The 144179-nt window shown below is 40.4% G+C and overlaps 3 protein-coding genes, 2 long non-coding RNA genes and 1 pseudogene across 6 annotated transcripts in view; 4 read left to right on the top strand and 2 right to left on the bottom strand.

Annotated features, from left to right (window-relative positions):
* The window catches only part of tmem81 (transmembrane protein 81), a 10176-nt gene extending 9986 nt beyond the window's left edge, over positions 1 to 190 (bottom strand). The window contains exon 1 of one of the 2 annotated variants that reach the window (XM_031323824.2): positions 1 to 190. This exon is cut by the window's left edge and continues 26 nt beyond it. The gene's annotated coding sequence lies outside the window, so the exon portion shown is untranslated. The other variant, XM_031323825.2, reaches the window with a different exon arrangement.
* Positions 191 to 70304: 70114 nt separating this feature from the next.
* On the top strand, positions 70305 to 95049 carry si:ch211-218o21.4 (protein FAM107B). Its single transcript, XM_036008048.1, has 4 exons — positions 70305 to 70586; positions 71367 to 71469; positions 90586 to 90727; positions 94307 to 95049. Exons 1-4 carry the CDS (start codon positions 70472 to 70474, stop codon positions 94424 to 94426), a joined length of 480 nt encoding a protein of 159 aa, XP_035863941.1. The 5' UTR covers positions 70305 to 70471; the 3' UTR covers positions 94427 to 95049.
* LOC118496427 lies at positions 73442 to 92874 on the bottom strand. Its single transcript, XR_004898990.1, has 3 exons — positions 92709 to 92874; positions 85666 to 85668; positions 73442 to 73501 (listed from the first exon to the last, which is right to left on the bottom strand). It is a non-coding gene; the product is annotated as an uncharacterized LOC118496427 (long non-coding RNA).
* Positions 95050 to 112911: 17862 nt separating the features above from the next.
* Positions 112912 to 114235, top strand: LOC116067649. Its single transcript, XR_004109280.2, has 2 exons — positions 112912 to 113098; positions 114170 to 114235. It is a non-coding gene; the product is annotated as an uncharacterized LOC116067649 (long non-coding RNA).
* Positions 114236 to 114274: 39 nt separating this feature from the next.
* On the top strand, positions 114275 to 115955 carry LOC116067648 (annotated as a pseudogene).
* Positions 115956 to 133690: 17735 nt separating this feature from the next.
* The window catches only part of efhd2 (EF-hand domain family, member D2), a 39021-nt gene continuing 28532 nt past the window's right edge, over positions 133691 to 144179 (top strand). Inside the window, exon 1 of the mRNA XM_036008047.1 lies at positions 133691 to 134305. Coding sequence (XP_035863940.1) covers positions 134019 to 134305 — 287 coding nt within the window. The 5' untranslated portion in view covers positions 133691 to 134018. The remainder of the gene's footprint in view (positions 134306 to 144179) is intronic.

The following is a 144179-nucleotide window of genomic DNA, read 5'->3' on the forward strand; positions in this document are numbered from 1 at the left end:
TTAAATGTCCCATTGGAGCTGCTGGGGAAGTCAAAGTGGGCTCACCCTCTGTGTGAAGCTGAAGTCAAACACAAACCAAAGACGTAAAACATGAGTCCAATCTGCTGGATCTCATTATCAAATGTACTGTATTTTGAATTGAATGTTGTGTCGTGACAACCAGAGTTCCAGGCTGCAGGTTTCCTCCTTCTGAGGGCCAAACATTTTGAAATATAAGAAAACCTTTGAGTTTAGTTTCACTGTGACCTGATTGGGACAGATTTATAGTTTTTCTCCATTGACTTGGCAAATTTACTGAAATCAACTCACAACTGTCAAAACTCTAAGTAAAATTTTCACACCACGTGATACATTCAGCACACCACTCTACGGTTGCGTCCGAAATCTCATACTCTGCACTACATACTCAACATGTATACTATCGTTCAACATACTTTTTTTTTTTTTTTACGATTATTTTTTGGGCATTTTAGGCATTTATTTATATAGGACAGCTAAAGACATGAAAGGGGAGAGAGAGGGGGAATGACATTCAGCAAAGGGTCGCAGGGCGGAGTCGAACCACAGCCGCTGCGTCGAGGAGTAAACCCCTATACATGGGCACCTGCTCTACCAGGTAAGCTACCCAGGTGCACTATGCAACATACTTTTGTGTAAATAAACAGTAGTGTGTATCTTTTTGGACGCACAAAGATGTCACTTCCTGAGAGCCTCCTTGCCGTTGGAGACGCGTAACCATAGTAACCCCTGCCGACCTCAGCTTTAGCAGCATCGCCAGATAACGCTTACATAACTGAAAGAGGTGAAGAACTAGACCAATAGTCATTAAATATGTAGAAATGTAAATCAAAGCGTTGCTGACATTACAGAGCCCCTTGGTTTCTGTCCGTTTGTTATGAACGTTGTTGTTACTACCGCATTGCATTATGGGATATTTATGCCGGCGTAGTGTCCAGTATTGCATACTGTAATATTTTACTGGAAATAGTATGCAATTCACCAGTAATATACTGGCAGCAGCTTCGCCAGTAAACTACTGTTTATTTACAGTACGCATATTGTTTATATTTGAAGGTATTTTAATTTCAATTCAATTTTATTCAAATCATAACAAGAGTTATCTCAAGACACTTTACAGATAGAATTGGTCTAGACCAGACTCTATAATTTACAGAGACCCAACAATTCCAGCAATTCCCCCAAGAGCAAGCATTTAGTGCGACAGTGGCGAGGCCCTTTTAGGCAGAAACCTCGTGTGGTGAAGAAAACATCCTTTTAGGGAGAAACCTCGAACAGATCCAGGCTCTTGGTAGGCAGTGTCTGACGGTGCCAGTTGGGGGTGTGATGAACAGTGGCAATTATAGTCACAATAAAGATATGGAAATAGTTCCACTAGAAATAGTAGTTGTAGTAGTTCATGGCGTAGTAGGGAACTGCAGGGTGTAGCAGGATGTAGAAGGGCACTGCAGGGCATACCAGGACATAGCAGGGCGTAGCAGGGCATAGCAGAACTTAGCAGGGCATAGCAGGACGTAGCAGGGCACTGCCGGGTGTAGCAGGGCATAGCAGGGCGTGGAGCAGGACCACGGCGACAACTGATGCCATGATTTAGGTGCCATCCTAATCCAAGGAAAACTGTGGGGCGAAAAAACATAAGCACTCAGGGGAATAAGCTTCCCAGAGATAAGTTAGAAACAAGCATTTCTGGGACATGGATGCACACAGATGGAAAGAGAGGGAAGAGAGGAGCTCATGTGTCAAAGGAAGTCCTCCCACAGTCTAAAACTATAACAGCATAATTAAGAGCTGGTCCAAGGCAAACCTGAGCCAGCTCTATAAGGGTTGGTAGATGAATCTGACGACTATGAAGAGAAGCAGAGTAGAAGGTGTGCCGTGTCTGCAGCTATACACCCCTTTTACTGTAAATAGATTTACAGTTTCTTACTGGATTATTTGGATTTACAGTAATATACTGGCTGCAGTGTATTTCCCGCATTTTCCTTTATTTTCCCAAGATGCATTGGTATTAACAGTAAATACCTGTAATCTGTAACATTCACAGATAGTGCTGTAATATTATTATTTTCTCCCAGAATGCATTTACAGTATGATCCTGTATAACATTAAAACAGTATTATACTGTGAGAATTTAGCTGTACATTTACATCAAAGGTTTACAGTGTAGCTGTGTATATACTGTATGTTTCAGTTGTTTGGTCTTGGTCTTGGTCTTGTCTGTCTCAACCCCTCAAAGTCTTGAGCCCTCTCCCAATTCCCAGTTTGTGCATCCCAGATTCCTCTCTTCGATTCCTCTCCTGGCGTCTTAGTCCCGCCCCCAGGAGATTTGAGCTGAGGAGTCGAGGCAACAGGCATTTAACAAATACAAGACATCTCTGCCTCGAAGCCGTCATTAAAAGCCACGACAATTAAATATGAAGTGCAGCACAACTGCATCAGCTGTTGTTTTGTGATATGCTGCAGTTTATGATCTCTGTCAGAGGAGCAGAAGTGTTCATGACAACTTCTATATTTACTTTAAATTCAATTCAAAACGTTGTGAATGTGATTAGAATGTACGGGGGTCGTACATTTTTATTTGTTGTATTTAACACACACACACACACACTAGGCCTATATACATATTTATAATAACCTATAGCCTACATACACAGTATATGGCTATAGCCTTTATTGGCTATTTTTGTGTAAAACACTACAAAGGTTTGTATGAAAAAAACTATACAAATATAAAGGCTACAGTAGGCCTATATATATATATATATATATATATATATATATATACACTCACACAAATGCACTCTATTATTAATGCGTGGATCGGCCTGTAAGTTTAACATCTTCTACCTTCTAACAAAATGGACGGTTAGCATCCGAGCTAGCGGTTATCGGCGGCGAGAAACGGCTGAAAATTCATAAATTATGGACATAAAGTGTATCAATCTTGGATGTAACAGTTTGGATTTACAGTATTGCACAAAGACCCCGAAAAACTCTGTATTTCCAGGCTGGATACAAAACCTTCTGTAAGGGCTACGAAGACAACAAAGACATCAGCAGTTGTTAGCTTTTAGCTGTAGAAGACGGTGTAGGGACCCTTGCTACTCGAAAACGTCCACTACGATTGCTGGGTGGATAATTTAACTATTTAAGACGCGTGCACTATGTGAGCCAATTTAGCATTTATTTTAAAACTTAGGCCATTTCCCATACATAGAGTCCATTCATATGTGTAAACATCAAACAAAAACACATTAATTCCACTTTCCTTCTCGTAACATACTGCACGGTCAAAAAACTGTTTGCTCCCTTCTCTTCCCAACACCTGTGCCCAACTGGACATTGATTAAATCACCTCTGTCCCAGCCAAATGGACAGCGCCCTGGCTACCCCCGGTGGCGGGAGGATTAACAGCAACAAATAATAAACAAACCCAAATGGCTCTCACAGACGGTATGTTTCTTCTCATTATGGTTATAAAGTTATTAAGTTATGAAAAATGCCGTTTTTTATCATGTATGACAAGCTCGGGCTCAGAGGGTTAATCAGAATGTTAATTTGTATGATCTGATCGGCCCAATCTGAAACGTTAGATTAACCACGGAGCCGCTGATATCACTCTTTCTCTCCCCCCTTTACTTTATCTCTCTCTTCCCTTCTCTCTCTTTCTCCCTCCCCTTCTCTCTCTCTCTCTCTCTCCTCCGTTCGCATGCCTCTTTGTTTACATGCTACGGGTGAAAAGTCTTCCGCGAGGATACATTGGTGTATCCTCGATTATAACTCCTCCGAGGAGCCTCCTCGATGCTCAATCCTCACTCCTCGGTGTACATTTTAGATATTGGGACGTCCTTCAACATGGCGCACTGGAACGATTTCCAGGTCACAAACCGAAGGATCAAGGATCGAGGAGTCGAGGAGGTACAAATTTGGGAATTGGGAAAAGCTCTTGGTCTTGGGCTTGTCTCGGTCTCAACCCCTCAAAGTCCTGGGCTTGTCTGGGTCTCGATACACTCTGGTCTTGGTGATGACTTTATTTCACCCAGGGAGAGCATTCCAGCCACCTATTATTTTCCGCAAAAAATACATTCCTGCTTCAGTTTTCATATTTTAATAAAAATAAATGTGATTTTATTGATTGTTGCTTGCATTTGCTCCGTGTCACGCAAGGATAAGATGATTGCAACGACGCCATCGTGTCATCCACTTCCTATTAGCTGAAAACAGAACAGTATCTTAATATTCTTTTTTTGTTACTGCTCTCTATTCAATGTTTTCAGTTCATTAATTATATTTATTCTTTGCTGACAACTCTTTTATGTATATTTTTCTGCTTTAAAAATGAGTAACGGAGATCACGTGACCGACGAATCGCATGGCTGCTCAAGGCTAAAGCTCCTCGCCCCATCTCCGCATTTTCATTGAAAACCAGGTCTATTCTTTTTTATTTGACGTCAATCGTTTCATTTAGTGGAATGGCTGCAGGAGTGAAAAAGCAGGCCTCGCTGCCGTTTAACCGAGCACAGAACTCTGCCAACTCTGCTAACATGGCGACAGCTAGCGGGGATTCTGATGCTAACGCGGACCTATGCTAGGGTGACCAGACGTCCCCGGTTTCCGGGGACAGGTCTCCGAACTGGAGCTGTCCCTGGAAATGTCCCCGGTTTTCACTGTGACTAATTGTGACTGACTGAAAGAAAACATTGACCAAAAGTATAGTCGTGCACCCTACACACGCAGGCTCAGAGATGTTCTAGAATGCCCATATGTTACGATGCTAATATTACTGTTTATTTACATGGAGTCTGGTGGGTTTAGCAAACGCAATTTTGTGGACTTTTTTATGATCAAAAAAAGGATCTTACTCTTTAACGAAAGGTTGACCTCCTTAGAAATCCTTTCCATAATGTTGTCAGACACTTAGAATATTAATCTGAGCCTGTCAGTGGCAAAATTAGCACTTTTATGAATGTAAATACAAGCTGGACAATTTATGTCCTATTAACTTACATTGTAGCTTGTTTCGGCGTCGCCGCCTGCAGCGATCTCGTTTAATACTGGACCAGTGTCAAAGGAAATATTTCCTCAATAGTTTTAATTGATCCTCAATGAGCGGTTGCAGAAACAAGCCCAGCCTGAAGCAATCAAGCAAAAGTTGTCTAGTGCAGTAAACATTATAACATTTCCCTCTGAGGTGTAGTGGAGTACAAGTATGAAGTAGCAGCAGGGGCGATTCTAGGATCAGACCTTTAGGGGGGCTCAGCACCTAATAAGAAAGTGACACGGATATAGCACATACTTAAGTGTTAACCCCCTTGCTGTGAAAAATGGTTTGCGAGAAAATAACACTGAACTTACATGAAATGTTATATTTGCATTCTGCATAAATCTCTGCACACCCATTACTCTGTGAAATATCTCACAAACTCTTCACTCAACACATGCATCACAGTACAACAAGCGGTTCCCGGGTAATCCGGTTTTGAAATTGCAACAAAATTTCGACAAGGTCTCCAACTTTGGGCACAAATTATAATGTATTCTCATGTAAACTATGTCAGCACAGACATGTTTGTAAATTGATTAGCCAATGTATCCCACCATAATATTATTATGTTATATTATATTGCCAGATTCCAGACAATCCCACTTATATATATCCCACTTACAAATATGAATATATATTTCTACTGGTATGCTTCCTAGTGACAGCAAAAATACTATATAAATAATATAACTATTCCACCTGTGTGTGCATGTTTGCAAAATAGTTCAGGCTACAGCACAAATATTTCCATCCATAGATGAGAATAATCAAGTCTAACCTCTGAATGTCTTTTCAAAGTGCACCAGATTGATGCATTTAAACGTTAAAATAGACAAGCCTGTTGTTGTTGCTGTTGGGTGGTATGAAAAATGAATGGCTAATAAAACGTTCAGGATAGGTCTCTTCACTATTCAATATGCCCTTGGTTATCTCTGGAGCCTGGCAGATGTAGAATTACAGAAGTAAAAATAATGGGTTGATTATAAAGCATTGTACCTTACACGGAGATAAGACTGGACATGTTTTACCAGTCTGAGCTCATGTTTAGGACCATGCGAACATTTCAGTTATAACAAACACATGATTTTAATCCAAGGCAAAAGCTTTAAACAAAAACCTGTTCATTTTGTAACCCCACCCACGATCTTTTCCTAAACCCAACTGCGTCAAAAGTTACAATAGTCCTGACCCAGCGCGTTTAGCTAAAGCGTGTTTAGATGTTGTACTACGCATAAACCCTAGTTCAAAGTCTAATCTCAATCGCTTCACAAGAAGGATGTGGGAAGTGACAACACATTCTCACTCCCATCCCGTAAAATATGGACACTTGGTCAGGTGCCTTTGGCGTTGTAATTGACACTAAAAGCGTTTTTGCGTTGTATAACATTTTACTACAGGGTTGTTTTGTTGTAACGTGATGGAGTTCTGGAAATGGCTGCTGAGAATTATTTTTAAGAAACTAAAAATAGATGTCTGTGAAGGTCATCTCAGTCATCCAGGTCATAGTATAGTAAGGAATGTTAAAGTCAAGGGAAACTGGACTTGGTTATGGTTCTTGAAAACATTTTGGAAGACGGATGAGGGACGAAACATCTTCAAAAACCTTACCTTAAGTCCAGTTTCCTTTGACCTTCCTTAGATACAAAGAAAGATGTTAAAACAATTTAAAGTGTCCCACTATCCACTAAATCACAATATCTGTATGAAGGTAATGTAACATCAATATTATTTTATCCAATTAAATAACATTAATTGCAAGATAATAAAGTACCAATCATACAAATAGTTAAACAGGAGTTTAATAGCAGCATGTCATTGAGCTGGCATCAATGGATGATTAGTAGTATTAGGTGGCCAAACATATATAGATAGATTTTTGAAATTAAATTTGTTTTCACATGTTTCACATGTTGTCTGTTTCACATGGCAATATACACAGACAAATACATCAACAGATAACATAAAGACAGGTATATAGACATTTAGAAACAACAAAATTTACAGCGACACCGGATCTATACAATGTCAGCGAGATAGTTTGTTCAGCAGTTCAGCAGTTCAGCAGCCATAGGGCTGAAGCGACAAAACTTCTGCCAAAGCAAGTCCTTCCACACCTCAGAGTCCTGTATCTGCGGCCTGATGGCAGCAGTGTGGATATAGAGGGTGATTGGTGTCATTGACAATGGTGAGGGCAAGGCGTATATTGGCTCTATCGTTCAGGTCTGAGATGTTGGGTGTAGGGGAGCTGATCATTTTGGAGGTGACATGTGTGATCTTGGTCTGTTTGTAACAGTACAGCAGGATGTTGGATTCAAGATTCAAGATTCAAAATGCTTTATTAATCCTACAATGGGGAAATTCATACTGTTGCAGCAGCAAGGGATAAGAGGAAAAGTAAAAGACACACGTTAACACACAATAATAAATATAATTAGAGTAAATATTAAATAGTCAAATGTATTTACAGTAATAGCACAGTCACATGTTTTATTGCACATTTTATCAGCCCTGGTGTGTGTGTTTTGTCCATGTGGTCTACTGGGAGCAGTGCTGATTGTAGAGTCTGACAGCAGCAGGCAGGAAAGACCTGCGGTATCTCTCCGTGATGCGGGTGCAGCAGCCTGTCACTGAAGGAGCTGTTCAGTGCTGTCAGAGTGTCCTCCATGGGGTGGGAAGAGTCATCCATCATGTAGGATAATTTGGTCACTATGCTCCTGTATCCCACCACCTCCACGGCGTCAAGGAGGCAACCAAGAACAGAGCTGGCCTTCTTAATCAGCCTGTCCAGTCTTTTCCTGTCTGCCATTGCAATGCCACTGCCCCAGCAGACCACGCCATAGAAAATGGCTGATGCCACCACAGAGTCAGAATGTGCTCAGGAGTGCCCCCTGCAGCCGAAAAGACCTGAGTCTCTTCAGCAGATACAGTCTGCGCTGGCCTTTTTTGCTGTGGTGTTGTCAGTCCAGTCCAATTTATTGTTCAGGTGAACACCCAGGTACTTATATGATTTAACCATATCGATGTCCGTACCCAGGATGTTCAGAGGGGGAGAGTGTTTGCTCCTGTGGAAATCCACCACCAGCTCCTTGGTTTTCCCAGCATTGATCTGGAGGTGGTTCCGCTGGCACCAGTCCACAAAGTCTTTGTTAAGTTCTCTGTACTCCCTGTCGTACCCATCTGCGATGAGGCTAACAACTGCGGAGTCATCAGAGAACTTTTATAGGTGGCAGTTTCCTGAATGATAGGGGAAGTCTGCAGTGTAGAGGGTGAACAGGATCGGGGCCAGGACTGTTCCTTGTGGGGCCCCTGTGCGGCAGACAACTTTGTCAGACACACAGCCCTGTGTCCTTACAAACTGAGGTCGGTTGGTCCAGTATCCATCCAGTGAGGTGGAGGTCCACCCTCGTCCGCTCTAACTTTTCCCTCAGAAGCATTGGCTGGATGGTGTTGAAAGCACTGGAGTGCTCACAGTGCTTCTAGCCTTTTCCAGGTGGGAGAGAGATTTGTGGAGAAGGTATATGACAGCATCATCCACCCCAGTGCCAGGCTCTTTTATTTATTTTTATTTAACCTTTATTTAACCAGGTAGGCCGTTGAGAACAGGGTCTCATTTGCAACGGCGACCTGGCCAAGGAAAGCGTAGGCGTGCAAGACAACAAATAGTTTCACATTCAATACAGTACAAGAATACAGAATACAATATGCTACATATAGTGCAGAATAAGTGGGCATTACAAATGCCGGCACGTAGTGAGGTGTAAGTAAGTCGATGGATGTGCAATATATGTATATTGCACATACCAGTCTATATCACTGCTGAGATGGTGTAAAGAGTCGATGGTGTAGAGTCAATAAACAGTTAGTCTAGTGGTCTAGTTAGTGAAGTAGATCAGTTGTAACACAATGTATATGAATAGACTAGTCTAGATAAATGCTGAAGTGTAGTGAAGAGTCAAAATACAGTTAGTGACCAAGGAGATATAACTGCTTGAGCGAAGTAAAACAGTGGGTTAGGCGTTGAGTGTGTAACGAGGGCCAGCCAATTAAAGCATAAAGAAAACTAGTTTACCTACGGGTACCAATAAAGTAACCTAACCCTAACCTAACCTAACAGTCTGAGGTTTTGGTTCTTTGTAGCCTGAGATGGTTTTCAGGCTTTCCCAGACCTCCCTGGTGTTCTTACGCTGCAGCTGATCCTCCATCTTCCTCCTTTTTTCGCTCTCTGATCTTCCCTTTCAGTTCCTTCTGTATCATCTTGAGTTCCTCTTTATTTCCTGACCCCAAAACCCTTAAGAAGAGTCTGTCTATGTAATCCATAATCCAGGGTTTATTGTTGGGAAAACACCGTACAGTCCTGGTCGGTACGACATTTTCCATACAGAAATTGATGTAGTTCCGTTATACAATGTCTCACGACTGTCAATGTCCTCATCATGAGCGTCACAGAGTATATCCCACATAGTTGTGTTGAAACAGTCTTTTAAGGCTTCACAAGCCTCGTCGGACCATCTCTTCACAGTGCGTTTGACAGCTGGCTGCCTGCAGACCAGAGGTTTGTACACAGGCAGGAGGTGGATCAGGTTGTGGTCTGATCTTCCCAGGGGAGGAAGAGGAGATGGGTTATATGCCTTCCTGGTGTTGGCAAAGAATGAATCTAGTGTTTTATTGTCTCTGGTGGGACATGTCACATACTGGGTGAATGTAGGGAGAGTGGAGGATGGAGAGGCAAGGTTGAAGTCACCAGAGATGAGAAAGAGGGCCTGGGGGTGTTGTGTTTGTAGCCTGTTTGTAGTACAGTGCAGGACATCACAAGCTGAGTCAGCATTAGCAGAGGGGGAGATATACACCGCTATCACAATAACGTGTGAGAATTCCCTTGTGATGTAGAATGGCCTCATGCTAACAGTTAACAGCTCAATGTCCCTGCTACAGCGTTGTTCTTTCATAGAGATGTGACCAGGATTACGCCATCTATCATTAACAAACATGGCCAGCCCTCCTCCTTTCCTCTTACCACTGTGTGTTGTGTCTGCTCGTACCGTCTGGAAACCGGCCACTGTAATGTTCGTGTCTGACGTGAGCTCCGTCAGCCATGTCTCCATAAACAGCATGACGCTACACTCCCGATATTCCCTCTGGTGCCAAGTCAGCGCCGCCAGCTCGTCCATCTTATTGGGGAGAGCTCTTACATTCCCCTTGATGACCGAGGGAAGGACTGGTTTGTAGCGCTGTTTGTATCGATGTTTCTTAGCTCGAAACTCAGCCCCGGCTCGGTTCGCCTCCTCCTCAGTTCACAGGGGACATTGGGTCTCTCCTGCATGACCGCAGTGTTTCGGAGGGCTAACTGCTGATCCCTGGTGTAAATAATGGGACCGCTGCGCGCAGGCTCTGCAGGTACGGTTGCCATGGCATGCATATACATACATTCATTATACAATGAATAAACTTACGCAAAGTTGAACCGGTGTTTTTAGTGTCCATGTTTAGCAGATATGTACATAGTAAAAGTACACTTACAAAGAGTTGAAAAAGTTAAAGAAAAGGTCTTTGCAGGTCCTGGAAGGCCTTCTTTGCCTTTCTACCCCGCAGGCTATACGGTTTTAGAACGTCATTGGTTGCCACTTGCATAGCATGCCACGGATGGCAGTACCTCCGGTCGAACCTCCAAGGGTTGTCAGGAAAAGTTGCTGTAAAACATATAGAAATACAAATTATACATGTAGAACAAAGTGGAGAGCTTGTACAGTCTCATTTTGTAAGAGAAGTCAGTTCAGTTATAATGATGAATTTATGCAGTTATTTAGTGTTAATCTTAGGGCAGGGTAGGGCAGGACTATGGCCACTTAATTACCATTTTGTTGACCGAGACTCATGTTGAACTCATGCAGCTCGGTGACTGTCGAGCAGGGCGACAGCAACATGTCATCAACTGGAGCAGAGGGAGGTGACTGGGAGCTCCTTAAGATGCATTTAAGGAGAAGATGGATCCATCTTCTCCTTAAATGCATCCATCCACTGTGCCATTTGGGTAATGGTTGTCCTCACCAAATTAATGGTGTTAGTTTTAGTTATAATACATTATATACTTGCATATGTGAACATCTTAAGTTCTTACCTCTCATTTCCGTCTCCTGCTGTTTACAACAACAAAAAAGTTAAGTTACTCTTAAGTTCCTTGTCATGAAATTGTATTGAATTGGAAATGGAAAAATCAAAGCTTCAACCGGGTCCCAAGATGAAGTGGCAGGCCGAGCTTGCGTTACAATAGACCCATCCAGCTCTGGGCGACCGGCTGGTTTCCTGTATGGTGTTGACTCATCTAAAAAGAAAGTAAATATGAATATTGGTCAGTTCATTTATGGTAGGTTTCTTGCACATGCCATTGCAAAAGATGAACCTCACAGTGATGTCTGCTGACCTGAAAAAAAGTTAAAGGCCAGATTTTGTCATTTTTGGTATTAGCGTTTTTTTGGGGTTTTTTTACGCAATTCAGTTGGGGAGACTAGCCTCAGCCTAGTACTAGAACTATGGCGACTGACTGGGGATGAGGAAGAGGTGGAAACAACCACTAATAACGTGTTTTTACTGTCAGTGAATAGCACCGAGTGAAAGTCAATGTTTTCTTTGTCTGTGAGGTTGAACCTTCCACACAAGTCCAGGCTTCGATGTGCGGCATCCCTTGACTCATGTAGCTCAGACTTCGTCTTAAATTGAGAATCTGAACTTTTTTTATTCCCCTGGTCTGCAGACTGGGGAACAGAGATGGGTTTGCTCGCCGCAGATGTAGCTTGGCTTCCACCCCCCTCCACACCGATGTGGTAGGACACGTCTCTCCAGGCCTCGCACACTTGGGCTACTCTTCCTTTGTCTTTAACGTCCAGATAACTGAAAATAATGGCCAGGATCTCCGGGAAAAGGTAAAATACAAACATTTCAAACATAACTGCAGGTTGACTGTTTTTAGATACTGAATTAAGGCCTATATAAAAGCATCCAAAAAGCAGCATGTCATAGGACCTTTAAATAAATCTTTAACTGCTTCCTTATCTTTTCACTCATCTTCCTAGTGTTTCTCTATAATGCAACTTTATTCAATTGATACTGTCCTTTACTCCATTCCCTTTTATTTTGTGGCTCAGGAGGTGGAGCGGTCGTCCACCAATCGGAAGATTGACGTTTCGATCCCTGGCCCCTGCAGTCTACTTGTTGAAGTGTCCTTGGGCAAGATACTGATACTGATAGTGAACCTCAAATGTGCGTGAATGTTTGTCTTATGAGCAGGTGCAATCTTGAATGGTAGCCTCGGCTAATACTGTATGAATGTGTGTGTAAATGGGGTGAATCCTGGAAATCCAGAGTTCTCGCGAGAGCACAATTTGAATTTGCTCAGCCAGTCACTCTGGCATTGAGTAATGATGCTCATTAACAATGCCCTTGTCAAATGCTAGACGCTTCTTCACATCTTCACATCTTTATAAGAGCTTCTGGTGAGAATTGACAGCAAAAGTGTTTTGGTGATGGAAAGAAGGTTTTCACATCACAGGGCGCTCTCTGGAGCTCAAAACACATAATTCTTACATAGAATCTATATAAGAGTTAATAAGAAGCATCTTTAAAGATCTTCTGGTAAAAAAAAAGAAAGACAGCGAAGACAGAGAGTCATATTATTCTATGTAAAAAATTATGTGTTTTGCGCTTCAGAGCGCCCTGTGATGTGAAAACCTGCATTTAGTCGATTTGTGTTGTATTAGTCACACTAGGTTCAGGGGTGCTGTGAGTACTGTGTTTTGTGTTTAACCAAGTACTTAAGTTAGAGAGATGTTTTGTTTCCATTTAGATTTAGAAATAGTCTTCCTTTTGAAGATCTCCTTTTGTTGTATTCTGTTTTTGTTTTCCGCAGCACCCATTGGCCACTTATCCTTTTTTTGAGCAATGTTTGTCGTCATTTGCCCTATTCAAAATAAATTTCCTTTCAAATACCAATTACACCTGGTTTTATGTTTATGTCCTGATACCCCTAGCGTAAGGACGTAACAACATGTTTAAAAGAGCTTCTGGTGAGAATTGACAGCAAAGGTATTTTGGTGATGGAAACAAGGTTTTCACATTATAGGGCGCTCTGGAGCTCAAAACACGATTCTTACATAGAATCATCTTTACAAGAGCTTTGGGTAAAAAAAAACACAGCAAAGCTGTTTTGGTGATGGAAACAAGGTTTTTATGATGTAATAAGCTGTTTTAGCTCAGAACGTGATTTTGACACAGAGTTACTTACTTACAAGAGTTCCTGGTAAGAAATAACTGCAAAGCTGTTTTGTGATACAAATAAAGTTTTCACAACACAGGGCGCTCTCTGGAAGCCAACATGCATTTGTCCTGCATATGTAAATATCATGTGTTTTGAGTTCAGAGAGCGCCCTGTGATGTGAAAACCTTATTTGTATCACTAAAACAGCTTTGCAGTTATTTCTTACCAGAAACTCTTTAAAGGTGCTTCTGTGTCAAAATCACGTTCATTGACCTAAAACAGCTTATTACAACATGAAAAAGCTTGTTTCCATCACTAAAACAGCTTTGCTGTCAATTCTCACCAGAAGCTCTTTTAAACATGTTTTATGTGAGAATCATGTATATTGAGCTGAAACAGCTTCCGCAGCGTGAATAGGTTGTTTCTATAATATTAACTTTGGCATTTTCTTAAAAAAAAAGTCTGATTAACATGTTTCTATGCAGAACAAATTCATGTTGGCCTCCAGAGAGCGCCCTGTGTTGTGAAAACTTTGTATCACTAAACAGCTTTGCAGTTATTTCTTACAAGAAACTCTTAAAAAGATGTTTCTGTGTCAAAATCACGTTCATTGACCTAAAACAGCTTATTACATTATGAAAAATCTTGTTTCCATCACTAAAACAGCTTTGCTGTCTTTTTTTTTAACCTTTACCTCTTGTAAAGATTATTCTATGTAAAAATGATGTTTTGAGCTCCAGAGAGCGCCCTGTGATGTGAAAATCTTGTTTCCATCACCAAAATACCTTTGCTGTCAATTCTCAACAGAAGCTCTTTTAAACATGTTTTATGTGAGAATCATGTATATTGAGCTGAAACAGCTTCCGCAGCGTGAATAGGTTGTTTCTATAATAATAATTTTGGCATTTTCTTAAAAAAAAGTCTGATAAACATGTTTCTATGCCTGCATAGAAACATGTTTAACAGACATGTTGGCCTCCAGAAAGCGCTCTGTGATGTGAAAACCTTGTTTGTATCACTAAACAGCTTTGCAGTTATTTCTTACAAGAAACTCTTATAAAGATGCTTCTGTGTCAAAATCACGTTCATTGACCTAAAACAGATTATTACATTATGAAAAACCTTATTTCCATCACTAAAACAGCTTTGCTGTCTTTTTTTTTACCCAAAGCTCTTGTAAAGATTATTCTATGTAAAACTTATGTGTTTTGAGCTTCAGAGCGCCCTGTGATGTGAAAACCTGCATTTAGTCGATTTGTGTTGTATTAGTCACACTAGGTTCAGGGGTGCTGTGAGTACTGTGTTTTGTGTTTAACCAAGTACTTAAGTTAGAGAGATGTTTTGTTTCCATTTAGATTTAGAAATAGTCTTCCTTTTGAAGATCTCCTTTTGTTGTATTCTGTTTTTGTTTTCCGCAGCACCCATTGGCCACTTATCCTTTTTTTGAGCAATGTTTGTCGTCATTTGCCCTATTCAAAATAAATTTCCTTTCAAATACCAATTACACCTGGTTTCATGTTTATGTCCTGATACCCCTAGCTTAAGGACGTAACAACATGTTTAAAAGAGCTTCTGGTGAGAATTGACAGCAAAGGTATTTTGGTGATGGAAACAAGGTTTTCACATTATAGGGCGCTCTGGAGCTCAAAACACGATTCTTACATAGAATCATCTTTACAAGAGCTTTGGGTAAAAAAAAACACAGCAAAGCTGTTTTGGTGATGGAAACAAGGTTTTTATGATGTAATAAGCTGTTTTAGCTCAGAACGTGATTTTGACACAGAGTTACTTACTTACAAGAGTTCCTGGTAAGAAATAACTGCAAAGCTGTTTTGTGATACAAATAAAGTTTTCACAACACAGGGCGCTCTCTGGAAGCCAACATGCATTTGTCCTGCATATGTAAATATCATGTGTTTTGAGTTCAGAGAGCGCCCTGTGATGTGAAAACCTTATTTGTATCACTAAAACAGCTTTGCAGTTATTTCTTACCAGAAACTCTTTAAAGGTGCTTCTGTGTCAAAATCACGTTCATTGACCTAAAACAGCTTATTACAACATGAAAAAGCTTGTTTCCATCACTAAAACAGCTTTGCTGTCAATTCTCACCAGAAGCTCTTTTAAACATGTTTTATGTGAGAATCATGTATATTGAGCTGAAACAGCTTCCGCAGCGTGAATAGGTTGTTTCTATAATATTAACTTTGGCATTTTCTTAAAAAAAAAGTCTGATTAACATGTTTCTATGCAGAACAAATTCATGTTGGCCTCCAGAGAGCGCCCTGTGTTGTGAAAACTTTGTATCACTAAACAGCTTTGCAGTTATTTCTTACAAGAAACTCTTAAAAAGATGTTTCTGTGTCAAAATCACGTTCATTGACCTAAAACAGCTTATTACATTATGAAAAATCTTGTTTCCATCACTAAAACAGCTTTGCTGTCTTTTTTTTTAACCTTTACCTCTTGTAAAGATTATTCTATGTAAAAATGATGTTTTGAGCTCCAGAGAGCGCCCTGTGATGTGAAAATCTTGTTTCCATCACCAAAATACCTTTGCTGTCAATTCTCAACAGAAGCTCTTTTAAACATGTTTTATGTGAGAATCATGTATATTGAGCTGAAACAGCTTCCGCAGCGTGAATAGGTTGTTTCTATAATAATAATTTTGGCATTTTCTTAAAAAAAAGTCTGATAAACATGTTTCTATGCCTGCATAGAAACATGTTTAACAGACATGTTGGCCTCCAGAAAGCGCTCTGTGATGTGAAAACCTTGTTTGTATCACTAAACAGCTTTGCAGTTATTTCTTACAAGAAACTCTTATAAAGATGCTTCTGTGTCAAAATCACGTTCATTGACCTAAAACAGATTATTACATTATGAAAAACCTTATTTCCATCACTAAAACAGCTTTGCTGTCTTTTTTTTTACCCAAAGCTCTTGTAAAGATTATTCTATGTAAAACTTATGTGTTTTGAGCTTCAGAGCGCCCTGTGATGTGAAAACCTGCATTTAGTCGATTTGTGTTGTATTAGTCACACTAGGTTCAGGGGTGCTGTGAGTACTGTGTTTTGTGTTTAACCAAGTACTTAAGTTAGAGAGATGTTTTGTTTCCATTTAGATTTAGAAATAGTCTTCCTTTTGAAGATCTCCTTTTGTTGTATTCTGTTTTTGTTTTCCGCAGCACCCATTGGCCACTTATCCTTTTTTTGAGCAATGTTTGTCGTCATTTGCCCTATTCAAAATAAATTTCCTTTCAAATACCAATTACACCTGGTTTCATGTTTATGTCCTGATACCCCTAGCTTAAGGACGTAACAACATGTTTAAAAGAGCTTCTGGTGAGAATTGACAGCAAAGGTATTTTGGTGATGGAAACAAGGTTTTCACATTATAGGGCGCTCTGGAGCTCAAAACACGATTCTTACATAGAATCATCTTTACAAGAGCTTTGGGTAAAAAAAAACACAGCAAAGCTGTTTTGGTGATGGAAACAAGGTTTTTATGATGTAATAAGCTGTTTTAGCTCAGAACGTGATTTTGACACAGAGTTACTTACTTACAAGAGTTCCTGGTAAGAAATAACTGCAAAGCTGTTTTGTGATACAAATAAAGTTTTCACAACACAGGGCGCTCTCTGGAAGCCAACATGCATTTGTCCTGCATATGTAAATATCATGTGTTTTGAGTTCAGAGAGCGCCCTGTGATGTGAAAACCTTATTTGTATCACTAAAACAGCTTTGCAGTTATTTCTTACCAGAAACTCTTTAAAGGTGCTTCTGTGTCAAAATCACGTTCATTGACCTAAAACAGCTTATTACAACATGAAAAAGCTTGTTTCCATCACTAAAACAGCTTTGCTGTCAATTCTCACCAGAAGCTCTTTTAAACATGTTTTATGTGAGAATCATGTATATTGAGCTGAAACAGCTTCCGCAGCGTGAATAGGTTGTTTCTATAATATTAACTTTGGCATTTTCTTAAAAAAAAAGTCTGATTAACATGTTTCTATGCAGAACAAATTCATGTTGGCCTCCAGAGAGCGCCCTGTGTTGTGAAAACTTTGTATCACTAAACAGCTTTGCAGTTATTTCTTACAAGAAACTCTTAAAAAGATGTTTCTGTGTCAAAATCACGTTCATTGACCTAAAACAGCTTATTACATTATGAAAAATCTTGTTTCCATCACTAAAACAGCTTTGCTGTCTTTTTTTTTAACCTTTACCTCTTGTAAAGATTATTCTATGTAAAAATGATGTTTTGAGCTCCAGAGAGCGCCCTGTGATGTGAAAATCTTGTTTCCATCACCAAAATACCTTTGCTGTCAATTCTCAACAGAAGCTCTTTTAAACATGTTTTATGTGAGAATCATGTATATTGAGCTGAAACAGCTTCCGCAGCGTGAATAGGTTGTTTCTATAATATTAATTTTGGCATTTTCTTAAAAAAAAGTCTGATAAACATGTTTCTATGCCTGCATAGAAACATGTTTAACAGACATGTTGGCCTCCAGAAAGCGCTCTGTGATGTGAAAACCTTGTTTGTATCACTAAACAGCTTTGCAGTTATTTCTTACAAGAAACTCTTAAAAAGATGTTTCTGTGTCAAAATCACGTTCATTGACCTAAAACAGCTTATTACATTATGAAAAATCTTGTTTCCATCACTAAAACAGCTTTGCTGTCTTTTTTTTTTACCCAAAGCTGCTCTTGTAAAGATTATTCTATGTAAAAAATTATGTGTTTTGCGCTTCAGAGCGCCCTGTGATGTGAAAACCTGCATTTAGTCGATTTGTGTTGTATTAGTCACACTAGGTTCAGGGGTGCTGTGAGTACTGTGTTTTGTGTTTAACCAAGTACTTAAGTTAGAGAGATGTTTTGTTTCCATTTAGATTTAGAAATAGTCTTCCTTTTGAAGATCTCCTTTTGTTGTATTCTGTTTTTGTTTTCCGCAGCACCCATTGGCCACTTATCCTTTTTTGAGCAGTGTTTGTCGTCATTTGCCCTATTCAAAATAAATTTCCTTTCAAATACCAATTACACCTGGTTTTATGTTTATGTCCTGATACCCCTAGCTTAAGGACGTAACAACATGTTTAAAAGAGCTTCTGGTGAGAATTGACAGCAAAGGTATTTTGGTGATGGAAACAAGGTTTTCACATTATAGGGCGCTCTGGAGCTCAAAACACGATTCTTACATAGAATCATCTTTACAAGAGCTTTGGGTAAAAAAAAAACACAGCAAAGCTGTTTTGGTGATGGAAACAAGGTTTTTATGATGTAATAAGCTGTTTTAGCTCAGAACGTGATTTTGACACAGAGTTACTTACTTACAAGAGTTCCTGGTAAGAAATAACTGCAAAGCTGTTTTGTGATACAAATAAAGTTTTCACAACACAGGGCGCTCTCTGGAAGCCAACATGCATTTGTCCTGCATATGTAAATATCATGTGTTTTGAGTTCAGAGAGCGCCCTGTGATGTGAAAACCTTATTTGTATCACTAAAACAGCTTTGCAGTTATTTCTTACCAGAAACTCTTTAAAGGTGCTTCTGTGTCAAAATCACGTTCATTAACCTAAAACAGCTTATTACAACATGAAAAAGCTTGTTTCCATCACTAAACAGCTTTGCTGTCAATTCTCACCAGAAGCTCTTTTAAACATGTTTTATGTGAGAATCATTGTATATTGATCTGAAACAGCTTCCGCAGCGTGAATAGGTTGTTTCTATAATATTAACTTTGGCATTTTCTTAAAAAAAAAGTCTGATTAACATGTTTCTATGCAGAACAAATTCATGTTGGCCTCCAGAGAGCGCCCTGTGTTGTGAAAACTTTGTATCACTAAACAGCTTTGCAGTTATTTCTTACAAGAAACTCTTAAAAAGATGTTTCTGTGTCAAAATCACGTTCATTGACCTAAAACAGCTTATTACATTATGAAAAATCTTGTTTCCATCACTAAAACAGCTTTGCTGTCTTTTTTTTTTTAACCTTTACCTCTTGTAAAGATTATTCTATGTAAAAATGATGTTTTGAGCTCCAGAGAGCGCCCTGTGATGTGAAAATCTTGTTTCCATCACCAAAATACCTTTGCTGTCAATTCTCAACAGAAGCTCTTTTAAACATGTTTTATGTGAGAATCATGTATATTGATCTGAAACAGCTTCCGCAGCGTGAATAGGTTGTTTCTATAATATTAACTTTGGCATTTTCTTAAAAAAAAAAGTCTGATTAACATGTTTCTATGCAGAACAAATTCATGTTGGCCTCCAGAGAGCGCCCTGTGTTGTGAAAACTTTGTATCACTAAACAGCTTTGCAGTTATTTCTTACCAGAAACTCTTTAAAGGTGCTTCTGTGTCAAAATCACGTTCATTGACCTAAAACAGCTTATTACAACATGAAAAAGCTTGTTTCCATCACTAAAACAGCTTTGCTGTCAATTCTCACCAGAAGCTCTTTTAAACATGTTTTATGTGAGAATCATGTATATTGAGCTGAAACAGCTTCCGCAGCGTGAATAGGTTGTTTCTATAATATTAACTTTGGCATTTTCTTAAAAAAAAAGTCTGATTAACATGTTTCTATGCAGAACAAATTCATGTTGGCCTCCAGAGAGCGCCCTGTGTTGTGAAAACTTTGTATCACTAAACAGCTTTGCAGTTATTTCTTACAAGAAACTCTTAAAAAGATGCTTCTGTGTCAAAATCACGTTCATTGACCTAAAACAGCTTATTACATTATGAAAAACCTTGTTTCCATCACTAAAACAGCTTTGCTGTCTTTTTTTTTTACCCAAAGCTGCTCTTGTAAAGATTATTCTATGTAAAAATTATGTGTTTTGAGCTTCAGAGCGCCCTGTGATGTGAAAACCTGCATTTAGTCGATTTGTGTTGTATTAGTCACACTAGGTTCAGGGGTGCTGTGAGTACTGTGTTTTGTGTTTAACCAAGTACTTAAGTTAGAGAGATGTTTTGTTTCCATTTAGATTTAGAAATAGTCTTCCTTTTGAAGATCTCCTTTTGTTGTATTCTGTTTTTGTTTTCCGCAGCACCCATTGGCCACTTATCCTTTTTTGAGCAGTGTTTGTCGTCATTTGCCCTATTCAAAATAAATTTCCTTTCAAATACCAATTACACCTGGTTTTATGTTTATGTCCTGATACCCCTAGCGTAAGGACGTAACAACATGTTTAAAAGAGCTTCTGGTGAGAATTGACAGCAAAGGTATTTTGGTGATGGAAACAAGGTTTTCACATTATAGGGCGCTCTGGAGCTCAAAACACGATTCTTACATAGAATCATCTTTACAAGAGCTTTGGGTAAAAAAAAAACACAGCAAAGCTGTTTTGGTGATGGAAACAAGGTTTTTATGATGTAATAAGCTGTTTTAGCTCAGAACGTGATTTTGACACAGAGTTACTTACTTACAAGAGTTTCCTGGTAAGAAATAACTGCAAAGCTGTTTTGTGATACAAATAAAGTTTTCACAACACAGGGCGCTCTCTGGAAGCCAACATGCATTTGTCCTGCATATGTAAATATCATGTGTTTTGAGTTCAGAGAGCGCCCTGTGATGTGAAAACCTTATTTGTATCACTAAAACAGCTTTGCAGTTATTTCTTACCAGAAACTCTTTAAAGGTGCTTCTGTGTCAAAATCACGTTCATTGACCTAAAACAGCTTATTACAACATGAAAAAGCTTGTTTCCATCACTAAAACAGCTTTGCTGTCAATTCTCACCAGAAGCTCTTTTAAACATGTTTTATGTGAGAATCATGTATATTGAGCTGAAACAGCTTCCGCAGCGTGAATAGGTTGTTTCTATAATATTAACTTTGGCATTTTCTTAAAAAAAAAGTCTGATTAACATGTTTCTATGCAGAACAAATTCATGTTGGCCTCCAGAGAGCGCCCTGTGTTGTGAAAACTTTGTATCACTAAACAGCTTTGCAGTTATTTCTTACAAGAAACTCTTAAAAAGATGTTTCTGTGTCAAAATCACGTTCATTGACCTAAAACAGCTTATTACATTATGAAAAATCTTGTTTCCATCACTAAAACAGCTTTGCTGTCTTTTTTTTTTTAACCTTTACCTCTTGTAAAGATTATTCTATGTAAAAATGATGTTTTGAGCTCCAGAGAGCGCCCTGTGATGTGAAAATCTTGTTTCCATCACCAAAATACCTTTGCTGTCAATTCTCAACAGAAGCTCTTTTAAACATGTTTTATGTGAGAATCATGTATATTGAGCTGAAACAGCTTCCGCAGCGTGAATAGGTTGTTTCTATAATATTAATTTTGGCATTTTCTTAAAAAAAAGTCTGATAAACATGTTTCTATGCCTGCATAGAAACATGTTTAACAGACATGTTGGCCTCCAGAAAGCGCTCTGTGATGTGAAAACCTTGTTTGTATCACTAAACAGCTTTGCAGTTATTTCTTACAAGAAACTCTTAAAAAGATGTTTCTGTGTCAAAATCACGTTCATTGACCTAAAACAGCTTATTACATTATGAAAAACCTTATTTCCATCACTAAAACAGCTTTGCTGTCTTTTTTTTTTACCCAAAGCTCTTGTAAAGATTATTCTATGTAAAACTTATGTGTTTTGAGCTTCAGAGCGCCCTGTGATGTGAAAACCTGCATTTAGTCGATTTGTGTTGTATTAGTCACACTAGGTTCAGGGGTGCTGTGAGTACTGTGTTTTGTGTTTAACCAAGTACTTAAGTTAGAGAGATGTTTTGTTTCCATTTAGATTTAGAAATAGTCTTCCTTTTGAAGATCTCCTTTTGTTGTATTCTGTTTTTGTTTTCCGCAGCACCCATTGGCCACTTATCCTTTTTTTGAGCAATGTTTGTCGTCATTTGCCCTATTCAAAATAAATTTCCTTTCAAATACCAATTACACCTGGTTTTATGTTTATGTCCTGATACCCCTAGCTTAAGGACGTAACAACATGTTTAAAAGAGCTTCTGGTGAGAATTGACAGCAAAGGTATTTTGGTGATGGAAACAAGGTTTTCACATTATAGGGCGCCCTGGAGCTCAAAACACGATTCTTACATAGAATCATCTTTACAAGAGCTTTGGGTAAAAAAAAACACAGCAAAGCTGTTTTGGTGATGGAAACAAGGTTTTTATGATGTAATAAGCTGTTTTAGCTCAGAACGTGATTTTGACACAGAGTTACTTACTTACAAGAGTTTCTGGTAAGAAATAACTGCAAAGCTGTTTTGTGATACAAATAAAGTTTTCACAACACAGGGCGCTCTCTGGAAGCCAACATGCATTTGTCCTGCATATGTAAATATCATGTGTTTTGAGTTCAGAGAGCGCCCTGTGATGTGAAAACCTTATTTGTATCACTAAAACAGCTTTGCAGTTATTTCTTACCAGAAACTCTTTAAAGGTGCTTCTGTGTCAAAATCACGTTCATTGACCTAAAACAGCTTATTACAACATGAAAAAGCTTGTTTCCATCACTAAAACAGCTTTGCTGTCAATTCTCACCAGAAGCTCTTTTAAACATGTTTTATGTGAGAATCATGTATATTGAGCTGAAACAGCTTCCGCAGCGTGAATAGGTTGTTTCTATAATATTAACTTTGGCATTTTCTTAAAAAAAAAGTCTGATTAACATGTTTCTATGCAGAACAAATTCATGTTGGCCTCCAGAGAGCGCCCTGTGTTGTGAAAACTTTGTATCACTAAACAGCTTTGCAGTTATTTCTTACAAGAAACTCTTAAAAAGATGTTTCTGTGTCAAAATCACGTTCATTGACCTAAAACAGCTTATTACATTATGAAAAATCTTGTTTCCATCACTAAAACAGCTTTGCTGTCTTTTTTTTTAACCTTTACCTCTTGTAAAGATTATTCTATGTAAAAATGATGTTTTGAGCTCCAGAGAGCGCCCTGTGATGTGAAAATCTTGTTTCCATCACCAAAATACCTTTGCTGTCAATTCTCAACAGAAGCTCTTTTAAACATGTTTTATGTGAGAATCATGTATATTGAGCTGAAACAGCTTCCGCAGCGTGAATAGGTTGTTTCTATAATATTAATTTTGGCATTTTCTTAAAAAAAAGTCTGATAAACATGTTTCTATGCCTGCATAGAAACATGTTTAACAGACATGTTGGCCTCCAGAAAGCGCTCTGTGATGTGAAAACCTTGTTTGTATCACTAAACAGCTTTGCAGTTATTTCTTACAAGAAACTCTTATAAAGATGCTTCTGTGTCAAAATCACGTTCATTGACCTAAAACAGCTTATTACATTATGAAAAACCTTATTTCCATCACTAAAACAGCTTTGCTGTCTTTTTTTTTACCCAAAGCTCTTGTAAAGATTATTCTATGTAAAACTTATGTGTTTTGAGCTTCAGAGCGCCCTGTGATGTGAAAACCTGCATTTAGTCGATTTGTGTTGTATTAGTCACACTAGGTTCAGGGGTGCTGTGAGTACTGTGTTTTGTGTTTAACCAAGTACTTAAGTTAGAGAGATGTTTTGTTTCCATTTAGATTTAGAAATAGTCTTCCTTTTGAAGATCTCCTTTTGTTGTATTCTGTTTTTGTTTTCCGCAGCACCCATTGGCCACTTATCCTTTTTTTGAGCAATGTTTGTCGTCATTTGCCCTATTCAAAATAAATTTCCTTTCAAATACCAATTACACCTGGTTTTATGTTTATGTCCTGATACCCCTAGCGTAAGGACGTAACAACATGTTTAAAAGAGCTTCTGGTGAGAATTGACAGCAAAGGTATTTTGGTGATGGAAACAAGGTTTTCACATTATAGGGCGCTCTGGAGCTCAAAACACGATTCTTACATAGAATCATCTTTACAAGAGCTTTGGGTAAAAAAAAACACAGCAAAGCTGTTTTGGTGATGGAAACAAGGTTTTTATGATGTAATAAGCTGTTTTAGCTCAGAACGTGATTTTGACACAGAGTTACTTACTTACAAGAGTTCCTGGTAAGAAATAACTGCAAAGCTGTTTTGTGATACAAATAAAGTTTTCACAACACAGGGCGCTCTCTGGAAGCCAACATGCATTTGTCCTGCATATGTAAATATCATGTGTTTTGAGTTCAGAGAGCGCCCTGTGATGTGAAAACCTTATTTGTATCACTAAAACAGCTTTGCAGTTATTTCTTACCAGAAACTCTTTAAAGGTGCTTCTGTGTCAAAATCACGTTCATTGACCTAAAACAGCTTATTACAACATGAAAAAGCTTGTTTCCATCACTAAAACAGCTTTGCTGTCAATTCTCACCAGAAGCTCTTTTAAACATGTTTTATGTGAGAATCATGTATATTGAGCTGAAACAGCTTCCGCAGCGTGAATAGGTTGTTTCTATAATATTAACTTTGGCATTTTCTTAAAAAAAAAGTCTGATTAACATGTTTCTATGCAGAACAAATTCATGTTGGCCTCCAGAGAGCGCCCTGTGTTGTGAAAACTTTGTATCACTAAACAGCTTTGCAGTTATTTCTTACAAGAAACTCTTAAAAAGATGTTTCTGTGTCAAAATCACGTTCATTGACCTAAAACAGCTTATTACATTATGAAAAATCTTGTTTCCATCACTAAAACAGCTTTGCTGTCTTTTTTTTTAACCTTTACCTCTTGTAAAGATTATTCTATGTAAAAATGATGTTTTGAGCTCCAGAGAGCGCCCTGTGATGTGAAAATCTTGTTTCCATCACCAAAATACCTTTGCTGTCAATTCTCAACAGAAGCTCTTTTAAACATGTTTTATGTGAGAATCATGTATATTGAGCTGAAACAGCTTCCGCAGCGTGAATAGGTTGTTTCTATAATAATAATTTTGGCATTTTCTTAAAAAAAAGTCTGATAAACATGTTTCTATGCCTGCATAGAAACATGTTTAACAGACATGTTGGCCTCCAGAAAGCGCTCTGTGATGTGAAAACCTTGTTTGTATCACTAAACAGCTTTGCAGTTATTTCTTACAAGAAACTCTTATAAAGATGCTTCTGTGTCAAAATCACGTTCATTGACCTAAAACAGATTATTACATTATGAAAAACCTTATTTCCATCACTAAAACAGCTTTGCTGTCTTTTTTTTTTTACCCAAAGCTCTTGTAAAGATTATTCTATGTAAAACTTATGTGTTTTGAGCTTCAGAGCGCCCTGTGATGTGAAAACCTGCATTTAGTCGATTTGTGTTGTATTAGTCACACTAGGTTCAGGGGTGCTGTGAGTACTGTGTTTTGTGTTTAACCAAGTACTTAAGTTAGAGAGATGTTTTGTTTCCATTTAGATTTAGAAATAGTCTTCCTTTTGAAGATCTCCTTTTGTTGTATTCTGTTTTTGTTTTCCGCAGCACCCATTGGCCACTTATAATTTTTTTGAGCAGTGTTTGTCGTCATTTGCCCTATTCAAAATAAATTTCCTTTCAAATACCAATTACACCTGGTTTTATGTTTATGTCCTGATACCCCTAGCGTAAGGACGTAACAACATGTTTAAAAGAGCTTCTGGTGAGAATTGACAGCAAAGGTATTTTGGTGATGGAAACAAGGTTTTCACATTATAGGGCGCTCTGGAGCTCAAAACACGATTCTTACATAGAATCATCTTTACAAGAGCTTTGGGTAAAAAAAAACACAGCAAAGCTGTTTTGGTGATGGAAACAAGGTTTTTATGATGTAATAAGCTGTTTTAGCTCAGAACGTGATTTTGACACAGAGTTACTTACTTACAAGAGTTTCTGGTAAGAAATAACTGCAAAGCTGTTTTGTGATACAAATAAAGTTTTCACAACACAGGGCGCTCTCTGGAAGCCAACATGCATTTGTCCTGCATATGTAAATATCATGTGTTTTGAGTTCAGAGAGCGCCCTGTGATGTGAAAACCTTATTTGTATCACTAAAACAGCTTTGCAGTTATTTCTTACCAGAAACTCTTTAAAGGTGCTTCTGTGTCAAAATCACGTTCATTGACCTAAAACAGCTTATTACAACATGAAAAAGCTTGTTTCCATCACTAAAACAGCTTTGCTGTCAATTCTCACCAGAAGCTCTTTTAAACATGTTTTATGTGAGAATCATGTATATTGAGCTGAAACAGCTTCCGCAGCGTGAATAGGTTGTTTCTATAATATTAACTTTGGCATTTTCTTAAAAAAAAAGTCTGATTAACATGTTTCTATGCAGAACAAATTCATGTTGGCCTCCAGAGAGCGCCCTGTGTTGTGAAAACTTTGTATCACTAAACAGCTTTGCAGTTATTTCTTACAAGAAACTCTTAAAAAGATGTTTCTGTGTCAAAATCACGTTCATTGACCTAAAACAGCTTATTACATTATGAAAAATCTTGTTTCCATCACTAAAACAGCTTTGCTGTCTTTTTTTTTAACCTTTACCTCTTGTAAAGATTATTCTATGTAAAAATGATGTTTTGAGCTCCAGAGAGCGCCCTGTGATGTGAAAATCTTGTTTCCATCACCAAAATACCTTTGCTGTCAATTCTCAACAGAAGCTCTTTTAAACATGTTTTATGTGAGAATCATGTATATTGAGCTGAAACAGCTTCCGCAGCGTGAATAGGTTGTTTCTATAATATTAATTTTGGCATTTTCTTAAAAAAAAGTCTGATAAACATGTTTCTATGCCTGCATAGAAACATGTTTAACAGACATGTTGGCCTCCAGAAAGCGCTCTGTGATGTGAAAACCTTGTTTGTATCACTAAACAGCTTTGCAGTTATTTCTTACAAGAAACTCTTATAAAGATGCTTCTGTGTCAAAATCACGTTCATTGACCTAAAACAGCTTATTACATTATGAAAAACCTTATTTCCATCACTAAAACAGCTTTGCTGTCTTTTTTTTTACCCAAAGCTCTTGTAAAGATTATTCTATGTAAAACTTATGTGTTTTGAGCTTCAGAGCGCCCTGTGATGTGAAAACCTGCATTTAGTCGATTTGTGTTGTATTAGTCACACTAGGTTCAGGGGTGCTGTGAGTACTGTGTTTTGTGTTTAACCAAGTACTTAAGTTAGAGAGATGTTTTGTTTCCATTTAGATTTAGAAATAGTCTTCCTTTTGAAGATCTCCTTTTGTTGTATTCTGTTTTTGTTTTCCGCAGCACCCATTGGCCACTTATCCTTTTTTTGAGCAATGTTTGTCGTCATTTGCCCTATTCAAAATAAATTTCCTTTCAAATACCAATTACACCTGGTTTTATGTTTATGTCCTGATACCCCTAGCGTAAGGACGTAACAACATGTTTAAAAGAGCTTCTGGTGAGAATTGACAGCAAAGGTATTTTGGTGATGGAAACAAGGTTTTCACATTATAGGGCGCTCTGGAGCTCAAAACACGATTCTTACATAGAATCATCTTTACAAGAGCTTTGGGTAAAAAAAAACACAGCAAAGCTGTTTTGGTGATGGAAACAAGGTTTTTATGATGTAATAAGCTGTTTTAGCTCAGAACGTGATTTTGACACAGAGTTACTTACTTACAAGAGTTTTCTGGTAAGAAATAACTGCAAAGCTGTTTTGTGATACAAATAAAGTTTTCACAACACAGGGCGCTCTCTGGAAGCCAACATGCATTTGTCCTGCATATGTAAATATCATGTGTTTTGAGTTCAGAGAGCGCCCTGTGATGTGAAAACCTTATTTGTATCACTAAAACAGCTTTGCAGTTATTTCTTACCAGAAACTCTTTAAAGGTGCTTCTGTGTCAAAATCACGTTCATTGACCTAAAACAGCTTATTACAACATGAAAAAGCTTGTTTCCATCACTAAAACAGCTTTGCTGTCAATTCTCACCAGAAGCTCTTTTAAACATGTTTTATGTGAGAATCATGTATATTGAGCTGAAACAGCTTCCGCAGCGTGAATAGGTTGTTTCTATAATATTAACTTTGGCATTTTCTTAAAAAAAAAGTCTGATTAACATGTTTCTATGCAGAACAAATTCATGTTGGCCTCCAGAGAGCGCCCTGTGTTGTGAAAACTTTGTATCACTAAACAGCTTTGCAGTTATTTCTTACAAGAAACTCTTAAAAAGATGTTTCTGTGTCAAAATCACGTTCATTGACCTAAAACAGCTTATTACATTATGAAAAAGCTTGTTTCCATCACTAAAACAGCTTTGCTGTCAATTCTCACCAGAAGCTCTTTTAAACATGTTTTATGTGAGAATCATGTATATTGAGCTGAAACAGCTTCCGCAGCGTGAATAGGTGTTTCTATAATATTAACTTTGGCATTTTCTTAAAAAAAAGTCTGATTAACATGTTTCTATGCAGAACAAATTCATGTTGGCCTCCAGAGAGCGCCCTGTGTTGTGAAAACTTTGTATCACTAAACGCTTTGCAGTTATTTCTTACAAGAAACTCTTAAAGAGCTTCTGTGTCAAAATCACGTTCATTGACCTAAAACAGCTTATTACAACATGAAAAAGCTTGTTTCCATCACTAAAACAGCTTTGCTGTCAATTCTCACCAGAAGCTCTTTTAAACATGTTTTATGTGAGAATCATGTATATTGAGCTGAAACAGCTTCCGCAGCGTGAATAGGTTGTTTCTATAATATTAACTTTGGCATTTTCTAAAAAAAAAGTCTGATTAACATGTTTCTATGCAGAACAAATTCATGTTGGCCTCCAGAGAGCGCCCTGTGTTGTGAAAACTTTGTATCACTAAACAGCTTTGCAGTTATTTCTTACAAGAAACTCTTAAAAGATGTTTCTGTGTCAAAATCACGTTCATTGACCTAAAACAGCTTATTACAACATGAAAAAGCTTGTTTCCATCACTAAAACAGCTTTGCTGTCAATTCTCACCAGAAGCTCTTTTAAACATGTTTTATGTGAGAATCATGTATATTGAGCTGAAACAGCTTCCGCAGCGTGAATAGGTTGTTTCTATAATATTAACTTTGGCATTTTCTTAAAAAAAAGTCTGATTAACATGTTTCTATGCAGAACAAATTCATGTTGGCCTCCAGAGAGCGCCCTGTGTTGTGAAAACTTTGTATCACTAAACAGCTTTGCAGTTATTTCTTACAAGAAACTCTTATAAAGATGCTTCTGTGTCAAAATCACGTTCATTGACCTAAACAGCTTATTACATTATGAAAAACCTTATTTCCATCACTAAAACAGCTTTGCTGTCTTTTTTTTTTTACCCAAAGCTCTTGTAAAGATTATTCTATGTAAAACTTATGTGTTTTGAGCTTCAGAGCGCCCTGTGATGTGAAAACCTGCATTTAGTCGATTTGTGTTGTATTAGTCACACTAGGTTCAGGGGTGCTGTGAGTACTGTGTTTTGTGTTTAACCAAGTACTTAAGTTAGAGAGATGTTTTGTTTCCATTTAGATTTAGAAATAGTCTTCCTTTTGAAGATCTCCTTTTGTTGTATTCTGTTTTTGTTTTCCGCAGCACCCATTGGCCACTTATCCTTTTTTTGAGCAATGTTTGTCGTCATTTGCCCTATTCAAAATAAATTTCCTTTCAAATACCAATTACACCTGGTTTTATGTTTATGTCCTGATACCCCTAGCGTAAGGACGTAACAACATGTTTAAAAGAGCTTCTGGTGAGAATTGACAGCAAAGGTATTTTGGTGATGGAAACAAGGTTTTCACATTATAGGGCGCCCTGGAGCTCAAAACACGATTCTTACATAGAATCATCTTTACAAGAGCTTTGGGTAAAAAAAAAAACACAGCAAAGCTGTTTTGGTGATGGAAACAAGGTTTTTATGATGTAAAGCTGTTTTAGCTCAGAACGTGATTTTGACACAGAGTTACTTACTTACAAGATTTTCTGGTAAGAAATAACTGCAAAGCTGTTTTGTGATACAAATAAAGTTTTCACAACACAGGGCGCTCTCTGGAAGCCAACATGCATTTGTCCTGCATATGTAAATATCATGTGTTTTGAGTTCAGAGAGCGCCCTGTGATGTGAAAACCTTATTTGTATCACTAAAACAGCTTTGCAGTTATTTCTTACCAGAAACTCTTTAAAGGTGCTTCTGTGTCAAAATCACGTTCATTGACCTAAAACAGCTTATTACAACATGAAAAAGCTTGTTTCCATCACTAAAACAGCTTTGCTGTCAATTCTCACCAGAAGCTCTTTTAAACATGTTTTATGTGAGAATCATGTATATTGAGCTGAAACAGCTTCCGCAGCGTGAATAGGTTGTTTCTATAATATTAACTTTGGCATTTTCTAAAAAAAAAAGTCTGATTAACATGTTTCTATGCAGAACAAATTCATGTTGGCCTCCAGAGAGCGCCCTGTGTTGTGAAAACTTTGTATCACTAAACAGCTTTGCAGTTATTTCTTACAAGAAACTCTTAAAAAGATGTTTCTGTGTCAAAATCACGTTCATTGACCTAAAACAGCTTATTACATTATGAAAAATCTTGTTTCCATCACTAAAACAGCTTTGCTGTCTTTTTTTTTAACCTTTACCTCTTGTAAAGATTATTCTATGTAAAAATGATGTTTTGAGCTCCAGAGAGCGCCCTGTGATGTGAAAATCTTGTTTCCATCACCAAAATACCTTTGCTGTCAATTCTCAATAGAAGCTCTTTTAAACATGTTTTATGTGAGAATCATGTATATTGAGCTGAAACAGCTTCCGCAGCGTGAATAGGTTGTTTCTATAATATTAACTTTGGCATTTTCTTAAAAAAAAAGTCTGATTAACATGTTTCTATGCCTGCATAGAAACATGTTTAACAGACATGTTGGCCTCCAAAAAGCGCTCTGTGATGTGAAAACCTTGTTTGTATCACTAAACAGCTTTGCAGTTATTTCTTACAAGAAACTCTTATAAAGATGCTTCTGTGTCAAAATCACGTTCATTGACCTAAACAGCTTATTACATTATGAAAAACCTTATTTCCATCACTAAAACAGCTTTGCTGTCTTTTTTTTTTACCCAAAGCTCTTGTAAAGATTATTCTATGTAAAACTTATGTGTTTTGAGCTTCAGAGCGCCCTGTGATGTGAAAACCTGCATTTAGTCGATTTGTGTTGTATTAGTCACACTAGGTTCAGGGGTGCTGTGAGTACTGTGTTTTGTGTTTAACCAAGTACTTAAGTTAGAGAGATGTTTTGTTTCCATTTAGATTTAGAAATAGTCTTCCTTTTGAAGATCTCCTTTTGTTGTATTCTGTTTTTGTTTTCCGCAGCACCCATTGGCCACTTATCCTTTTTTTGAGCAATGTTTGTCGTCATTTGCCCTATTCAAAATAAATTTCCTTTCAAATACCAATTACACCTGGTTTTATGTTTATGTCCTGATACCCCTAGCGTAAGGACGTAACATGTTTAAAAGAGCTTCTGGTGAGAATTGACAGCAAAGGTATTTTGGTGATGGAAACAAGGTTTTCACATTATAGGGCGCTCTGGAGCTCAAAACACGATTCTTACATAGAATCATCTTTACAAGAGCTTTGGGTAAAAACAAAACACAGCAAAGCTGTTTTGGTGATGGAAACAAGGTTTTTATGATGTAATAAGCTGTTTTAGCTCAGAACGTGATTTTGACACAGAGTTACTTACTTAAAGATTTTCTGGTAAGAAATAACTGCAAAGCTGTTTTGTGATACAAATAAAGTTTTCACAACACAGGGCGCTCTCTGGAAGCCAACATGCATTTGTCCTGCATATGTAAATATCATGTTTTGAGTTCAGAGAGCGCCCTGTGATGTGAAAACCTTATTTGTATCACTAAAACAGCTTTGCAGTTATTTCTTACCAGAAACTCTTTAAAGGTGCTTCTGTGTCAAAATCACGTTCATTGACCTAAAACAGCTTATTACAACATGAAAAAGCTTGTTTCCATCACTAAAACAGCTTTGCTGTCAATTCTCACCAGAAGCTCTTTTAAACATGTTTTATGTGAGAATCATGTATATTGAGCTGAAACAGCTTCCGCAGCGTGAATAGGTTGTTTCTATAATATTAACTTTGGCATTTTCTTAAAAAAAAAGTCTGATTAACATGTTTCTATGCAGAACAAATTCATGTTGGCCTCCAGAGAGCGCCCTGTGTTGTGAAAACTTTGTATCACTAAACAGCTTTGCAGTTATTTCTTACAAGAAACTCTTAAAAAGATGTTTCTGTGTCAAAATCACGTTCATTGACCTAAAACAGCTTATTACAACATGAAAAAGCTTGTTTCCATCACTAAAACAGCTTTGCTGTCAATTCTCACCAGAAGCTCTTTTAAACATGTTTTATGTGAGAATCATGTATATTGAGCTGAAACAGCTTCCGCAGCGTGAATAGGTTGTTTCTATAATATTAACTTTGGCATTTTCTTAAAAAAAAGTCTGATTAACATGTTTCTATGCAGAACAAATTCATGTTGGCCTCCAGAGAGCGCCCTGTGTTGTGAAAACTTTGTATCACTAAACAGCTTTGCAGTTATTTCTTACAAGAAACTCTTATAAAGATGCTTCTGTGTCAAAATCACGTTCATTGACCTAAAACAGCTTATTACATTATGAAAAACCTTGTTTCCATCACTAAAACAGCTTTGCTGTCTTTTTTTTTTTACCCAAAGCTGCTCTTGTAAAGATTATTCTATGTAAAACTTATGTGTTTTGAGCTTCAGAGCGCCCTGTGATGTGAAAACCTGCATTTAGTCGATTTGTGTTGTATTAGTCACACTAGGTTCAGGGGTGCTGTGAGTACTGTGTTTTGTGTTTAACCAAGTACTTAAGTTAGAGAGATGTTTTGTTTCCATTTAGATTTAGAAATAGTCTTCCTTTTGAAGATCTCCTTTTGTTGTATTCTGTTTTTGTTTTCCGCAGCACCCATTGGCCACTTATCCTTTTTTTGAGCAATGTTTGTCGTCATTTGCCCTATTCAAAATAAATTTCCTTTCAAATACCAATTACACCTGGTTTTATGTTTATGTCCTGATACCCCTAGCGTAAGGACGTAACAACATGTTTAAAAGAGCTTCTGGTGAGAATTGACAGCAAAGGTATTTTGGTGATGGAAACAAGGTTTTCACATTATAGGGCGCTCTGGAGCTCAAAACACGATTCTTACATAGAATCATCTTTACAAGAGCTTTGGGTAAAAAAAAAACACAGCAAAGCTGTTTTGGTGATGGAAACAAGGTTTTTATGATGTAAAGCTGTTTTAGCTCAGAACGTGATTTTGACACAGAGTTACTTACTTACAAGATTTTCTGGTAAGAAATAACTGCAAAGCTGTTTTGTGATACAAATAAAGTTTTCACAACACAGGGCGCTCTCTGGAAGCCAACATGCATTTGTCCTGCATATGTAAATATCATGTTTTGAGTTCAGAGAGCGCCCTGTGATGTGAAAACCTTATTTGTATCACTAAAACAGCTTTGCAGTTATTTCTTACCAGAAACTCTTTAAAGGTGCTTCTGTGTCAAAATCACGTTCATTGACCTAAAACAGCTTATTACAACATGAAAAAGCTTGTTTCCATCACTAAAACAGCTTTGCTGTCAATTCTCACCAGAAGCTCTTTTAAACATGTTTTATGTGAGAATCATGTATATTGAGCTGAAACAGCTTCCGCAGCGTGAATAGGTTGTTTCTATAATATTAACTTTGGCATTTTCTTAAAAAAAAAGTCTGATTAACATGTTTCTATGCAGAACAAATTCATGTTGGCCTCCAGAGAGCGCCCTGTGTTGTGAAAACTTTGTATCACTAAACAGCTTTGCAGTTATTTCTTACAAGAAACTCTTAAAAAGATGTTTCTGTGTCAAAATCACGTTCATTGACCTAAAACAGCTTATTACATTATGAAAAATCTTGTTTCCATCACTAAAACAGCTTTGCTGTCTTTTTTTTTAACCTTTACCTCTTGTAAAGATTATTCTATGTAAAAATGATGTTTTGAGCTCCAGAGAGCGCCCTGTGATGTGAAAATCTTGTTTCCATCACCAAAATACCTTTGCTGTCAATTCTCAACAGAAGCTCTTTTAAACATGTTTTATGTGAGAATCATGTATATTGAGCTGAAACAGCTTCCGCAGCGTGAATAGGTTGTTTCTATAATATTAACTTTGGCATTTTCTTAAAAAAAAGTCTGATAAACATGTTTCTATGCCTGCATAGAAACATGTTTAACAGACATGTTGGCCTCCAGAAAGCGCTCTGTGATGTGAAAACCTTGTTTGTATCACTAAACAGCTTTGCAGTTATTTCTTACAAGAAACTCTTATAAAGATGCTTCTGTGTCAAAATCACGTTCATTGACCTAAAACAGCTTATTACATTATGAAAAACCTTATTTCCATCACTAAAACAGCTTTGCTGTCTTTTTTTTTACCCAAAGCTCTTGTAAAGATTATTCTATGTAAAACTTATGTGTTTTGAGCTTCAGAGCGCCCTGTGATGTGAAAACCTGCATTTAGTCGATTTGTGTTGTATTAGTCACACTAGGTTCAGGGGTGCTGTGAGTACTGTGTTTTGTGTTTAACCAAGTACTTAAGTTAGAGAGATGTTTTGTTTCCATTTAGATTTAGAAATAGTCTTCCTTTTGAAGATCTCCTTTTGTTGTATTCTGTTTTTGTTTTCCGCAGCACCCATTGGCCACTTATCCTTTTTTTGAGCAATGTTTGTCGTCATTTGCCCTATTCAAAATAAATTTCCTTTCAAATACCAATTACACCTGGTTTATGTTTATGTCCTGATACCCCTAGCGTAAGGACGTAACAACATGTTTAAAAGAGCTTCTGGTGAGAATTGACAGCAAAGGTATTTTGGTGATGGAAACAAGGTTTTCACATTATAGGGCGCTCTGGAGCTCAAAACACGATTCTTACATAGAATCATCTTTACAAGAGCTTTGGGTAAAAAAAAACACAGCAAAGCTGTTTTGGTGATGGAAACAAGGTTTTTATGATGTAATAAGCTGTTTTAGCTCAGAACGTGATTTTGACACAGAGTTACTTACTTACAAGATTTTCTGGTAAGAAATAACTGCAAAGCTGTTTTGTGATACAAATAAAGTTTTCACAACACAGGGCGCTCTCTGGAAGCCAACATGCATTTGTCCTGCATATGTAAATATCATGTTTTGAGTTCAGAGAGCGCCCTGTGATGTGAAAACCTTATTTGTATCACTAAAACAGCTTTGCAGTTATTTCTTACCAGAAACTCTTTAAAGGTGCTTCTGTGTCAAAATCACGTTCATTGACCTAAAACAGCTTATTACAACATGAAAAAGCTTGTTTCCATCACTAAAACAGCTTTGCTGTCAATTCTCACCAGAAGCTCTTTTAAACATGTTTTATGTAAGAATCATGTATATTGAGCTGAAACAGCTTCCGCAGCGTGAATAGGTTGTTTCTATAATATTAACTTTGGCATTTTCTAAAAAAAAAAGTCTGATTAACATGTTTCTATGCAGAACAAATTCATGTTGGCCTCCAGAGAGCGCCCTGTGTTGTGAAAACTTTGTATCACTAAACAGCTTTGCAGTTATTTCTTACAAGAAACTCTTAAAAAGATGTTTCTGTGTCAAAATCACGTTCATTGACCTAAAACAGCTTATTACAACATGAAAAAGCTTGTTTCCATCACTAAAACAGCTTTGCTGTCAATTCTCACCAGAAGCTCTTTTAAACATGTTTTATGTGAGAATCATGTATATTGAGCTGAAACAGCTTCCGCAGCGTGAATAGGTTGTTTCTATAATATTAACTTTGGCATTTTCTTAAAAAAAAAGTCTGATTAACATGTTTCTATGCAGAACAAATTCATGTTGGCCTCCAGAGAGCGCCCTGTGTTGTGAAAACTTTGTATCACTAAACAGCTTTGCAGTTATTTCTTACAAGAAACTCTTAAAAAGATGTTTCTGTGTCAAAATCACGTTCATTGACCTAAAACAGCTTATTACATTATGAAAAATCTTGTTTCCATCACTAAAACAGCTTTGCTGTCTTTTTTTTTAACCTTTACCTCTTGTAAATTAATCTATGTAAAAATGATGTTTTGAGCTCCAGAGAGCGCCCTGTGATGTGAAAATCTTGTTTCCATCACCAAAATACCTTTGCTGTCAATTCTCAACAGAAGCTCTTTTAAACATGTTTTATGTGAGAATCATGTATATTGAGCTGAAACAGCTTCCGCAGCGTGAATAGGTTGTTTCTATAATATTAATTTTGGCATTTTCTTAAAAAAAAGTCTGATAAACATGTTTCTATGCCTGCATAGAAACATGTTTAACAGACATGTTGGCCTCCAAAAAGCGCTCTGTGATGTGAAAACCTTGTTTGTATCACTAAACAGCTTTGCAGTTATTTCTTACAAGAAACTCTTATAAAGATGCTTCTGTGTCAAAATCACGTTCATTGACCTAAACAGCTTATTACATTATGAAAAACCTTATTTCCATCACTAAAACAGCTTTGCTGTCTTTTTTTTTTACCCAAAGCTCTTGTAAAGATTATTCTATGTAAAACATGTGTTTTGAGCTTCAGAGCGCCCTGTGATGTGAAAACCTGCATTTAGTCGATTTGTGTTGTATTAGTCACACTAGGTTCAGGGGTGCTGTGAGTACTGTGTTTTGTGTTTAACCAAGTACTTAAGTTAGAGAGATGTTTTGTTTCCATTTAGATTTAGAAATAGTCTTCCTTTTGAAGATCTCCTTTTGTTGTATTCTGTTTTTGTTTTCCGCAGCACCCATTGGCCACTTATCCTTTTTTTGAGCAATGTTTGTCGTCATTTGCCCTATTCAAAATAAATTTCCTTTCAAATACCAATTACACCTGGTTTTATGTTTATGTCCTGATACCCCTAGCGTAAGGACGTAACAACATGTTTAAAAGAGCTTCTGGTGAGAATTGACAGCAAAGGTATTTTGGTGATGGAAACAAGGTTTTCACATTATAGGGCGCTCTGGAGCTCAAAACACGATTCTTACATAGAATCATCTTTACAAGAGCTTTGGGTAAAAAAAAAACACAGCAAAGCTGTTTTGGTGATGGAAACAAGGTTTTTATGATGTAATAAGCTGTTTTAGCTCAGAACGTGATTTTGACGCAGAGTTACTTACTTACAAGATTTTCTGGTAAGAAATAACTGCAAAGCTGTTTTGTGATACAAATAAAGTTTTCACAACACAGGGCGCTCTCTGGAAGCCAACATGCATTTGTCCTGCATATGTAAATATCATGTTTTGAGTTCAGAGAGCGCCCTGTGATGTGAAAACCTTATTTGTATCACTAAAACAGCTTTGCAGTTATTTCTTACCAGAAACTCTTTAAAGGTGCTTCTGTGTCAAAATCACGTTCATTGACCTAAAACAGCTTATTACAACATGAAAAAGCTTGTTTCCATCACTAAAACAGCTTTGCTGTCAATTCTCACCAGAAGCTCTTTTAAACATGTTTTATGTGAGAATCATGTATATTGAGCTGAAACAGCTTCCGCAGCGTGAATAGGTTGTTTCTATAATATTAATTTTGGCATTTTCTTAAAAAAAAGTCTGATAAACATGTTTCTATGCCTGCATAGAAACATGTTTAACAGACATGTTGGCCTCCAGAAAGCGTTCTGTGATGTGAAAACCTTGTTTGTATCACTAAACAGCTTTGCAGTTATTTCTTACAAGAAACTCTTATAAAAATGCTTCTGTGTCAAAATCACGTTCATTGACCTAAAACAGCTTATTACATTATGAAAAACCTTGTTTCCATCACTAAAACAGCTTTGCTGTCTTTTTTTTCCGGATGGATAGATGGATAGAAGGATGGATAGATGGATGGATGGATGAATCGATGGAAGACAGATTGATTGATTGATGGATGTATGGATGGATGGAAGATACATGGATGGATGGATGGATGGATGGATGATGGAAGATAGGTAGATGGATGGATGGAAGATAGATAGATTGATGGATGTATGGATGGATGGAAGATACATGGATGGATGGATGGATGGATGGATGGATGGATGATGGAAGATAGGTAGATGGATGGATGGAAGATAGATAGATTGATGGATGGATGTATGGATGGATGGAAGATACATAGATGGATGGATGGATGTATGGATGGATGGAAGATACATAGATGGATGGATGGATGGATGGATAGATGGATAGAAGGCTGAATCGATGGATGGAAGATAGATATGGATAGATGGATAGATGGATTAAAAAAAGCATTTTTAGGAACGTATGTTGATGGATAATCAGAGATTTCAAAGAGTCACATTCAGAACATTCAATTTAAGATAAACCCACTCTGAAAAACAGTACACTACAGTAATGACACCTGTTATGCCTATACATAAATTTATAGTCATCTAAACTTTAAACAGCAAAATGGATTTACTTACCAAGCCAGAAAGTAACTTATATTTTCTTGCAATGCTCCTGCTCCCTCCACATGCAGAGAGATAATTATACTGAGCATGAGCATAGCAGGTGTCATTACTGTAATGTCTTGTAAAAAAGCTTTTCAGAGTGGGTTTATCTCAAATTGAATGTTTAGAATCCATTCTTCACCCAAAATCCATAGTTTAAATAAATCCATAGTTTAAATATGACCTGTCATATTTTTGGGTGAAGAATGGATTAATGAGTCATTTTTATTCAAAACTAATGGCTTGAATGAATTCAGCACCTCTAAACACCCCTAGTTAGACATCTCAAAAGCTAATATTGGTAAAAAGAAATATTTTCACTATTTTTACCCAGGCCCTCTGGGCACCCCAACTTTGATTGGCTCTCCAGGTGTTGCCCCGAGGATTTGGCCGTGGATAAATTGGGACACCTATAGGAACACATGGTAAAAAAGCTATTGGTAAGAATTTATTTTAGCAGATTGGCAAATAAAATGCCTAACTTTCCCTAACTATATAGAAAAAAATCAATCAATATATTTATTGATTTTTTTATATAAACCTGGACCGAAAGAAATATGTTAACAGGAGTTTATTACAGTGATTTAATATCGTGCCTATCCACGTACACATCACCAGTCACGTATAATGAGCGCATTGTTTGGTTCAATACAGTTGGTAATAGTTAACCTAAGAACTTATTGTGTGTGCAGAGTTGTTACTGTTAGCACTATATTATATAATTAAATTAATATTTAATGTATAGTCTAATAATAATCTAGAATATTTAAACTGTATTGTGTTTTTGGTAACTGTTTTAAATCAAGATTACTGATAAAGATGTATTTATTGTTGTTCATTTCATTTGGTTTTTGATTTGGATTTTATTTGCAACCTAGTTATCATCATCATCATTTACCCTCAGCCCAGAGTTAAACCTGCATGCCCTTCTGTTTTAACCTGATTCACTGCTATCAGCTTCTTAGCAGCTCAGACAACAAAGACATCAGAAATGTCCTAATGTAGGCCATCTGGCCAAAAGAATGATTTATCAGTGTGCTATATACTGTGTGAATCTTTCTTCTCTATACACATTCCAGTGTGTATAACATACAACACTCCCATTGTGTCATTCAAGTGAAGAGAATCCATACAAGTCTTAAACATTTATTCAACATATATAGCACATACATGCTTTCAAAGGCATTGCATGTACAATCTATGGCTGCAGAACATTTACTGTGAAGCCCTAAGATAAGAACATTTTACAAGTCCTCTAAAGAAAAAACATAATTACATTACTAAAAACAGGCTGTCAACGCTGAGTACATCAGCAATAACTGCAACAAAACGTTTCCAGTAACTTTTGAACAGTCCTGCTTATTGACTTAGACGAATCTTTGCCCATTCCTCTGTACAGAACAGCTTCAACTCTTGGATGTTGGTGGGTTTCCTCACATGAGCTGCTTGCTTCCTCATCCTTCCACAAAATTTCAGTCATTTTAAGGTCAGAACTTTTGACTTGGCCTTTCCAAAACATTCACTTTATTTTTCTTTAAGGTAGGTGGGTAGATTTATTTTGTCACAATATAACAGGTTATATAGTATAAAGTATAAATTGAGTTTGTACCTCCCTATGTAGCAACATAGCAGACAATATTGTCTAATAATATAATATAATAATGTAATATAGAAGCAATTATAAAAATGGTAAACAGAAATAAACTGTAATCAGTGCAACAGTGCTGAGGATGAACCAGAGGTAAAGAGTCTGATAGCTTGGGGAAAAAAGCTGCTCTGCAGTCTGGTGGTGCGGCAGCAGAAACTTGTATAGCGCTTCCCAGAAGGCAGCAGGGTGAACAGGCTGAGGCTGGGTGGGTACTGTCCTTTAGTATCCTTTGGGCTCTGCGTAGGCACCTCACCTCACCGACATCACTGATGCTCGGGAGATGGGTACCAATGATCTTCTGAGCAGTTTTAATCTCCCTGGGCCGTGCACATCCCATGCCAGTTTTGTGTGTGTAGACCTACTACAACAGCTAAATCCTGACTGGGTTTCCCCAGTGAATGCGGAATGTTGTTAAAACCCAACAAGAGAAAAACCCTAAAATGTAAGTGGCTTGGGTCTCTAAGGGAGAGTCTTGTCCTGTGGTGCAACCATCAGATATTTTGTCATGGTCTCCATTACTCTCGGGACCACCTCAGTTGTGAGAAGTCTCTCGCATCAGATATGGTGCTCCGTGTATGACGATAGTACCTGCAGAGCAGGAGTGAGAATATGGGGGGAAAACAGATAATGATGTGGAATTGAAAACAGGGGGAAAAATGTTGTCATATTTCAGACCTGTGAATGAAATGTATGAGTGCATTTTATCATCACCTACCTCTTCTGCATGGTTGGCTGTCTTCTCTGGTCAAGTAGACTTTCCTCCTTCACATCTGCATACATACATCGCCCAAACATTAATTAAAATTGTATAATGTAAATACCAAAGGGTGTTTTTGCTTGCACTAACTGCTCTCACAAATAACACACGTTGTACCTTAATAGCCAAGTCTGAGAGTCCTGGGGCCTGTTTCACAAAAGCAGAATATCCAGGATAACTGATAAAGTGAGGCTTGACCTAGTCTAATCTGTGCATGAAACGCTTGGTGCGTTTCACGAAGGCCAAGCCAGGCTGAGGAGGAGCGACTAGGTTGAGCCAGGCTGAAGTAATTCAGATAGATGCGCGTCCACGGCTTTCCTCAAAAGACCGCGAGGTCGATCACAGATTTACTGATGCCAAAATGGAGAATACGCATTGTACATACATACTTTATACAGAGTGAGCAGCAGCTTCTTGTGGAAGTATGATGACGTGAAAAACATTATTTGTATAAAAAGAAAAGAAACACAGCCGCTGTAATGAAACAGCGAGAGAAAGCGTAGCAGACGATCGCGGACCGACTGAATGCGTAAGCAGCCTAAATATATACTAATGTATATATTTATGTATATATTTAGGCTGACCACTGCTCTGAATTGAAACCGTCATAATCATACCATTCAAGGATTAGGCTACTAATCATTTGCACAAATTAACAGTTGTAGGCTTCTCTTTGCCTTAAAAGTAAGCAGAAGATAATTTTACTCAGGAAATTTACCATGAAGATCAATTTTCTACAACACTAGAATATGATGCATAAATATCTTTCGCTCTGTTTCTCCCTCTCTCTCATGGGCTAAAATATAAATTTCCTAAGTCATATTAACTTCCACTGCTCGCTTTTAATGCAAGTATACAACTGTTCGTTTTTGCAGATGACAGTGACTCAGTGAATGGTTTCAGTTAAGAGCAGTAGTTCATAAATGTATATTTTTAGACTATCATTCAGTCGGTCCGCTATTATCTGCCACGCTTTTTCTCGTGTTTTTTATTTTTTATTTTTTATAGAGGACGTTTCCTTCTCTACATATTGTATGCCTTGCTCCCTTGTATACATGAACATAGAAAATAAAGACATTGAAGAAATGTGACACAAAAATCTAGAAACTATAAAGATAATTAAGTGATAAATTCCATGCACACTGTAAACATGAATGTAACAGAGTATATTCATCAGTTATTTCCCCCCAGCTAAATATAAGGTCAAAAACCATTGAGGTGTCCTCTCCCTGTTGTAATATGAATGAATGTACAGTAGCCTACACACTATATAGTTACTGGTCCAGTGAGCTAAGACTATAATTTGGGAGGATTGTACAATTAGGATATGTTCTTTAAATTGTACAATCCTCCAAAATTATGGTCCCAGTTTACTGGACTACACAATTTGTGTGCTAAGAATGCCAAATACAATGCACATGGAAGCGGAACAAACATGATCCTTATTGTTAAAGAATAAATAATAAATAAACTCCTAATTTTTAGGAGTCACTACCTGTACTTCAGTGGTTGTCTTTTGATTGTCCCATGTCATGGCTGTTGACTTCTTGTTGTCTGCACCTACATGACTCAAGCAGTCAGTGTCAGTGATTGATGTCCCATGTATTGATGCAGAGAAAGACTGAAAGAAAAAAAATACAATGAATTAAAAACAACATTAGTATAGAAAAACTAAAACAGTAGTACCATTTCTGGTGTAAAAATGTCCCTGGTTATGCAAACCCTTTTCTGTACTCAATTCTCTGCGATCATCCTCAGCTGTGGCAGAAATTGCTGGTTCCTTCTTGGAACAGCATGCAGCACATTACGAAGCTTGGTCCACATAAAGAGGCTGCTGGGGGTTCGACTCCGCCACAGGCTCTTGAAGTTTCCAGTGTTGTTGTTATGACGTAAATTGTACTGTATACTTACAGTGAAATATTTAGTATTCAGTAATAATATTTAGTGAACTTTTGGGCTTTCGCTAACTCTTTACAAGCTAGAGATATTTAAAAATCTACAGATTCTTCATCTCAACCAGAACTCGCACAGCCATAACAGGAAGACGGTACCTCATCCAGCACCTCCACCTCAGGGGTTCTTATCTTTAGGGGACGTTGTACGCCTGTTGTTGCATGGCTCGGCTTTTAGACTTGGACATTCGTACAGCTGCTGGTAGGCTTAACTTGATTACCTGTAAGATAATGCAGACATGTTTACAGAGGATCAAGAACGAGAAAATAATTTCTGCTTTCACATACATTTGGGTTACAGCAACATCCAGTGTTAACAGGCCAGTAACGGGGTATCACTGCTTCTTGAATGGGACAGTGTATGTACATACCTGCTTTTTCCTTTTAGCCAGTATGTCAGAATTGCTGGACAGAATGGCCCCTGCTGCTCTGCTGCAAATTGCTGGCCCTTAACTTCCTGGGATGGTCAAGGAGCTCCATCTGAAGTCACAGGAAACCTTGTAGGATGTGACATGTGAGGGGACAGACGAATGGAAACGCGCGCAATTTTGCTCCTGCAATTACACTCAATTTGGCGCTAACAAGGCTCAGAAAACACTAAAACTAAAACTGACTGATTTTGCTGCTGGGCCTACTTGGAAAGCTAAGAGCTCACAGTTAAGGTGTGCTCAAAATATCAGTGTCACTAAAATTACATCATCATAAGGCACTTGAGGTGGATCATATAAACATAATTTAGCCTTCATATCATGCACTTTTACCTATAAAAACTATTTTAAAAGGAGCTTATTGTAAACATAACCTTAATTTGTTGCCGAGTTCCAGCCTCCTTAACATAACGTTACACTATTTCTTTCAAGACTAAATTTAGGCTAAACCAATATTATGCCTAACCTATGTTGTATACCGCTTCTCGGTTAGGCCTACACTTTGAATTTGATATTTTTTTCTAACCTTAAATATTCTCGAAATATTTTCCAGGGTGATGTCCACTTCCCGGATTTGTATGGTTCTGGGTCCACGCCAGAGGGTGGCTTTTCCTGCTGGTAATTCATCTTACATTCACGGAGATGCTGCAGGTGTCATATCGGCGGTGGGCTCCTAGGCGCAAATGAGCAGTAATCTGAATTCTTTCCGCAGTTTTTTGAGCGCCAGGAAATGACCTTTCAAAACAAAGCGTTGACTTTTCTTAATGCTTACTGATGATTTTCATTTTACTAAACATCACAAACCTTCCAAACACGTAAAGTGCATGGTAGCGGAGAGGTACAGAATTCCTGTTGTTTTAATAAGCTGCACCAATCTTTATATGTAGCCTATACGTTAATACAACTTTATACATTATCATGAATGGGAATATACACATACACTGTAATTTTTTTTCCATTATTTTTTTTTTTTGAACAATGTGTTTATTGTTTTGATTATATAAGACAGGTAACAGAAAAACACTTTTCCATTTCGTCAGTTATTTCCCACCCCAACAAGAGAACACAACCATATTTCTTCATATACATCCAATTTGTTTTTAATAAAATATGTTATTTTTTCCAGGGCCATCCACTGTGCCATGGCCTTAATCCAAGCTCCAATAACTGGTGGATCAGCCCTTTTCCAACTAAGAGCTATCATTCTTTTAGCTTGTAATATATAGCAAAATCTATAAACTTACGTTGCTGAGAATTTAGTTTAAGATTCTTTGGAGCCTCTCTGCATTTAAAGCATGTATCAGGGATATTATTATTAAACCTATTTAGTTTGACAGGAGTTATGTAAGTCTGCATCAACCAGTTATATTGAAGTAGTTTTAAGCTAACGTTACTTGTTTCTGAGAGTTTTTACAGACTTGTCTCCATTCATCCTCAGATATATCCTCACTCAATCCCACCTTCCATAATTCAAGTTTCGAGGTTGTTGATTCAGTAGACCCTGATGCAAGCCAGTTGTAAAAAACTGATATTAATCCTTTATTATTGCAGTTCTTGGTAATTAATTCCTCCAAAGAAGAAAGTTCTGGCAAGTTTAATGATTGGTTCTGCATAGAAAGAACAAAGCTCCTTATCTGTAAATATTTAAAGAAATGTTTTCTTGGAATATTATACTTAATAGATAACTGCTCAAACGATATCAACGTTCCCTCCTCAAAAAGATCACTAATTTTGCTTAAACCTTTTTCAACCCACAGCCGGAATCCTGAGTCCTTCGTGCTGGGTTCGATAGCCAAAATTAATAAAAGTGGGGACAATGGTGAGCCTTGAGGGCAACCTCTTGTAATATTAAATGGCTCAGAAATCACCTCATTGGTTAAAACTTCAGCCATTGGATTGGAATGTAATAATTTGATCCAATGTAGAAAGGAGCTTCCAAATCCGAATTTTACGATAACGTCAAAGAGATAAGTCCATTCGATTCTATCGAAAGCCTTCTCCGCGTCGAGCGACAGAAGAGCAGTATCCTTTTCCTCTTTTTGGCTATGCAAAATATTTAAAACACGTCTTACGTTATGAAGTCCCTGTCTGTTCTTAATGAACCCACTTTGATCATCAACCACAATGCCTGGAAGCACAGTCTCTAACCTTTTTGCCAAGATTTTACATATTATTTTGGTATCGGTGTTTATTAGGCTTATAGGTCTCATATTACCACACTTTGTGTTCGGTTTTCCTGGTTTTGGTAAAAGAATGATCAAAGCCTCTCTCATTGAAGTAGGAAGACATCCACTATTATAACATTCTATATACATATCATGGAGTGGCCTAACCATTTTATCCCTGAAATATTTATATAGGTCAATGGGCAGGCCATCAGGTCCTGCTGTTTTACCACCTTTTAATGTATTTATAGCCTCCAGAAATCATGGACTATCTATTCTAACTATCTAATTTAGTTTTTAGTTCCTCAGATATTCTAGGAATGTTGAGATTATCAAAAAACGCGAAGTGGGTATCAGTCGTGGCCTTATATTCAGAACAATATAACTTTTCGTAGAAATTTCTAAACACTTTATTAATTTCCATCGGATCTACAATCATATTTCCATTTTCATCCTCAATATTAGTAATTGCTCTTTACGCCAAGCAAGAAGTCTGCTTGGTTTTTCTCCCTGATCGTAAAATTGCTGCTTTAATCTTAATAAATTGGCCACTGCTTTTTCATGTGATATTTCATTATATTGGGTTCTTAACAAAAGTAATTCTTTAAAACATTATCAGTATTTTGGCCTGCTTGTAAACTTTTTTCCTCAAGTAAGCAAATTTTTGTTTCAAGTGTTTTAATTTTCTCCTTTTTCTCTTTTGTCTTCCTACTCGTATAGCTTATAATTTGTCCTCGTATTAAGGCCTTAGGCTTCCCATCTGAACTCAAGAAATGTTTTGTCTTGCATCCATTGCATTTGAAATCTCCATTTAGTACGATTATGAATAAAGTTTGGTTCAACATATGTCAAAGATACAAGAGCATGATCTGATATAAGAATACTACTGTATTGACAATTTCTGATACATGAAATTAGTTCAGTTGATATCAGAAAATAATCTATTCTTGAGTATCCTTTAGAAGTACTCGACCAGCATGAATATTCCCTTTTTATTGGGTTTTGAGCCCTCCATATATCCACCAGGTTGAGTTCTTTCATAAAATGTTGTAAAACCTTCCTAGACATTACATCATGATACCAGATGACTGGTCCTTACTGGGCTGCAAAACACAATTGAAATCACCTGCCAAAATGTGTTTTCCGGGCATTGTGGAGATTCTCAAAAATAAATCATTATAAAAATCTGCATTATCATCGTTAGGTCCATATACATTAACCAGATTAATCCGGGTTGATAGGATATTTCCCTGTACAATTAAAAAATCTACCTTTGGGGTCTTTAGTTATTTTATCAATGCGCAAAGGAATAGACTTATGTATCATAGTTATAACTCCTCTGGAATTAGAATAGTAAGCTGCCGACAGTACCTGACCTGGCCATCTACGCTTAATTTTGATTATCTCCTGATCTAGCATGTGTGTTTCCTGTAGGAACACAATTTTGGCTCTTAGCTACCTATTACTTGTTTTATTTTAGTAAGTTTATGTAGGCCTCTACAATTCCAAGATACACATTCAATCAAAACGTCTGTCATTTGTGTCATGGTTCACAAAAAGAGAGGTAAATTCCCTTAGTGCAAGAATAGCAATAAAAACCTATAAAGGGTACCATTTGGAATAAAACCCAAAAAGAAAAGGAAGACAGCGACCCACCCAAAAACCAGGCCTGACTCACTAGAACATACAGGCTCCCCCAAACCCCTAAATAACTTCCCTCGATTATCGGGAATAGGTCCACGCTATACTGAGGAACTATTCTCATGTAAACCAAAACTCAGCTCAATTGCATGTCTATGTACAAAAACTAATCCAGATACTCAAGATTATCTATCAACTGAAACCAAAATGTGCGCCCTGCTACATGCACGTATTTTTCAGCTCTCACTTAAGAAGCACCTAATTGCATTTTAAAAAGAAACCAGAAGAAAAAAACAGAAAATATATCTTTAAACAGGGCTTATTAATACTTTATACTAGTATTTTAAGAGAACCAAGTCTGTAAGTAGTGCGATGTCAAGTTTCCGGCAGAATTAGACCCTACATACCTCTTAGTTACCAGCAGCCACATCAAAAAAGTTATAAGTTCAATAAGAGTCCTCATCAAGATGCACTTAATTTAGTCATCCTCAGTCACTGGTTCCAGTTTCTTGATATACTTGTTCAGGTCCGCTGGTGTATTGAAGATGACAGTGCGTTCATCGTTGGTCAACAGGAGCCGTGCGGGGTATATTACCCGGTGTTTGTCCAGACTGAGTTCCCGCAGCCGCTTCCTCACGCCGTCGTAACTAGTGATGGGACGTTTGACACCGAGGCACCGAAGCTTGTATCACTCCCGCAAAGCACACTGGTTCGAAGTAGTGTTGGAGCTTGTATCGAATTGAAATAACCACGTGACTGATGACGTCCGAAGCTTCGAACGTCACTGAAACTCCGGAAGGGTTGGCTGGATTCATGTCGCTGCGTGCTTACCAATGGCCCGTTACAATTCACTGGAACATCGCGGGGTTTATGAGTGTGGCTTGCAATGTATTTGATTAGCCTTTTAATGGAAATTAGCCTACTTACATACACCTGTACGTAATTCTACGTAGCGGTAGAAGATGGAATTGTTGCTGCAGTTTATTGAATCCATATTTAGCCTAATTAAACATACTTACATTCAAATCCTGATCACAGTAATTTATATTATTATATTATGTTATATTCAAACATAGGCTTTATATTTTAATTCAGTCATGTCCTGTTCATGTCATTTAATTCAAGTTCAGTCATGTCATGCCATATGCATGTGTCCATTCTGTCTCTCCTATGTTCATGTTGTAGCTTCGTTCGAATGTGTCGAGGTCATAGCCGCTGTCATTTCTGCTGACTGACCACCAGTAGTCACTGTGTTGTTTTTGATGCTTTGATGCTTCGGATCATTTTGCGATACGATACGTCGAGGATAAAATACACAAAAAAGCCGTGGGCTTATTTCCATTGTGGTCCTCTGAGGGGGAACAATCTGCGATAGCTTAAGGATGACTATGTTATTATTAGGCAAATTATTCTGTTATTTACTACAACATAACATTTAGGATTTGCATAGTAAAATGTGAATTTGCTTTATCAAAAATCACTATGAAAATGTTTTTTAATAAATAAATGTTGCATAAAATTACCTAGGACTTAATGTTACAGTACACAGCTCAATGATGCTTGATGGTCTCAGAACTCACTTATCATGCTTCCCCTAGTGTTTTATTAAACAAGTTTAAAAATATGTTCATCAGAAAACCACTTAAAATAGTATACAAAACGCGTGACATTGTCATTAATAAAAAAGGCTTGACCAGGCATCACACATTTTATAACGCATTTTCAAAATTTGAGATGACATGCAATCAGACTCAAATTTGATTGAGACAAACCCCAACACAAACCTGGAATCCTGTGGGCATTCCACGCTTGCACAACACGGTCAATTCCAAGCCGAGCCAACTGGCATGTCAAGGATGACACACAGAATTTGGACATGCTGTCCTCCCTATCCAACGCCTCCTGATCCACCAGTTGGACCAATGCCACTTTCAAAGGGTAGTTCACCCTATTGTTGATTTCAGGCCAAATTCTTTCAATAGTGTGATTCTGTCAAAGCAAAATATTAAATACTTATTTAGATTCTTTACACAGAGAATACTGTCCAACAATAGCTGATTTCAACACTACACAATTATCACCAACCTTTAGCTTTCCATTACGAATAAATACAAGCATAAGAAATTAATTAAAAGGGAGACTGACATTAAAATCATTGAAACTTACAAATTACAATCAGGGTGTGTGCATATTTTGCTCAACTGTATTCATTGCAATTCAGTTTTCCAAATGAGTCACCTTTGTTGATGGTGTTTGCATATACATGTATATAGCCTCTCTGTGTTGTGGCGGTGGCTGGCCAATTTCTCCTGCATGTAAAGAGTAAGGTAGAACTCCTTCCCATGGTATCCTGGGTAAACCCTGACGAACTTCCGGCAAATTTGAGATTTGCTTTGCAAGTCAGTCTGGCGAAGAGCCCATTCAAACCCATTTCCAATGTCCCCAAAATTAAGGCACCAATCACAACCGCTGAGGCGGGCTTTACACCAATCACAACCATTGAGGCGGGCTTTACGCGACGACAATAGCACAGCGACGGCGAGCAGCTTTTTGTTTACATTCAACATGACGGCTACCAAAGCGCAGCGTCACCCGGATCGTTGGTCTTGTACTAAAGATTCCTATTTTTATCTTATTTTGACACTTGCTTTCTACACTTACCTCACTTCCTGTACCTCACTTCCTTTCCTCACCTTTTTTCACAACTGGTTGGCTTTTGTTTCCACCCTAATTACCTGATTGAGTTCACCTGGTCACTCCTTATTTAAAGACTGCACTCCCTCTCAGTCACTCTTTTCTACACCTTCACATGGGGCGGCAACTGGTAAGATGAGTTTTACTTTGCACCTTTTATTTCTTGATAATGTGTCTATTTGAATGACAGCTTTAATTTATCTAATTACTTTATGATGACGTCAGAATATTGACTTTGTTAAGTTCTAATTTCTAGTGATGGCGAACTGAAGCTTTCTGAACCAGTGAAGCTTTCAATCCAATTGTATCGAAAAAAGGTTCAATACTCGAAGCTTCAGAACTCTATGAGGACATCTAGTGGTGTGTCACAAACTGTTTCACAGATATTATCCACGAATGTCTTTGAGTTGAAGATGAATACATTTTTAGTATGAATTCATGGATAAATAAATGACATAAATAACTAAGCCTATTTGGGACTTTGCATAAGTAAAAATGTAATTGCCTTCTCCACAAAAAAAAACCCCCCATAAAGTTAGGATTTTGGTTGTGTTTGTAAACAAATATCAATTTTGGAGGGAAATGAATGAAGAACACATTGCACACACATTTCTGTGATTATATTGAGTACGTAGCCTAGACTAGAGCAACTTTCTACTCGCTATAAACTCTTTTATAAACCTACTCGCTATAAACTGTTTTATAAACTTTCTACTCGCTATAAACTTACTTGCAATAAACTCTACTATAAACTCTCTACTGGCTATAATAATCGCTATAATAATCTCCCTATTAACTAACTTTCCTGACTGTTGACTCTTCTACTGCAACAATCCACAAAGACGCACCCAGTGAACCGCTTTGAATTCAACTTCGAAGCAGTCACGTGGGGGGGGTGTGAAACGAAGCTTCGGACGTCACTGGTCACGTGATTATCACAAAACGAGTCAAGCTCCGATACAAAGCTTCATTCCAAATTGGTTCATTTCTTCGATACATGCCTCGAAGCAGGAGGTTCACGGGTAACATCACTACTAATTTCTATTTTGTTTCTTCCCAGATCCTCCAACCCATGTGTGTGTCTGTGTCATTTGCCTCACCACCTTTTATTGAATAAATCTTCATTGAATGGACTGAACTTCTCTGTGGCTTAATCATGCATTCTGACCGATGCCCCATGACGATGGCAATCAACCTCTAAAACTGAACCCTCCGTAACAGGTCTGATTGGTTGAACTATCACTATCCAATGCGCCCTTGAGGCATTTGAGCAGCGTCCGTTGGTGACGCCCCTTTGGAAATGAACTGTCAATGAACCTTTCCCAGACCCACTCTCAGTTACAACTGAGAAGGGTCTGGTGTCAACCAGGCTATTCCCATGGTCCACTCTACCTGGTCCCACATCCCATACTCCATCACTGCACTTCTGCAAGAAAAAAACAATATTGTCAATTCTTTGACAGCAGTATGGAGTCTGTTAGTGTCATCTTTAGCTGAAAAATATATAGTACGTCTTATGTTGTCAGGTAGTGGGGAGGTAATCTGAGTGTTGACTGGCTGCTTAAAAGGCGGTATAGCTGCAACAATTATTTGATTAGATGAACCACAAACTACTTTGATAATCGATTAAACATTTCAGTTCTTCACTAATTCCTGCGTCTTAGTTGTAATTGTTTGCTGTTTTTATTATAAATTAGTTGTAGTAAACTTTTAAAACTACTTTTTAAAAATAATGCTAACCTCATAATCCAATTAATTATTCATATAGATAAAAATTGCATTCCTGACATTCAGATATTTTAAGGCCTGAAAATTGGACAATTTGATTTTAAGGTTTTAAAGGATCTGCATAAACAGTGTTTAAGCAAATCATGAATTGGAATGATTTTCAGAAGCTGGTTCTTATTTTGACAAAGTTCTTTTGGTGTTTTGGGTACATTGAAAAGATGGTTTAAATTACCTGTAAATGTCACTGTATATGGTGAGGTTGTTCTTCACAGGCATTGTTGATTTTCCAACAATTTAGCTGGAGAAGCCATCACATAACCATTTTTTCATTCTGGTCTATATGTACTTTGTGACCCACATAGTAGGGCTGTAGCGATACACTAATCTCACGATACAATACACGATATTCAGCTCACAATACAATATATATCACGATATTCAGCCAACGATACGATTCTATAATTCGATACACATCATTTTCTGAAAGATTTAAAGGGGACAGTCATTTTGGTGACATCTTGTGAGTGTTCCATTTACTTGGACTTAATTGAACTGAAAACTAAAAACAATTACACAATATGTCTCTGACTGGACAGAGTATACAGCTTGCAAATGCTGGACAAAATGAATCAAAGATGTGTTGAGAAAATTAGTTCCATTTATTGAAGCTTACAAGCCTTTGAAAAGTATATAAAGTGCAGTATTGCAATTAACAATAGAGTTAAAAGGTGCAGCAAGTGGCCTGTTCTGAACAGTTTCTTTGACAGCTTTTTTAGCTTGACACGGAACATATGAGGTAGCCAGTCTAGCCACCAGGTAAGTAAACATAGTACCAAAGAATTTCTAATATGGGAAGAAGTTCCACTCTGTCGTTACTTCCGGCTTCTGAACTGGTTGCAGTTCCAGAGTTCCATATAGGGGGCGCTCACAGGCCAGTGCAGAATGAATGGGACTCTATGGAGCTATACCCCTCAAAATCCACTTTTCTCAGGATATAATTTTTTGTCTAGTAATTTGAATGTTGCATTTGAAAGGGGAGGCTAAGAAAATACACACTGCTGGGAGTTAGATTTTTTTTTAAAGTGGCTTTTTTGTTCTAAAAAGCATTTTAAAATGTCAATGACGTCATACACATATACAGCCAGAGATTCTGCTTTACGGCAATCTGAGTCGCTTCCTTTTTTTCTCTCGAGGCAGCGATAACACAGCTGACAGATTAGACTCTCCCTGTCAATACACGTGCTGGAAAGAGGTTTGCTAATATTTTAAAGACCACGCCGAAATATTCACTCTGCCATTCTGGTTCTGCTTCGGATGCCGTCAAGCGGGATCTCCGATCGTAATCAGTCCTTCACTGACCAATCAGCATTCATTAGCAGAATGTTAGCGTGTTATGGGCAACAACGACTCAACCTGTAACAAATCGAAAGGGCATAAGTACTCGTTCATTCAAAAACTACAATCAAATCTGAGATTTCTCAACGACAATCAGGCGAAAGAGACAAATTTAGCCGTCTAGCTCCATAGGGTCCCATTCATTTTGCACTGGACCGTGATCACCCCCAGTGGAACTGCAACCAAAGTAGGTACAATGGGGCTAAATCGGGAGTGGAACGGCTTTCCGTAGACGGGCTTTGATAGTACCATGGCTTCTCTTCAGAACACACCGAAGAAATGCCGGCTCTGCGCGTGCGCGAAACGTAATACGTCTCATAGCAGCAGGCGGCGCTGCTCTGTATTGTTTCCATTAACAGTCCGATTGTTTCCCTGAAAATGAAAACCGGCAGCTGATTGGACGAACGCGTCACATGGTTCTTTTTTCTCCGGAAATTCACAGCCAGACTGTCATGGTGGCTAGTTCAGAATACAATCTCATATTGTACTAAAATAGTTCACTGAAACATGTTTCTGAAAACATTTTAAGCGAGAAATAGGCCATGCAGTTGCTGAATCTGTCTTCATTTCAGATCCACAAAGGTTAGTTTAAAAGATTTTCGTCAGATTTTGAGAGGCTCATCCGCTCGCCATTTCCGGGTGAGTCCTGACTGCCCTGTCTCCCGAGCATGTCGGGTCTGCCCAAATGAAGGCCGACGGCTCCTCGGACGGACGACGGCACGGAACAGACTCGAGTCACCGACCTCGCCAGACGGTCCGACGGCTGATAATCATCTCTGTGTGTCAGCGCCCGTAGACGTCGGCATCTGTGTAAAGTAAGTATGGGTAAAGCCTGGTTCACACGGGACGATTTTAAAATTATCGGCCGATTTTCCAATCCTGAGAGACCCCACACACGGCGATAAAAAATCACGGGTCTAACAGTTTTGGTTGTACAGTGTGTGGTGCGCAGCACACGGCAAAATCAACACCTCACACACAAACCGATTTGACTCCCGAGCATTCCCAGGTCAGACGGGAAATCTCGCAAAATCCCTCGAGATCAAACGTGACTTCAGAGTAAACAATCATGGCGGACGAAGAGGATGCAGTGGCGATAGTTTCTAGTTTGTTTTTAACCGAAAGAACACGTTATAAGAAAATGCGATGGTCAAAGAAGTGGGACCAACGCGAGCATGGACTATACTTGCTATACTTATCTCCGACGTCCACCGGACATGCCGCCGGCTGTTTTGATTTTGTTTCCCGGTGCTTTCCTCGCCGCCTCGTCACCTCGCTTTCTGATTGGCTACACGCCACAGTCCACAGGCTGTGTGCTCGTTTGTCCCCGGGGGACACCACACACGAGGAGAAATCGGGCCAAATAAATCCAACATGTTGGATATCCCCGATTTGAGATCGGAGCGGTCCCAACGTCCTTCCGAGCAGACGAGAGCAGTCTTAACACACCACACACGGCAGGAATATCTGATCAGATTATTTTACGATAATCGGAGCATCCTTAACATTGTCGGAAGGGGTGAATCGGGGCTAAAATCGGCCTAATTATCCTGCCGTGTGAACCAGGCTTAACTTGCTCTACAGCGACACTAGCGGCTGGCTCACCAAATCGCTCTTCCTGCAATGCGAACGGGGTAAACACGGGGATTTGAATGGGACTTATGTATCGATACTCGCGGCTTAAAAATCAATACTTTCTTGGGGAAAAAAAAATAGATTTATATCGCAGAATCGATAAAATTGCTCAGCCCTACCACATAGCCTGCATTATATGGAACAGGATTAAGGTTCCTGGCTCCCTTAAAAACAGACAAAAAAGAACATCAGTACATCATTAAACCATACTGAAATCAAAGAAAAAAGCACATTGATGTAAAGCTTTAGACATAACCGCCTAGTATACTGTAGCAAATACATTTAAACCCTCCTGCAACCTACTCTTACAGCCACAACCACTGTCACTTGATTATCGTACTGACTGAAAACAATACTGCAAGACATTCTACTATTACAATACACTACACTTACTGCTACTATTCATAATACTAAGCACTGCTACAGCTGAAGTGTGTACTTGTAATGTTAGTACAATTATCATTACTGATAGAACTATTCAAATACGCTAAACAATTAAACTGTCACATTTACCTCAATGCCAAGAAATCCCAACCTTAAAAATCCAAATAATCAATACATTTAATAAGCCTTTAGTAAATCTGGCCTTTGACATTAGATCAAACCTACCTGACATCGTGCCCTGTGATAAGGCAAGTGAATGTTGCGCAAGACATCTCCCACACGACCTTCGGATGCATGGACTCCTGCGGCTGCAAGATAGCCCGTCATTTTTCTGCCATAGGTAGGACCAGTCTTAAGGTAAAGAAAAGAGAAGACGGTTGATTCAATTTCTATTTAGGAAAGACATGTAATATATACACACACACACACACAGGGGTCATCAAGTGTGAAACCACTAGTCAATGAGTCAACTTGTATTTTATTTTGTCGAAGCAGTATAGTCCCCGTTCACAACGTGCATGTTTGCCTACAAAAAGACGTGATACAAACATTCTATTAAACATAGAAGTCAAGTAGCTTACCTTCATAGTATTTTTTTGTAATTTCAAGTTTAAGAAGGCTACATGTAAAAAAGTTGTTAGGGGCTAGTTCTGACCCAGAACGCAGAGATATCACACAGACAATGTAGAGCAGTTTTTAAAAGGTTTTAATTAAGCAACGTGTACTCAGAGAAACACAGTTGATTGTTTCAGGGCAGGGAAACTCCTGGCTGGTTCGAGGTGGAGGCGAGCCGACGAGGAAGGGTCCAGGCAGTTTCAGGACACGAGGGGAGACAGGCTGAGACGAGATCACTGGTGGTTTTCCTGAAGTCGAGACTGAGGCTGGTAGGTGAGGCTGGGAGCACGCAGACACCGTGGAGATAGCAGCAGGACTGAGCGGGAACTAGAGAGAGACACAGTAAGTATCAGCATAGAGATCAAAGGCAAAACTAGAATTCTTCTGGGACTTGGAGCCAAGTTACCACATGGGCTGTAGTTAACGAACTGGCGCCGACAGGAAGATCAGCCCGGGTTTAAATATTGCTGGTTGATTCTGGATGATTCGCTGCAGCTGTGAAGATCGGCTGAGCAGGGTTGAAGCGGCCACGCCCCTTGACCTACATATCTCCTGACCACGCCTCCAGCACTCCAAACAGAAAAACAGACAAAACACAAACAAACACAGAAAAACAGGAAAAGGACATCCCAAGCAGGGCGGAGAGAGCTGCCCATAACAAAAGTATGATATTTTTATAATGTAGTATACAAAAATCATAGTTTATACTGTAACCTTCACACACAAGACTGGGAGGGTTAACTCTGGAGGTCAAAGTAAATCATTCACTAGGCAGAACTTCAGTGGAGCAAAATTTAAGTTTCTTTATTTGTCATAAAGCAGGGGTAGGGGGAAAGGGAGAAAACTGTAACTCAGGTAATTCTTCTTTCTCAGGTCGCTCCTTTTTGCATTAGTTTACTTCTGGAAGAGAGGCAGAAGAGGTGTAGGATTAGTTAAGGTGATTCATTTTACTCACGTCGTCAATTAGGCCTCTATCTTCAAGAGGGTAGTTGGGCTGGCTGGGCTTGAATACATCCAACACTGTGACTGCTCTCTTCTCCTGCTTCTCTCTACTGTGGCTTCTTTGTTCTCTTTTATGTGATTACTAATTGGGCCCAACAGCCTGCAGCTGAGGCTCCCTGTCAGAGGGGAATGGTGCACACCTGTGTTAGAGCTGTCCTTGGTCCTGAACACCACTGTTTAGCCCAGACCTTGTGCCCTCTGATGGTGCTCTCCATGGTGCTGCAGGTGACTGTGCTGCGTTGTGACGGACTGTTTCCTTCTGGCCACCACAATACATTGTTTGACTAATTATGCATGACAGTTAGCCATTTCCAGAGTATTATATGGAGTATAAATATCACTGTCAAAGATAAGAAATTATCAGAAATTAATATATATATAATATAATATAAATTATGTCAGGAACAGAAAGTTGGGAGTTTGACTGGGACAGTAGTTACACCTTTCAGACAGTAACGCAGGTGTCATACCGGGGTTAAGGGAGGACAAAAACCTCTCGTGGAGCAGAACACTGGCTTGATATTGATTTTAGTATGAATACAGAGAATAGAAAAAATACAATAACTTTGTTTGGCATGTTTGCAATAACTTCACTGGTCCAATTTGTATGAGAACTGCAAACAGGTCATGGTATGATCTGTGATAAGGCTGTCTGATGCAATGTTCCTTCCTTGAAATGGCTGCATTATTTAATACCCGCTACATTCATAATCGTGGCCCTCTAAAGTCCGCTGATAGGCACTGCGGACCACCACCAACATGAACCCGACGGAGCTCCATGATAGGCTACAGGTAGAAATTAGGATGTTTGTTGTCCCCGCCTAAAAATCTGACTTTGTATCATCCTGCGCTGGTTCGGTTAGAGTCCATAGAGGCTCGTGCTTTCACATCTGTAGCTCGGTTCATTTGGCCCGGATCAGACAGAACGCGTTTTTTGCAACTTTGGGCAGAAAAGCGCCCAACATCATTCGCGTTTTTTTCCATTGTCCAATTGAATGAATGGAGAGACTGACCCTCAGTTGTGCTGACGGAGGGTCACAGTTGCTTGGATTGTCCGGAGACTGCAACTGTCCCTGACTCATTGAACCAACCATCATTAAGACGAAGCCCCTGGACCAACTGGTGGTAGGCTACTACCAGCGGTGTCACCCCTTTCTGATGGTCTCATGTAGGCTACCCACACGATCTCCATTTCCCTGTCTCCTACGTGTTTGTAGGCTCACCCTCAAACAATGCCAGAGCAGGCGCAAAGCAGATGTTTTCAACAACAAAAGACACAGACCTGTGAGTTGTGATAAAGTGTCTGCTAATATGACAGTTATTCAGTATTCAGTCTAGCTTTATTGGTATGAATGTAAAACAATATTACCAAAGCAAACAAATACATTACTTAAAATAATTCAACACTGGAATCCATTGTTCGCAACAATTCACAGATTACAAAGATTGCTTATTTTACTATATGGAATCGGCCACATTTTTGGTTACAAATGATAGCCTAATACCAGTCTAAAATTATTATTGAATTGAGAATAGGCTATAGGCCTATTTGGGATTTGTTAAGTCCCTGTTTTAAGCATGCACTGGAGAACAGTCAATTTGAACATGGTCTCAACATTGTGGAACCCAGTAACCAGGGTTCGAGTTACGTGGGGGCCAGTGGAAGCTCAGCTCCCATAAGGAGGGTCTGAGCTCCCATGGAAGCACTAAAATCATGCATCTGTGGGGGTCACTAATTTATTTATCAACAACGATTATTTTGTAGTATCGCAAATAATGTATTTTTCATTGTAATTAGTAGGCTACTATTATTTAGGCTACATTAAAACGATAAACAGACTTATATTAACATGTTTTCCTAATGAACCATGCTGCGCATCGTATGACTGACAGGATGGCTGCCCTTCTCCGCCATCAGCCACTATGGTAGGCTACAGTTTTGACAGAACAGATTGAGACTGCGAACGCAATGAATTCAGTTGTATTCAGTGCTTGAAGTGGGCCGGTATGCACCCATAGGCAGTACCAGCACCTCGACATTTTACTCTTTTCTTGCCATATGGCACTTCTCCCAAGCTGCCGGTACTCTCCTCTGCCCTCTCCAAATCAGGTTCTCTGGGCACTATGTGATGCTCACCTGTTCCCGTTCTCGCCTGCCTGCTAAACTCTGTCGGCGGAGAAAGAGCAGGGAGAAGAGAGGCTCGGGTGCCTTTCAAGTAGCCTTGTGCCGAAAGTAGCTTGTCAATGTCAGTTTTCGTGAACTGACCAATCAACTGAAATATAGAAGAAACAAATGTGCATTGTCCAAAAAAGTAACTATATTTTAAATTGTCACCTGCCACCTTAATTTTGTTAGCCTTCATATACAGACATTTCCACCATAAATTGGTGCAGAAAAAGTCTTCAGAAAGCAGTAAATTGTGGTTAATGCTCAAAGTTTTCTGGGGGAGGACCCCCAGACCCCCAACTGATATTTTTCGGCATTGAATATTTATTCATAATCATAATTCTGTTAAACTATAATATCGTCTTGTTCTCATGCTCCAAGTGTGTCGTCACAATCCAAGCCCCTATTTATTTATTTATTTATCTCCACCGGTAACGTTAGTTAGTAGGCCTAGAGACCCCCACGAAGCTCAGATTATAACTCAAACTCTAGCAGTAACACACACTAACGTTAAAACTGAAGTGTGTAGCCTACTCCTTTCATCATCAGCAAACAAAACTTGAATAGAACATGCACACTTGAAACTTCATAGTAGGAGAGGCAGTTAGGCCTACCTGTTTTATGAAATTGAAGACAGCAGCATGCAGTTCGTTGTCCGTCACTCGGGGTCTTCTTAAGCCATTGTCTTTGCAAAAACGACGAATATTCGCTACCGACGCTCCTCTTTGCAAGCCGCACTCAAATGTCAGATGGTTACTAATGTCCTCATCAGTACAGCCACTATGTAACATTTTACCGATTACTTCAAAGTACGGCAACAGACTGGAGTCCATATTTCCAGGAGTAGGCTACAGGCAAAGTGCAGGCTGCTGCTTTGGCGCTTTTTAGATACAGCCATTCGTTGGCGCAAAATCTTTGGCTTCTGCCCAAGGGGGTCATTATTTGGAGGCAGCTTTGAAAAGCTGTCTATGGAAAAGCTACAGAAAAGTGTTGGGCCCATGGTGGGGCTATCATTGGATACTGCCTGATGCATTTTGTTTTTCTAGCACCTCATATTCATTCAAGTAGTCTTCTTTGAAATGTGTACCTTGAAAATGTTTTGTTTACATTCGAGATTGATAATAAAGGCTAGTTATTGTCAGCAATTACTATTACATATTGGTAATATTAAGCAGAATAGCCTACTTAACAACTGCCATCATTATGTATTGCTACAGGACCACACTACAGAGAACACCTCCTAAAGTTTTGATAATATTTATGGAATATCATTTATGGAATTGTATTTTTACTTTTACATACACACATTTTTCAGATAAAGTTCATGCAGCGTAGTGATGCACAGTTCACTTCTCCATCATCTATTGCTACGATATCTGTCATTGCACAGTCCAAATGATATATTGAGCTGCAGTCAGAGGAGTGAAAGCAAACAAATGTTGATTGCTTATGCTGCTTAAGACACATAGGTGTACAGACACATTCTCATTTCTTAATTTTATGCCATTCTAAAACATTTTTATGTTAACATTTAAGCTTTCATTGAAATATAAAGACTGAAAGTGCTGCAAGTCTGATCATAAGTAAGGACAGTCAAAGTGTGGACAGATGAGGTCACCACCCAGGAGAGCCTTGACGATTATACATCATCAGTGTGACATCTTACATCAGCAAATGTGTTGATGATGTGGTGATCACCTGACTGGAAACATCACAAACTGGTATGGGATGTGCACGGCCCAGGACCGGAGGGCTCTGCAGCGGGAGATTAAAACTGCTCAGAAGATCATTGGTACCCATCTCCCGAGCATCAGTGATGTCGGTGAAGTGAGGCGAGGTGCCTACGCAGAGCCCAAAGGATACTAAAGGACAGTACCCACCCAGCCACAGCCTGTTCACCCTGCTGTCTTCTGGGAAGAGATATATATAAGTTTCTGCTGCCGCACCACCAGACTGCAGAGCAGCTTTTCCCCCAAGCTATCAGACTCTTAAACTCTAGTTCATCCTCAGCACTGCTCCACTGATTAACATTAATTTGATTTTAAATAAAATCAAAATCAAAAACCAAATGAAATGAACAACAATAAATACATCTGTATCAGTAATCTTGATTTAAAACAGTTACCAAAGACACCATACAGTCAGTCATTTAAATACTGCCACCTGCTGGTAGAAAGGGGGAACATTACGGTGAAAACCACATTAAATATTCATTTAATTATATAATATAGTGCTAACAGTAACAACTCTGCACACACAATAAGTTCTTAGGTTAACTATTACCAACTGGATTGAACCAAACAATGCGCTCATTAAACGTGACTGGTGATGTATACGTGGATAGGCACGATATTAAATCACTGTAATAAACTACTGTTGCTAACAGAAAATCGGACCGTTATATGAATTTGGTTTAGTCGTTTTTGTTTTTGGATTCAGAAACCAAAAACGGGAGAACGGCTCTTTTTTTACCGTTTCTTTGTTTTTGGTTTGAAACTACAAACGAAAAACAGGTGGTTTCTCCTTATTTTGTTTTGTGGTTCAAACGAAAAAACAAACTATCAAAACGTACACGGACCTTGTACCAATGAGAAGAAATAAAATACATCAGTTATATCACCTTTTCTGAAATTCCAGTTCAGTTCATCTTTAATGTAGATATTCAAACGGAGAAATGAAAAAAGGAATTTCAAAAAACCAAAATCGGACCGTTATTTGAATTTGGTTTAGTCGTTTTTCGTTTTTGGATTCAGAAACCAAAAACGGGAGAACGGCTCTTTTTTTTTACCGTTTCTTTGTTTTTGGTTTGAAACGACAAACGAAAAACAGGTGGTTTCTCGTTATTTTGTTTTGTGGTTCAAACGAAAAAACAAACTATCAAAACGTACATGGACCCAGGTAGCCTATATCTTATTTCTGAGTTTGTTCAATTCCCTGTCCATTTATTTTTATGTGGAAAGCGAGAATGGAAATATTCTCTCTGGAAAGACAGAATGGCAATGTGAAATTGGAAACATTGAATCATGAGTGAAAATAACGATCACGTTCAAATTAAGATGTTGTGGTCACACAAAGCAGACTCTCCGTTTAATGTCAAGTTGTAACTTGTTACACTTGTAAATCTTAAATGAAGCAGGGGTAAAATGTGACATACAATGTGTGGTTCACTGTTCATAAAGTAGAACCAACTTAATGTTAGTCAGCTGAGATAGCTTATGTAAAATTGAGGCATAACTTAATATCTAACTAAATTAGGAGCTAGGTGGTTAAACGGCGGGTTACCGGTTGTACAGTAATGTTAACTACCTAGCGTTAGGAGCAACGGAGCGTTATAACGTTTCTTTAATTATTAGTATTAGTACCTAATCAAGCTAACCTGTGAAACGGTCTAGCTACTACTAACATTAGCTACGTTACTTATCAAGTTAATGTTACTAAGTTAACAGCCACCTGTCTTTGTCAGGTCCGTGTTTGCACGAGGAAATAGGAACTTAAGTTAAACATAGAATGTTGACGTTACTAAATTAACGTTAGCGTTAGTCAACTGACAAATATAATGTAGTTAATAGTCAACTGACAAATATAATATAATATAGTTAACGGTTATATATTTATGAAATATGCTTCCCATTTAAATACATTAAATTAAAATTTGTAATCACTACACGGAAAAAAACAACATATTCGTGTCCTGTTCACGAATCAATAGATTCAATAACGTGACCATTTCACGAACTGCCGTGAGACTGGGCTGCAAATACATAAAAAAAGCGGTCTGTCCTGCATGCAGTTATTAGTTTCTGATTGTGGGGAATTGGGAAAAACAGTAAAAACTTCCCCAAATTTCTGAATTGCTAATTTTCATAACATTCACTGAGCCTCACCTAAAACAGTTTGGAGCTTGTATTGGAAGACTCCACGTTTTTTAAGTGGATTAACAGCCTTTTATTAAAGGACTACTCCTTCAGTTTTGAAATTAAATCACAGATAATTTCTCAAATAAGCATAATGTTGCAGATGTCCATACTGTTTGTCAATAGGCATGACTTTCATAGATGGGGACACACTTTAAATGGGCAGCCGCACACAATTCAAGATTCCTTTATTGTTACATTAAATTACAGGTATAGGACACTATCAAGCAACATCTGACATTACATGCATGGCTCTGTCATGTCTTTTGTGGCGTATTGCAGGGTTGAATTAAACTGTATGAGGGTTGGAACTAGTGGAACAAGTTAGGTTAGGTGGTGTGCAAGTTAGGCAGGCAAGAACGTATTGAGTACTGGTGTGCATGAATATTGATTTTCCACCCCTTATGAAAGTGTAGCATAGCTGTGGCACAGGCAATCCATTTAACATATTAATGGTACACCTAAATGAAACACACATTTCCCAGGCCATATGTGCATCAATGCCTGTGTAACCATTGCAAGTTTATGGAAATTGTAGTGTAATTTCAGAGGCAGAGGTGGGTCAGATCACAGAGGTCTTGGTGAGGCATTTGAGGTACTGGACATGCATGAATATTCATTCTACCCCACATGAGAGGGGAGCTCATGCTCTGAGCTGTTTGCATGACATAGACAGGAACAAACATCAGAAGCCAGAGTGGACACAGTATAAGACATCACCGCAGACATCAGCAAAGTAAGCAGTCAATGGATAAAGATGTTGGGCCATGAATCTGAAATAGGCCCATGGCCTCCGTGGAAGTGAAATGAGGCAAGAACATCAGATGCCCCCTAAAATATTATGATGGGGACAATGTAGGCTTACTCAGGCTGCAGCCTGCCTGGCTCTCTGTGTACATACAGTACACAGAGAGCCAGGCATCCTGTAGGCCTATAGGGTTGTGGGCCTATGTGATGTGAACCGTGGCTGCACGATTCTTTTGTCAACTAATTCGCCAGACCAAAACATGATTATATAGTGATGAGCATATCACAGACTTGGACTAAAATAGACATCATGTACATCCAAGGCTTGTAGTTTAGGTTGACTCTTGTCTCTTATGCATTCCCTTAACTGAAGCTATGGCTTTGTTTCCACAAATATTTAGGTGAAAGAATGTTTATTTTTACAAAGACAAATCTAAATACAGCATCTTTATCTGCATTGGCCCCAGTGGTGATTTGGTGCAGTACAGCTTTTTAAGCTTGTGTGCTGCCAAGTTGTTTTACTGTTTGTATTACCATAAATATGCTTGCAAAATATTACAGTATTGTAGTTTCTAATATAATTACATTGATCCAACTATAATTGAGAACACTTGTGGGTTTGTGCTGTGGAGTTGTTGAGGCCATGCAGTGACGGTTCATGTCAGCCTCATTCAATGCATTAAACGGGTATGGCTGGTCCTACCTGTCTCAGTACCTCTGTTAACCCCTCTTCAAATAACTGCAAAGCTAAATACAAGTCCTACTCTATGGCTAGAATTTAGTAGACTTGCATTAAGAGATACTGTCCAGGATGATGTTTGACAGCGATTAAAACATTAACACACAGTATGTATGAGACCACATTGAATAAGCTAAAATGGACCCTACATAATACCAATATTTACGCTCTGAAGAGTCTCTGATGCATATATTGGATAGTTAATTGTAAATACTGTCAAATGTTTTTACAAAGTAAACATGCAGCACATTAATGGGATAAGTCTGTAGATATATTGAATAGTTGCTTTTAATCACTATAAAGTATTGTTTATATAAAGTAAACCTGATATATTAATGATTAAAGTATGTATATACAGTATATTAGATAGTTGCTTTTTAACACTATACAATATTGTTTATATAAAGTAAACCCTTACCCTTAGTAATGTTATCTGAGTGGACTGAGGGGGACCTGCATTAGCCGCTGCAGCAATGCTCTTATCTGTTTTAATTTGTATACATTTTAAGCTTGTGTAGCATTAGTATTTCAATAACAAATACAATTATATTACATTTTTTTTTATAATATCGGGTTAAATTACCTCAAACAAACTGGAATGAACAAATAAATTACTATTGGGGAGCAACTTGTCTGCAGTAGCCCAGCTAGCAGCATCACCACAGGGCTAGCAACAGAGAACCTTATCCTAAGCCTAGCTTCTTACCCCTATTTTCCACTGGGCTCGTCTGCTCTGCATGCCGTGCGTTCACAGCCATTCAAGTCAATGCTTGATAATCCACCAGCTGCGCTGTGTGACCCAGAAGCGTATGTGAAGCGGCTCTATTTTCACGCAAGCCACGGATGTTCCGACAGCCGGGCAGGACCTGAAACAGCAAGAGCATCAAGTCAATTTACCAAAACACACCCCCTAACACAACGGACGACGAGAGATTAATCTTGGTGGAAAACCATAATAAGAACATCACAGATCCTTTTTATAAGGACGACACCAGAAAAGAGAAGGCATGGAGTTTAATTGCAGGAGTGCCTGGAGTGGAAGGTAGATACAAGCCTAATAAACATGTGATTTTTCTGTAGAGTACTTGTAGAGACAATAAAAGTGCAAGTCGGGGACAAAGACGCTCCGCTCCTGAGATGCTCCCGGTGTGGTATAACGCGTGGCGGAACAGAACAATCCCGTGGCACAGCCAGAGTGGACACGCCCGGTGAAAAATCTGGGTTAGCCTTGCTAGCTAGGCGGGCATGGTTTCAGCAACCGGGCTGAAACTAGATGACCAGGAGAGGCTTGCTGAGCTTTCAGCTCTGCTGTGGTTGCGAGACTTTGTCTGAAGTGTCCAACGGGCACCTTCTCCTCTGTCATTGTTTACTCACGTTTGCCGAGCCACACGTATCACACAAAGCGTAGTCTACTTCCAGCATTGCTCTGATGCCGATGAAAACTCCGCCTGATTTCCCTCTTTTCAGCTGGATGTCCGTTACCTTCTGCTTTCTTTGTTTTCTTTGTACTGGACTACCAAACGCCACTGCCCTGACAGAGCTCCAGGGCTTGCAGCTCGCTTCTCTCTCTCCTCTCTTCCTGTTAAATTGCCGGTGTGTGTGAGTGAGAGCGCGGTCTTACCACAGGTTCCAGTTAATTTTATAATGGATACGTGTGTTGAGTTATTTAAACAAACAATCGGGGAAATAAACGCCTCTTGTCCGAGTCTCATTGATAGAGCCCGTAGTGAGCTGGATGGAGCTCTATCAACAAGAGCTAGCTAGCCTCCTCCTAACGAGACCTCTGAAATTCACAAAAATGCATTAAATTGAAATCGGACAAAAGTGATAGCTAAGCTTTGTAAGACCTTAGGATAGGTGTGATATCCATGCCGTGACGAAATTCAAAGTGTAAATATACTATAGTTATGCCGAAAGCATAGCTAGCTAGCTGCAATTTTTACCCATAGGATTTAAGGGACACTAGCAGCTAACGAAACCCCTCAAATTCACAAAAATGCATTAAATTGAAATTGGACACAAGTGTTGGCTTTGTAAGACCTTGGGGTAGCTGTAATATAAGTAGCGTGACGAAATTCAAACTGTAAATATACTATAGTTATGCTGGCAGCTGGCAGCCGGCCAGCTCCGCGGAGCCCCGGTAGTCCAGTAACCCAGAAACGATGACTTTGCTCTGGGTATGGAGTGCAGCGGGCTGCTGCTGTCTCGTCAGACTGTGTGGAGCTCCTGAAGTCCGACAAGTCTTACCAAATGTTAGTAAAACGGCCCATATTTGAGCTTTATATAGTTGATTTCTTGCATAAAAAAGTCTCAGAAGTGAATTTAGTAACAAAATAGCAGAATAGCAATTGCAGTGTCTGAAATATGAGACCTGCTGTCTCGTTTCCAATATATGTGTATGTGGTTCGCTCAACCAATCAGCGCGCAGCTCATCTAAATATTCATGAGCATACCATATTTGGAAGAAAAGCTGTCGTTCCAAATAGAGCCATTCCACAGGGATGCATAAGGGCCCATAGAATAGCAACCAGGCCATATTCAGCCGAACTAATGTTACATACCCTATTAGTAGACCTTAAGGAACAATGTGAAATACCCTATATAATCATTCTATCACCCCTTTAAATACTGTCAAGGTGCTCTTACAAAGCTCATCAAGAGAGGCAACAAAATCCACCAACCCACGGGTTATCTGAGCTCTCACTCTCATCATGGCCAGGTAAAGCCAACTCAAAGGCTCCACAACATTTCAAAGTCTATTGTTCTGGACAGTATGTGTTGATTTTTTTGTCACCTCTTCGTTGGCCCTTCTAATGCCAATCCTGTAACCTTTATCTAGTTGTTCAGCAATGCTAACTTCGCCAAAAAACGTTAGCTTCATGGTATTATCAAGATGGCTGCGGCTACTTTCATGATGTTTGCATTTCTCAGAGAGATGTGTTACGTCTCTTACCCCCGTTGTTGTTAAAAAAACCTCAGTGCCGACACTTTGAAATAAAAGACAGGGAAAGCAAAGAAAGGCATTGCTAACATCACATCCAGCTAGCCAACTCCGTTTCGCATAACAACAGCGGGTGAAGCCCATGGTGAAGCCCCGGTTGTAGTAGCGTAGTAGTGTGTCCTTGGTCACTGGCCTGCTGCTGGATTTATAAATTGGGTTGGTCCGGTCCGAGATCCTCTATCCTCTTTTTTTCTTCCACCGAACGTCTTGTCAAAGATTTTTTTTGTAAATCAATGACAGAATTTGGTTTAACTGCTACCATTATCTCTACGAAAGTGATAAGTGTGATTGTCAGCTTGCAAGGTTTTGGCGGAGTGATGGTATCGCCTGCACAAGTAGGCCAAGAGCGTAAAGTTGAATGACAGGTGTCGAGAATCAATCAGATTGGATAAAATAACATGTATCCAATTCTGATTCGCCAGGGACGCAGCGAGCTGCACCTGGAGGAGAATCTTTAAGAAACCAATTTAAGACCAGCTTCAGGTCACATGCTTGCCGAAAGTTTAAAGACTTACATAGACATACATTTATCCAGCATCCCTCGCCCATGGAACCGCATGAAACATATTGAAACAGAGAAAATTAATTATTATTTTATTTTATTTTTATTTCATTTTTATATCATTTTTGTGTTTAAGTATACATTTATATTTCTGGATTTTGATGGGGGGCACCCTAGAGCCCTTTATTAACAAGCCGCCACTGGTTGACAGCCCTAATGATAACTAAATATAGCGCTGTGGAGACCTGGCATTGTATGGTCGATGTAGAAGTTTTAGTGTAGAATCTCCGTTCAGTTGTCTGTCGACTCTTTGAGCTAACCGGCTAACTGCTAGCTCTCTCCACCTACGCCATTCACGTTACACAGTTCCAGTTTAAATGGGAAATCTCAGCCTTAGAATCATGCACGAAGAAGCCTGTATATTATTACAGGTTTTTGGATGACATGTTGGGTGTGTGGACATAATCAATGGAGGAGTTTGAGATTTTTTTTAAACACTGAACAACCATAATGCATCCATCAAGGTCACATCTGCTACCAGTTTATCTGCTGTGGATTTCCGGATATCACCACATTCAAAAGTGTAGACGTCCTTGAAATCCACAAATTGGATATAAAAGTATTTTTAAGGAGTAAAACTGAGCTGGGCCAGGGTCTGCAGAAGGTCTGAGTGCCAAACCGTGCACCTTCAAGATTCTTTGAAAACACAGACTTTGTGTTGCAATGATTGGCTGCAGAAGAGATAAGTCCGTTCTTGGAGCTGCTCTGTCACTGCTCTGACCGCTTTCACCGCAATCAGTATGAACGAACTGACGGTTCGTGGTGACCATGCGCACTGTCGCACCATGCCAACTGCAAGAAGCATGAAACCTGTTTTATGCTGGGCTGGTTAAATTACAACTAGGAAGATTCTATATAATATTTACTCAACAGTCAAGGGACAGCAAATGTAAAATAGCCTCCAGGCTAATGCTGTCACATTTTGCATTTTATAATGTATTATTAGTGTATTGTCCCTGATAAATAAACCTAATATAAATACATTTCAAACAGGCTGTGAATGTGTTGTTTTCTGTTTTGACCACTAGAGCAGGGGTCATCAACTACATTTTTCCAAGGGCCAGAATTCTTCTAAGCAGATGTTGCACACTTAAAACAGACTCCGTCTTCTCTTTTGCAACTTTATTTTGCCAGTTCTGTTGGAATTATCTTTTTACACAAAGCAACACAACATCTTCTAATCTCAGTGACATAGCCTACGTTCACCTCACTCGGCTCAGCTCTTCACTAGGCTGCTGCGCTGGCTTATGACATCATCGTAACTGACCTTTCACCTTTCAGTAACATAAATCAGAATAATATCCAGAATATTTTTAAAACGAAATTACAATGAAATAACAGTGATTTCCCTACAGAATTCTAACATATTCCCTATTCTAGGAAATCATGAAATTATAAAATAATACTTCTAGGTCGCAACACAGACACTCCCCAGACTTTCAAATAAATAAAATAAAATGTATTTAAATACCTATTACACCTATCCTTGTTTGATATTTTCATTTTTTTCTCATTCTTTCTAAATGATTACTTACTAATTAGTACCCTTTTGTCCCCCCTGTCCTACGCCATTGCTCGCTGTTGACTGTAAACATGAGAGGCCGGATAGTGAGTGCCACATTAAGGGCTCTCAAGTAACACTGCTCTCAATAGTATCACTGTCTGTCAGCTCCACACAATGGCTAATGTTCTCAGACAGCAACCTCTCATGAAGGACCAGTACAGCACAGGTAGGCCAAACCCTGTATACATTTTATTTTAGATTCTAAAGAATTACCTGAAGTACAGTATTTAGAGCTATGTGCGGCTGATACTGTTTGTAATTGTCACATTCCTCTTCTGTGGCTTGACCTCTTAAAGTTCTTAAGACATGATCACAGAATGATAAGAATGTAATTTGTTACGAGAAATGCATAGTGTCAGTTTTTTTTTAAATCAGCATTTTTGTAACATAAAATGAAGTATTCTATGCACTGACCATTACATTATATATAGAATATTTCTTTATCTCAGCAGTTAGTGTTTTGACTGTAATTCTATCTTTTGAGTAAAAAAAGAAGAACTTCAGTGCTGGTCGCATTTTATGCAACTACTAGTATGTACACATTTGTGTAACTTGTTATGCATCAAGCCTTTTCATCATTTTCTACATTTTCTAGTTGTGTAAACCTACACTATTTCTCCTCTCTAGTTCAGTATGGAAAATGGTAGTTTTGGCATTGCATCTGTCCCCATATTATTATTCATCTGCTTTGTGATGAGTCATTAACATATATTGTACACCTGCTAGTGAGCAGGTGTACAATATATGTTACAGGATAAATTATACATCTCTACTCAAGCCATCTGTTTCCACAGTACTGTGTCTCTGTCTGCTTTGTTTTCTGATTTCAATCTGTCTTCTCATAATTCAGACTCTTCTCCCTCTCCCCCCATGCAGCAGGAGCTAGGGCTCCACACCAGGTCCTTGGGTGCTGCCCTCCATCAAGCCTTTTCATGTACTGAGAACCACCTCAGCTGCCCCTTTCTTCTGTCTCTGCCCAAACCATCCCCTCCCTGGACCAAGCTTCTTATTCCAACTGAGTACACCTCAACCACAGACCACCATGGCTCTCAATGCTTCAATTCCTAACAGCAATAATCACACACATATCGAGATCCAGCTGGCTTCCAAAAGCCGGGTGATAAGCAACACACATCCACAGAGCAAAAATCATAGAGGTCAGTGCAACTTGGACAAGACAGTCTTTTGTGGTGTAATAACAAGATGACCATCTGTGGTGGCTTGTGACAATCTACCCTTGGCCCCTTTCTACCCTTAGCCCTTAACCTCATATTTCAACGCCTGTTCCACTTTTAGAGGACAGACTTATTCAGCCTTCAAGCACAAGGTTATGTACTATGCCCCAGAAAATTACTAAACCTAAGAGCAAGTCATGTCGGTGCTGTCAGTGCTGGAGTTTTGCTGATTAGCCTTGCTTAGCATAAAGACTGGTAGTAGGGGAAAACAGCACACAGTTTGCTTTGTGAACTCCATTGTTTAGCTCGCTGCAGCAGATGATTTTTGACAGAAAATTGTGTGAGTGTGCAATACAGAGTCCCAGATGCATTCTGGGTTGGGCTAGGGCATGCTTTAAACTTATGGTGTGAGTGGAGTGGAATTATAACGGGATGGAGAGGAATATATGGCAACTCTTGAACTTTGTTCTTTTAAAGATCTTCTCTGTTAGTAATTCCTCATTACCTCCCATCCTGATACATTTCTTACTCATTAGTCAGTGAGGAAAATAATGTAATGGTGTTAATACTATTTCATTTTTTGTCTTAAATGTCCCTTTTGTCTTGATCAGAATTTATCTGACAGTGATTCTACCATATTTACGAGCAGCTTGACAAAGTATTTTCATTTCTCCCTGCTGGGTGAAATTGATCTTTATTTGGTGAGGGGTTTAGTGCTGTTTTGATGTGTTTGACATGTTTTTGATATGATTTCTTTGTCAGATAATGTAGTCAAAGCTGAAGACTCTTCAGGTCAGCCAAACCCCATTAAGGCTTCAAGGACTCACAACGAGCTTCACAAGGAACTGCTACTGGCCCACAAGAGGTAGGTACCATACAGGAGCAACAAAATGGTTAAATCCTTTCTGAAATAGGAATATGTGAACTATAACACTGTTAACTATAACTACTATAACAGTGTTTTTGGGTCCATCATTAAACTGCATTTTATGTCTCTCTTCTCAGTCATTCGTCTCTAAATCAGGTGTTATTAAGAATGCATGGGAGTCTCTTTCTTACTATGACAAATGTGCAATCATACACCTTCTCTCCATGCTGCTGCAGTCCTTTAGGCCCCTGGGTGCATGAATCAGTGTAAATTGATACGTTTATAGGACTGACCTGGCTCCACCATCGGCTTGTGCTAGCACACACACTTACCAGTGAAAGCAATGGATCTTTATGTTGCTGCCTGTTAATCTGACCTCACACTTTTTCTAGTTGTAAACAGAATTTACACATTAATCTATTTTAGAATATCAAGGTCATGTTAATCCTGATATTACTTTAAAAAAAATCTACCATAAGTTTTTGGTTTCTGTTTTCCAATTTAGTATCTTCATTTCAATCATGACATACAACCAATGACTTGAGACGATAGAGTATCTCAGACACACTGGTTTGTATTTTTACAAAATTTGTGTGAAGTTGAGCACCATTCAAAAAGTGGATTAAATAGAAACAAGTTTATTTACTTACTATTGGCCCAATGTATCATGTATTTTACTGCTACTACAAATGTACATGCACATTTACTTCTGCCTTGTGTTATCTTGCCATAGGTTTATGGGTATATGGCTATATGTAACTTTCAGTTTGTGTTGATTCTAGCGGCCACTTTGGACAAAAGCGGTAGTGTTTTTACCACACCTGCTGTCATAAAGGTCTTTTCTTTACAATGCTGTATTGCCCACTGTATTACCGAGTTAGCGTAATGGGGAGGTCATATACACTGTAAGCCCAGTTAAGTTGAATTCACTTAAACAATTTGAGGAAACCGGTTGCCTTAAAAATGTTAAGTAATGGGTTATGAAAACTTGAGTGCATTTAACTTAAATGCTTGAAAGGGTGGAATTATTATTTTAAGTTCAAAACACTGAATGCCAAGTTGATTTCTCTTACAATCTCTTGTAATATCAATTGCCTTGTCACATGAACTCCACTTACTATTTTAAGTTAAAGTGACTAAACCTTTGTATTCATTGAATGTGCTAAACTAGAACATTCTAGTGACGTCTTCTCAGCAAAAAGCATAGACAGTTAAGCGGACAGTGGCAAAGTGATGGCTTTCATGTTCCCATCGTGCATTGCATGAAAGAGCGGAGCGTCGTCACGGTGGCTCATGAGTACTGTAGTAATAGTTGGTGTTTTTAGACATACGGAAACAACAGAAATAGTGATTTCTCAAAAACTAAATTGAAATATATGGAAGCAACGGCCCTAACATAACCATAATGTTAGTAATATAATTTATTTATGCACAAAACTCCCGTGAGTTTGTGTTAATTAATAAAAATAGCCTATTATACAATACAGCCTAGTAGCCTAATTTTGCTGTTGTTACATACAACTCTAAATGAAAAAAAATAGCCTATCTTCAGATCTTGTGGCTTCGTTGCAACTTTATGTAACCTAGATGGTCAAGACTAAAACTTGGGAATTTTAAGCCATTTCACTTAAAGTTATTCGCAGACTCAACTAGGTCTACAAATTAGTATAACATACTTACATTTGCTAGTAATGCAATCAAAACTTAATCGATTTGAATCATGTAAGTACATTATACTTTAAATGTTTGATTAGATATGAAATCCGGGTTTACAGTGTAGTCGCGATGAATGTTTTGCGCGTCGGGGTTACTGGCGGATGCCGCTCCTTGCGACAGTGCAGTTGCGCAGCACTCAGACACCGCAAATCATCACTAATGAAAAGGGAACTTCCCGCTGAGTTCAATGATACCTCACACAAGACTCCACGTCATACAGTTCATTAGCTTTGACATGGGGCGTGGCCAAAGCATAGGGGTCGGAGCAAACCTTTACCAATGAAAAAGGAAGTCTCTGCTGAGTTCATTGATACTTCACATAAGGCTCTACCTTAAACGGGTCACCAGAAATTTCGGGCAGGTACGACAATGTACACTCAAGTTACAACAACTTCTTTGTTCATCGCTAAACACTCAAAATGGCCGCCACGCCCACAGTTTGATGAAAAGTTTTTCTTTTACTAACTTTTCATCTGTAAGGTGTTGAGATGATACACACCAAATTTGAAGTCCATCGGATGAAATCTCTAGGAGGAGTTTGTTAAAGTATAGCACCTTGACTACTTCCTGTTGCCACTAGGGGGCGCTATGACTTTGGGTCAATTTTGTCAGGTAAATGCCTTCAGAGTCAGAGTCTTATGAATCATGAAACGTTTCGAGCCAATTGGACAATGTACACTCGAGTTACACCCACTTCCTGTTTCGATGGAGAAACGCACAAAATGGCCGCCCCGCCACGGCCACACCCTATGACGAAACATCTTTAATGTCTTAAGATGGCACACACCAAATTTGAAGATGATCGGATGAAATCTCTAGGAGGAGTTCGTTAAAGTACGACATGTGGAAATGGCCAAAATCGCACTAATTTCGAACTTTCAATTACAAATGGCGGACTTCCTGTTGGGTTTAGGGTATGGCTCCAATGACGTTTTCTGTGCGTCTTGACAAGATAGATATCTGTACCAAGTTTCGCGAGTCTACGTTAAACGTACTGCAGGGGCTCAATTTTTTAAATTTTGTAGGGGGTGCTAGCGAGCCATTTTTGCGCGCCTATTCCCGAACCCCTTAAAATACGTACATTTTCACCAGACTTGATGCGACGGTCAAATTTGGTGAGTTTTTGAATATGTTAAGCCCCTCAAAAAGGCAATTCATTTGCCGGGAAAATAATAATTCCTTCAGTTCCAATAGGGCCTTCGTCGCTGTCGGTGCTAATTAAAGCTGCAAGCAGCGATGGACGGGCCCTCGCACCTCTGCGCGCGTCGGGGTTACTGGCAGTCGCCGCTCCTTGCGACCGTGCATTTGCGCGGCGCTCAATGGTGTTTTTTGCCTCCAACGGCGCCTTCCAGGCAGCTAACCCTAACCTTAACCCTAAACATAACCATTGCCGCGCTGCCTGGAAGGAGATGTTGGGGGCAAAAAACACCAAAGACCTTTGCGCGACACTCAGACACTGCAAATTGTCACCAATGAAAAGGTAACTCTTTGCTGAGTTCAGTGATACCTCACACAAGACTCTACGTCATACAGTTCATTAGCTGTGACAGAGGGTGTGGCCAAAGCATAGGGGTCGGGGGCAAACCTTTACCAATAAAAAAGAAGTCTCTGCTGAGTTCATTGATACCTCACACAAGACTCTACCTTAAATGGGTTACCAGTTATGAAAAGGGGGCGTGTCTTAAACATAGGGGGCGGGCCAAACTATGACTAATGACAAACCAACTCTCTGCTGAGTTCAATGATACCTCACACAAGACTCTACATCAAACGGGTCATTAGTTATGAAAAGGGGCGTGGCTAACGCATTGGGGGCAGCTCAAACCATCACCAATCAAAAAGGAACTCTCTGCTGAGTTCAATGATACCTCACACAAGACTCTACCTTAAACGGTTCAAAAGCCATAAAAGGGGGCGTGGCCTGAGTACATGGGCGTGGTTAAAGTATAGGGGCCGGCACAGTATCACACGTAGACCACACATTCTACGTTTCATGTAAATCGGATGATGTTTGTCATATAAGGCTGATTTCCTGTTGCCAGCGGGGGACGCTTCACCAAAAGTCAATATTGGCCTGTATATGTCCTCAGGCCTAGACTCTTGTTGATTGTAGGAAATTTCAAGCAGATATGACAATGTACACTGTAGTTACAGCCACTTTCTCGTTCATCGCTAATAACTCAAAATGGCCGCCACGCCCACACCTTTTGCCGAAAAGTCAGTCTTTTAATCACTTTTCATCTTTATGGTCTTAAGATGGTACAGACCAAATTTGAAGTTGATCGGATGAAATCTCTAGGAGGAGTTCGTTAAAGTACGACACGTGGAAATGGCCAAAATCGCACTAATTTGGAACTTTCGATTCAAAATGGCGGACTTCCTGTTGGGTTTAGCCTCTTAAGAAATGCTTGAATTTTCAAGCTTTTTGGTCTAAACGTCATACCCAAATTAAAAGTGGTACAGCTCCCATATACTTTGACACTCTGGGGTGTGCCTGATATCATTGGAAAGGAAACACTCAAGTTTTTGTTACAGGTACAAGTGTCAGGGTGATTCTAGGCCTTACTGACAGAGTTACAGAGGCTAGAATGGAGGGTTTTTATTTCCGTCCAAGTCATACATCTGTAAAATTATTAAAATACACTGCTGTAAACACATCTAGTGAGATCCAGAAGCCAAAAGACTCAAAAATGGATTTTATATGAATTTTTTTCTACATATATGTCTGTGCATTTTTCTGATTTCCATTTAAAAAGTGCAAAGAAAAAAGCCAATAAAGTACAAAATAAAACACTTCTCAAATACACAAACACACCCACATCAATCATACACATACTTGAAATAACTATATACATAAATATATAGAAATAAGTCATTATTGATGGACTAGACACGAGCTGCGCAGTTTACGCTGTATTGTTTTATTTTCTATAACTTTGTAGCAGTTGTATAACTGCTATAAATCATCTTATGCTTTGTGTGAAATACAGTCACTCTTTGCATCGTCTAGCTGTATTTTAACCGGACCTGTCTGGCCGCAGTTTCTCCGTTGTTTGTAAAACTCTCCTCCGCTCCGTTAACCAACGTCTAGCTATTTGTTGTGCTAACGGCTAGTTAGCCTGTCTGCTAGCGGGGAGGTGACGCGGACCCCTTAGGATGTTTTCCTCTTTGGAATTCTTTTCTATATTTTGGCAGTAGTAACGGAGTATCCACAGCTTGCTAACACAAGCAGGAGCATCCGCAAGTGTTGACTTGTGACGTGCAAGTGAAGAGGGATCGGTTTTGGAGAGGGCCTCCGTCAAAGTTGCTACTAGCTAAACTAGCAAGCTACACGATGCCCCCCCTCAGCTGTACACCTGGCTGCGACTCGTGCCTCCTGTTCAGCCAGAAGATAGTGGAACTTGAAGCCAGAATAGCGACTCTCCACCAGATCAAGGTGAATGAACAGTTCCTTGACACCATTATCATTGGAAGTTCCCCTCACACACACACTAATGTCGGATGTCTTGATTCCACTCTGCCCTGCACTACTCTCACCCCACCATGCACTAATACAACCTCTGTCCCTGTCGTCTCACCTCGGCTTCTGCCGAGAACCAAGTCAACTCTGCTGACATGCTCCACTCCACACCAGCCTGAGCCATGGCGTATAAGCAAGCAGCACAGCAGGCGGTCAGGACAACGCTCAGGCCCAGCCCAACCTATACGACTAGAAAATCGCTACACCATTCTGATGAACGATGAGGAGTTTCCTCTGCTCTGCGGAAACCCTTCTCTGCCTCGTCCCCACGGCGCTCATCCTGGCCCATCCACACAGTCGGCGCGCCCCCCTTCAGACCCAACAACTTCCACGCTGGTCATCGGAAGCTCCATGGTCAGGGACCTCTACATTCCCCCTACACCTAGCTGTCCGTCCAAGGTCTACTGCTTCCCTGGTGCCAAGGTCCGTGACATCAGCACAAACTTCCCAGCATCCTCGCCTGCCACGCTAAGGTCGACAACATCATTGTGCATGTGGGCACAAACAACATCAGAGAGAGACGGTCGACAGCACTTCGAAAAGACTTCACCACTCTCATCACCACCCTGATGGGCACAGGAAAACGGATCGTCATCTCTGGGCCTCTACCTACCTACAGAAAGGGTGCTGAAAGATGGTCCAGACTGTTCTGGCTCCACACCTGGCTGAAACCCCACTGCGTTTCCCTGGGCATTTCCTATGTCGACAACTTCAACTTGTTCTGGGAGAGGCCCAGCCTGCTGAAACATGATGGTCTCCACCCAAACCGACATGGAGCCAGGCTGCTATCTGACAACATAACGACCACACTGAAAGTTAAGTATTGACATTCTGTTGAAAATATCACAGATTCATGCCCCCCAGGTATTGATCCTAATGGCACTTTACAAGTGAATGAATCTGAAAATGTTTTCTGCAGGGTAACATGTAGTACTAGTACTATTCCAGTTATAATCAACAATAGACCATACAAAGTGTTGAATCCCCTAAGTAATAAGAAGTTGACTGCAAACATAGTCAATTTAGCATCCAGTTCACGTCAGCCACAACCTGCCCCAAAAAAACGAGACAGTGTCTGTAACTCGACTCAGATCAGTTAAATCACAGGTAACCAAAAGAGGGGCAATACTTAACAACCTAATTGGAATTACAACTACTACTGCAATGATAGAGCAGGATAGGAAAATTAGATGCGGTCTACTAAATATCAGATCTCTGTCTTCTAAAGCAATACTAGTAAACGAATTGATATCTGATAATCAAATTGATCTATTCTGTCTAACTGAAACATGGCTGGGCCATGAAGAGGATGTCAGTCTAAATGAAGCCACTCCTCCCACTCATATTAATACTCAAATTCCTAGAGGCTCAGGCCGAGGAGGGGGAGTTGCAGCCATATTTGACTCAAACCTGTTAATTAATCCTAAACCTAAACTAAATTATAACTCTTTTGAAAATCTCGTTCTTAATCTTCAGCATCCAACATGGAAAACAGTACAGCCTTTTATATTTGTTGTTGTCTACCGAGCACCAGGTCCATATTCTGAATTTTTATCGGAATTCTCAGAGTTTTTATCATGTGTAGTCCTAAAATCAGACAAAGTACTTATTGTAGGTGATTTTAATATCCATGTGGACGTTGACAGCAATAGCCTTAGTACTGCTTTCAACTCACTACTAGATTCAATTGGTTTCAGTCAGAGTGTGCATGAGGCCACGCACTGTTTTAACCACACCCTTGACCTTGTGCTGGCATATGGCATCAAAATTGAAGACGTAATAGTATTCCCGCAAAATCCTTTATTATCAGACCACTTCTTAATAACTTTCGAATTCTTACTACCCAACTATACGAAATTAGATAAAAGCTTCTACACTAGAAGCCTATCTGACAGTGCTATAGCTAAATTTAAGGAAGATATTCCAACAGCACTAAACTCATTACCATGCCGTAATATAACAGAGGATCTTTATGTAAACTTTAGTCTCAAATTGATAATTTTGTAGACGGTGCTACGGCCTGCCTACGGACTACTTTAGACTCTGTTGCTCCCCTTAAAAACAAGACGATGAAGCAAAGGAAACTAGCACCTTGGTATAACTCCCAAACTCGTAAATTAAAGCAAATCTCGCGCAAACTTGAAAGTAAATGGCGTTCCACCAAACTGGAAGAATCTCGTTTAGACTGGCAAGACAGTCTGAAAACCTATAGGAAGACCCTAAGAAAGGCCAGATCAGACTATTATTCATCACTAATAGAAGAAAATAAGAACAACCCAAGGTTTCTTTTCAGCACTGTAGCCAGGCTGACAGATAGCCACAGCTCTTATTGAGCCATCTATTCCTATAGCTCTGAGTAGTGATGACTTCATGAGTTTCTTTAACGATAAAATTATAACAATTAGAGATACTATTCATCACCTCTTACCCCCAACCTCTAATGGGTCACCTTTAACTGACAGACTGCTAGAAAGAACGACTAGACCTGACATATACTTAGATTGCTTTTATCCTATAAACCCTCAACAATTAATGCTAAAGGTCTCTTCAGCAAAGCCATTTACCTGTCTCTTGGACACCATCCCAACGAGGCTACTTAAAGAAGCGTTACCCGTGGTTAACACTTCATTGCTAGATATGATAAATATGTCTTTATTGAAAGGTTATGTACCGCAGTCATTTAAAGTAGCTGTGATAAAACCTCTACTGAAAAAACCCACCCTCGATCCTGAGGTCTTAGCCAACTATAGACCTATATCTAACCTTCCCTTTCTCTCCAAGATCCTTGAGAAAGTAGTCGCTAATCAGTTATGTGATTTTTTACATAGCAATAGCTTATTTGAGGACTTTCAGTCAGGATTTAGAAAGCATCATAGCACAGAGACGGCACTGGTGAAAATTACTAACGACCTTCTAACTGCTTCAGACAAAGGACTTGTCTCCGTACTTGTCTTATTAGATCTTAGTGCTGCATTCGATACTATTGACCATACCATCCTGTTACAGAAACTTGAACATTTAGTTGGCATTAAAGGAATCGCACTAAACTGGTTTAAGTCCTACTTCTCTGATCGATCGCAATTTGTTAATGTTAACAATAAACCCTACAATTACGCTAAAATTAACCATGGCGTTCCTCAAGGCTCAGTGCTTGGACCAATTCTATTCTCCTTATATATGCTTCTCCTCTAGGCAATATTATTAGGAAACACTCAATTAACTTTCACTGTTATGCGGATGACACCCAATTATATCTGTCAATCAAGGCAGACGAAACCAGCCAGCTAGCTAAACTTCAGGCTTGCATTAAAGATATAAAATCATGGATGGCCTACAATTTCCTGATGTTAAACTCAAACAGTAGTCTGACCTGACGAGCATGTGCCTTCCCCCTCAGGTACGGCAGGAAATGCCACAGAGCCAGGTGCACAGCCCATAGCTCCAGCACGTTGATGTGCTCGAGGGTCTCATGAGCAGACCACAGGCCCTGAGCTGTCATGTTTTGCCACACTGCGCCCCACCCTGAAAGGCAGGCATCTGTTGTGATAATCTCTCATTGAAAGGGAACAGAGCCCATGTGCACCCCTTCCGACAGATACGAACTCTCCCCCCATCGGTACAGAGCCATCAGGCACTGCTGCAACACCTTGACCTTCTTGGGCCTGTGCCACTTGGCATCCAAGTGGAAACCGTTCAGCCATCTCTGCAGGGGGCGCAGAGACAGTAAGCCAAAGGGAACGACAGCTGAGGCAGCTGTCAACTTGCCCACGAGGCGAAGAAACTGGCCGTAGGGTAAAATCCTGCCCCTTTGGAAAAAGGATGTCGGTTATGTGCTGAAGCGATGGACAGGCCTTCATAGCGACACTGTTCAGAGCCACACCGATGAAGGTTATGCGCTGAGAAGGATACAGAGACTCTTTGATGTTCGCCGTGAGACCCAGTCAGGCCACATGTGAAAGAAGGCGAGACGTGTCCTGGGCCGCCTGAAGCTGGGACGGCGCACAAATCAACCATTCGTCTAGATACGGCAGGATCTTCATGCCCTGCGACTGCAGGGGTGAGAGGGCTGCCGCAACACACCTGGTGAATACCCGTGGAGAAAGGGAGAGTCCAAACGGGAAGACCCTGAACTGATATTGACTGCCCTGGAAGGCAAAACGAAGAAACTGCCTGCTGCACAATAGGAACATGAACATAAGCATCCGTCAAACCAATGGATGTGAACCAGTCCTCTTTGGCAACAGCACTAAGAACATCTGCTGGGCACAGCATGTGGAACGGCAACACTTGAACAAAAATGTGTTGAGTCCCCTTAGATCCAGAACAGGGCAAAGCCTGCCACATTTCTTCTGGACCAGAAAATAAATCGAGTAGAACCCCCCGGGCTCTTCTTGAGACAGGGGGTCCACCGGTTCTATTGCACCCTTGGTCAGGAGGGAGGACAACTCTCGTTCCAGGGATAGAGTTTTTGCCGGGTCACTGATGATGGTCAATTTTGACCCGGCCGAAGGATCGGGGCCAGCGTCAGAACTGAAGCTTGTACCCTTGGGCTAAGGTGGAAACCACCCAAGGATCCAAAGCATGGGCTGCCCAGCAGGAAAGCTGCTGCTGGGAGAAACGTCCGACAGCTGACCCCAAGGCTTCTGAAGGCCTTGGGGGGGCGACGAGTAGGCCCCACAGCCCGAGGTTGCAGAGAGGGCAAGCAAGCAGGTTCGTGACGGTAGCGAACCGGTCTCTCATTGGGGCGCTGAGGCCCATGGTGGCCCCTGGGGTAAGCCGGTGATTGGTCGGCCAGGAGGGGTCATGACCCTGCGAAGTCCAGTGAATTGCTGCCTGGTCTGAGTGCCTGGACAGTCCGCTCAAGCACTTGTAAAGCAGCCGAGCCGAAAAGTTCCCCGGGCTCCACTGGAACAGTACGGAGAGTCTGCCTACACGTCTTAGACACCTGGCGGCGAATCTGAACCAAAGTGGACATTAGGCGCCCAAGTTCCCTAAACATTAGAGCAAAAGCCTGCAAAGTAGCATCGCTGAGGCTGGTGGAGGAAGCGTTGAATGCTGCCTGCTGCAGGGAAGCCGAGGGGGCAAGCATGAGGTGAGAGAGGGAGTTACCAATGCGGCCCATACGTGCCGTAGTATCATACGCCTTACACAGAAGGTTGTCCGGCTTCAGAGCCTCGTCAGGGAAACTATAAGGGAAGCAATAGCATGCTCAATAGCTGGCATCCTTGAGATATTCGTCAAGAGGGAGGAACATTAAAGGAAGCAGGGGCTGGAGTGTGCCTGAAGAAAGCATTAGCCTGCACCGGTTCGGGGTACCCCACATCCAGCTGCAAGCGACCCAGCGCCGTGCGAATGATGGACCCCATGGAGCTGGCATTACACCCATCTAATGAGCTATGAGTCGAGGAACGAGAGCCAGGCCCTGAAGCAATGGAGGGCATAAAGCACAACCCAAATAGCCTACATATTGCACAAACGACACATACAGTGTATCGTATCTGTGTCGCCTCTGGCAACGTCACAGCTGTTATCTCATTGGTTGCGCTTTCGAAAGGTCAGCGGCAACTAGGTCAAAGTTGAAATAATTTGAACTTTGAGCGCAAAGCGGCAAATCCGAGCAGTGCGCGACACCAGGGGTAGCGCAGCGCATAGTTGGGCGGCACCGTTCTCCCAATAGGAATCATGTGTTTAGGCTTTACGGTTTCAGTTTAATAATTCATTTAAGGAAGTCATGTCATTTCGCAGCAGGTTTCACAATATTAGTAATTGTGTAATTAGAAGTACAATAGCTCAAGTAAATCAAACATATATGGTAATGACAATACTAAACATTTTAGTATTGGTTGATTTAGCAAAACTGAGCTTACAGGTGATATTGATAACAATGTTATTGTTAATACCTCACTAATAATACCTCTACCAAAGTTGTGTTTGAAATGACAAGTCTTCCAAACCAAATCCACTGGCAACAATTATCCATCTCATGGACATGACTGTACAGATTGTTGTTAAGTTGATTTACAGAAAGAAAAGCTCTTAAATTAACATTTTTCTGATTGTTGTGGAAAACTACTAAAAATACCTCCCTCTCAAACAGAAATCGATATCATGAACACAATAAACAGAACATCAGTGTAAATGCGCCTGTGTCTGAATGATTGTAAATGTTTATCTGAAGAGTAGGTGCCACCTTGTAAATGTGAATGTATTTATATAGCATTTTTTTAGTCTTAACTACTACTCAAAGTGCTTTTACATAGTATAGAAACCGTTCAAAATTTACACACATTCATACACTATGGTCGAGGCTGCCATACAAAGTGCCACCTGTGATAAACATTCACACACATTTACACACAGATGCCGCAGCATCGGAAGCAGTTTGGGGTTCAGCGTCTTGCCCAAGAACACTTCGACATGGGACTGCAGGCCCAGGGATCGAACCACCAACCTCCCGATGGGTAGATGACTGCTCTACCGCCTGAGCCACGCCTTGTATGGCAGCCTCGGTTGGCCATCAGTGTGTGAATGCCTGGGTGAATGAGGTGAATGGTGCCTGCAGTGTGTAAAGCGTTTTGAGTAGTCACTAAGACTAGAAAAGTGTTATATAAATGCAGTGTCTTTTTATAAACAGGTTACATTTAAAGAATATTATCAAAAAAGTTTTAACACCATCTATCTAATAAAGCGCGACACCTGTGTGTGTGTGTGTGTGTGTGTGTGTGTGTGTGTGCGCGCGCGTGTGTGCGCGCGTGTGTGTGTGTGCGCGTGTGTGTGTGTGTGCGCGTGTGCGTGTGCGTGTGCGCGCGCATCTGTCTTTGAAATATCTCATGAACCGTTAATCCAATGTACTTGGTTTCCTGGGGAACCCAATGAACTTGGGGTTTGGATTTTGGAGCGTTTGGAGCAGTTTGGACAGCATTGGATATTGGTTATTAAAAACTGTGAATAAAACTAAACGGCCGAACAATAAACTGCTGGCGCAGCATGCAGCAGGCTGTTGACGTGCTCTGGACAGCAGTAGGGGTGGGGGAGGTTTACCGGCTTGGGGTGCGGTTCACTTTTTGCTGCTTCCAACGTAACATGATTGCTGGATAAACCAAGTAAACCTTCACCTTCCTGGAGCATGAGCGGATGGCGGACAGGAAAAACTGTTGTGTTGAATAAGGTTGGAAAAAAAGGCGCTACATAACACTGGCTTTTCCGTGTCTATTATTTCGCTAAGAGGAAACTCAATAAAAAGCCATTTGCCAACACTAAATATCAAACAAATGCCAGACACGATATCGTATAAAGTTGCTGTGAGCTGTACATTCACCACTTCTAAACAGAGGCAGAATATAACCTAATCTTGGAGCTTCCTTCACAGCGCTGTGCAATGCGACACTAACTCGGAGCTGACTGGGCAAAAACAGCAGTTTTCATCAGACTCACCCTGGGTCCGGTTAATTAAGTGTATTGCTAACTTCCCCCCCCCCCTCTCTCTCTCTCTCTCTCGGCGCACACACAAACAAACAGTGGAGTGAGATTGTCGCTGTAGGCTACAAGGTCCGGTATGGTCGCTGATTAACGCAGATATTTGCTCACTGCCATGAGTCCATGAGGCTAATGTCTGATTATTCCACATTTTAACAGTGATATTTTGTGATTAAATTCTGAATCTGCCACATTTTCTGTCAGGTAAATGTAGTAGTACAATGTCTTCCTCTGATAGCCTATACTGTAGGTCATTAGTAGGCTATAGTGGAGTTGCATATTAAGTGGTTTGGGGTCCTTCTGTAAGTAATTTTAGGGTACAATTTGGTTCTGGAGAATTCTACAAACAGCACTACCACAGGCCATGTAATCGGCCCGTTCCAAACAGGCACATTTTGAACGGGCACTGTACTAGGTGTTAAAAGACCTAGAATGATAAAGCCAGAGTAAAAAAAAGAATGTACGTGGTATTATTGTGTCATGTCATAAGTAAACACCTGGTGTAGGAGCAAAATATGTTGTTTTGAGTGTTCAGACTTTGGGTGTGGTTTATTTTTTTATTTAAACATAGCGTAATACACAAACATAATACAACACACATATTTATAGAAACAACATGCATACATGAATATACAGAATCTTTATATTTAAATACTTAAAAATTTCAAACTTTGATCAATTGGTGCGAGATTTATTAAACCTAGACCCCCATTTTCACGCGTATTAGGTTTATCATTCCAAATAAAACAAAAAAATGTCTTCTCATATGCTTTAAAAAAGACAGCATCAGGAGAAGGCAAAGACAAAATACCATTTGTAAATTGTGAAGTTATCAGTGAATTAATTATTGTAACCTTACCATAGATTGACAAGTATTTACCTTTCCAGGCCTGCAGAATTTTGTCTACTTTGCTAAGTTTCATATCAAAATTAGTTTTCAGATGGTTTTCACTGGACTATCTGACCATTTAATTGGGACCTGACAAGGTATCTTAGTCAGAGTTTTTTAATGATCCAATTCTAAGAATACATTTATCATAATTGGGCTTCAGGCCTGAGATAGAGGCAAAGACATTTATAAAGAGAGGCCATCTGCTTTTACATGGAAAGAAGCATCGTCATATAAAAAGCATAAAAGGAGGCTTTTGATTCTAAGCCATTAATGACTAACCCTTTAATATTACTATTATTTCTAATTCTTATTGCTAATATTTCTATAATAAGAATAAACACTAGAAAGTTGAATTGTGTCGGAGATATGTCCATTATTTATGATTCTGCTGATAGGATTTTGATATTAAATATTTGATGAAGCCTTCCCCAAAGTTATAATATTGCAAACACTGATATAAAAAAATGCCACCTTACTGTATCAAATGCTTTCTCAAAATCAGCAACAAATATCAGTCCAGGTACTTGGTCTGTATCATGATATTCAATAATTTCAAGGAGGCGTCTAATGTTATCACCTATGAAACGACCCTCTAAAAAACAACAAAGTGTATTAGTTGTTGGATAACTTGTTTTAGTCAACGAGCAATACATTTTGCCAGAATACATGTATTACAACTAGGGCTGTCAAAATAACGCGTTAATTTCGATTAATTAATCTGAGAAAAAAAAAAACACGTTAAAAAAAATAACGCAGATTAATCCACTCCAGCCGTTCTAGCCACCATTCGACTGTAAAATGAAGGAGGAAGACGAGAATGTGCTGCCTGGATCATTAATTGGAACATTTACTTGTAAAAATCTTCTTCCTGCCAACCCTGGCTACCGAAATCTGGTGCCACTGATATGTCTGCGCTCTTCTCTCTGATGCTCTGAAACAGACAGCAACACAAACACCGCTGCACGTGACGCTAGTTAACACTATACTCGACAGCAACGCATTGACATATATAAGAAACGTTAGCCTACCGCTAGCTAGTTAACACTAAACTCGACAGCAGCTAACGTTAGCCTACCGCTATCTAGTAGCTGGATTAAAAACGGTTAAAATGCTGACAGCTAATGCTAAACGGTGTAAAGTTTGACTGTGTTTTAGCCGTCGGAAAAACAACACAGACGGTGCGCTCAATGAAACTGGTAAACTACAGCCTCGTGGTGCATTTTCAGTTATTGTAAATGTCCTTGGGGGTTGTGTATTCTTAGCCATGGGAAACCAAGAATGACCGGGTGCAAAGAGGAATTAAACAGGTGGAAAGTCAATATCTCAGTGTGACTATCTGGAAAAGTCATTGTTACCAGGATGGTGCAGTGGGTAACTTGCCAGAGCACCACAGGGTCGTGGCTTCCAACGGCTTAGGAAGGGGAACAGAGTCCAGGCCAAGCTCTCTGGCGAGACTGGCGTCCATAAGGCTTGTGTCCGCGCCAGAATCCACTAGCACCACCTAGGACCAGGAAACAGAGCAAGAGAACTAGGTAACCTTAACCTTGGGCCGAGAGGGACAAACAGAAACATGGATATGGCTCACCAGCTCCCTCTTGATCACTAATGAGCCTGCCCTTTTGCTGGGCAGGCGGCGATTAAGTGTCCCATCTGGCACAGTAGATGCAGCGGCCCTCTCAGATGCGACGCCGACGCTCCTCTGGGGAAAGACAAACTCGGCCCAGCTGCATCGGCTCCTCAGCTGCCGGTACCTCGGGGAAAGTACAGTAGTCTCAGGTCCGCGAAGACCTGGCGTTGAAGCTTGAGTACGCTGAACACCCTGGACTGCGCTGAAACCCTTGGCTGGCCGACAGGAGAACTGCTCCATTGTAGGCTCTCCCTCTTCAGCAGGCTTTTGTCCATCTTAATGGCGAGCGCGACCAGTGCATCCAGATCAGCAGGTAAGTCTAACAGAACCAAATGGTCCTTCATGGGGGCCGAGAGTCCATGTAAAAAGGCATCGAACAGGGCAGAAGAGTTCCAGCCGCTCTCAGCTGCCAGCGTAACCCAACCAGGGCACGGACAGCCTCCCTACCGGGAGTAACCTGTTGAATAATTTGCGTGAAGGTCTGGGTGAAAGACAGATGAGAGTCACATATGGCAAACCTACGGCTCCACTTAGCAGCCGCCCACGACTCAGCTCGTCTGGTGAGATGAGAGATGATATACGCCACTTTCGCTCAGTCAATAGGATAAGCAGCAGCTTGCAGTTCAAAATGTAACTCACATTGTGTCAGGAAGGATCTGCAGTCCCCAGACTCCCCCGGAGCCCTCTCTGGTCGAGTGAGGTGGGGAAATGGTAAGAAAAGAGCCGTCATCCCTGAAGAACCACCTCCGGAGGACGCAGGGGTTACGAAGGCTGCTCTCAGAAGCGGAGACAGCAGGCGGATCCCTCACAGTTAATCGCTGAACCTAGTCAACGAGCTGGCTGATCTGTTCACCTGGTTCTCCTGGCGATTAGCCATAGCCATGATTTTGTTCCGCAGGATGGCAAGCTGTTAGCCTAGAAATTTAGACACACCCTAGCGGTAGCAAATGTAATTTGCAGCCAGGGTCAGTCTAGCAACTCTCCGTTGGCTTGCGAGCTGGAAAAAAACATATTCTGGTCAGGCCAATCACATCGTGTATAGTGTCGGTGGGCGGGCTTAACATAAGGACGGCAGAGTTGCGACGGTTCCACGTGAATTCCTTGCTACTTGAAAACAAAGAAGATGGCTGCTGCTGCTGCTGGCGAACAGTGGTCTTTCGAATCGGCTTTAGCCGCGACTCTGGAAGACTTGGAGTTAAACACTGAAGTCATTCTTAAAAAAAGAAGATGTGTTCGGAGTTTTGCCGAACGGATAAGGCAAAAGTTTAATCTATCAACTAGCGTTGTTCTGCTTAGCTATGAGTGCAGAGGGAATTTGAAAGACAACTGTTTATCCCGCCCCTCGGATTGAGCCCTGCCAATGGTGAGTTCCCAGACCCAACATCTTGATGTGGGTCTTGCTTGTCAGGCTAGCAAGCTGTTCCTCCTGCTGATGCAGTTGCTGACCCTGGGCACGCAGTGCTGCTCTCACTGCCTCGGAGTCGTAGTCGAGTCCATACTGGCCAGATTGTACTGTCATGGAGCACAGTGGGTCCACGACTCAGAGCAGAGGGTATAAGGTAATGGAGCTTTATTGTCACTTTATTGTGAGTCTGTACAATAAAGCGAAAGTAACAAAATCGGCAGGCAAAAGACGTGGTCAAAATACGGGCTAGAGATCTACAAAAACACTGGGAAGGTAACACAAGGGATAACGCTGGAGAGTGAGACACACAAGGTACTACAACAATCTGGCAAATGTCAAAAGACACAAGGTGAGTATACTGTATATGCACTGGGACAGGGGAAGACGATTACACACAGGTGACACACATTAGGGAAGGGAGGGTAATCACACAGGCAGGAAGGTAGACAAAGACGGGAAGACAAGTGACCTGAAACAGAGACAGACAGTGAGTTAACAAAATAAAACAGGAAGTCAGGGAGACAAACAAAACATGAACTAAGAGCGGGAACTGGATGTGACACTATTCAGAAATATTTTTTATTTTTTTTATTTTAATATGATAAGGTGGTGGTCAGAGTGAAATCTTTCAGCTATTGCTATTTGACTAACTTTAGAGACTAAAGAAAATGAGATCAAGAAAAAGTCTATTCTATTTGCCATTGAATTTCTTCGCCAAGTATATCTTATTAAATTTGGATTCCTTATCCTCCATACTGTATGTCAACTAAGGCGGTTTTTTATCTTGATAATCTTTTCTGTCTCCTGCTCTGTCTTTATCTTTATCTCAAGTGTCATATTAAAGTCTCCGACCATAATTATCTGGTTTTCATATTTCTGGATCATGTCATGTGTAAGTTTAAAAAAAATAGGAGCATTATTATTTGGGGCATATATATTAGCTAAACATAATCGAGTATTCTTGATTTTAATATCTAAAACAATTATACGACCATCCACATCATGTTCCATTTTATATAAAAAAAAATAATTCTTAGTAAAGTTGCAACACCTCTTTGATTTCTTGAACCATGATTACAAAACATAGGCCCCTTTCATTCTCGTATCCATCTCTCTTCTTCTTGTGGAGTAGAGTCTCTTGTAAGAAAAAAGTAAGTGGCGATTGACATATTTTAAGCATTATCCCCACGCATCACTTAACCCATGCCATTATTGGCTGGAGGAAACAGCCATGGTGTAATGCTTGCGTCTTTGTACAGCTTACCATCAATATAGAGTTTATCAGCAACAAGTCTTACCCTGTGTTTCATCTGTTGTGTATGCTCCCGGTATATGGGGTAAAGCTTGTTTGGGTGTGGTTTATTGTGTACATTGGGTGTCACTGTGGTATTGCCTGGGGCAAGGTTATAAAGGTAAGCTCCAAACTGTTGGCAGGTGTTTGGCCCGGAAGGGTAAAGGGTTTTTGACCACTGTCACTGTATGCGGAACACTGTGATGCTGGAGTACATTGGCGCCAAACTTTTTTTTTTTTTTTTTTTAAAGATTATATTTTGGGCATTTTTAGGCCTTTATTCAACAGGACAGTTGAAGACATGAAAGGGGAGAGAGAGAGGGAATGACATGCAGCAAAGGGCAGCAGGTCGGAGTTGAACCCGGGACCGCTGCGTCGAGGAGTAAACCTTCATATATGGGCGCCTGCGCTACCAGCTGAGCTATCTGGGTGCCCGGCGCCAAACTTTTGTTTAAAACGCTATCTTATTGTTTATGGATTTTCCACTGGAAACTGAATGAATGGACATTTTCATGCTGCATGGTAAAACTAAATAAATGTATTGTTATTTGCAATGCATCGTCTGAAGATTCTTGAATGCTACACAGCATGTAAACAGGCAGTGCATCAGCCAAGTCACATGGAGTTAAACTAACAGTGAGCTCCTTTAATACCTGGATAATATAGATTAGTGGTTCCCAACCTTTTTTCCTTGGCGCTCCCCCTACTTATGTCTAAGAAATGCTGAGCCCCCCCCCTCCGAAACCAAAGTTGAGGTAACTCTCGAGATAGAGCCTTACTTTCTTTTTTGAAGAACAAAAATACATAGTTTTTATTTTAGACTTTTGTATACATTATATATTCTAGTGTATTATCATAATTTGTTTTTTTTTACCTCAACGTCAAACCAGATAAAGACTTGCGCCCCCCCCCTGTGATCTCTGCCGCCCCCCTTAGGGGTCCCCGGACCCCAGGTTGGGAACCACTGATATAGATTACAGCAGATGTGTGGAGTTAGAAAACATTCAGAGACAAAAAGGCACTACATGTACTGTAACTAAATAATTGTGATTAGACTGGTGTGGGTAAGAATAAAGCTTCTTCATCCATATTTCAAATTTGACAAAACTAGAACCTGTCATACCACCTGTTTTTTTCCTTTACATTATATCTAACAGCTGCTCTATTTCTTCTTCTATGGGCCAAGGGGTCTGGCGCTGAGCAGCAGGTCAGAACTCCAGCAAGTGCTGGAGAGGAGGAAGAGGGTACAGAGTGGCCAGGAAGAGGAGGGACAGAGCAGGACTTCTCTGGAGGATGTGCTGCTCAGACGTCAGCTGAAACAACTTGAGGTAATACATCCTGTTTATAGGTTTATAAGGGGTTTAGCAATGACCGGAAATGCTAAATTTAAACTTTTCATGCACATGGGCACTCATTGTTACTACCAAATGAACTGCCTTAAGGGATCAAATGAAACCTATTTTTTTTTTATCTTAGAGCCCTGGGCATAGGCAATATAGGCGAATGCTACTATAAGGTCAAGTAAGCATGATGGCAGAAAATCAATCCAAGAGGCTTTTGTGTAGAGCAGATTAAGCTGGACTTGGTTGTCAAATTTCACGTCAATCAGACTTAGTAAAGGGTCAGCATGTATATCTCATTCACCCATTCCATTTGTGAATGGAGCGGCAATGCAAGGTGCTGGCCTGCCATCGGGAGCAACTTGGGGTTCAGTGTCTTGCTCAAGGACACTTCGACATGTGGACAGGAGGAGCTGGGGGGCGTCAACCTTGTGGTTTAAGGGCAAACCGCTCTACCTCCTTAAGCCACAGCCATCTTCCTCCAACTGGGCTCATATTTCTTGGGAACCAAATGTACATCATTAATAGGGCTGGGCGATATGGCACAAACACATAGGGGGATGTATACCATTATGATTATTCAAGGCAATTTTGTGGAAATATGTATTGGTTTGAGTGTTTTCCCTGACATTGTTTTGCCCCCACTGAAAGAATGACAAAATTATATAATTATGCTATATATTCAACATCAACAAAACGGATGCGTGAGATAAAGCTGTTTTTACACATACAGGTAATTCACTTCTCATTCCTCGCCTAAAAGTTCAAATCATTTTAACTTTAGTTGTGCAACGTTGTCCCTATTTTCACCTGTTGCTGAGTAACGTACATTAACATCCCATGGTCTCATAGCATACCTGTAGCAAGCTCCTTCGTAGCGATAAAAAACGTCGAAGAGGAGCTCCGTGCTCCAAAGCGGCGGTTGCTAGTTGTTTAAGCCGCTACAGACCTCCGTCACAGCTCGGTCGTATCTGTCTATTTAGTAGATGTGTTGAGCCGCAACAGAGTTTCTCAACACAGGCTCTGGTGCTCCGCATGGTGCTCCACATGGTGCTCCGCATGGTGCTCCGTCAGGTCAGCGGTAGTTGGTGGTTCAGTTATCCAAGAATAGGTGACTGTCAGCCAGGTACAGAGCACCGCGACCTGCCGGTCATTTCGGCGGAGATTACGGTTACGATTACTGAGGCAGCACGGTGGCTCAGTGGTTAGCACTACTGCCTCACAGCAAGTTGGCACTGCAGAGTTCTATCACTGGTCTGGGCAGAGTTCGATCCCGGTCCGGGCAGGGCCTGTCTGTGTGGAGTTTGCATGTTCTCCCCGTGTTTGCGTGGGTTTCCTCCGTGTGCTCCGGTTTCCTCCCACCATAAAGACATGCATGCTAGGTAACTAGGACTACAGTTGAAAATTAGCCGACTGGCTAACACTGGCGCATTTACATGATTGTTGATTAATGTGCATTGTCCTAATCAAATAAATAAATCTTAAATCTTAAGTAATGAAACAACTAGTTAAGAAAATAACTAATGTTACTCCCTGTCGCTGCCATGTTGTTTGTGTATCTCTATGGCAAACATGCAGGTAGAGGGCTGAGCCCATTCGGAACTACGGGATCCCAGGGGGAGCGTCGGCATATGTTAAGAAGAAAAACGATTTTCATTTAAACAAGTCAACGTTAACTACACATTGGAGTGAATCGATAAAATTGATTTATCGCCCAGCCCTAATCATTACCAGTCAATGGGCCAAGTTTTGGTTTTCTAGCTCATTCCAGCTCACAGCAATTTGAGTTTCAGCATAAGACAACAAATAATAATTAAAGCTGCAAGCAGCGATGGACGGGCCCTCGCGCCTCGGCACGCGTCGGGGTTACTGGCGGTCGCCGCTCCTTGCGACCATGCATTTGCGCGGCACTCAGACACTGCAAATTGTCACCAATGAAAAGGTAACTCTCTGCTGAGTTCAATGATACCACACAAGACTCTACGTCATACAGTTCATTAGCTGTGACAGGGGACGTGGCCAAAGTATAGGGGTTGGAGCAAACCTTTACCAATAAAAAAGGAAGTCTCTGCTGAGTTCATTGATACCTCACGTAAGACTCTACCTTAAACGGGTCACCAGTTAGGAAAGGGGGCGTGGCTTAAGCATAGGGGGGCGGGCCAAACCATCACCAATGAATAAGGAACACTCTGCTGAGTTCAATGATACCTCACACAAGTGGCTTGAGTAAGTTGGCATGGTTAAAGTATAGGGGGCGGCTCAGTATCACATGTAGACCACACATTATAAGTTTCATGTAAATCGGATCATGTTTGTCATATAAGGCGCATTTCCTGTTGCCAGCCCCCCGCACTATGACCAAAAGTCAATTTTGGCCTGTAGATGTCCTCAGGCCTGGACCCTTGTCAATCGTGAGAAATTTCGGGCAGATATGACAACATACACTCAAGTTACAACAACTTCTTTGTTCATCGCTAAACACTCAAAATGGCCGCCACGCCACGCCCACACTGTTTGACAAAAAGTTTTTCTTTTAATAACTTTAAGGTGTTGAGATGGTACAGAACAAATTTGAAGTCCATCGGATGATATCTCTAGGAGGAGTTTGTTAAAGTATAGCACGTATAGTTTGGGGCCTACTTCCTCTTGCCACTAGGGGGCGCTATGACTTTGAGTCAATTTTGCCCGGTAAATGTCCTCAGAGTTAGAGTCTTATGAATCCTGAAAAGTTTCGAGCCAGTTGGACAATGTACACTCAAGTTACACCCACTTCCTGTTTCGATGGTGAAATGCACAAAATGGCTGCCCAGCGACGACCATGCCCTATGACAAAAAGTTTTTCTTTTAATAACTTTTCATTTTTAACGTCTTAAGATGGCACAGACCGAATTTGAAGTTGATCGGATGAAATCTCTAGGAGGTGTTCGTTAAAGTACGACATGTGGAAATGGCCAAAATCGCACTAATTTCGAACTTTCAATTCAAAATGGCGGACTTCCTGTTGGGTTTAGGGCATGGCTCCAATGAGCTTTTTTGTACGTCTTGACATGTTTGCACAACATATTTGTACCAAGTTTTGTGAGTCTACATTAAACGTACTGCAGGGGCTCAATTTTTTTTTAACTTTGTAGGGGGCGCTAGCGAGCCATTTTTGTTCACCTATTCCCGAATCAGTTTAAAATATGTAAATTTTCACCAGGATTGATGCGACCGACAATTTTGGTGAGTTTTTGAATATGTTAAGCCCCTCAAAAAGGCAATTCATTTGCCATAATAATAATTCGTTCAGTTTCAATAGGGCCTTCGCTGCTGTCGGCGCTCGGGCCCTAATAATAAACCTAGAACCCCAACAATATTAGCAAACACAGAAAACAAAAAATGTGCACATGAAAAACTGTCTAAATTTTCTATTTAGACAGTTTTTCATGTGCACATTTTTTTCCATGCGCATTATGTGTCTCACACATTATTTATTGATTATACATTTTTGCCCTCATCTTGAAATAATATTTTTTGCCATCTTTACATGAATATATAGTGCCAATGTTTCTCCTTTGCTCTTGTCAGAGGGAGAAGGAACAAGAGAATAAGGTACGAGAGGAATCCCAGTTGATGGAGTTTGTTCGAGTCCGACAGAACCTAAGAAAGATTCACTCTGCGATCCAGAACAAGGCTGCAAACACCTGAAGTGCTACAGAAGTATGCGCCCAAATTGTAAAATAAACTCAAGTTTAATCTGAGTTAATTTATCAACGAGGTGCATACTGAAAGACAATTACTGTAAAATGAATTTAATAAAGTTTTTTAAAGAAAGGCATAGATTTTTGAAATACTTATGGAAACAGTATTCTTTATAGCTATGTAAAGGAATGCCATCTGTCACTGTGTAAGTCAAATATTTATTAAGTATTATTAAGTATTTTTGCTTGATATGTTAGCTGTTATTTATCAATAATATGTTGCAGAAAACCAGTATGATATCCTTTGGCTTATCAAATTTGGTAACATCATTATTGTGAATGCATGTCACATTGCTAGATGAATGAAATTACTGACATTATTTTTCGATACAAATGCTAGAGTGAAACATTTAAAGAATCTGACAGCAATAGCTGGAAACTTATGAACTCATATACAGTATATTTGGTTGACATATTGTTAAGATAATGTTTTGAAAGCATAGCTTAGTTTTTTTATCTTAGTGTATATCTAAAGTTATTTTATCTTTGTGTATATCTAAAGCTAAGCACAACACCAATGCCCACAATCTCACAGAGGACTTTAGAAACCTGCAGAAAATGTGGCTTGATGACAAGAACAAAGATAATTTAATTTTAAGCAACACATTACACACAGTTAGTATATGACTTTTTACACATTTGTTTGCTAAGTCAAACAAGAATAAAAGTCCACAGCCAAGCCAACAGATCTATCAAGATGAGATTTTTCAATGGAAAAGTTAAAAGTATGGACTATATTTTTGATCATTATTAAATCAAAAGTCATAATACAAAATTAAAAGAGAAAAATAAAAAGATTGTAAATTGTATTAAATTGTAAATACTTTAAATTAAAACCTTAAATAGAACAAACTAATTAATGTTTTGCATTTTGGCATTTGATTTTTGGCTTTAAAAGTGTATCTTTTCAATTTTCCATTATACATTTAAGCTTTTCCAATTTCCATTAGGCCTTTGCCCAGGGCCAGTCATTGTTACAGGTGACATGGGCAGCCGCCTAAGGCGCTATTAAGAGGGGGGTGCCAATTTCCTAAGCCTTGCATGTTGAACCGAACAAACGCTGCAAGCAGCACCAATATGCACTCTTCTCTAAATGTACCACTGTCATCACTCGGTGGCGGCGGTTGCGGAAGTAGATTGTATTACAGTATGATTCGAAGGCTGGAGGTGGTGGCAGTGAGTTGCAGACACAACTAGCTTCATAACATTAAATAGACAAGATGCAGGACTGCACAAAATGCCGAATTTTGAAATACTGTCAAATTCATTCATCATTAGAAAATTTGGAGAATTTGTGTACTTTACTTGACTTTGTACTTTGAAATGGTTTCTATATGCTCTATATATTTATAGAATCATTTTACGTAATATTGAAGTGAAATTGACTTAAATTATTATTCATACTTTGCTGTTATACTGTACATACAAGCTACATTTGCAATATATTATCTAACGCTTCACTTCTCTGTATATACATTTTTTCATATATACTGTATCATATTAATATACTAACTCTGTTTACCTGTCTGTATATATATAATGTCATGCAAATTGTGTACATTTTAATGTTAAATGCATCAATCTGGTGAACTTTGATAGCAAAATTAAGAGGCTAGATCTATGTAGAATCTGTGCAACAATATTGTGTTCTTATAAGCGATTTAACCATAAACACATTGCATACATTTGAGTCATGAAAAGAAATTAAACACACGTGATTATCTATGTTGAACTACTAGAGGACAGGGTATAGGGATTAACTTGACAAATAAATAAATAAATAAAATAACAATGTATTATGTTGTAACTCTCCCTACATGCATACACAAGGACAGGCATTGCACCCTATACACAGCAAAATCTGTAGTGTTAATTTGAGTTAAATTCCCAGTGTAAATTATTCCGAGTGAATGGGTGTTGATTTGTGTTATTTTAACACTTGCAGTGCTGAAAAAGCTCTGTGGGGGGTGTCATTTCAAGGTCATCGTCGCTTTTTATTTTTTTAAATTTGCGTTAGGCAGTTAAGGTGTGTGAGAGACAACATTTCTGCCAGGAATATTCGGTTTAAAGGAGAACCACATTTATCAATTCATAAAGAATGTTAGTCTTTAACAGTCTATGTTAGTCCAGCAACTGTAAAACGGTAAAATTACATTAGTGTGTTTTAATATTGTTATGGTTGGGGTCGGCTGGCTGTGAGTCTTTGTTTTGTTTTCTGATTTCCTAGTGCCTATTTTATTTCCACCGTCAGTTTTTTCTCTGTTTGCTTTGCCTCTCTCTGTGTCCCCTGTGTTTTCCCCTCCTCCTGCCTGCTCCTGCCAGCTGACTACACGCACCTGCTCGTCATTCCACAATCACCTCTCCCACCGTACACACTTACCAGCCATCTACAATCAAGCCCAGTATATGAACCCCGGATCCACTTGATCGTTGCTTCAGTCATTCTGGTGACACGCAAATACAAGCTCTTTGAGAAAACTCTAGCACTTACCTTCTTTTCTGTCGCTGACTCTTTTTGTTTTTTCCCTGCAGCCATTCTCTCCACCCGCTTCCAATACCTCCAGTCGGCTGGCCTCACCATTCGGTCCCCCTCCCACGGCTCCCTACTCCATCCTGCCTCTGCTCCTGTACTGCCCTGCCTTCGCTCCAGCTTCCAGCCACCCTCCGCGGTCTCCAGTGCCTCCTCTTCAGCTCCCTTGGTCCCGGTTTCCCCGCGCACTCCAAGCTCCCTCCCTATCCTATCCCCTGCTAGCTCCCTCACCCTCCTATCCCCTGCTAGCTCCCTCGTCATCCTTTCCCCTGCTAGCTCCCTCACCATCCTATCTCCTGCTAGCTCCCTCGCCATCCTATCCCCTGCTAGCTCCCTCGCCATCCTATCCCCTGCTAGCTCCCTCGCCATCCTATCCCCTGCTAGCTACCTCGTCGTCCTATCCCCTGCTAGCTCCCTCACCATCCTATCCCAGCAGTCTCCCTCATCGTCCTATCCCAGCCCCAGAGCCCTTACTCCTGTCCTCGGCGTCCGCCTCCCCACTCCTTCCACTTCCCTCTCCCTCAATAAAACTTGTTTTTTCCTGCTGAGCCTAGCGTTTGGGTCCGTTCTGTCTTCATCACAACAAATACAACATTATGCTTAACGGTGTTAGTACGTTTATGAAAGTCATTTTATGTGGCGTCGTCAGGTTCAAAATGCTTTGTGCATGTCCGCGTGCAGTGAAGCAGGGAAAATTCAAATTTTTAACATGGCCTGTACAAGGCTTTTGCCGTCTTCACACTGGCCATTTTTGTTTAGCGCTGTTTCGTGTCCTCCCATGTTTAATAGCGCTAACGTTACTCGCGTTTACCCGCCGGTGTAGATTTGTACGCCCCAACATCGTTTCTTTCCGCCATCAATATGGCAGAAATACCGACTGTTGCTGCTTTGTTTCTGCTGTGGAAGTCCCAGATACGTTGGGAAATCAAACTGTGTCATGTCTGGATTAGTAATATCATCTGGTGGAACGAACCAGCCTTCTCAAGTAATGTTAAGTAAATGTTACGTGTGCTGCTTCCAGCACTAACTTTACTTGAGGTTCAGATTTAACTGTTTTTTAATTGCAATAAACTGATAAAAACTAAGCCGAAATACAAACATTGTGATGAAGATTTGTAAAACGTTTGAATTCATACTATATCAGGTCCCTCCGCCAGTGGCGCAAAAAGTGGGTATGCACTTTATGCAGCGCATAGGGGCGCAGAACTGTGGGGGGCGCCAAAGCGATGGTAAAAAATAACAAAAAAAAAATTATATTTTCTATATGTAGCTGCTGTTATGCGTTTCTAAATCATTTCTGCATTTCCTCAATGTTATATAACATTTTAGAGGACTAACAGGATAGAGTAGGCGCCCTGTCTCATAAGATTCCATCATTGAATGTTGACATAGAAGAGGGAGGGGGGGCGCCATGAGCGCTGAGTGAGCAGGTACGAGTGTACGAGTAGTAAGTTGTCGTCTATGGAAAAAGAGCAAAGCAAAACAGCTGTTGGGGCTAAACAATAGAAATAGAAAGAGGGAAAAGGAGATGGCATGTCAGACCACTCAACCTCTGTCTCTCCCATTCATGAAGTACAGCTGAGCTGACTCAGAATAACGAACAGCGAAATATGTGACAAATTCTAAAAAGTTACAGACTATTTGTTTCTTAATAGGCATACATAAATCACAACCATATTAGGCTAAATATAGGCTACCATCTGGGCTTGCATGGCGGCAGGAAAAAGACAGAGATTAGACACTGTGTGTGATGAAGTTAGTGTACGTTTGGTAGCTTTATATTCACTGTAAAAGCCGGTGTTTCTCCATCCAGAAGCATATAATTACTTGCATAGTAACAAAATAGGTACAGTATTGTTGAAGAAACACAGCGGCTTTATATTTTTGAAGGCAGCAGTAGAGCCCAGTCAGTGTCAATCAAGACTCTCTCATGGGTAATGCTGAGAGAAAGTGGAGTCATTGAGACAGTCGGCTGCTCTTGCATTGCCGGGTTAGGGAAGTCATGTAGCCATGCAGCAGCTATTCTGTGTAATATTAAAAAAGTACATATGCACAGTACTTGACTAAATGTACTTATTTCCTTTGCACCTCCAACTGTATATAGATTTCATACATACCCTTCTAAAATGTACAAGGCTACTTCTAGTACATTACACAGCACTTTACTGCTTCTTTTACACTTCTGGTGCTAAACAAACGTCAGTACAATATGTGCAATGATGAGCTTGAATCTAATTTGATATATTTATTTTCATGCTTAATACTGTAGTAATGTTAATAGTAAGTGGAGAAATAGCAAAGACACTATTGATGCCATTATTGCAGGTGCAGAATGCAGTGGTTGGTGGAGAGACAGGGCTTGCATGTACAGATGAGCAGCGCAGGTGGAATGCAGGGACATCAAAGAACATTGAGTCTAAACATCTGAGTCAGATTAACTTCAGGCACCACAAGGCAGAACAGCAATACTAGAGGTCGACCAATTCATCGGTTTTGCCGATTAATCGGCACCGATAGTTGATTGGTGGAACTATCGTTATCGGCAAAAATCCATACCGATAGTTTTTCCTGGTTGCGTCCGTTGCTGGAGCGGCTGAGAAGCGCGCACTGTCATTCATTACACAGTACGCGAGAGCTGAGAAGGGTCTGCTGGCATCATGCATTACAATCATGCCTCTAGAGGCGAAATAAAAACTATCACTGATGCCTTGTGTTGTTTATTTTCGACACGTGTTACTGCGCGCTGCACGGAGAGCACATGGTGTGCGGAGAAGGCTGACATCAGATGCACATTTAAAGCATCGACAGCAAAAAGGTATGTATACAGTACATTTTGTCATATCATTATAAAGTTATTAATTTGTTGAATAGATGCTGCATTAGTAGAGAAAGAACAGCACAACAGTATGTTTGTTTGCTTTTGAGGCTGAGATGACGCTAAACATTAGTAGTAGGCTAACTTACCTCAAGCAGTTAAAACACTGACAAAAATAAACGCAAGTCCGACCCAAATGTCTGAATCAGAACCCTAAAGGATCGTCCACGATCCCAAACGGCACCTCTGATTCATATTTAGATAATTTAATAACAGTTAAACGTAGAGACTTACTGATTGCTGCAAAAAAGCTGATAAAAGCTAACAAGTTAGCCATCATGGGGGTGTCTTTGGTGTCTTTCTAGCCTTTACAGGTGATTTTCTATCCAGCCTGGAACTTGTGCCTTTTTTCGGGGTTGTTGAGCATTAAATCCAAACTGTTACATCCAAGATTTATCCACTTGATGTCCATAATTCATCACGTTTTCGGTCATTTCTGCCACTAACCCCGTGCTACCCATATGGGTCTATGTCTATGAGTGCCAACCCAGCCCTCACTCACTGAACAGCTTACTCAGAAATGCAGTGATGTCAAACTAGAAGATGGAGGGCTGCAGTTGCAGAAAACTGGCAGTAGGGGATATTACATGAAAATACAGCTTACAATGTTTTGCACAGGTCTAAAATCTGCTACACATTTGACTTTTGGACACCCAAAGAGCATGTTTCCCTTACAGTGCAGTATGATGAGGCATTTGTGAGGGAGCAAGTCAAGCGATTGAGAGGTTTTTATTTCTCACATATGCTACCTCGGCTTGTAGACGAATATGCTGCAGGACGGTTTAAGCTAAATAAAAGATACATTGAGGTAATGGACAAGGTTCAATGAACATCTGTACATGTGGCATGACCATAAATGTATGCCATACTTTAAGAGAATCTGAATGAAAATTGGGAAACCTTTAGACTATGTAAAACAACATTCTTTCAGTGTTGAGCAAAAACATGCTGCCAGTCTTTATTTTTATGAAAAGATATGCAATGTGATTCCAACCGTATATTTTCCTACATATAAAAAGCAAAAAAACATTCACGTCATATTTGAAAAGTTGATAACATTAAATGTTGTAAGTAGTTTAATATTTTTCACCAGTTTGTATTATGTAGAAAAAATGCATACATATTCACATTCTGTACAACACAACAAATGTTCACATACACTCTAATAATACACGTTTTGTAGACATCCTGTAAATATTGTATACGCATGGATCACATATTAAATTAAAGCTGCAAGCAGTGATGGACGGGCCCTCACGCCTATGTGCACGTCGGGGTTACTGGAAGATGCCGCTCCTTGCGACTGTGCATTTGCACAGTCGCACTCAGACACCGGAAATTGTCACCAATGGAAAGGGAACTCCCTGCTGAGTTCAATGATACCTCACACAAGACTCTATGTCATACAGTTAATTAGCTGTGAAAGGGAGCGTGGCTTAAGTATAGGGGGTGGGCCAAACCATCACCAATGAAGAAGGAACTCTCTGCTGAGTTCACTGATACCTCACACAAGGGTCTACATCAAACGGGTCATTAGTTATAAAAGGGGGCGTGGCTAAAGCATAGGAGGTGGGCCAAACCATCACCAATGAAGAAGGAACTCTCTGCTGAGTTCAATGACACCTCACACAAGACTCTACCTTAAACGGTTCAAATGTTATGAAAGGGGGCGTGGCTTAAGAATAGGGGGCGGGCCAAACCATCACCATTGAAGAAGCAACTCTCTGCTCAGTTCAATGACACCTCACACAAGACTCTACCTTAAACGGTTCAAATGTTATGAAAGGGGGCGTGGCCCGAGTAAGTGGGCGTGGTTAAAGTATAGGGGGTGGCTCAGTATCACATGTAGACCACACATTATGAGTTTCATGTAAATCGGATGATGTTTGTCATATAAAGGGCATTTCCTGTTGCCAGGGGGGGGGGGGTGCTATGACGAAAAGTCAATTTTGGTGCGTAGCTGTCCTCAGGCCTGGACCCTTGACAATCGTGAGAAATTTCGGGCAGATACAACAACGTACACTCAAGTTACAACAACTTCTTTGTTCATCGCTAAACACTGAAAATGGCCGCCACGCCATGCCCACACCGTCTGACGAAAATTGTTTCTTTTAATAACTTTTCATCTTTAAGGTGATGGGATGTTACACACCAAGTTTGAAGTCCGCCGGATGAAATCTCTAGGAGGAGTTTGTTAAAGTATAGCACCTTGTCTTTTGGGCCTACTTCCTCTTGCCATTAGGGGGCGCTATGACTTTAAGTAAATATCGGCCTTTATCTGTCCTCCGGGTTGGAGTCTTATGAATCCTGAAAAGTTTCAAGCCAGTTGGACAATGTACACTCAAGTTACAGCCACTTCCTGTTTTGATGGCGAAATGCACAAAATGGCCGCCCCGCCACGGCCACGCCCTATGACGAAAAGTTTTTCTTTTAAGAACTTTTCATCTTTAATGTGTTATGATGGCACCTACCAAATTTGAAGTAAGTTGATCGGATGAAATCTCTAGGAGGAGTTTGTTAAAGTACGACATGTGGAAATGGCCAAAATTGCACTAATTTCGAACTTTGAATTCAAAATGGCGGACTTCCTGTTGGGTCTATGACGTTTTTTGTACATCTTGACATGTTAGATATGTGTACCAAGTTTCGTAAGTCTACGTTAAACGCACTGCAGGGGCTCAATTTGTTTAACTTTGTAGGGGGCGCTAGCGAACCATTTTTGCGCGCCTATTCCCGAAACCCTTAAAATACGTAAATTTTCACCAGACTTGATGCGACCGCCAAATTTGGTGAGTTATTGAATATGTTAAGCCCCTCAAAAAGCCAATTAATTTGCCGGGAAAAAGAATAATAATTAAAGCTGCAAGCAGCGATGGACGGGCCCTCGCTCCTCTGCGCGCGTCGGGGTCACCGGCGGTCGCCGCTCCTTGCGACCATGCATTTGCGCAACACTCAGACACCGCAAATCGTCACCAATGAAGAGGGAACTCCCTGCTGCGTTCAACGATACCTCACACAAGACTCTACCTTAGATGGGTCAGCATTTATGAAAGGGGGCGTGGCTTGAACATAGGGGGCGGGCCAAACCATCACCAATGAAGAAGTAACTCTCTGCTGAGTTCATTGATACCTCACACAATGGTCAATCTTAAATCGTTCAAATGTTATGAAAGTGGGCGTGGCTTAAGCATAGGGGGCGGGCCAAACCATCACCAATGAAGAAGCAACTCTCTGCTGAGTTCAATGACACCTCACACAAGACCCTACCTTAAACGGTTCAAATGTTATGAAAGGGGGCGTGGCTTAAGTATAGGGGGCGAGCCAAACCATCACCAATGAAGAAGCAACTCTCTGCTGAGTTCAATGACACCTCACACAAGACACTACCTTAAACGGTTCAAATGTTATGAAAGGGGGCGTGGCCTGAGTAAGTGGGCACCAGACTTGATGCGACCGCCAAATTTGGTGAGTTTTTGAACATGTTAAGCCCCTCAAAAAGCCAATTCATTTGGTGTAATAATAATAATAATAATAATAATTCCTTCAGTTTCAAAAGGGCCTTCGCCGCTGTCGGCGCTCGGGCCCTAATAATAATAATAATTCCTTCAGTTTCAATAGGGCCTTCGCCGCTGTTGGCGCTCGGGCCCTAATAATAATTCCTTCAGTTTCAAAAGGGCCTTCGCTGCTGTCGGCGCTCGGGCCCTAATAATAATTCCTTCAGTTTCAAAAGGGCCTTCGCTGCTGTCGGCGCTCGGGTCCTAATAATTCCTTCAGTTTCAAAAGGGCCTTCGCCGCTGTCGGCGCTCGGGCCCTAATAATAATAATTCCTTCAGTTTCAATAGGGCCTTCGCCGCTGTCGGCGCTCGGGCCCTAATAATTCCTTCAGTTTCAATAGGGCCTTCGCCGCTGTCGGCGCTCGGGCCCTAATAATAATTCCTTCAGTTTCAAAAGGGCCTTTGCCGCTGTCGGTGCTCGGGCCCTAATAATTCCTTCAGTTTCAAAAGGGCCTTCGCCGCTGTCGGCACTCGGGCCCTAATAATAATAATTCCTTCAGTTTCAATAGGGCCTTCGCCGCTGTCGGCGCTCGGGCCCTAATTAACACAGATCATCCTTGTGTATTTGCCATTGCCAGTAATACAATGCAAGAGTCAATGCAACATATTAACAATACATACTATGATGTGATACATTCAATTCAATTTAAATTCAATTTTATTTATAGTGTCAAATCACAACAGGAGTTATCTCAGGACACTTTACAGATAGAGTAGGTCTAGACCACACTATAATTTTCAAAGACCCAAGATGGTGGCCATCTGTCGCTGCCTGATGAGACACAGAGACACTGATACAGATATACAGAAATACGATTCATAATAATTATAGCAGTTGGCATGATGCGCCATGGCAATTACTTAGGAACAATAAAGATAATAGAACTATGACTAGAAATAATAGTTGTAGCAGTGCAGGGCGTCGAGCAGGACCACAGCAGCAGCTGCCAAAAACAATCCAGTTGCCACCCGAGAAAGCAGAAGGACTCCGGGGAATAAGCTCCCCGGAGCTAGGTTACTAACATGCATTAAAGGGACATGAATGCACACGGCTGGAGAGAGAGAGAAGCTCAGTGTGTCATTGGAAATCCCCCGGCAGTCTAAAACTATAGCAGCATAACTAAGAACTGTTCCGAGGCAACCCTGGGCCAGCCAAAACTATAAACTTTATCAAAGAGGAGAGTTTTAAGCTTGCTCTTAAATGAGGGGACAGTGTCTGCCTCCCAAACCCAGACTGGGAGTTGGTTCCACAGGAGGCTCTGGCTCCCATTCTACTTTTGAAGACTCTGGGAACCCCAATTAACTTTGCATTCCGGGAGCACAGTGCTTTAGTGGGGCAACAGGGTACTATGAGCTCTTTAAGATATGATGGTGCCTGGGCGCCTGGATAGATCAGTTTCAATCGCAGCGGGACGCAGCGGGCCCGGGTTAGACTTATTTTTACCCACACTCACCAGTCTAATCACAATTATTTAGTTACAGTACAGAGTACATGTAGTGCCTCTTTGTCTCTGAATGTTTTCTAACTCCACACAGCTGCTGTAATCTATATTATCCAGGTATTAAAGGAGCTCACTGTTAGTTTAACCCCATGTGACTTGGCTGATGCACTGCCTGTTTACATGCTGTGTAGCATTCAAGAATCTTCAGACGATGCATTGCAAATAACAATACATTTATTTGGTTTCACTGTGCAGCATGAAAATGTCCATTCTTTCAGTTTTCAGTGGAAAATCCATAAACAAAAGTTTGGCGCTGGGTGCCCGGATAGCTCAGCTGGTAGAGTGGGTTCCCATATATAAAGGTTTACTCCTTGATGCAGCGGGCCAGGGTTCGACTCCGACCTGTGGCCCTTTGCTGCAAATCCCCCTCTCTCTCTCTCCTTTCATGTTTTCAGCTGTCCTATAAAAATAAAGGCCTAAAATGCCCCCCCAAAAAAAAGATATGATGGTGCCTGACCATTACAATTTTTGTAGATCAGGAGAAGGATTTTAAATTCAATCCTGGATTTTACAGGAAGCCAATGCAGAGAAGCTAATAATTTTTTTTTTAATTCTTGTCAGTACATGCACTGCAGCATTCTGGATCAACTGGAGAGGCTTAAGGGACTTGTTTGAGCAACCTGATAGTAAGGAATTATAATAGTCTAGCCTTGAAGTAAGAAATGCATGGACTACTTTTTCTGCATCGTTTTGAGAGAGGATATGCCTAATTTTGGCAATTTTACGCAGATGGAAATAGGTGGTTCTTGAGATTTGTTTTATGGAGGCGTTAAAAGGTAGATCCTCATCAAAAATAACTCAGAGATTTATGACAGTGTCTTTAGATAATGAGCTTCGGAGGTGTTTGGGGCAAAGTACAATAACTACAGTAACATAACTTTTGTCTGAGTTTAACATCAGGAAATTGCCAGTCATCCAGGATTTTATGTCCTTAATTCGTGTTTGAAGGTTTAACTAACTGCTTGGTTTCATCTAGCTTGATTGATAGATATAATTGGGAATCATCTGCATAACAGTGGCAGTTTATATAGTGTTTCCTAATAATATTGCCCAGAGAAAGCATGAAGCATAAAGCTCAATAGAATTGATCCAAGCACCCAGCCTTGTGGAACACTCTGGCTAACTTAGCGTGCCTGGAGGATTCACCATTAACATTAGCAAACTGAGATCATAGATGTCTATGCACCAAAACACCAAAGCCGAAAAGACCAGATTCTGATTCTGATATATATTTTACATTTTATAGTTTATCTTGTTTCTCTCTCGTGAGGAAGCACCCACTCCCACTAACTATTTTGCTATTTTGTTCCCTCAATAACTATTTTGTTAATAATTGTAGACATTTACTCCCACTAGGTTTTCTTTATTTAAAGGAATTACATAAATTAACAGAGACAAAGAGTTGATCTGTTTGGATGAATGTTAATTACTGAATGATGTACAACACCTGATGACTGACCTGAGTAATGACCTGATTGCAGTGCCGCTGCTAGCCATTTTGGTGCCCTAAGCATAATTCTTTTATGAAAAAAAACGTTTGGCTCAACATCCAGTGGCTTATCAACCCAGTCTGCCCAGAGCCAGTACACAGTGGACGATGACATGTCCACTGAGTCTGGCTCTGACAATAATCTCAGGGATATTGAGCCCTCCACCTCTGCCGGTCCCCCTCCCAGAAAGAAAAGAAAATGCTCCCAGGTCCTGCAGTTCCTGGAGGAGGAGGCAGCCAAGGAGGAGGAGAGGTTTAACTGCCAGCACCAGGCCATGCAGGAGACCTCCACCAGGCTCCTGGACCTCTTTCAGGAGCTGGTGTGGAAGAAAGACTAGTTTGTGTTATTTATTTTATAGCTTTATGTTAACTTACTTGCATTTGAGTTGTGGTTATGTTTTGTTATTAAAAATGGAAAGCATTTAGCAAGCAGAAATCAAGTATGCAGCCCTTTAAAAAAAACTGAAATCCAGAAATAACACAGTTCATTACTGTAGAGATAACAAAGATATCTTTATTAAAACAGAAAGCTATGACATGACAAAGCCAAGGTTTTTAGATAAGTCACTCATGCAACATACAATTACAGTGACATTAGAGGTGATATGGTCATATCTTAACACATCAGCAACATTGTGAATTGCACACTGATAATTTCAGATTATGCAGTCCCAACCTCAAATAGTTCAGCACATAAGCAACACCTGCATCTTGTGTCAATTAATGCAATGTCAACATCAGAATCACAAACAGTTACTGTACAGTTGCTCACACTCTTTAATCTTAAGTGACATTGTAAGAATGATGTGAAATAATGTGCATCAGTCAGAATAGTCCATAGTAATAGACCGATTTTATTGCACTGAACATTTCTGAAACAATTAAGATGTGGTGGCCTATTTTAACATCCAATACAATGTGTAATATAGACCTGTGGGTCTATAAAGCCCATTTGAGATTGTAACGATATGTAAGAAAGCTCTAAATAAAGCTGAGCATAGTGTAATGGGAAATCAGGTCAACATTAACGAGAAATAAAAGAGCAGAATCGTGCATGTGGCCATCGCATCGCTCAGAAGTTGTCCTTTCTGTCAAAAAGATTTAACAAAACATTCTAAGGAAAATAACAACTAGCCATAAATGAACACTTAACTCACTATCATGGTCATTTAACTCCCCAGTTTGATGAATGGGAGCTGAAAGTTGTGCCGCCAGTCCATCTAGCCAGCCATACCACTCCACTCCGTTCCCCTCTCACTGGAGGGGTGGGGACCAGGGGCGCCGTATAGGGGGGAAAAGTTAGGACAATTCCAAGGGCCCATGACTGACAGGGGCCCCAAAAAATAGGTAAAAATTAATATAAAATTATTAAACCATCATCATTCAGTATATATATTTCAAATATAATAACAAAATTAATGATCTCTTTGTTTTTACTTGTTTTTGGCAGTAAAAGTTAAATATCCCCATTGACCAAAAAGTAAACATCCATATTGACCGACCACCCCCCTGTATCTGCATGAAATGGTTTGGTCCTGCCATAGCGCACTCAGTGACGGTGTTTAGTTGCAGTCAGTAGATGCCAGAAGTACGGTGACCACAATGTTGCCAAGTAATGTTAAATCAAAATCTGGTTTTCAATAAAGGAAAGCGAAAAGAGAGAGAAGAAAGACAAAGGAAAGGGTGTCAAACTGTAACCCAGTTTTTCACCAAGAAAGGTGGGTAGCCTATAGTCTGTGAGTGGTATTAACCTGTTGGCTTAATGTCCATAGTGAATAAGCTAGCTAGCTACAGACTAGTGTTAGCCTACATTTAATCACCATTTAATCAGTGCAGGGAAACGTTTAGCAAGATATTCATATTAAATCATTGTCCCCGCCCCTTTTAGCAGACTTAACAACAGATGAGTCAGCAGCACCCCAGTCTCCCCCTAACTGGCAATTTCCACTGGATGCGTAACGGCTGCGGAACAGCTCCGGAACGTCGACGGAGTCATTAGGTTTCCATTAAAGTCAATGTGTGTATTTCCACTGACTGCGGAACGTCTGCGTCCCTACTCCGTCCCAGCTCCGGCGGTCTGCAGCCCTCCGGAGCAGATACGCAGAGCTTCTATTTTTCCCGGATGCCGGAGAGCTCCGCAGCACTATCAGCACACGGCAGATAGTGCGGGACAGGAAGTCGAGCACAGAAACAAAATAAAAATCCGGTTAATTTTCAAAGTAAAATACACCGTGCTCACGGCGGATCATATTTCCCTGCACTACACCTTGAAAACACAGCACAGAGTTGTTTCCCCTCTACTCTTCTGTATGGAAACAAACTGAAACAAATCCGGACCTAGTGGGTATTGACGGACGGCGGAGAACGCAGCCATTCCGCAGCGGATCCGGTCCGCAGACGTTCTGCATCCAGTGGAACTCCACAGTAACTGTGCCCCTCCCTGTCCCACTGAAGAAGGTGAGCAACATTGTGTTCAATGACATGCCAGTTAGCATCATTGCATGGAGTCTGTGGGGATTTCTCTGTCTCTCTTGCTCTTTTTACCATTACAAAAAAGAAAATGAAATATTTATTAATGACAGAAATTCAAACACATTAATAATTATTTTCTCACATAATGATCATTATGAAATAAAATTTAAAAAAACAACAGCCTACTGTGTACTGGATGCTGGACAGTTGGAAACAGTGAGTAGCTTACCTGAGCCTGCTTGTGCATGGTTGCTTTTAATCTTGCATCAAATAGTGAACTGCATACTAGACTTGCATGCATGTACAAATCACCAGCAGTAAATATTGTGCTAGTACTAGTATTGAACTACAAGAAGCAAGACAGTTGCAAGCTTTTAATTAGAGTTATGTAAAGCTTTTGATGGGACAGTTAGGTCCTAGAGATGGGGTGACAACAGCTGCGCAGAGGGGGCCCAATTTGATTTTTTGTCATGGGGCCCAAAATTTTCCTGGCGGCGCCCCTGGTGGGGACCTTCCCATCTCATTGATGTCGGTGGGTTTAATGGTGTCTCCCGCAGCCAAACAGATATGGTGGCGAACACAGCATGAAGTGATGACCTCTGGCACGAAAGAATGCTGCACCTCCTGAGCCTTGTGTAGCAGGCACGTCCATCTCACCTTCATCATTCCAAACACCCGCTCTATGATGTTGCGGGCTCTGGCATGGTGTTGGTTAAAGCGGCTCTGTACTCTCCCCTGCAGTAGCTCCCGATGTGGGGTGATGATGGTTATGGACTGGACAATGCAGGAGTAGCCACCATCCCAGGATACAGTACCCTGGAGGACAGTCACAGCTAAAAACTTATGGTAAGGACTAAGATGGCAGCCGAGCACACGCGCGTTTCGGCAGGTGCTCCGTGTGTGCTGTCTAACTCGGTTAAAGCCGTCAAAAAAATATTTCCATTTTTTAGTTGGATACCCAATGCTGTTTTTATCTTATGTCTGCTTTTATTAACCACACGGCAGCGCTAATCCATCGAAGACAATGTCTGTGATCCGTCTTGTGTAAGTCAGTGTCTCCTGTACTCTACCTTCCTAAACAATGGGCGAGCCAAAGTGCCATCCACGCTACAAGGAAACATCAAACCAGCCAGTGAAACTGTGAGACTTTTACATTTGGTATTTATGGTATTACTGGCAGGCGATGTGGAGATTAACCCTGGCCCTCATTCCACGAATATTAACTTCCAGGCTAATTTAGCCTCGCAACAGGCTCAGTTGGCACACTCTTACTGGCTAACGCAGCCGCGGCTGGGGCCGACGTGGCCTGTAGCGGCGACCATCCATCAGCCGTGGTCATTTCCTACATGGCCCTGGGCTCCTGTGGCCAACATCGGTTGGTTAAGTCCTACCTTCACCACAGTGTTTCCAGCAGCAAGTGTGCTGCCTTTGGCAACGTACCCCACCCAGCTGACATGGCGAGCTGCAGCGTTTCATCCGACAGAGCCGCTGGGCCGAGGGCTCATGTCACAGAGCCGGGTTTCCAGTGGCTGCCCGTCTGCAACAACTACAGAAACAGCTATGCAACAGCGGGAGCCTAGGGAATACCTCTCTCCACCACCCCTGACCAACATTACAACAGCGGGGCAGCGCCTAGCTGCCATCGGCGAGACAGAGGCACTACCCAGTGCGTCAGCTACAGTACTGAGCTGTGGGCCGGCGATACGGCAGAGGGGGGCCGAGGGCCGTCTGCCGTTGCCCAATACTGTTTTTGCCTCCGCGCCGCTACCCTCGGTCCGAGCCGCGCTATGCCCAGCTGGTATTGGCTGGACTGCGGGCTCTAAGCAGATCTGAGCCGGGAACCAGCAATGCAGCAGGAGGTTACCACCATAACGCCCGGTACAAAAGGACAGTTTTCACACACTAGTACATGTAAGATTCGTAACCCAGTACTCAGTAAACATAAACGAATCAAATTATTCAGGACACTTAATCAGGCTAGGACTGTTTGGGATCCAGTATGTAAAAAGGGGGGTTGTTTGGCTCTCATTTAAATGTTCGTAGCTTGGTGCCAAAACGTGAACAGATTGAACATTTGTTATGTAATTCTAACATTGATTTTATGGGTTTATCTGAAATGTGGCTCACCAGCTCCTCACCCAAAGCTGCTGTGTCACTACCAGAATACACAACTTTTAGGAAAGATAGGGGTCAGGGGAGGGGTGGGGGGTTTTCATGTATGTTAAGAATAACTTGAAATGCAATCAGATTAAATGGCCCAGTAACATCACACTAGAATGCATTGGTGTAAACATCTCCCTTTCGAGAGAGATGTCTCTGACAGTTATCTGCATCTATCGCAAACCTACTGCTAATCTGGATTTTTATGATCAGCTCAAAGCACTCCTTATGTTATGCAATCATAAAAAAGAAATCCTCCTCTTTGGGGATTTTAACATCAATTGGGATAATAAAAAAGACAGAAAAAGCCTCAAGCATTTAACAGATTATTTCAACCTCACTCAGTTAATAGAACAATCAACCAGAATTACATAACACACTCACTCTAGAATTTACTTAGTTTTTGCTAATAAACCGGAAAGAATCACAAACACCCACAACCTGTTAACAGGTCTCTCAGACCATAATGCAATCTTTTTCTCTAGGAAGGTTAAATGTTAAGAAAATATATGTCATACTTCAACTAACCGTACGATTAATATGACAATCCCCAAGAACCAACTTGAAAACGTGGGTGGAGCTTTGAAAGATATTGACTGGGTTGGCCTCAGGGATTGCAAGGATGCTGATGCTGGCAGTGATGTATTTCTCTCCAAAGTCAAAGAGGTTATCCTCTCTTTTTCCAGGAGGGGGCGCCATGGGAGAAAGCGGTCCAACTCCCTCCCCTGGCTCAACTCTGCCTGCTTAAAGTTAATGAAGCATAGGGATCAGTTACTTAGAAACTCTATTAAGTCTGGACTTAACATAGATAGACTTAACTTTACAGGAGCCAGAAATAAAGTGACGTCTGAATTACGCAAGGCCAAAGCAAACTTTTTTATTCAAATTATTGAAAACGCTAGAGGTAACAGTAAAAAAATATGGCAGAATATAAATAAATTGACAGGGAAACAACCCAAGCAAGAAACTAAAGGCTTGGAATTAAAAATTAACAATCAGCTGGTCAGAAACCCTGTTGTCCTAGCACAAGAGTTTAATTTCTTCATTAAATCAGTAGAAGATTTAGTGAAACAATTTACACCTTTTGAGGGTTCTGATCAGCAGGTTCCTAGTCTATCTGAAAATGTTCAGTCCAAATTTTACATCCAAGAAGACAGTTGTCCACATAGAAGGACTGCAAAACTGAGCACATGCTTCTGCAATGTGTATGTTGCACAAGGACTGCATGTTGTCCCGAAGGGAGAACCCTCCATTCGTAAACGGTGGTAGGTTCCTCTCGCTTCATATCACGTCATAGGAATCTGAGAAGCGGCTGGTCCTCGGGGAGCAGTCTGACCTGGTGGGACATTCCACGGATATCACTGCTGATGGCAACGGCATGCTCCCGAAATCGAAGTAGCACAGCCAGGAGGGAAGACCCCAATGTGGGCCCAGGGAGGAGGAGCTGGTTGAGATTGTCACCCTGGAACTGGAACGAACAATTGAAAACAACTCTGTTCTTACCATTGTGCTGGACCATATGGTGGGGGATGTGCTTGGGTGATTTAGCCAGTCTCCTCTGTACTGCGTAACTGTGGGAGCACAGCCTCTTTTGGTGCTTGCAATTGTGGCATGTTAGGAACACGCAGTAGGGGAGTGGCAGTGTCCATTATCATCTACTCTTATGGTCTTGGCCTCGAGAAGCTTTATCGCTTCTTGGTCCTGGTGAGACCTGTATTAGTCTACATAACATGTCATAGCATGTTACCACTTTATGCACAACTGTTCATTTATCATACAGACTGAAACTCAACTTCTAATAAATCAGAAAACAAATTAGAGGTCGACCGATTAATCGGCCGATTTTTTGGCATTTTTTACATAATCGGCATCGGCCAATATTAAGCCGATTAATAGGCAGGCGCATCTGCGGGCAGCCTGGTGTTGTTGTTGTTGTGGAACACGTGTTTGACGCACGCTGCCCCTAGAGTCAATTACCAGCAGAGTGAGCAGACCTTATCCAGTGCCTAAAGAAGGAGCTGTTCCTCGGAGAAAACGGTAAGGATTAAATTCTTATAAGTCCTATATATTTAATGAAAAACGTATGACATGTTACTGCCAACTTTGAGAAAAAACATAAATAGGTGACATGACGTTCAGCTACTTTGGATATTGATAGCTGTCATGTCACAATAATTAAGCTAGAATTTTGCAATCATAGACAGTGGATCTGAGACTTTTATTATTTGTTCTGTTTGTGTGTCTTATATTTGAGAGGGTTGTCAACGCAATGCAGAGAAAGAAGTTGTAGATAAAAGAGACCACCGCACCATAGGCTAGTGAAGGACTGGCTTTGCTTTGCTAGCGTCGTTGCTAGGGTTGGTACAGAGTAGACCCGCTGCACCTGTGCCTTAACGACCCGTATCTACCGGACCGAATAGCAACGCAGATTTCTGTGCCTCATTTCGGCGCCACTGATATGCCTGCGTTGCTCTCTGATGCTCCGAAAATGAATGTTAGAATAACAGAAACATCGCAGCCTGTGACGCTAGTTAACATTACACTCGTCAGCAGCTAACGTTAGCCTACCGTTAGCTAGCAGCTGGATTTAACACGATTAAAATGCTGACAGCTAAACGGTGTAAAGCGTGATTTATTTCACTGTAGAGGATCCAACAGCAGTATGTTAAGCAGTGTGCAGCTGCCGTTGTCTACTTGTCTGATGAACAACACAGACGGTGCGTCGCGGTGCATTCAAAGTTGTTGTAAAATACCCATTTGCCATGGTGGTTGTTTTTGTCGTTCAACAGCAATTTACTAGTGAAATACGTTATTGTTGTAACTTATAGTTATTACATTATTATTAAATCATTTAATTTTGACCATATGGCCTAAAGTTGTTTTCCCCCCTTTTGCGATAATTAGGTTTTGTCCATTTGGCTTTGTCTGTCAACCAACGAAGATGATAGAAACGTTTTTAGCCTTGTATCACTTACAATGCACTGAATTATTAGTTGATTTATAAACAAAATGTTAGATTTTATATCTATACCTATCTATAAAATGACTTGAAGATGAAGATACTATACAAAAATACTAACTTAACCTTGTATTTTCCACCTTTTTTAGTCATTAAGTCTGATGGCTGAAAAGAAAACCACCCCCTTATGGCAGCGCTTCACCCAGCCAACACCAGGGAAGGCCAAATGCAATATATGCAGCAAGTTGGTAAGCATGGGGGCTTCCGCCAATCTCAGTCAGCCTACTGTAGCACAAATGTTCGATTCGCAAAGAAAATGGCAGAATTCTGACCAGAGGTAAAAAAAAATTGATAAACAAATACTTGAAATGATTGCCACAGACAACCAGCCATTTACAGTGGTCTCGGATGTTGGCTTTCGGCGTTTGATTGCAACGCTGGAACCCCGGTATAGCCTCAAGACTGAAAAATACTACCGCACAGACATGCTGGAAAACATAATGAAGGGTGTGGAGATGAAAATCAAAACACTGATCACCTCAGAGAATGCTGGCCCTCATTTGTCGTTCACGACAGACTGTTGGTCTGGGGAGACGGAGTCATTGATAAGTCTAACATGCCATTTCATTAATAGTGAATGGGAAAGAAAACAAGTGGTACTAAATGTTAAGGCCATGTCTGGCTCCCACACTGGGGAATACATCAGCGAGGTGCTCCTTAGCATGCTGAAACATTGGGACATCACCCACAACAGAGTTGTGCTTGTGCTCCGAGACAGTGGTGCTAATATGATTAAAGGCCTCAGATTGGCAGAAATACCAGATCTCAGCTGCAGTGCACACACATTACAGCTTGTGATAAACGAGGGCATCAGCAGTCAGAGAGCAGTGGGGGACATTATCGCCAAGTTAAAGACATGTGCTACACACTTCAGCCACTCTGTGCTCGCAAAACAGCATCTGAGAAACATTCAAGAAGAACTTGACCTCCCCCAGCACAGCATAATTCAGGCTGTTCCCACCCGTTGGAACTCCAAGTTACAGCTGTTGCAGAGGATGCTGGAGCAGAAGCGTGCTCTGAACATCTATGCAGGAGAACATGGAAAGTTGACAACTCCAACTGCAGACCAGTGGGCCCTCGTCTCAAATTTGACCGAGACACTGGGCCCCATTGATGAAGTCACTTTTGAGATGAGTAAGGCAGAAGCATCCATCTCCTGCGTCATTCCCAGCATTGCTGTGCTGAAGATGGTGCTTCAGACAGAGGGTCCCACTACGAGGGGTATCAAAACACTCAGGGAAACCATGTTTCAAAGCTTGGAGAGGAGATTTTCAAAGATGGAGGAGACCAAATGTTTGGTGCTGGCGATGCTGCTGGATCCTCGCTATAAGGGTCAAATCTTTGCAGTGGAGACACTGAGCAAGGCCAAAGAATGGGTGAAAGAAGAGCACGCCATTGTGTCTGAACAGTGCAAAACAGCCACCACTGGAGTCCAAGAATCAGATCCGAAACGGAGACGGGTGGTGGAGGAGGAGGAGGAGGAGGAAGAGGAAGAACAACCTGGTCCCTCTGGTCTTCTTGAACAGATGTACGCAAACATTTTGGGAGCACATGGTGGAACTCATGCTGAAGAAAATGATGATCAACACATCACTAAGCAGCTGGATCAGTACTTCCGAGAGCCACTGATTGACAGACAGACTGGTCAGCCACTAGAATGGTGGAAACAGAATGCATCCCGCCTATACCTTCTTGCACCACTTGCAAGAAAATTCCTCTGTCCACCGCCCTCCTCTGTTCCCAGCGAGAGAGTATTCAGTGAGATTGGGATTATCTATGACAAGAAGAGGAGCAGGCTCACAGGAGAACATGCAGAGCAGTTGTGTTTCCTGCACTACAACCTGCAGCTCTTAAACTGGGAGTATTAAGAACTTTCAGTGGGGAATGGGTGGGGGAAGAAGACTCTGGATCTGGAAGTGGGATTAAAACTAAATATAATAATATGCACATTCCTTTTTGTATTGTTGTTTACAAACGTTCCTTCCCTCAGAAATGAGGAGATGGCGCTGCTAAGTCAATTGCACTAAAGCGGATTATCTAATGCTGCTAACTTTTTATTCACTTAGTAACTTCAAGACTTTTTTTATTTAAAATGATTAAGTAGCAGAAGTGAAGCTCCACTAAGATTTTTTTGTGTTCAAGTGTTACTGTATACATTTTAATTCAGACCTAAAACAAAGAAATGCTGCTGGTTGCTACTGTGTGTCAGCACTACTATTGTTAAAATGGTCAATTTATTTTATTGTTCTCAGATGTTTGATAAATGCTGCTAAGTGCACTAAACTTTATGTTTTTATTGAAAAGTTTATTTGACAAAGTTAAGTTTATTTTCTTTCTTTCTTCTTACCCGTTTTGTTTAGTTATACAATATATGTTTTTACATTATACATGTTTAATGTAAGTATACAAGGTACTTGAACTCCTTCACTTGGGGTAAGGACTCATTCCCTACCTGGAGAAGGCACTCCATTGGTTTCCTGCTGAGAACCATGGCCTCTGATTTAGAGGTGCTGATCCTCATCCCAGCCGCTTCACACTCGGCTGCGAACCGATCCAGTGAGTGCTGAAGGTCACAGGCCGATGATGCCATGAGGACCACATCATCTGCAAAAAGCAGTGATGAGATCCCCAGCCCATCGAACTGCAACCCCTCTCCACCCCGACTATGCCTCGATAGCCTGTCCATAAATACTACAAACAGGATTGGTGACAAAGCACAGCCCTGGCGGAGGCCAACTCTCACCTGAAACGAGTCCGACTTACTGCCGAGAACCCGGACACAGCTCTCGCTTTGGTCGTACAGAGATTGGATGGCCCTGAGAAGGGACCCCCTCACCCCATACTCCCGCAGCACCTCCCACAGTATCTTCCGGGGGACCCCGGGTCCGTTGTGGTGCTGGTCCGTTGTTCCACGACCAGGACGGAATCCGTATTGTTCCTCTTCAACCTGAGGTTCGACTATTGACCGAACCCTCCTTTCCAGCACCTTGGAGTAGACTTTACCAGGGAGGCTGAGAAGTGTGATACCCCTATAATTGGCACACACCCTCTGGTCCCCCTTTTTGAAAAGGGGAACCACCACCCCGGTCTGCCACTCCTTAGGCACTGTCCCAGACTTCCACGCAATGTTGAAGAGGCGTGTCAACCAAGACAACCCCTCCACACCCAGAGCTTTAAGCATTTCTGGACGGATCTCATCGATCCCTGGGGCTTTGCCACTGTGGAGTTGTTTAACTACCTCAGCAACTTCCACCAGGGAAATTGACGACAATCCCCCATCATCCTCCAGTTCTGCCTCTACCATAGAGGGCGTATTAGTCGGATTTAGGAGTTCCTCAAAGTGCTCCTTCCACCGCCCTATTACATCCTCAGTTGAGGTCAACAGCGTCCCATCCTTACTGTACACAGCTTGGATGGTTCCCCGCTTCCCCCTCCTGAGGTGGCGAACGGTTTTCCAGAAGCACCTTGGTGCCGACCGAAAGTCCTTCTCCATGTCCTCTCCGAACTTCTCCCACACCCGCTGCTTTGCCTCTTTCACGGCAGAGGCTGCAGCCCTTCGGGCCCTTCGGTACCATGCAACTGCCTCCGGAGTCCTCTGGGATAACATATCCCGGAAAGACTCCTTCTTCAGTCGGACGGCTTCCCTGACCACCGGTGTCCACCACGGTGTTCGTGGGTTACCGCCCCTTGAGGCACCTAAGGCCCTAAGACCACAGCTCCTCGCAGCAGCTTCAGCAATGGAAACTTTGAACATTGTCCACTCGGGTTCAATGCCCCCAGCCTCCACAGAGATGCACGAAAAGCTCCGCCGGAGGTGTGAGTTGAAAGTCTGTCGGACAGGGGCCTCCTCCAGACGTTCCCAATTTACCCGCACTACCCGTTTGGGCTTACCAGGTCTGTCCAGAATCTTCCCCTACCCCCTGACCCAACTCACCACCAGATGGTGATCGGTTGACAGCTCTGCCCCTCTCTTCACCCGAGTGTCCAAAACATACGGCCTTAGATCAGATGAAACGATTATACAATCGATCATTGACCTTTGGCCTAGGGTGCTCTGGTACCAAGTACACTTATGAGCATCCCTATGTTCGAACATGGTGTTCGTTATAGACAATCTATGACTAGCACAGAAGTCCAACAACAAACAACCACTCTGGTTTAGATCAGGGAGGCCGTTCCTCCCAATCACGTCTCTCCATGTGTCTCCATCATTGCCCACGTGCGCGTTGAAGTCCCCCAGCAGAACTATGGAGTCCCCCATTGGAGCCCCATACAGGACTCCACTCAAGGTCTCCAAGAAGGCCGAATACTCCGAACTCACCCAAACACCATTAGACCTTAATTGGGCTTGTTTGGAAAACTTTCTCTTATTTTATGAATACTAATATAGTGCCCGTTGAAAATGTGCCTTGTTTGGAATGGGCCGATTGCTTGGCCTGTGGTATTTCTGCTTGTAGAATTCTTCAAAACTAAATTGTACCCCAAATTACTTACAGAATGACCCCAAACCACTTAATACGCAACTCCACTGTATAGCCTACTATTGACTTACAGTGTAGGCTACATCTATCATTGTACCTCTATAATTACCTAAAAGCGAACGTTGCAGATTCAGAATTTAATCACGAAGTATCACAATAAAAATGTGGAGTAATCAGACATCATGGACTCATGGCAGTGCGCTACTCACCTGGCCCGTTATGAGAGCTAATCAGCACATACCTGTGTTAATCAACCACCAGCACGGGACTGTTGTTTGTGTGTGTTACAGGTCTCAGATTGAGAACCCGTAAACAGATGCAGTAAGAATTCCTGTAAAACAGGACAAAATATCAGACAGGAGACGAGTGCTTGCGTTCACTGCAGCTTCGCTCAGCAGAATGACGAAGCAACGAGAGTCCGCTCACCAAGAGTGTCCGTGAGAGCGAAGCACAGCGCCACACTGCCCCCTGCTGGCAGCACCGTAATGCTGTATTAGAAAGAGCCTTGTACTCTTACCAGAAATAATTGATTAACCATTATGACTCCTATCAAACGTTTTTCTCTCATATAAATAATATCCCACAATAACACAGACAAAATTACATAAAATGTGACCATACATTTCGTGTGCGTCACACACTCCCTGACAAAAAATAAAAATGGCTCCAGACATTTCCAAACTCTAAACCTCAAAACATTTGCATTCAATCAACACTTTCAATATGCAAAGGTAAGTTCCAGGTAAGTATGTGTGAGTGTATGTATGTGTATGTCTATGTGTGCTGATCAGTATGCAAATTGTGGTGCAGTGCATTGCACAGTTGAAGTGTAAGGTAAGATTTGGTATGGTGTGGGGTATGGTACTATCTTGAAAGGCACGTGGTAGTTTATAGGGTATGCCTGCATTTCCCAGATCGGCATTGAAGGTGGTCTATAGGCCCCCACGGTACTGCACACTGTTCTGGGTTGGGAAGAGGGTTGCCCTAATGATTCATATGTGAGCATCTGGGTAGGCTTTCTTTCACGAGTGGACCTCCTAGTTTGTGGATTATTAGCTTGATCATCATAGGGCTGCTCACGCATTGTCCGGGGGGGATTCTGGTCTATCCTCTTGCTGCATCCCGTCTTCCTGCTCACATTCTGCAGGGTTAAGAGGTAAGTGCTCCTCTTCAGCCCATTCCTCTCCATGGTTGCTGTGTCTAGTTCCTCTGCTCTCAACACCAGGCCTGCTCCCCCTCCCCTTACTGACACGTACACTCCTTCTGGTGTCTTTTTCGGGTGTGAGTGGTCGGGTTTGTCCAGATCTCTCAGTTGTTGTTGCGTGATTAGAGTTCCTTTGAGGCTCACACACAGGCTGCACTTGTGTATTCTCCGTTCCTTTTCTTACCGGTATTCTCAGCCAGTATTGTGGTACATCATCATCATCATCATCATCATCAGAAGCGTCACTGCTTGGGTTCCAGTCTTTCTGTTCCTTTGTGTTTGACTGACTGTTTCTGGTTCTCTGTCGACGTTGTGGTTCTATTGATTGAGTGGGTGTGTGTCTTGTTGAGTCTTTTTTCCTCCAATTGGTGTTTTCTGTGACTGCTGGGGTAAATCGACAGGTAGGTCATTGACCAAGTGAAGCAGGTTGCGATGTAGTGTTCGTACCTTGTTTCCACCTGTTTCCGGTGTCACTTTGTAGACAGGCCCCTCTCCTTCACAACATGAATCATGCCTTCCCAGTACGATCTTAGCTTACCAGGGCCTCCTCTTTCACTCAAGTTACGCACCAACACCCGGTCCCCTGGTTCAAGGACAATGCCCTTCAGGTGGCGGTCATAGTATCTCTTTCCCCGAGAACTTGACTGTTGGCTATTCTCAGAGGCGAGTCTGTAAGCTTCCTTCATTCTAGAGGCCCATTTCTCTGCATAGCCTCTAGGAGAAATGGCTTCTTCATCAGCAGCCAAACCAAATATCATATCCACAGGCAGACGTGGGTGTCAGCCGTACATTAGGTAAAAGGGTGAAAACCCAGTAGCCTCATGCCTGGTACAGTTATAGGCGTGGACAACTTGTGGTAGGTGTTCTCCCCATCTTTCCTTTTCCTTTTCCTCCAGGGTTCTGAGCATTTGAAGCAAGGTACGGTTAAACCTTTCTGCTGGATTTCCCTGAGGATGATAAGGAGTGGTCCTCGAGTGACCCACTCCACTGAGCTGTTGCAGGGTTTTGAAAAGTTCATTCTCAAATTCTCTCCCTTGGTCATGGTGTAGTTTCCATGGGTAACCGAATCGTGGAATGAAATCATCAAAGAGTTTTTCTGCCGCTGTCTTTCCGGACTTGTTTTTGGTAGCATAAGCTTGTGCGAACCTGGTAAAGTGGTCTACAACTACCAAAATGTACTCAAAGCCCCCTTTGCTAGATTCCAAGTGTAGGTAGTCTATAGACACAAGCTCAAGTGGTGAGCTGGTGGTGATGCTCCCCATTGGCGCTCTGATGTGTAAGACGGGTTTTTTCTGCTTGACATCACGTTTCATGTATGGCCAATAGAATCTGTCTCTAGTTAGGCCCAGGACTCTTTCAGTCCCCATATGACCCATATCATTATGGAGATACTTCAGGACCAAAGGTCGGTACTGGACAGGCAAGACTAGTTGACTCCCCTGGCTGTTTTTCCTGTACAGAAGACCATCTTTGAGGTGTAGAAGTTTCCTTGTAGGACCATTAACTCCCCTTCTCATGTCACTAGTCAGAGTGTTGCTAGTCTCTTTCAGTCTGATGACTTGACTGATTGCAGGATCCTCTTGCTGAGATTTGATGAGCTCATCAGAGCTTATCGTTGGGAGCAACTCTGGTGACTGTAAGTACAAATTCTCTTTTGACAGGTTCAGGGCGGCAACATTGCTTAGCTGCTCTGCTGCGACATTGCTTAGCTGCTCCTTGCTTAGCTACTCTGCTGCCTTCCCAGGCTGCCAGAATGGTGTCTCTGGGCAGCTGTTCTGTGCATGACTCTACATAGCTGTCAATCCTACACAAACACACACACACACAAGCTGGATTTGCTGTTTTGTTTGCTGGTACTGTAACAAGTAACTAGAGTTGTGACGAGTGAAAGATTATTGATGATTTTGAAGCTAATAAATTCTACTATACTTTAAATAGCAGTTGTTGGTGATTTGTGTACTTATTGTAATAATTGCTGGTTGAACACAGGTAGAGCTCAAATTCATCCTTCCCTTTTGTTCCTTTAGAAAATACCAGATAAATTAATCAAATTAATTAAGATCTGTATTTTAACCCTTGTGTTGTCTTCCCGTCAACCTTGAAAAAAACACTTTTTTCTGACGTTTTTGATGCCTTTTTTTCAGTTTTTTTTTTTTTTAAATAAATAAAGAAGAGACCACAAAGCCAGTCTTGATAAAAAAAAAATACCTATGTTCACTGTTTTTACTTTAGTGTTCGTTGGACAAATTTTGGACTAAGGCAAATTGATGCTTGGGTTGGCTTCCCAACAAAGTAGTCTCCTAGTGGCGGGGAGTAAGGCGGAGGGACCGAGGGGCTACGCTAATATTACTAGCTAGCTAACGGCAAAGTCAGCTTCCCTAGTGCTGCTTTCAAACGACGTTATACAAACATTTCAAATATAGCCCAGTAAACATTGCTCGGACATATTCATGTTACTACAATATCAACACGAAAAAGAAACAACACACTTATTACCAAATGGCTTTTGTTAAAATAAAAACACTTTTACTTTAAATTTCTGATATTTGCCTTCTCCTCTTCATAACATTGTGGCAAATTAGCTGTTGTATGATTTAAGAACTAAAACATACATACAAAAACCATATCACAAAAGTTTGTATTGCTCTTTCATAACCAAAATACACAATATCGATGTATGATGATCAACGACATTGGGAGATTACAAAGAGTAACCGTGCGTTCATGGGCATCGGAAAAACATTTTTCCCAGTGAAAACATCATTCACGTCACTTCATATGGGAATCAGAGGTGGGAAACCGGGGCTAGATTTTGCTAACAGAGTTTCCCAGTTGGTGACGCGTTGTTGACAACTGACGTTTGATGTAGGCGACTTTGGTTCACTGAAAATATTTTAATGACAATTTTATTGTGGACAAACGCCTCTGCTAAGAAACATACACAGACATAATCAAATTACTCATAAATAGGCCTATGTATAAAAAAACACCTTATCCGTGTCCTTTCCTGTTTGTTGTCCTGCAGATAACACAAACACCTGTCACTGTACTGTTTGTATGCTCGCATAAGAAAACAGCAGCAAATCTTTTGTTATTGTGGCCTCCTTGTTTTCACACACCTGATGCTCTAGGCTACGTCCAACATTTGGTGGCAGTCATGCAACAAGTTGTTATGCCAAACGCCAATATAACAGAAGAAGAGGAACACGCATCCCGACCATGTGAACGCTCGCAGTCGGAAAAACAACATAATCACACGGGGGCGGTCCCTGATATTCCCAGGTGGCATTAACGCACCATTGGTGAAAGCAGCAGTGTCATGGCCTTGACACAGTGTCAATATAGCCTCACTCTGGCCTTCACCTAAAATAAAACAAGCATTACTGTGTAATAACTAGGCATTTTTAGAGTGCAAATCCAACTATATTTGTAGATGCAGAATAGGCTTCATGTTTGTTGTTTGAATGAATCATTACAATGTATATACAATTATAAATTACCAATTTGAAAAAGTGTTGTTTCCCCTCTTTTTCCAGGCTAGTAAAAATATACAAGGGGTCAGTAAAACTCTGATATACTGGGACGAGGGGCCAGCGGGGGGAAAATGTTGGACACTGCTGGAGATAGAGGGAAGATGCGAGATTATACGTGAACACAGACTGGCCAGCCAGTTACGGTATGTCGTCTAAATTTAGCTCTATACGTTTCTCCACTTGGATGTTAAAGGGCTGGGCAATTCCATCTTGTCTTAAAAGACAAAAAAAAGCATATGTTGGCTGTGGAAACTGAAAAACTTTGTGGAGGATGTGTTGGATATGTGTTTTATAGTGTGGGTCTAGCAGGAGTAGTGAGTCGCTACATTAATTAGCAAATTCATGTACCTGCAATTTAAATTTATTCAACAAATTTAGGATATTCAGGAAGAGGCATTATCGTGCTTGTGGAAATACAATGGAAAGAACTAATGGCTGACCTACTTTCTGATCTGCAGCGCTAACTCCACACACCTGCTGCTCCTCACACCTGTGGTCTATCTCCATGATTATCTGCTCCCTGATTTAAGCCAGTCCTTCCCTCCAGTCTTCGCCATTTCATTGTGAAACGTTCCGTGGTAACACTTGGTCTCCAGCTTGAAGATATTTTCTTCTTGTTGCCTAGTCTAGTTTTTTTTTTGTTTTTCTGTGCCTCAGAACCTGCCAGACTCACCAGAAGCGTCCTGCCACTGTTGTCTCTGTGTTAACTTCTACTTCTCACCGGACCTATTTAGCCACGTCCCGCCTTGCCAGTCGTCTCAGTTGGATCACCTGTACTCCAGTTTTCAATAAACCGTTTTTTCAACCGCCTCCTGATTCAGTGTCTGCATTGGGGGTCCAGTTCAAAACTCCTGCTATTCGTAACAATTTTCTAATGGATTTGAAAAGGAAATTACAAGTTGTAGGGAACCACAATACGGTTCTAGGGACTTTTTTTGTTTTGTTTTTAATTTGACAGAGGACCCAGTTCTGGATTACAGTGGGGCTGCAGCACGTAGGGCCCCCCAGAGCCTCTCTCACATTACAGAGGATTTGTAAGACTCTAGACTTGGTGGATATTTGAAGGATTCTGAACCCATCTGGAAGAGATGAGCTAAAAGATGACTTGGCGATCAATTGGTTCTCTGTGTAGTCTTCAAGGGTGGCATGGGAGGCCTTAAAGGCTGTAATCAGGGGACACATTATACAAGATGCTTAATTTCATAACAGGTGTTCAAGTGTTCAATAAATGTTTTTGTTGAGAAATTTTGTGTATCTTAAGTATTTATTAGTGTTAAATTTTATCTTTCAAATAGAGGTTAAAAACAAGCAAATATCGGCCAAATATCGGCCAAAAATAATCGGCAGCATTAATCGGCCATCGGCCGACCCTGATTTCAAAAGATCGGCATCGGCCTGAGAAAACCCATATCGGTCGACCTCTAAAACAAATACACCAAAAAAATATGAACTAAATACCAAATCTTAAGGGTGCTCCGATTGATCGGGAACCGATCGTTATCGGCCGATAAAGGCTTTAAATAGTTTGATCGGTGGTCTCCATAAAGGCCGATCAGATAGGCCGATCAGATGACGCACTACTCGTGAGAAAATGTTCTATACGCAGCTAAGCTAAGTTACACACCAACCAGACGGCCGACCGTTGGCAGAAAAAGCAGTTGGACTGATCAGTCTCCCCGAGTTGGTCAAAAAAAGTGCCTCGGAACCAGGGTGGGAAATTAGCCTTGTATCCTTGTAATGGATTGGACAGTTTTTGTCAAAGAATGCTGTTGCTAAGTAACAATGCACAATGCTTATAGGAATCGCGTTACGTTACTGCTAATGAATCCCTAACATTTCCGGATTTTGCTGCTTCATAATAAAAACATTCAAATACCAAAATGACGGAGGACTTTTATTGTGAAGAACTTACAGGAAATGAAACCGTTCACAGCCAGGGCTTTGACCACGCATAGTCGAGTAGCTAGTTTTCAGCGCTAGTCCGGGACACCGTGTAACTAGATAACTAGCTAGCTGAGCTGAGGTACAGACGAAAGGAAAATTATCTGTTAAAAATGTGGCGACATATCCCCGGTGTTAAGAGGCCCGCCGCGGAGTCAGCAGTAGCTATGGATGTACAAGCTGTTGAGGGCGAAGTAAAGAAAAAGAGAAGTCGCTTGAAAGCTGCTGCCGTTTTAATCCTGTTGGCTCTCTGCTGCTCAGTTCTACCCCGCGACTGACGAGACACACACACACACACACACACACACACACGGTGGATGCAGGAAAAACCAGAGATGAGACGTACAGGATGACCTAAATTGAGGACAGCTACACTTAATACATCCATGAGCTACACTCGTTATTGTAAAATCAATGATAAGTTAAAGTCCAATAAGTCCTTTATCAAATCGTATGAATGTGTGTCCCAGGCCAGGATAGGAAATTAACTTACAATGTAAAGATCAACAAGCTACTGACACATAATAAATACATTATATTAATAAAATATGTATTAATAATAAAACATAATTTAATAAAGCAATTCAAAATATGATAGTGCACTCTCTTTTATAAATTTGAATTCTGGAAAAAGTGGCTGGTAAAAAATGTAAGTGGCCCCACCCTGCTCAGAACACACACTAAAGACACACTGAAGAACACACTGACAGTTTTTTGTAATTTATTCCGAATAAGCCTTTAGCTATATGTTAAGCTCTAAGCTGTTTAAGGTGTGTTTCTAACAGAGGAAGTGGAATGTTGAACGTTTCCTGTCAATAAAAGTAAACCGTTGACAATCACAATACATTATCTTCTGTTAATTTTAATACTTATGCATTGTTGTTAAGAATATTAAAATTAATATATGACATGATAAATAGAAGGTTTCAAATAGACCCGGTGATCGGCATCGGTCAATACTGCTCACAGCAATCGGTGAGCGGTGATCGGCCCCAAAAATCCTGATCGGAGCACCCTTACTAAATCTAATGTATAGCCTATGGCATAATTTAAACAAGTCTCCCGAAGAGAAACGGGGATATCTCTCTCCCCCGCCTCTGCCTGCTGCGCTGTGTGTGTGTGTGTGTGTGTGTGTGTGTGTGTGCTTGTGGAGTTTAACTCTGAAGAGGCAGTTAACCACAGGTTCCCGTTAATCCTATGATGGACATGTGTTGTGATATTTAAACAAACGATCAGTCAACGGCGAAATAAAAGCCTCTTATTTACGAGACTGGTCTGAGAGACCTCCGGCTTACAGCGGGGTCTCCGAGTGTGACTGTCCGAGCGATGAGCTAGCGGCCCCGGCAGGCGCAAGCTGGCTGCCGCGTCACTTTATGGAGCTTTATGAAACTTTGGAGCAAATTGTCAATTCGGCAAAGATTTGCGCAAGACTGCCTATATTCGAAATCTAAACCGTTCATTTCTCGCCTAAAATGTTCTCAGAAGTGAATTTAGTGATGAATAAGATGGCGAAAATTGTTAAAATTGTCCCGTTTTTGGTCTGTCTATGTACCGGAACCCCGACCCTCACTGAATGCCGAAATGAATGTTGGGATACGGGTGATGCCAAGTTCATACAAGTTACCAACCAATGCATCCTTGGTAAAATAGGTGTGTCAAAAACATTTGCGGGAATCTTAACTGTTTTTGGTGAAATGCGAACTTGTGTATTGGGACAGTACTTTGGCAACACGAGATGACATTTCACAGGGACACAAAAACACAAGTCAAAAGAACACAGATTGAGAAACGCCCAGTGACTAAATACACAAGGTAACGAGCAAACACGGGACAGGTGACACCAGGGCTGGGGAACAGGTGGAACACATTAGACAATCACAAGGGCGGGAAAACTAAACAACAGGAAGTAAAACAAGACAAGACAAGACAGAAACAGACTACCAAAATAAAACAGGAAACGGAAACATACACAACCACAACACTCTCTCCCCAGCCTGAGCTAACATTTCCCAGGTTAGAGTTATGTGCAGCTGTATTTGCTGTTGAGATTTCAGAGCTAGTCATCAGAGAGGTTGATCTGAAAATGAATGCAGTCAAGTATACATACACAATGAGAAAGGAAGATTTTACATATTGAGCGTCAGCGTCAGTTCTGGCAGGGCAGGTAGACAAGACGCTTCTAACCGCTATTGGTCAACAACACAACATTATCTGCATCAGCTGAGCTGCAGTAGCTGATCTGCATTAGCGCATCAGCTGGTCACTCCCCTCGCTGCTAAATGGCTAAACTCAACAGGGCGTGCTACTTAAGCTGATTCAGTTTGCTCTTTCTGCTTGCTGCCTTAGCTGCTCCTAAATGCTGCTACTTTAGCTTGTTCCTACTGCTGCTTTAGTTTGTTCCAAATGCTTGTTGCTCGCTTTTTGCTACCCACCTCCTCCCCTGCTCCAGCTTGTCGTGTATAACGTGGCATTTGCTTCTATGTCATCGTTGCTGCTCTGTTCATATGGGGGAATAGTTTAGATCTCCCAATATTAAACTGTGTGAGCGTCCCCTAATGCTGCTGCTGCTTGTCCCCTGATTCACTGCTCTTTCATGGTGCTCATGAAAGGTCAGGGGACTCCTCTGAACAGAGCCATACCGCCAAATTTAATTAATAATTTATTCAATAAATTCTTAAAGCTTTTATTGTCTGTGTTGTTCTTGACGTTATGGACCTGACAGAACTATGTTAGTAATCGTGTATAACGTCAGTCAACAGGGCCAGAGCAGTGGAGTTATGTTCCCTCAGAGCTGAACCCTGCAAATCATGGGTTCCAGCTGCCAATCTTGCAGGCACTATAGGCTGACTGGAGCATCTTTCTAGACCAAGCTAGTCAGTTCAGAGGTCAACACTGAAAATGATGACATATGACCATGTAGATCCAGATTCTGATGCTGAGATTAGTTCCAAGGTAACATGCCTCACCACACAAGTTACTGAATACAGGCTGGGTTAAAAGAGTTTTGAGCATTTTTCCAAGTGGAGATCACTCACCAAAGCTGTGTCCCGCCTCTGTCACATTGCTCAATGCTTCTCACTCCCATCAGGCAATGGCAGCTGTGCTGGCTGGCACATGTGCAAGAATGGATGGTCAGTTGCTGACATCACTAAGACAGAGCACATCATCATAAAATGTGTGCAACATGGAAGCTATTCAAAAGAGCTGAAATGCATTAAGTCAAACTGCGACCTTCCCAAAACCAGCCCTCTTCATAAACTATGGCCAATCATCAACAGTGAAGGTCTGCTAAGAATAGGTGGATGCATCGACCAGGCACAACAGACAGGTATCCAGTATGTCCAAAACTCTGCCGCCAGGGTTCTCACCCACACCGAGACCTATCAGACGAGACGAGACTAAATATGTTCGTCACCTTTTTTTCCATGACTAAGACGATGCACCAATGTCCAAAAAAGCTGACTAAGACTAAATTAACATGCATTATTGTTTACAAAAAGAAAAGAGACTAAATGTTTTGCATAAAATAAAAACTAAGACAAAATCTCTCTTAATTTTCGTCTACTTTTTCATCATGAGATCGAATGTTCAGCTGTTACTACGGTTGGGTACCGAGACCCGGTGCCTTAACGACCGTTATCTACCGGACCAAATAGCAACACGGATTTCGGTGCCACTTAAATGCCTGCGCTTCTCTCTGATGCTCCTAAACGGTCGTTAGAGGCAACCGAAACATTGCCGCATGTTAAAACTACACTTGACTGCAGGTAACGTTAGCCTACCGTTAGCTAGCAGCTGGATTAAACATGGTTAAAATGCTGATAGCTAAACGGTGTAAAGTGTGACTGTATTTCACTGTAGAGGCTTCCAACACCGGGACGTACAACAGTCTGTAGCTGCCGCTGTCTGAAAAACAACACAGATGTTGCGTTCACTTGAAACTCGCCTCGCCAGCCTCGTGCTGCATTCAAAGTTATTGTAAAATACTCTTTTCCCATCCAGTGGTTGTTTTTGTCGTTTAACAGGAATTTACTGGTAAAATAAGGAAGATGCTCGATATTTGGTCACATTTTACATACAATTATATTGACAAAAAATCTGAATGTGTCATAACTATTTGACTGAAATGGTTATCAGAAATAATCTCAGAAATAATTTGTTATTTAAAAAAAACTAAAATATTTTGACTAAAACTTGACTAAGCTATATTGAGTTTTCTTTTGACTAAAAGTAGACTAAAATGACAAGACTTTTAGTCGACTAAAATTTGACCAAGATACCCTGAGTTCTCTTTTGACTAAAACTAGGCTAAAATTATGAGACTTTTAGTCGACTAAAACTTGACTAACAAAAAAAGATATGTGAATGATTAAATATGACTAAAACTTACAAGGACATTTGGCACAAGACTAAGACTAAATTAAAAATAGGTGAAAAAATTAACACTACCAAGACCTGGCAGCACATTCCCCCAACCCTAATTCACCTTCACTGGCTCCCAATCAGGTCCTGCATCAAATATAAAATCCTCTTTCTCACCTACAAATCCCTCCATGCCCTGGCCCCACAGTACCCACATTACCTCTCCGACCTCCTCCATCCATACACCCCACCCCAAAACCTGTGGTCCTCAGATGCTGGCCTGCTCTCCATTCCCCACACCAGACTCTGTACCTTCGGAGACACAGCCTTTAGTGTTGCAGCCCCATCCCGCTGGAACACCCTCCCTTTTAGAAACTTTGTTGAGTAAATTTCAGAGAAATTCAGAAAAAATTCAGATACATAATTTCAATGCATAAATATTCAGTGCTAGAAATTCAATGGCATTCAATTTCAAAATCCGAGGAAACAGATTTACTTCTTTCTGTGTCACTGAACATCCAAAGCTTTTTGTTTCTCTCTTTTCTTTTCCCCAACAATGTTTTAAAGTGTCTTGTGTTAGGTGATCTTGATTATGGCCATGTTAAATGATCCAATAGTCAATTCTAATGGCATTTCTCCCATTTCTACCTGCAATGCCACGGTTGGAGTTGTTTTAAAAGCAGCTGTACATAATTTCAAAGCCAGATATTGAATTGTGTCTAACGTTTTGAGAGATGTGCTTGCTGCTGAACCATAAACCCTAATCTAGCACTGATCCAGTTAATGCACTGTAAATGGCCTTCAAAGCAATTCTATCCACCCCCCCATTCACTTCCAACTAAACACCTCATTACATTAAATACTTTCTAACATTTGCCCACTATTTTCTGAATCTGTACAGGCCACGTAACTCCTTCATCAAACCATAATCCTGAAAACTTTAAGTGTTTTACTCACTCCAATTCTTGATTATACAATTTAAGCCTTGCCTCATTACCAATTCTCATATTATCTTTGTCTTATCAACTAAAAAAAATTTAATCTACATTTATATGACCACTCTTTTATTTTCATAATCGCCTCCTGCAGTTTCTTTACAATGAAATTCACATTTCTTCCCCTCTTCCAAATTGCCCCATCATCCGCAAAAAGCGAACAACCCAAGCCATTCCCTATGTCCTTAAAAACATCATCTATCATTATGGAAAATAATAAAGGGTTTACTATGCTACCTTGAGGTGTTCCCTTTTCAACAACAAATATTTCAATAGCTCTTTCCTATTCTTTTTTTACAAGATTATTTTTTTGGGCATTTTAGGCCTTCATTTATATAGGACAGCTGAAGACATGAAAGGGGAGGGTGAGGGGGAATGACATGCAGCAAAGGACCGCTGCGTCGAGGAGTACACCTCTGTATGTGGGTGCCTGCTCTACCAGGTGAACTACCCAGGCAGCCAGGTCGTTTCTATTCTGACCTGTATTGATCTTCCTAATATAAAGTCCTTAACCCATTTATACGCTCGACCTTTGATCCCTAATTTTAAAGTCTGATTAATAATCCTTCTCCCCATATCATATCATATCATATCATATGCCTTCTCTGAATAAAAAATACAGCCACTACACTCTCTGTTTATCTGTGCTTTTTCAATTTCATGCTCTAAACATGAAGCTGGGTCCATATTATTTCTTCCTCTCCTAAAGCCACTGTGATATTTTGGATATATATCCTTTATTTTCTATATAATATTGATATATTAGAAAATAGAAACCTTTCATTTACTATTTTCTCCATTATTTTGCTGATGTTGGATGTCAAAGTAATTGTTCTATAATTCCCTGGGGTCGTGCAATCCTTTCCTGGCTTTCGTATTGGCACTACCACTGCCTCCTTCCAACTTTGTGGCAATTTCCCATCCTCCCACACTTTATTATACAAATCTAATGAAATATCTTGTGAAGGGAGCTGTGAAGTTTTTTGGGTATTGAAGATACCACTGCATATTAGTAATAAAGGAAATGAAAGGGCAGATTAGGCTGTAAAGGATGTCACAAAAATAGTTACATTGATTTGGCAGTTAGTGTCAGCAAAACAGAAGTTAAAAGCATTATTAAACAGAGATTGAAGGAAAGGTGGCAAAAGCAATGGAAGGAGAGAAAAAAAGGATGGTTTTACAGAATTCAAAGGAAAGTGCACAGGGGAAATGAGATATGAGAATGAGCAGAAAGGAGCAGGAGAGAAGAGACAATAATATCAAGGCTAAGGTTTGGACCCACTGGATTAAACAGCACACTGTTGAAAATAGCTAAACCCAATACATGAAGATGTGATCACTGTGGGCAAGAAAAAATGAGCATATTATACTTTACTGTCAGGAATATGAGGATGAGAAAAGGCAATTAACTAAAAAGTAAAAAAAAAAAAGTGAAAAGTACAGTGCCATTTGATAGATATTTTACAAAATAAGTTATCAAGTATTATTATTTTTAAGATATTAGACAAAATAATATGATTGTCAAGGTATGAGTTTATTTATGTATTTTTTTTTGTTTTTTTTGTTTTGAGTGAATCGATATTCTGATCCACACTCCATACCAGTTGGTGGTGGTAATGCGCCAAATCGTGTGCCAACCGGCAATAAACCACAAAGAAGAAGAAGAAACATCAGGATGGGATGTTAAAATGGGTGTGTCAAGAACATTTCGGGAATCTTAACTGTTCTTGTGTATTGGGACAGTACTTTGGTAACACGAGATGACGTTTCAAAGGGACACAAGAACACAAGTCAATAGAAGAACACAGATTGAGGGTTCATAATGAAAATCATATGAGTCAGTCAGTTTTGAAGCAATGCCAAGAGTGTGGACATGCTCAAGTCAGAAGTTTTGGTTGGGTGATCAATGATAAAGTAAATGAAATGGGATTTAATTAATTAAAAATAAGTCCTACTGTACCTTTCCCAGCTGCTCCACCATGGGTTTTTAAAGAAGTGTCCATTGATTTGGGGTTGTTAGATGAAAAGCAAGGAAATGGCATGGACAAATATAGGGTGCAGGGCTATTTAATGGAAAGGTATAAAGAGAATGTAACTATATATACAGATGCATCTAAACGGACTGATAAAAGAATGGGAGTTGCTTATGTCATCCCAAAGTTAAAAGTTAAAAATAGGTAAAAGAATCAGTGATGATTTAGCAGTTTACACAGTGGAGTTGGTCGCTGTGTGGCTTGCTCTGCTATGGGTGGAAGTCAATAGGTCAAGGAAGGCAGTAATTGCTTCAGATTCCAGCTCAGCTTTGATCAGCATCAAAACTTTTCAGTCAAAATCAAGGCAGGATATTGTATGTGAAATAGTACAAGCTGCAAACAGTCTGTTAAAGTCAGGAACCAAGATAACTCTTGTATGGGTACCAGCTCATATAGGAGTTGTAGGAAATGAGTAAGCAGCTGGAAATTCCAGCATAGATATTGAGGTCAATTATAGCAAAGCAGAAATTAAAAGTATGGTTAAAAACAGTTAAGGGGAAATGGCAAACATTATGGGACAATGAGCAGACTGGAAGACAGTTCTATAATATCCAGAATAAAGTCGGAAAGAGCAGAAGTATGAACAGAAGCAAGGAAGAGGAGGATGTATTTTCAAGAATGAGGTATGGACACACAAGATTAATTAATACTTTATTAAAAGAAGCATGCTAATAGCAACTGTGTATTATGTGGTAGGCCAGAGTCTATAGAGCATGTTATTCTACACTTTCCTAAATATCAGGAAGAAAGACAAAGATTAATCTCACAGTTGCAAGGAAAACAGTTAAGGTTAAACTTAGAGGACATTCTACAAAGAAGCTCAGGTGAAATCTGTTTTAAATATGTATTTAGCTTCCTGAGGAATATAGGACTAATTAAAATAATTTAATTTTCTTTTTTGGTATTTGTTTGTTTGTTTTGTTTATTTGCTTGCTTCATACTTGGAAAGGTTAGACTCCAGTACCACACCCCAGTCCAGCTGGTGGCGGTAATGCACCATTAAAGTTAGTTGCCAACCGCCATAAAACCGAAAAAAGAAGAGGAAGAAGAAGAAGAAGAAGAAGAAGAAGAAGAAGAAGAAGAAAATAATTCAGAATTCTGAACTGTTTCTGACAACATCCTAAGATGGAGGAAGGCTATTTGTCTGAACGTGGAGCTCGTGGCCTGTAAACAAAAAGTTAGATAAGTATATTTGTGATTAATTTGCTTCGGCTCTTGCCAGAAACACCCCTACAGAGTCTATAGGGCGAGGACGGGGGCGGGATAACAGGACAGAAGGCTGTATTTAAGGCTGTGCGCTGACGCCTTCTTCTGTAACGTTAGTGTAGTTAGCTAGTAAGGTAACGTAAGATAACGCTATCTTTTGATTATTAGCCATTTAATTTGAAAATGGCCACAGACGAACTTTCGTCCAAGCTCAGTCGTCGGCTCCAGATCGAAGAAGGAGCGGAGGATCCTGTTGCTGTGGACGTCAGCGGGTACCAGAACGGGTCGGAAGACAAACCGAGTACGGCCAACGCAGACTCTGAGCTCGGCGCTAAGCTGATTCGGAGAGAAGAGCTGAACGAGGGGCAGGGTGAGCACTGCCAGCCTAGCATGAAGGTCTTCAACCCATACACCGAGTTCAAAGAGTTCTCCCGAAACCAGATCAAAGACATGGAAAGGATGTTCAAAACGTGAGTGTGTGATAGTCTGGATGAACACCGATAACGTAGTTAATGACAGGAGAGGGTAACTCTTAAACATGCCTCCAGCGTCAGGTTAGTTGCCTTTTTTAAATTTGATATAACAATAGGCCTAACAGGGAAGTAGTTTAAGAATGCTCATATAAGGAAGTTGAGTTAGCAGGTTGCTGACGTATGGCTACGTTAGGCCACTTCTTAATAAAACGATGATTTCAGTTTGGTTTACAAAATGTTCAATAAGTACTAAAACATACAATGTAGGGCTGCAACTAACGATTATTTTTTTTTTTTTATTGTTGATTAATTTTGATTATTTTCTCGATTAATGGATTAGTTCTTTGGTCTAAAAAATGGCTTGTTTTGTCCACAACTCAAAGATATCCAGTTTACTGTCACAGAGAAGTGGAAGAAACGAGAAATGTTTTACAATGAAGCTGGAATCAGAGATTTCTTTTACTTTTTTATATAGGCCTATATAAGAGCTGGACAATATATTGATATTATATCGATATCGTGATATGAGACTAGATATCATTTTAGATTTTGGATATCGTAATATGGCATAAGTGTTGTCTTTTCCTGGTTTTAAAGGCTGCATTACAGTAAAGTTATGTAATTTTCTGAACTTACCAGACTGTTGTAACTGTTCTATTATTTGCCTTCACCCACTTAGTCATTATATCCACATTACTGATGATTATTTATCAAAAATCTCATTGTGTAAATAATTTGTGAAAGCACCAATAGTCAACACTACAATATCGTTGCGGTATCGCTATCAAGGTATTTGGTCAAAAATTTTGTAATATTTGATTTTCTCCATATTGCCCAGCCCTAGCCTATATAAAAAAAGACTCAAACCAATTAATCATTACCAAAGTAGTTGGCGATCAATTAAATAGCTAATCGATTAATCTTTTCACCTTTAATACACTTAACTGATTACACCAAGTTTTATATTGAAAGCAACAAATAAAATGAGCTGCACTATTTTTTTGTTTGCAGCAAACATTCAAATAATAACATAGTCAATGCCTTATGTAAACATATTAAAACAATATCAAATGTGCAATAACCCTCTGAAAACCAAGCCGTTTTGGAGCGTTTTTTGCTCCTATCACATTACACAGTGATAGGAGCAGTCAGTAAGACTGTGAGCTCATTTTTCACTCTGTCCGCAAGTCTGGTATCTCAAATTAACAAGCACAACCATGGCCAGAAGTAGGAATAGCTAAATGTCTTTTAAGCAGTATAACAAAGTTATAATGGCATAAAAAAAGGAAAAATGTAAGTTAAATGTATTTGATAATGTATTAAGAAAAATTAAGAAAAACAGTTGTATCAATACAATATACAATATAATATAACATTTCCCTAAGGGTAGACATGTATATACAATACAGGAAAAAAATAATTTTTGTATTTATACATCATTCACACAAAGAATTATTTACATTTTTACACACTTAACACCAGTTTTGGAATGTAAACTAAATATGTTTTGCTCAAGTACTGTACTTAAGTCCAAATGTTGAGGTACTTGTACTTTACTTGAGTCTTTTCTTTTCATGCCACTTTCTACTTCTAATCCGCTACATTTCAGAGAGAAATGTTGCACTTTTTACTCCACTTCATTATCCTGACAGCTTTAGTTACTAGAGGTCGACCGATAGTGGATTTTAGCTAGGTTGGGCTGTATTTGCCGATAACCGATTAATCGACCGAATTGATACTGGATAAAAACAAACATGACACTCCAAGTAAAACAGTGCTGAACTTTATTATAAAAATAAAAAAACTGTATTGAACCATGAAAACATGCTAAATGAAATAAATATATAAATATAAATAAATATTGAAGTCAATAAAAGACATTCAAACTGAAACAAAAAGTAATAAATAACAAATAAAAACAGTTAAACTCAACATGTAACTGTTTAACTGTACAGCAATGCTACACAAGCATGTGTGTTGTCTAAAACAGTTCTCCTACATATTTGGAGTCATCCAGTGCAAAAATAAACAGAATGAGCATTATAATTCATATAAAGGACAAACTATTTACATTTTTTCAAAAAAGGCCCAAATGTATGCCAAATCTCAAAACAGTGACGCTATTCTTCTCTGTAGAACGGTAACAGACGATCTCTGGCCTGGAGGGATCTATCTTTCCCACTTTATACTCTGTTCTCGCTTGGATGCCCATATAAGGCATAATGTGTGACGGACCTGCCTTCCCATTGGTTGAAAACATAAACAAAGGCATCATGGGAGATTTCCTTGTCGGTAGCACCTACTGTCTATGGGTAGCACGGAGTTAGTGGCAGAAATGACCGAAAACGTGATGAATTATGGACATCAAGTGGATAAATCTTGGATGCAACAGTTTGGATTTAATGCTCAACAACCCCGAAAAAAGGCACAAGTTCCAGGCTGGATAGAAAATCACCTGTAAAGTAAGGGTGCTCCGATCAGGATTTTTGGGGCCGATCACCGATTGCTGTGAGCAGTATTGACCGATGCCGATCACCGGGTCTATTTGAAACCTTCTATTTATCATGTCATATATTTATCATATATTCATTTTAATATTCTTAACAACAATGCATAAGTATTAAAATTAACAGAAGATAATGTATTGTGAATTGTCAACGGTTTACTTTTATTGACAGGAAACGTTCAACATTCCACTTCCTCTGTTAGAAACACACCTTAAACAGCTTAGAGCTTAACATATAGCTAAAGCCTTATTCGGAATAAATTACAAAACAACTGTCAGTGTGTTCTTCAGTGTGTCTTTAGTGTGTTCTGAGCAGGGTGGGGCCACTTAAATTTTTTACCAGCCACTTTTTCCAGAATTCAAATTTATAAAAGAGTGCACTATCATATTTTGAATTGCTTTATTAAATTGTTTTATTATTAATACACATTTTATTAATATAATGTATTTATTATGTGTCAGTAGCTTGTTGATCTTTACATTGGAAGTTAATTTCCTATCCTGGCCTGGGACACACATTCATACGGTTTGATAAAGGACTTATTGGACTTTATCATTGATTTTACAATAGTGTAGCTCATGGATGTATTAAGTGTAGCTGTCCTCAATTTAGGTCATCCTGTACGTCTCATCTCCGGTTTTTCCTGCATCCACAGTGTGTGTGTGTGTGTGTCTCGTCAGTCGCGGGGTAGAACTGAGCAGCAGAGAGCCAACAGGATTAAAACAGCAGCAGCTTTCAAGTGACTTAAACATTGTTACAGTCTACATTGACGTTAAAATGTAAACAGGTTGGCAGGACGGTCTGAAATGTTTTGCACGGTCTTTCGCTGTACGTTTTGTCAATGCGCCACTTGTTTGAAAAGTACCTTCTCTTTTTCTTTACTTTGCCCTCAACAGCTTGTACATCCATAGCTACTGCTGACTCCGCGGTGGGCCTCTTAACACCGGGGATATGTCGCCACATTTTTTAACAGATAATTTTCCTTTCGTCTGTACCTCAGCTCAGCTAGCTAGCTAGCTAGTTACACGGCGTCCCGGACTAGCGCCGAAAACTAGCTACTCGACTATGCGTGGTCAAAGCCCCGGCTGTGAACGGTTTCATTTCCTGTAAGTTCTTCACAATAAAAGTCCTCCGTTATTTTGGTATTTGAATGTTTTTATTATGAAGCAGGAAAATCCGGAAATGTTAGGGATTCATTAGCAGTAACGTAACGCGATTCCTATAAGCATTGTGCATTGTTACTTAGCAACAGCATTCTTTGACAAAAACTGTCCAATCCATTACAAGGATACAAGGCTAATTTCCCACCCTGGTTCCGAGGCACTTTTTTTTGACCAACTCGGGGAGACTGATCAGTCCAACTGCTTTTTCTGCCAACGGTCGGCTGTCTGGTTGGTGTGTAACTTAGCTGCGTATAGAACATTTTCTCATGAGTAGTGCGTCATCTGATCGGCCGATCAAACTATTTAAAGCCTTTATCGGCCGATAACAATCGGTTCCCGATCAATCGGAGCACCCTTACTGTAAAGGCTAGAAAGACACCAAAGACACCCCCATGACGGCTAACTTGTTAGCTTTTAGCTGCAGCAATCAGTAAGTCTCTACGTTTAACTGTTATTAAATTATCTAAATATGAATCAGAGGTGCCATTTGGGATCGTGGACGATCCTTTAGGGTTCTGATTCAGACATTTGGGTCGGACTTGCGTTTATTTTTGTGTTTTAACTGCTTGAGGTAAGTTAGCCTACTACTAATGTTTAGCGTCATCTCAGCCTCAAAAGCAAACAAACATACTGTTGTGCTGTTCTTTCTCTACTAATGCAGCATCTATTCAACAAATTAATAACTTTATAATGATATGACAAAATGTACCGTATACATACCTTTTTGCTGTCGATGCTTTAAACGTGCATCTGATGTCAGCCTTCTCCGCACACCATGTGCTCTCCGTGCAGCGCGCAGTAACACGTGTCGAAAATAAACAACACGAGGCATCAGTGATAGTTTTTATTTCGCCTCTAGAGGCCGCTATTGTAATGCATGATGCCAGCAGACCCTTCTCAGCTCTCGCGTACTGTGTAATGAATGACAGCGCGCGCTTCTCAGCCGCTCCAGCAACGGACGCAACCAGGAAAAACTATCGGTATGGATTTTTGCCGATAACGATAGTTCCACCAATCAACTATCGGTGCCGATTCATCGGCAAAACCGATGAATCGGTCGACCTCTATTAGTTACTAGTTTTGCATTGAGTACTTTTACTTTTAATACTTTAAGATCATTTTCCTGATGATACTTACATACTTTTACTTGAGTAACATTTTCACTGCAGGACTTGTAACAGAGTATTTTTACAGTGTGGTATTAGTACTTTTCTGTTTAACACTAGGCTGCGCTGTGGTTTGGCGCTGTTGTTTGCATTTTCAAACCCGCTGGCAGGTTTTGGTGTTAGGAGGGTTGACATTAAAGTTCCTCTTTACTCAAAAATGGAGTTTTCTTATGTTTATTTCCCCTAAAATATCTGACATTGACTATAACTGCAGACCGCAAACTTGCCGAGCTCAGCAAGCGGGCTGCCCGAGCAGGGGGCTGTGTCGCAGAGTGGCCATTCTGCTGCCACTTGTCTTAACCTGGCATGAGGCTCAAACATGTAAGCCATGGCTGAATCTCCAATGTTTCTAGTCATCTAGATGCACACTGCTCTTTTACTGGTCAACCTTAATGTCTGGTCCACTGCCAAGCATTATTTCCATGCTTTCCATTCATTGTCAGGTAGATGCTAGAAAGCACTAAACGAGCCTTACCCAGCAAGAGCTCGAGCAGTGGTGGTGGGCAAGGCCAAATCCAGAATTTCTCAATGAGGGAGAAGGGGTGGATGTGTTTTCAGCCCCTTTTCAGACTTTATTTCACTTTTTTAGTGGGTAAACCTTGTTAAAGAAAATTATTGATAAAAAAATAGTAGTTTCACATACTTTAAAATGTGTCTGGAGTGGGACTTTAAAGATGGCACCATGTGGCCATGAGAGGTAACTGCACTTTGTGCACATTGCCAATACGAGAACAGAAACAAACAAAATTTCATCACATTCTAACATTTTCAAATATACAATTTTTTATATATATTTTGTAATGGTCTTCACACCCAAAATTAACACAGCAAAAATTAACTTCTGGGCACTGAAAAAGGAGTGAAAAAATTCCATCATCTGTAGCTGCTGTAATCCTGTAAAAACTCCCACCAATCATTGCCTCACAGTCTGCTTGGAAAGAACCAATAAAATGCGTCCTTGCCCCGCTGCACGTACTCTACCCCTTCCATGTACGAGCCTGAGCTCAATGTGCTTCTTCGCCACATTGCTAACAGTAGTCATGGTTTTTTTAAACATTCGGTATGATAATATTAGGTGTTTGCTTACTGGTGAATGAGACATGAGGTAGTTTTGATGAGTGAAATTGCGGTCCTTTCTCCGCTCTGAGGCAACGTCTCTTTCCACCATGTTTTTTACGGTCTCAACCCTGTCTGCAAACACTTCTGGTTGGCAGATCGGGTTGGTAGCCCCCCTCTAGTACTCAGTCTTGTCACAAAATTGATTTTTACTCCATGTTGGCTAGGATTGGGCATCGAGAACCGATTCCTACTTGGAATTAGGCCTGAACAATTTTGGAAAATAATCTAATTGCGATTTCTTTTTTTCACCAATATTGCGATTGCGATTTAATATGCGATTATCTTTTAAGCTCTTTGTCTTCTGTATTATTCAACAAAGACAAACAATAAATCATTGTATAGTATGAACAACACAAGATTAGATAGATTAAACAAACTGTTCTTTCCTGGAGGCCAGGCCTGTATGTGATGATGAAATTAGGCGATGCATGAATTTATATGAATGACCTCTTTTATTTAACTACTTCAATCACAGTAGTATATTGAGCACTGACCAAGCCTGGTGTAAACATTCATATGAAAGTCAGAAACAAATCACACAAACTAAAGTGCAGATTGCAGAAATATAAAAACAAATACGTGGCTTTACCACACTTAGTAGTATTTAGATTATTATTTACTGTAATAAACATATGTAATGTATGTAATGTAAACGTGTGGATTGCACTTTTTAAACGGTCTTTGAACTTTACTAGACAGTTAAAAAAAAAAAAAAAAAAAAATATATATATATATATATATATATATATATATATATATATATATATATATATATATTACTGATCTCCAGTCCATATATTACTGTCAGTAATAAAACAAAAATGCAGAAAATAAAAGGAGAGAAATATCTGCCTGTACCTCTTTGAAAATATTTAGATAACTCAAAGTTAAATGTAATCACTGTCTGAACATTAATATCTAAATATTAATCGTAATTATCTCTAGTCAGTAACAGCAACACACGACACAGACTAAAGTGCAGTGAGTGTGGCACTACCAGCCATAGTGATCCTGATTTCTCACCATTAGCAACTCCTGCTCCGATCCAGTTCTAGTCAGTGTACTTCATACTCGCATCAAATCTATTACCAAATCTGCCTTTTTTCATCTTAAAAACACCTCCAGACTCCGACCATCACTCTCTGACTCCGTGGCAGAAACCCTCATATGGTTTCATGAAAGGGGCATCATGTCTTTGGCGATAAATTCCGTTACTGCTTGAGTAATTTCCTTGTTCCGTTTTAAAGTACGTTCATATGGAGTTAACGTTACACTTTCAAACATTTCGGTGAGTGATGCCTGTTGGGTGGATATTTTGCTTACTTGACAAACTGGTGTTCGGCATTTTAGTGCTGATACAGGTTCGTAGTGTTACCCTGTGAGGTAGCAACGTTAGCAAGACAGGTTTTGCACAATACCTGAAGCTGCGCATCATCTTCTTTTTTTAAACCAAAATAGTCCCACACAAGTGACTACTATACATTTTGGACTAAAGTTTCTGTCGAGCCTGAGGCCATTGTACAACAAACAAAATCACAGCCATTGCGATTAGGAAATCACGTTTTAACATATCGCAATATAATTACAAATGCGATTAATCGTTCAGCCCTACTTGGAATTGTTCGAAAAATTACAATTCCATCGGAATCATTTCTTTATTGGAATCGCTTGGATTCAAATTCAGTCATCGGTTCCAAATTTAACATGCACAAGTTTTGGTTTCCGTAGCGGCCAGGCGCTTGTTGTGTTGCTGCCATTGAGCACAGTAAGCGGAGCTCTAGTGTGGCTTTATTTAACGTTGAAAAAGCCCGGTAAAACTGCAAACCACCATTGAATCAAAATAAAACTTTCCTCTTATTTGTGAAATAAGCATGTGACCCGTTTCAACTAGCCTGACGTCGTCATACTCAGATTCTAGTCAGAATGTGAGTCTGATACTGCTCCATTGGGCTGTGATTATGGGGCGTGTTTCAACCGAACCAGGACAGAGAATTCCTCTGCACTCATTGGATAGACCTACAACCAATCAGAGCAACCTAACTCAACTGTCAACACAACTCAACACCACCAATGAGACGAGATGGTGTATCGTCTCCATAGCAACCACTTTGCACTTCTGTCCTAACTTTGACTTTTAGACTTTTTTGTAGCTGGATATATCATTTGTTTCGTCTAAATATGAATGTGGATAACGTTAGTAATAGTGAGATGCTTGCTACAGTTGCATTTCTACTGATGAATCGGTGAAAACATGTTTTATTTCTCTGATTCACAGCTTTGTTCTAACGCCGCTGGGCGCTCTCTCTCTTCAGTCACTCTCTATCTCGCACAACCATATAATGGCGGACTTGAACAGCTGAGTCGCAGCGACACCATCAGCTGGTTTGAGTCGAGGTGAGACGGGCCGGTTGAGGATTTCAAAATGAATGCGCTGTCGATATCTTCTATAACAGACGCGATGTAAACGAATTTCAGTGTTTCCCACAGATTAGAAAGCTCTGTGTGTGTGTGTGTGTGTGTGTGTGTGTGTGTTTGTGTGTGTGAGTGTGTGAGAGAATGTGTGTGTGAGAGACGTTACTGTTTAGATAGATAGATTTTTTTTTATTAATCCCAAAAAATGGGAAATAAAATTGTTGCAGCAGCAGCAAAATTTAAGACGCATAGCACACGTACAGAGTAAATGTACAGAGTAAACATTAAATAATAGGAAAAAATATACATGAAACATGAAAAAATATACATGAAATAATAATAGAATTAAAGCTGCAAGCAGCGATGAACGGGCCCTCGCCTTCTTGCAGTCGGGGGTACTGGCAGACGCCACATCACATGTAGACCACACATTCTAAGTTTCATGTAAATCGGAATAACTTTTGCCAAGATACAACCGTTCATGTTTTAAGAGCCACCTAGAGGAAGTTGTTCCTCAATAACTTGCGCATTGTTTTAGCTATCAAAATTCTTTTGATAGCTTTTAGTCACGAGGGTCCACCGAATCTATGTCCAAGTTTTCGTGCAGATTGGACTCACGGCCCAGGAGGAGTTAGACAAAGTATGTTTCCCATATATCGCGATGTGGCTAATTAATAAAAAAAATCTAACAGCGCCATCTAATGGCCGATTCACTCTAAATTTGGCATGGAAGCTCAAGCCCCTATGCGGAACAACTGTGTCATGTTTGGTGCCAGTCGGAATAAATCTAAGATAAGATACGCAACTTCCTGTTTCGACAGCCCCCTACAGGAAGTTGGTCCTCTGTAACTTGCGCATTGTGTTAGCTATCAAAATTCTTTTGATAATTTTTTGTCATGAGGGTCCACCGAGTCTACGTGTACATTTTTGTGCAGATAGGACTCAAGCTCTCGGAGAAGTTCAAAAAAGTAGGTTTTTCTCAAAGCGAATTTGCTAATTAATTAAAAAATTGAAAACGGCGCTATCTAAAGGCCGACTGGCGCCATATTTGTCACACAGCCTCATTGGCACATGACGAACAAGTGTCTTAAGTTTTGTGTCCATCGGAATAGCCGTGCGCAAGATACAACCATTCCTGTTTCGACACCCACCTACAGGACGTTGATCCTCTGTAACTTGCACATTGTTTTAGCTATTAAAATTCTTTTGATACATTTTTGTCACGAGGGTCCTCCGAATCTATATGGCAGTTTTCGTGCCGATCGGACTCACGCCCCAGGAGTAGTTAGACAGAGTAGGTTTCCCATATATATAATATTTTGCTGATTAATTAAAAACAATTAAAACAGCGCCATCTAATGGCCGATTGACGCCAGGTTTGGCATAGATGCTAAACCGGCCATGACGAACAACTTTGTCAAGTTTCGGGGCAATTGGAATAATTGTTGCCAAGATAATGCAACTTCCTGTTTAGACAGGAAGTTGCTGTAACTTGCGCATTTTT

The sequence above is a fragment of the Sander lucioperca genome, chromosome 12 (assembly GCF_008315115.2).
Source record: "Sander lucioperca isolate FBNREF2018 chromosome 12, SLUC_FBN_1.2, whole genome shotgun sequence".
NCBI classification, from domain to species: Eukaryota; Metazoa; Chordata; class Actinopteri; order Perciformes; family Percidae; genus Sander; species Sander lucioperca.

Excerpts from the sequence above, each read along its gene's own strand:
- si:ch211-218o21.4 (XM_036008048.1), top strand. The coding sequence starts at position 70,472 with ATGGCTCTCAATGCTTCAATTCCTAACAGCAATAATCACACACATATC. Across the intron at positions 71,470-90,585 it reads CTGCTACTGGCCCACAAGAG|GGGTCTGGCGCTGAGCAGCA; the intron begins GTAGGTACCATA and ends CTATGGGCCAAG. Across the intron at positions 90,728-94,306 it reads GTCAGCTGAAACAACTTGAG|AGGGAGAAGGAACAAGAGAA; the intron begins GTAATACATCCT and ends TGCTCTTGTCAG.